We start from the raw sequence: 144,179 nt of genomic DNA, 5'->3' as shown, positions 1-144,179 counted from the left end.
CTAAAGTCCTTTTTTATCTTCCATATGTGTGAATACTCTTCAACAGAAGAAAGAAAAGGGGCGAAGACATGGAAATATATTCAGGCAGCGACAAAAATTTTAGGAGGCATAGAGATGGGTCCCCGGCATCTCAGACTCAGCATTTCCCATTATCAGGCCTTCCTTCTTTCAATTCTTAGAAATACTTCAGCGCACTTCAAGTGTTTATTTACTTTTCCAAGACAGACTACAGAATTTCTAAATAATAGAGAAATTTCTTTACTTTCTAAGAAATTTACTTTAGGGAGGCCACAACATATTATTTTTTGGCCTGCATGTGGATCCTTGCTATTCTGTCAGAAGTCATTTGGTTAAATATTTTTTTATTTTTGTGGTGTTCTGTCACAAGTGTTTAAATTTTCTAAAAGCCTTGTTTTCTCATATTTTTTTATTAACCATTGAGAGGCAACTTATAATTGGGGGGAAAATTAGAAAATTATTCTCTTTAATAATCTGATGGTTGGGGGAACAACTTGTAAATCTGGGTTCTCACTCATTTTAAAACTACTCTTTCCACATACATACATAATTTAGGAAATGCCTCACTACTCAGTCATTCTTCCCTCCTTTTATCACTAAAGTGCATATATTTTAAAAACCTTACTAATATGACCTGCATATGTGCTTATAACTCTGCTAGTTTTAAGTTTCAACAAGTGTGAATTTCTGTCTGTCGGATTCCAAAACAGGGGGCCTAACTTGGACCAAGAACCCCTGAAAATTGTTAAGACTCATTTCCACAAGGATATAATCTAACTGTAGAAATAGTCACAGCTCAAGCATGCCAGATAAAAAATTGGGGGGATAAAAATCTCTTTGGGTTTGTGAAGAGGGTTGAAATTTTAATCAACTCTTCCCTAGCTCAGAGAACTACCATCTGGGTTAGGTAATTTTGAACATGGGAAACGTCAATGGTGCATGCACATCTCTTTGCTTCTCCCCCTCAAGGAAAGGCACCGCCCCCCTCCCATCTCTGAGGAGCTGCTCTGGGGTGGAAGCTCTTCCCAAGAGCCTGTTGATATCTGTTGGCAAAGCGACACAAGCAAGTCATGCATGAGTAGTTTCCTTGCTAATGTTTTGGCATGTCATGATTAGGCACTGCTAAGTCTTTGTCAGGAGTAGACCTGTTGCCAGTGTTTGTTGTTCATGCCTGTTGTTATTAATTTTCTTTCTTCCCCTCTCCTCTAGCAATCATGCTCTATTGTAAATGAAAAGAACAAGCGAAGGGGTTGAAGATCACTCGCCTTCCCACCAACTCTCAAGAGAAAAGGGAGATGTGGCTTGGGAGATAAGAGAGGAGTGGATCAAACAAAATGGAAAAAAAAAGTCTATTGGCATGAATTCTTTTTTTTCTATTATTAGTGAATCACTGTGTGGTGCAATTACAAACTTACGAACTTTCGTGTTTGCATTTCAGTCATACAGTGATTGTGTACCCACCCCTCCACCAGTACCCATTCTCCAATTGGCATGAATTCTTATATCTAAAGCAGTTGTGTCTGCCTTAGTTACACTCTGGGATCTCCCAGAAAGATTTTAAGAGCCTAATGAGTGGACCCCCTCCCCATAATCGCATGTATCTGGGGATAGACCTAATCCTCTAGGGTTTTGTTGTTGTTGTTGTTGTTGTTGTTTGTTTGTTTTTTAAAGCAAAGTAGTTTTTATTGAATGAAACTTGCTTAGAAAGATACAAGGGGATATAAAGAAAATAAATTCATGTTCAAGATAGAACATGGACTTCTCCAGAGTAGATAAAGCCACAAAAATAAACAGAGACAAGCAAGTGAGCTCTGTATTCAAGAACATGGGCTTGAAGGACAAGCCAGAATCTAGGTTTATATGTTGCTGTTATTGTTGTCTTGTGGATGTGAAGTCAAGGTTAAGAACCACGTATTTTGTTTGTTTGTTTGTTCTATTAAGTCACCTGAGATACAGTTACAAAGCTTTCATATTTGAGTTTCAGTCATACAATGATTGAACACACATCCCCCACCAGTGTACATTTTCTACCACCAATGTTCCCAGTAATACCAGTAACACCCCCCCTCCCAAGTCTCCCCTTGCCTCTGTGGCAGACAGTTTCTCTCTTACTTTCTCACTACTTTTGGGCATTATGGTTTGCAATATAGATACTGAGAGGCTATCATGTTTGGTTCTTTATCTACATTTAGTACACATCTCCCAACCCTAGTGATCCCTCCATCCATTACTGACTTACTGATCCCTTCTCTATTCCAGCTGCCTTCTCCCTCAGCTCATGAGGCAGGCTTACAACCATGGAGCAGTTTTCCTAGCCCTTGAAAGAACCACTGTTCTAGGCTCTGAACCCTCACTGCAATCCACTCTTTAACCATTTCTTATCTTGTATTCAGACTCATCAAATTGTTCCATTAGAGACACCACTAGACCACATTACGTTAGAACCATCCAGGATCTGCAAGACAAGAGAATATAATCCTTCCTTTGTGGGGAGTTCTGATGTGGCAGAAAGAGTATTGGATCAAGGACCAGATTTTTATGCTTCAGAGTTACCAGAATTATAACAGACCATAAATAACTCAGGTTATCTTTTTGAGTTCTCCTTTTTTTAAAATACTGCACTTTGGGAAAATTCATTAACCATTATGTTTTGGGTTTTTTTTATTTTTAAGGGCAGGAAATTTAGGGCAACACTGATGATGCTCAGGAATTATTCCTACCTCTTTGCTCAGGGGTTACTCCCAGCAGTACTCAGGGGATCACATATAGTGCCAGGGAATGAACCAAGATTAGTTACATGTAAAGCAAGCAACTTAACCCCTATAATCTCTCCAGCCTTCAGTAGACATTATGAAAAACAAACATCTCAGTGTCAGGCACAGAGCAATGCATCATTGCTCACTGTAAATATGTTAGTCTCTGTTTTTGTTTTTATAGATGAGAACATGGCACCCAGGCTCTTTCTTATACATTTGAGTCTATCTGCTATTTTTTTTATTTGGATACAGGTTTTTATAATTGGACCAATTGAAAGTACTTCATATTAACTCTATCCACTGTTCACTCTTCATCCCTTTCCCTATCACCATATACATACACTAAGTAACAATTGTGATTCAAGAGGATCTATAATCCAGAAGCAAACAGCAGTGTCAATATTGCCTCAGGGTATCTAGGGCTTGGACAGCTCACCAACCCCAGTTCTAAAAACATTCCACTTTGGAGTCCCAGACAATCTATCTCCATCTCCGCAGCTATCTCCTCCATCAACAAAATGGAAACATTCCACCAGAGATTAATTCTTGACTGAATGGCACTTTAAAGATTAAAATTCACTATATAAAAAAGCAAGCATTAACCATAGGGGGAAATAGGAAAATCATCAAGGGAAGAGGGAATAACAAGCGAATCAACCAGAAGGTAAGCCTTTGCTAAAAAAGGATACATGATTGATTTAAACTTAAATTTCCTGCCTTCATCCCTGGAGGATCTGTAGTTTGCCTGATTGAGACTTAACTAAAATCAAATTTCCAGGCAAAGCTGCTGTATTCACATAAAGGGTAAGTCCATTTTTTAAATTTGAGAAGTTACATTTAACGGTTGGAACTCTCTCATGTTCAAATAAATCACATAGTGGTTTCTTTTTATAGGAATACATCTTGAAGTGTTACTACTGTTAATTATAAAACTATGAACAGCTTATATATATACATATATATATACAAATATATATTTTTCTTTTTGGATCACACCTGATGATGTTCAGGGGTTATTCCTGGCTCTGCACTCAGAAATTACTCCTGTCTGTGCTCAGGGAACCACATGCATGCCGGGGATCAACCCAGGTCAGCTGTGTGCAAGGCATATGCCCTACTCACTGTACTATTACTTCAGCACCCAGTTAGTGGTTTTTTTAATGCATGTGTGTTAGTGAGGCTAAAAGGTATTGTTTGTGAAAGAGAATATTTTTACTAATAGAAAATATTTTACTATTTCATCCAAACTTAGATCCAGTGCTCCCCAGATTTTTTAAATTTGTTTAAATACAGGCAAAATAGGTACATATTTTCTAAGAAATGGAAAAACAAGAAGGAGAATAATATTATTTAATACCAAAAAGTCTGTCTTTCCTGGAGCCTGCAAGACAGTATAGGAGGTGAGGCACTTGCTTTGCATGTGGCCGCTGTGGCGGTGACCCTGGTTTGAATCCCCAGTACCACACACCGTCCCTGAGCACCACTGCCAGTGGTCACTCCTGAGCACTAAGCCAGGAAGAGTCCCTGAGCACCACTGAGTGTGGCCCCCAAACATAAAACAAAAAGGTTTTCTTTGCTGAAAGGCCAGCTGTACCACTTGGATAACTTTATCTTGCTTTATGGCTCAATCTTAACTTCTTTTGAAGAAAATTTGCTGCTAAAACAGACTCCGAAACAACTCGTCTCCAAGTCTATAATGTGCAAAAGCAAGTTGCACAGGAAGAGAGAAATTTGAGGCTGGCAAAAGTAATGACCAACTGCTGTCACCTGTCCAATGCATGCCGGCTTAGCGAGGGAGACAGGCTGCTTGGGAGGGAAAGAGGAGCCTGTACAGTTAGCTGTAGCAGGAAGAAGTCCATCTCCAAGTCCCCAGGACCTCTGTATCAAGCTAATGAAATGGGGACCAGTTCTCCAGGAGTCTCCTAGAATCACTGCATCTCTTTTGTGTGTGTGTGTGTGTGTGTTTCTTTTTATTTTATTTTATTGAGTCACCGTGAGATAGTTACAAGCTTTCATGTTTGGGTTACAATCTCACAATGATCAAACACCCATCCCTCCAACCAGTGCACATTCCCCACCACCAATATCCCGGGCTTACCCCCCCCCTTTCCTACCCTCCCCCTGCCTCCATGACAGACAATATTCTCCATACTCTCTCTCTGTTTTTAAGCATTATGGCTTGCAACACAAACACTGAGAGGTCATCATGTTTGTTCCATTATCTACTTTCGGCACGCATATCCCATCCCAACTGTTTTTTCCAGCCATCATTTCCTTAGTGATCCCTTCTCTATTCCATCTGCCTTCTCCCCTCCACTCATGAAGCAGCCTTTCAGCTATGGGGCAATCCTCCTGACCCTTGTATCAACTGTCCTTGAGTGTCAGCCTCATGTGATGTTATTCTATACGCCACAAATGAGTGCAGTCCTTCTATGTCTGTCCCTCTCTTTCTGACTCATTTCACTTAGCATGATACTCTCCATGTCTAATGACTGCTTCTCTTAAGGCCTATCAACCACAGGGCCCTGAATCATTACACATATATTTAAGCTGGGGTGTGGGCCACTGCCACTAGGTGGCACCAAAGTGTGGCCAGAATCAGAACGGATTTTGATGGCACAGCCCCCTAGAATTACTAAGTGGGTGGCAAATTGGGCAACCTCACTCAGGTCATTTCATAACCCTTACAAAAAAATAAAGGGTTTGGTTACTGAAAGTTTTCTGAATTTCCCCAGTATTCATTCCATTAAATCAATAGATCTCAAGAAAATTTCCTGTTGATTGCAGGTCACCTATCCCTAATTAATAAAGCTTGAAATTTTACATGGAAATGCATAAAAAATAACCAATATCTGGGGAGAACTGTTAAATAAAAGATGTTACACAATTGTGCTTCTATTAAAATCATAATCATGAAAACAATGAATCAACATAGCAAATATTTATGTGAGCAAATCTGAATACACAACTGCATGAACACTCTAATTACCACCATATAAAACCTATTAATCCCTAAATATTAGAATAGTCTAAAATCATTAAAACATGAGATAATAGTGCTACACAAAAAATAATTATGCCATTTTTTAAACAAGGGCATTTTTTGAACCATGTTTCTCTCATCATGGAGAGTTTTTCTCTGCCTATTGGTAGTGCTTGGTATTTTTTTTGTTTTGTTTTTGGGTCACACCTGGCGATGCTCAGGGGTTACTCCTGGCTCTGCACTCAGGAATCACTCCTGGCGGTGCTCAGGGGACCATATGGGATGCTGGGATTTGAACCCGGGTCGGCCACGTGCAAGGCAAACGCCCTACTCGCTATGCTATCACTCCAGCCCCAGTGCTTGGTATTTTGTATAGAGTATATATTTCAACCCCCAGCCAAATTACAAGCTCACTGGTTAGAGAAATCATGCTTTCTATTACTCTTATATACCTTTAATGTCGAGTGTGGTATGGATAGCTATTCAACAACTGCCAATTTTCCTGCACTGTTGAAGCTGTCATACAATATTAATGACTTCAATGTAGGAATTTTAATTCCTGGATATAAACCTGCCTACTTAGTTATCCCAGCCCTAAGAACAGTCCCAAATACAGTAGAGGCTCTTGTCCTTGGCTCTATCATTGACCAGACTTTCAGGATATAAGCAGCTTGTTCCTGTATCAGAGAAGTAACCTAGGAATAAAACATCTTCATTTGAAGTATCTTTGAGATTCCATTACTCAATTATAAGACAGCTTTCAAATTTTTTATCTTTTGATTTTGTGCTGAGTTACTTAGCAAACCTCAGCTTTGCTTATCTACTTAAAGTGCTTGAGAAAAGCAGAACACACCCCCCCCCACATATACACATACACACACACACACACACACTGTCTTTCTCAGGAGGAGACACAAACATAAAAGTCTGGAATGTGCTTGGCTTTGCACCCAACCCAGCAAGGCATTAGAAATATTGGATTTAGTGTTGTGCGTCCACAGATATAAAATTAGACCGACAGAAGTCTGGATCTGGGCCTCGCTCCATACTGCTAACTTGTAGAGTGCTGGTAGCCAAAAGGGTTTGGAACGGTTGTCTCTCTACAGATGCTGCCATTCATTTCTGTGGGAACAGGACCACTTCCATCTAATTACAGTTTCTGCTTAAATTAACAGGACAGATATGACAGCAAAAACTTCTTCAGACTAACTGGTGGGGAGACCTTTAGCTGACACAGCTTATGAAGCAGTTGGCTTGCAGCAAAGTCATGTCAATTTTAAAAAGTAATTTAGAATTCATATGATTCCACCCAGCAATTTGTGGCAGCCAGAGAAAAATACAGCGGGAGGGGGGCAGGCAGCAGAGTGGGCAAGCAGGAGCAGATACCATTTTAGAAAGAAGAAGAGATTATCTTACAGCGTCAACAATTTTAGAGCGATTAGGTTATTTTACACAGAACCATCACACAACTAATAAGCGTTGGAGCTGATGTTTGAATCCTAAAGTAGACCTTCAGAGTCCTTTCTGCAACCTTGATTGCCTCCCAGGATATCCAATGCCCTAACTCAGGATAAAAATGCCACTGACATACAAAAAAGATTCTGTGTATCATATTCACAGATAACTGAGATTCAGGGTTAACTTTATGCTGTGGGATCCAAGCAAATTGACCCTTTAGAATCTGGTAGTTCATTCCTATATCAAATAAGTAAACAAACGGCAAGACAAATTTTTAGAATGTGTCACTCAGAGTTCCATGACTCTTCATTCTGGTCTTGCCTCTGGCTACCATCCCTTTTCCTTGACCAATCAACCAAGCAGGCAACCCTTTGTCAGGGGCATTCTTCAAGCTATAGATATTCCCCTGATGACCCTCCCTGAAAAGCTCTTACCTGAAACAGATCAAACCTGGATCCAGCAAAAATATCTGCTGGATCTGAGAGGTGTGGCTTCAGTCAGGGACTAGGGAAGAATAAGGAAGACAAGGAGCTACTTTGTGAAAGTGGCCATTAATAATAAAGTTTGAAAAAAGTAGAGATTTTCACAACATATTACATGTGAGTGTAGATATACAGAAGGATTGCTAGCACAGCGGGTAGGGCATTTGCCTTGCACACGGCCGACCCGGGTTCAATTCCTCCGTCCCTCTTGAAGAGCCCGGCAAGCTACGGAGACTATCCCGCCCACACAGCAGAGCCTGGCATGCTTACCTGTGGCAGATTCGATATGCCAAAAACAGTAACAACAAATTATATTGAAGGTAATCAAAGTAAAGAGAAAGTAAAGTGAAATTTATCAGCTACACAGGCAGGGTGGGGGCTGGGGGGGCTGGGGGGAGGTTTGCTGTGGTTCTTGGTGGTAGAATATGTGCACTGGTGAAGGGATGGGTGTTCGAGCATTGTATAACTGAGACTTAAGCCTGAAAGCTTTCTAACTTTCCTCGTGGTGATTCAATTAAAAAAAAAAAAACACAGTAACAACAAGTCTCATAATGGAGACGTTACTGGTGCCTGCTCAAGCAAATTAATGAACAACCAGACGACAGTGCTACAGTGCTATATGCATGTATATGAAGAGCATGTATATGAAGAGTATGTTTCCATGAAGGGTATATTTTGTCTTTTTTTCTAAATAAACCATTTCCAAAAATCATCTTTTAATGGCTTATCTTGAGTCTTCTCGTAAGGATAGGAGGACTTCCTCTTTTTAAGGTACAATTATGTAGACTGAATTACAAGAAGTCAGAATCATAAAACAATAAATATCTTACTGGGGCCAAAGAGAAAGTATAGGGGCTAAGATTGCATGCATGTATATGTACATAGTGGTGAAAGTTGCACAATGCATATAGTATAGTGGTCAAGTAAGGTTAAGTATGTGCAGCCAATCCCCAGCACCACATGTGGTCCCATGAGCACTGACAGGAATGATCCTTGAGCAAAGATGGAGAAATAAGCCCAAAGCATAGCTGAGGGTGGCCCAAATTGCTAACCCCACCCCCCAAAAAACTTGTCTGTAACTAGCTTTTTTAAAAAAAAACCTGATATGATTTTCACCAGAGAAACAAATGTCTTCCAAAAGCTTCTAGAGGAGAGGCCAGCAAACCAAAACCCATGAGCCAAATTCTAGCCCACTGCCAATTTTTATAAATAGAAATTGGTTGGAACATAGCCACACTCACTTCTCTGCATAGAATTGACAGCAACCTTCACACCATTAATGGTTGAGTTGGGTAGTTGTGACAAAGCCTTGAATCAAAAAGCACTTGGTCTCCCCCTTTGTTTTCTTGCTAATGAGAAACTGGTTTATTTTTCCCTAATAACCCTTCAGACAGCAAATGCACATATTTCCCCCTACACCTATATCAAAGTTCTCCAGCTCTCCAGACACCTCCTGAGTTCAGTTCGACTTCTGCACTTCCCATCTGGCATAAGCACAGACCCAGGGCAAGGCATGGGGCAGTCCCGTAAGACTGCCCCCACTATACATGCCAATCACAAGTTCCAGGTTGTCACCTGAATCTTTAACCAGCCAATAATAAACCAGGATTCCTACAAGCCTCCTTGATTATCCCAGGTTTGATAACTGGCTATAACGGTTTAGAACACTTAGGTTTGTCAATTTGTCATGAAAAGTGAAATAAAGAACACTTTATTTAAATGGATAGAGGGCAAGGTCTGTAAATGTACCAAGCACAGAAGCTACTGAAGGGATGCTCCATATTTCTTCCAAAATATAGATGTGTTCACCAATACTGAAGTTCTCCAAACTTGTTCTTAGGAGAACTGATGATTTACTCTCCTGCCCCAGATGAGGAGAGGTGGGGCTGAGAGTTTCAAACTTCTAATCATGGCTTGATCTTTTGTGGGGACCGGCGGCCTCCCATTAAGAAATTATCAGGGATCCTTAGTCATTAGTCATTTTTTTAGCATATAAAAGACACTCTTAGCACATCCAGAGATTTCAGAAGCTTTGTACAGGGGAACTCTAATCAAAGACCAAATAGTAAAACAAAAGAAGTTTCTAATATGCTGATGCTCTGAAAGGCATTAGGAAATCTGTGCCAGGAACCAGAGACTAAGTATATTTCTTTTTCCTTTTTCCTGTCTCAACTACATTTGCAAGACGTAAGATATTTATCCTTTACAGAAACCAACTCTCTATCCTAAATTAATAATGCAAGACAGTCATCAATGTCATGACCAAAAACAAGTCTTTTGATAGTTTCACTCTAAGACTCACAAAACTACCACACCTGAAGTCCAGAATTTAAAATAGTGTTCTAAATAGTAGATTTTTCTCATTCATGCACTTCACAGTCATTGAAAACTCAACCCTGAACTTTAATACAAAGTCATTTTGCCAGTGTCTTTCTATAGGGAGTACTCATTATAAAATAAATTATCATCTTTATTCACATAGGCTAGTAAGAGCACATAATTGCGTAGTTGCTTTAAATCATGAAGAATAACTTGGGGCAAAAATGTAACTCAAGTGTTAATATAAAATCTCCATTTCTCTGGTGGTAATGGAAATGGAGTTGGGGGAAGAAATAGTGATCAAAGTTTACTTCTTCTTAGAGGAAAAAAAGTTACTTCCAATGAATTTACTCATTTTTTAATTTTTTTTTTATTGAATCATGATGAAAAAAGTTACAAAGCTTTCAGGTTCAAGTCTCAGTCACTCAATGATCAGACCCACATCCCTTCACCAGTGCACATGTTCCACCACCAAGAACCCCAATATATCCCCACTCCCACTCCCCCACCTCTGTGGCTAATGATTTTCACTTTATTCTCTCTATACTTTGAATACATTCAATATTTCAACAGAAAACTATTATTATTTAGAATTTTACCCCAACAATCAAACCTGCTAAAAAGGTATCATTTGATAATTTGTATTCCATTGCTGAGAATGAAGAATACATGAGCTCACGCGGCCACTACAGCTACAGCGGCCGCGCGGTTTTGGATTTCTGATATTTTAGTTGAGTTCACAGTTTTGTGTGCAGCTGCTCCGGATCTCGTCTGGGTGGAGAGTGTGCTGGTAACACCCCCATCCCAAGATCTCCTGTGCACCACGTCACTGCAAGCTCGTACCTCTGGGTAGTGGGTTCTAGAAGATGGCAGTCACCACGTGGGTGCCGCTGCCGTTGCTGTCACCCCCGCCGAAAGAAATGGTCGAGAGAGAAAAACCTTTCCCCTCCCGGGGCGGCATGGGATTGTAGCTCAGTTCACAGTCTAGATGCATTTCTATAAGAAGCCGCTGGGTGCCAAAAGTGGTTAGTAGCCCCCCACGATCATAGTCTTTAAGGAGCCGAACTTACTGATTTAAATAGCATTTGACTTTTCAATAATAATATAGGTAGGTAATCTCTTGCTCTTTTAGATACAGAAAACAATTTTTTTTATTATTTTAAAAGTAAAATTTATGTTTTTATTTATTTATTTTTTTTTTATTTTTTATTGAGTCACCATGTGGAAAGTTACAAAGTTTTCAGGTTTAAATCTCAGTTATACAATGCTCGAATACCCATCCCTTCACCAGTGCTCATATTCCACCACCAAGAATCCCAGTATAGCTCCACCCCACCCCCTCACACCCCTAACCCCCCCACGCCCCTAGCCCCCCCACGCTTAGCCCCCCCCCGCCTGTGTAACTAATAAATTTCACTTTACTTTCACTTTGATTGCATACAATATTTCAACAAAACTCACTATTATTGTTTGGAGAGTCTCTCCCCTAAAGTCAGACCTGCTGAAAAGGAAGCATTAGATAATTTGTTTTCCATTGCTGAGGATGAAGAGGTATGAGGTCGAGTGACCACACTTAGCGGCCTCTCAGTTTTGGGTTTCTGTAATTTAGTATTTTAGTAACTAAGTCCAGAGAGATATCTGCCAGAAGTTGCATCGTTGCCAACTTGTACTTCTCAATTACATTATATTCCACATATGAGTGCAATCTTTCTATGTCTGTCTCTTTCTTTCTGACTCATTTCACTCAACATGATACTTTCCATGTTGATCCATTTATATGCAAATTTCATGACTTCATGTTTTCTGACAGCTACATAGTATTCCATTGTGTAGATGTACCAGAGTTTCTTTAACCAGTCATCTGTTTTGGGGCACTCTGTTTTTTTCCAGATTCTGGCTATTGTAAACAGTGCTGCAATGAACATATAAGTGCAGATGTCATTTCGACTATACTTTTTTGCTCCTCTGGGATATATTCCCAGGAGTGGTATTGCTGGGTCAAATGGAAGCTCAATTTCTAATCTTTTGAGAATCGTCCATATTGTTTTCCAAAAGGGCTGAACCAGTCGGCATTCCCACCAGCAGTGAGGAAGAGTCCCTTTCTCCCCGCATCCACGCCAACACCGGTTGCTTTTGTTTTTTGGGATGTGGGCCAGTCTCTGTGGTGTGAGATGATATCTCATGGTTGTTTTGATCTGCATTTCCCTGATGATTAGTGATGTGGAACATTTTCTCATGTGCCTCTGAGCCATTCGGATTTCTTCTTTAGGAAAGCTTCTGTTCATTTCATCACCCCATTTTTTGATCGGGTTGGCAGTTTTCTTCTTGTGGAGTTCAACCAGTACATTATATATCCTTGTAATCAACCCTTTATCGGATGGGTACTGCATAAATATCCTTTCCCATTCTGTACAGAATGGGAAAGGATATTTATGCAGTACCCATCAGAAAACAATTTTAAAACTCGCACAACATACAACATAAAACAATTTTAGGGCTAGAGTGATGTTATATGCAAGTGATTCTATGGCTCTTGCCTTGAGTGCAGCAAAGCCCTGTTTAATTTGTTTAATTTCTGATGTGGTCCCCCAAGAACTGCCAAAGGAGCAATACCCAAGCACAAAATAAGAAGCAGCCCCTTAGCACCACTGGGTGTCACCCCAAAACTAAAAAGCAAATAAACAAAAAACATACCATACTTTGACAATGAAATTAAAAGGAGAAAAGAAACTTCCATTGCTCACTCTGTATTGATATTAAGAAGCAGCTTGGGAAGTTAAAAAAATAAAAAGCATGTGCTGGACTCACGACTATGGATAAATTCCTCTCTGGAAACTTGAACACATTCAGTTGCCCCACCCCATCCCCCAGTTTTATTTAAGTCACCCACAGCTAAATATAGTTTTAAAATGATAAGAATGATAAGAGACACAGCACAGCCACTTTCACAAAGAACGTTAATTAAAATGTTTCTGTCAGACCACAAACCATAAGGTACATTGAAGACAAGGTCAGCAAAACTCTCCACGATATTGAAGCCAACAGTTTCTTCAAAGATGTCACACAACTGACCAACTAACAGGATACAGAGATAAACAAATGGGACTACATTAAACTAAGAAGCTTCTGCACTGCAAAAGATACAGTGACCAGAATACAAAGACAATCTACAGAATGGAAAAGGATATTCACCCAATACCCATCAGATAAGGGGTTGATATCAAGGGTCTATAAGGCACTTGTTGAACTCTACAAGAAGAAAACATCCAACCCCATCAGAAAATGGGGCGAAGAAATGAACAGAAACTTTCCCAAGGAAGAGATACGAATGGCCAAAAGGCACATGAAAAAGTGCTCTACATCACTAATCATCAGGGGACATAGATCAAAAAAACCATGAGATACCACCTCACACCACAGACACTGGCACACATCCAAAAGAACAAAAGCAACCACTTTTGGAGAGGATGTGGGGAGAAAGAAACCCTTCTACACTGCTGGTGGGAATGCCGACTGGTTCAGCCCTTCTGGAAAACAATATGGACGCTTCTCAAAAAAATTAGAAATTGAGCTCCCATTTGACCCAGCAATACCACTACTGGGAATATACCCCGGAGAAGCAAAAAATTATAGCCGAAATGACATCTGCACCTATATGTTCATTGAAGCACTGTTTACAATAGCCAGAATCTGGAAAGAAAAAAAACCGAGTGCCCGAGAACAGATGACTGGTTAAAGAAACTCTGGTACATCTATGCAATGGAATACTATGCAGCTGTTAGAAAAAATGAAGTCATGAACTTTGAATATAAGGGGATCAACATGGAAAGTATCATGTTGAGTGAAATGAGTCAGAAAGAGAGAGACAGACATAGAAAAGTTGCACTCATCTGTGGAATATAAAATGACAGAGTAGGAGAACAATATCCAAGAATAGTAGAGATAAGTACCAGGAAGTTGGCTTCAAGGCTTGGGAGCTGGTCTCGCATGCTAGGGTAAAAGGCAGCTCAGATAGAGAAGGGAACACCAAGTAAAATGTGGTTGGAGATCCTGCGAGGGAAGGGAGATACGTGCTGAAAGTAGTCTAGAGACTGAACATGATGGCCACTCAATGCCCCTATTGCAAACCACAACACCCAATTGGAGAGAGAGAGATCAAAAGGGAATACTGTGCCACAGAGGCAGTGTAGGGTGGGGGGGAGAGATGAAATTGGGGGGTGGGAGGGATTCTGGGTTTATTGGTGGTGGAGAATGGGCACTGGTGGAGGGATGGATTTGCAAACATTGTATGAGGGAAAAACAAGCTTGAAAATGTGTGAATCTGTATCTGTACCCTCATGGTGACTCACTAATTAAAGAATAAAATTAATTGAAAATAAATAAATAAATAAAATGTTTCTGTAATGTTCTATTTTTTGCTAGTCATGTTGTTTATCTCTCACAATGCCTAATTTACAAATTAAACTTTATCATAGCTACATATAGGAAAATATGTAGAATGTATAGTACTCCAGGTTATCTGCCATTAATGACCTTCACTGAAGGTCATAGAACATTATCTCTGACAGGTAAGATTAACTATTCTCTATCCTCTTCAAGTCTGGTTGTGCTGTGTTCATTTTAGTCTTTTAAAAACTGTTTCTGCTTTATCAAGACTATAGACAGTTGTTTAGTCTATAGAGATCACATCTAATAGAACTAGCTCACTCTACCCCTTTGTCCATCAAGAAAGGTTTGGAAAAGGGATTGACTGGAAACTCCAAGACAGTGGGTCTCATCTCCTTTGAGAAGTGGAAATGAGCCTATTGTAACTGGGTAAATGATCTTCCACCATTTATCTACTACTTTGAGTCTTGGGTTTCTCATCTGAAATATATAAAAGAGGGGCCTTAGGAAGTGGCTTGAGAACAGCACAGTTGAAGTTCTGGGTTTGATCCCCTTCACAGTACCACCAGGTGTTGGGGTGGGAGGAGAGAGAGAAAGAAAGAAAGAGAAAGAAAGAGAGAGAGAGAGGAGAGAGAGGGTGAATTAGAGAGAGACTAATACAGAGGGGCAAGAATAAATAGACTGAAAATAAGCAGTAATTCATAAAAAGTTAAAGGTGTCATTAAAACTTTTCTCCCGAGGATACATTACCTGTGTTTTCCATTTAATTTAATCTGAACATTTTCATACTTTAATTGTTCTATCTTAAAAGAGAAAATTCTGCTCAGTTTGCATATAGCAAACCCAGCAACTGATTCCAGTCCTCTCTCTGTCACTCCCTCAAACCTTAGCTGGTTAAATTCTCACCTGCCTCAAGGAGAGGAAGAACTTCAGGATAATACACTGAGAAGCAATGAAGTTGCCTCTTCCACTCCCATATCTCCTCCACTCACACCCACCCGTCCACTTTCCTTCCATCCAGCCCATGCAAGGAGGTATGATTATCTGGGAGGTTTTGAAATCACCATTTACTATCTTGTCAGCTACAAGCCTAGATTTATCCCAATCAATATGTATGCTAAAGTGAAAAATTGTCACAGGTGGTGCCAGCCTAGCAGATGGGAAAAGAATGAATTCCTTTCATTGTTTGTTGTTACCTCCAAAAACTAGGGAAACAGACTTTCCCAGGCTGTTCCCCTATAATCCTGTGACTTGTCTTTCCACCAATTAACTTTTTCAGCAGCCTCCCTCTACATCATGGTGGGGAATGATGACCAAACAAGGTTTAAACGGTATGGAAGTCCAAGATCTCTCTCTCTGCCGGCGCCCTGAAGTGTTTGGTGGTGAGGAAATGAAAGATTCTAGTCCACTGACTTTCCAGCAAAGTTTTAAAAAGGGGCTCAGTGCCACATAATAAAATCGAGACTTCATAACCAAATGAGAATCTTAGAACAGAGCAATCTTTTTGTCTTGTTTCTGGGTCACACCTTACAGAGCTTAAGGCTCAGTCCTGGATCTGCATTTAGGGATCACTTCTGGTGCAATTTTGAGGGACTATCTGGGATGCTAAGGATTAAACCCGAGTTGACTGTGTGAAAGGCAAATGCTCTGCCCATTGCACTATCTCTCCGGCCCCCCAAACAGAAGTCTTCAGAAGCCATCTTTGAACTTACAAAAACTGAGTATCTCTTGCCTCATTGACTAGAACCTGAGAAATAACCTTGTAGGGCTCAAAAATCAAGAATAAGTCAACTAGGGCTCTCACATCTCTCTGAGGTGGTGACTCTGATATTAATATCATAGTGGTGGTCACATGCAAACCAAGAATATGCACATGTCTGGCTTTTGGCAAAAAGTGCCATTTTACAGAGCTCTCCAGCACATTTCAAAAGCAGATACAGCTACAGAACGCTACTTAAAGAGTGAGTATGACCAATAGCTCGTCAGATAGCCACTTCGAGCGGTTAAAATAAGTGAGAGAAATGGAAATGTTAGCCGTCAGCAGCTGGTACTATCCTCCTTCAGGCCACCGATATGAGTTATGATCAAAGGAAAGGCAATTTAAATTTGTTGGGCAGAAATTTTCCCCTCAGCCTATGGGCAAGACTGTTTTATTTGTTTGACCCTCTCTAGTCCTAAAACTATTTATGGTCAGATATTACCAAACGTGTGAAGAGCCACAGAACAAAATTACATTTCTTTTAACCAAGGGTAGGGGAAGGAAGTTCATTTCATGCTATTTCTTGAGGTCAGATAACAAAATGCACTTACCGCAGGAAGAGGAATCACAGGCATTTCTTCACAAGACGGTGAGGCTTGAAAGTGAGAGTGCCTCGAGCCGCATGCGGTTGGCTGGGTGGTTTGGTGGCTCGAGTGGGCTGTCAGGAGATTCAGTCCTCAGTGGTGCTGGCCCAGCTGCTTCCAGCACAACCCTGCTGATGTGTCTCCTTCCTTGCGTGATTCTGAGAAGAGGCTCTGAAGGACACTCATGAAGAAAGTCTTTTTTTTTTTTTTTTTTTTGCTCTTTGGGTCACACCAGGATGATGCACAGGGGTTTCTCCTGGCTCATGCACTCAGGAATTACTCCTGGCTCTGCTCAGGGAACCATATAGGATGCTGGGAATCGAACCCAGGTCGGCCACGTGCAAGGCAAATGCCCTACTCGCTGTGCTATCGCTCCAGCCCTGAAGATGGTCATTTTTACTTCAAATGAACTCGGGACAGAAAGCAGATGGTCATCACCTCCCAGGTCACTGACCAGAGGCTCTGAAACTTGAGTGAACACCAGAATCAGTAGGAGAACCTGTTAACACAGGTTACTGGTCCCTACTTTCAGAGTCTCTAATCCAGAAGCTCTTGGGTACAGCTGTGACATTTGCATTTTGAACAAGTCCCACATGGGCAGCTGCTGGACTGAGGCTCCCACTTGGAAAAGCAGGGCCTTAGTCAAGAGTAGGAGGGTGTAGGGGAAAAGATGAATACACCCCTCTATTTCCTACTGAATTGTGATGGCATAGGTAGTACAGATCGGCACCAATGATTAGTCCTACCAATAGCTCCTGCTCAGAGATCATCGTGGAGCAATGTTTTGGGAGGATCAGATAGCCGCAGAAAATTATGGCTCAAGAAAGGAAATGCAGGAGGGCAGACACATTGGTGAACCTGTACCCAAGATGATGATTTTTAGAGAAAAGTTTGCACCTTTATTTCAAGAAAATACCGGGGTCATTCTGACGATCACAAACTGAAATCACTTAATTGCTGACCCTAAGGTCAGAGGCACAAAATCAACAGTCCATACAGATATCTCTGAAGTCCAATTCTGGGACAAAGCATCCAATAGGTGGTGTGACTTTTGAGTCATAGCCCCAGTCAGGCCATTTGTTCTGAATGATCCCTTGACCAAGGGCCAGTGCTTTGTGGAGATTCCCCCCAAATAATCAAGCCCTTGTTTGTGTGATGCTATAGAGCCTGAATAAGACTTACCCGTGGGCTGGGTGAAAAAAGGTGGAAAATACCTGCCTTAGCAATTTTTACATGCATTGCCAACTACCTTAATTCTGCCAATATAGGAGTCTCATTCCCATTTCACAGATAAGGACATGGACATTGGTGAGGTTTGCCCAAGAACTTAAATGTCCAGACCTAGTCACATACCTGATGCCGCACTGCCTCTCAGAGGCCATGGCACAGCTGTACAGTGACCTCACAAGATTGAGGACAATGACCCACAAATCCTTCCGGTCAAGCCAGGAGACACTGAAAGAAAAGGAATAGCTGTTGGGCCAGAAAATGGCAATGAAACAAATAAATCAGAATGCTATTGGATTTTTTTTAAAAGAGACCACAAGTGATTTCATAATAACACATTAGGACATTCCTCTGAGAGCATGCTTTTAAGGATCTTATATCAACTATCCCGAGGGACACTCATGGAAATATTTTCATCCTTAAATTTGTATTAAATTTTGGATTTTCCAGAAAGAATCAGTACCCAAGGAACTGAAACTGCTTTGTTAGAGATGGTCAATTTTCGAAAGCCAGTGATGTTGAGAGTGTTTATTGATACAGTTTTAAATATGTATTCATTAAGATGCACTTTCACATAAGCTCCTTCTCTTCCCAGCTTCTTATCTCTCTCATGTCCTGGGTCAGAGCTAGCCCCAAGCAACACTAACAAATAGAAGTTTATATTCAATATCACCACTGCATCCCTAATCTCCACTCTTCCCCTCTTCCTATAAAACCCCAGGAACTTCTTCCTGCCTCCTTTGCCCAAGGACGCACTTTTCTTTCCTTCCCAACAAAAATCTTCCCTTCAGAAAAAAAATAAGATCAAGTTTCACACTCTTAGTACCAATGGTTCTCATTTTGGCTACACATTAAAAACCTTTCCTCCCCCCCTATATATATACTAAGACCTGGACAATGGAGCTCATTTTCATATTTAAAAACAACCCCCTAAAACACCTTCAAAGTGGTCTATGTAGCCAGGGTTGAGAATCTCTGTCTATGCATTAATGGGAAGGATTATGATATCATCTTTTGTAGATATAGTCTTTTGTAGATAAATTATCTTTTGTAGACATATTTTATAACACATCAGTGTTGTTGTAGTGATGGAATTTTCAAGCAGGCTTTGATATTGAGCAAGAGTTGAAGGGAGAGAGAAAACAGCCTTATGATAACTCGGTCTCCCGTTCAGTGGGTATCCAGTGCTTGTAATCTTCACTAATAAGCTTCATGGGACTTGTAAGTGGGCCTTTAAACACATACTTTAAGCTCAGAGTTACTATGTCTACAGGTTTGCCTCTCATACATGCCTCTCATCCCTATACCCTTACTGGGATTTATGTTCCTGCACTTGAATCCTTTAGTTCTAATTTCTATGCTGCCACGGTACTTTCCTTTTTAGACCTGATTCAAATACCTGTTTGTGATTTCCAACATTCAATGAAGGGAGTACAGGGCACTGACTATTATCCTTCATATTGTAAACTCTGTAGCAGTAGTCCCCAAATCTTTCTGGAAAGAGATGGACTGAAGCTGGTTGTCCCTTTCAAGACAAACTTAAGGGTGACAACTTGCTGTTACCATGGAGAAAGTAGGGTCTTTGCTCTGTGGGCTCCACATCAGTGTTATCACAGCACCTGAGAGTGATCAGGCCTAGAGAAGTGACTCATACCTGAAAGGTTCCAGAAGTAGAGACCAAGGCTGAAAGGAAAAGAAAACCAAAGCAAGTTTATTGGGGGCACACTCAGGTGAGCTTCATGGGTCTCTAAAGAGGCCAGTGAAGTTGCTCCCAAAGTGAGGCTGCATGAACATCTTATAGGGCAGTTTTCCAGGGAAGAAGGGGGTAGAATGGAATGAGGAAGTAGAAGCTTCTATGCAAGTTCCAGATAGGACCTTCTGTGCAAGTTCCAGGAATTCCAATGGAATGAAAAAAATCTTCAGATGGTTTCATGGGCCCCAACTGCAGGTGCTCACCAGTGATTTGAAGGTCCCTTCTACCCTGAGCCCCCTGGGCCGACCCCAACAATACTAATCCATCAACAAGTTGCATCCAATATTTTCATGTTTCTTGAGAAAAAAGAAAGATGGCCAAATGGAATTCTTCTGTTGACTAGACTATCTCCTAGTTTAGGAAATTAAATCAAACTCAAAAGCATTCTTTGTGATAATAATGGCAGAGAAAAGGTGGCTAAAACAGAAGTGAACCTGTAAAATCCTCCCTGAAATTCCATCTGCACATCTAGAGACCCAGAGATGCCTGAATTTTAGCTATATTCAGTGCTTCTCCCGGCCTTTGAAGCAGAGTTGCTTTTCTAAGTTTAAAACCTATCAGTCTCGGATTGAGGTGATAATGCCAGAAAGAATCAATGATCTTATGTTTTTGTTAGTCTCTTCAACCAGACAAGTAGTTCTTAAAATTTTCCATACATTATACTCACCTGGAAGCTCTAAACTAGTATTTCTCAGTTGAGGTTCCAGAATATTCTAAGGACCCACTCATGCTAATGAGTGCTAAGGCTTAAGACTAGGAAGCCAACTCAGTAGGATGCAGGGCATGTGGAGGGGTCACCTACAGGAAGAAAAGAAGATCCAAAGAGAGCTATGACCAGAAAAACTTGAGAGACACTGATCTAAAGTTGACTCCTTATACCTAGGCCACATCACAATCTACACAAGGTGTAGATGTGGGAACCCTTCCAGGCTTCTATTAGGAGTCCAACAAATACCACAGAACTGTGTGGCAGTGTTTCTGTTTGAACTGTCCACAGTAATTCCAAAGAAAAGCCAAGTTTGTGAATCACTGCACTCTATCTGTGAAAGCAATTAGCATGCACATCATCAGATTTACCTTTTTCTGTCTGCTGTCCTGTATAGGAGGATTTTAGATAAAGGGAAGTTTACATATATATATGTATATATATATAATTATTTTATTTTTGTTAATTGAATCACAGTGAGATAGTTACAAAGTTGTTCATGATTGGTTTTCAGTCATATAATGTTCCAACATCCTTCCCTTCACCAGTGTACAACTTTCCCTCCCTCCTCCCAACCTGCCTCTATGGCAGGCACTTTTTCTTCTTCTGTCTCTCTCTCTCCCTCCCTCCTTTCTCTCTCTCTCTCTCTCTCTCTCTCTCTCTCTCTCTCTCTCTCTCTCTCTCTCTCTCTCTCTCTCTCTCTCTCTCTGCTTTTGGGCCTTATGGATTGCAATACAGATACTGAAAATTTGTCAGGTATATGCTTTTACTTACTTTCAACACACAGTTCCTGTTCAAAATGACCATTTCCAAGAAGTTTATATTTTTATAGACATGCTCAGCATTGAAGAAGCCTTTGCATTGTCACAAGGGTGCCAAGGTGAAGGCTCTAAGTTTGACCCGAAGCATTGCATGTTTCCTGAGCACTAAGTCACACCTGCACATCTAGAGACCCAGAGATGCCTGCATTTTAGCTATATCCAGTGCTTCTCCTGGCCTTTGAAGCAGAGTTGCTTTTCTGAGCTTAAAACCTATCAGTGTTGGATGGAGGTGACAATGCCAAGACCTCCAAAGACTGCAGAGAACTCATTCCAGAGACTTGTGCGCTCCCAGCAGCTAGGATATGACTTAAGACATGTATTTTAGCCTTCAATTTTTAATCTTGTGGGCTCAGAGAGATAGCATAGCAGGTAGGGTTCTTGTCTTGCATGAGTCTGACCCACCAGCTTGGATCCCCAGCACTTCCCTACCAGGAGTGATCCCTTGAGTTCAGAGCCAGGAGTAAGCTCTGAGCACTGCTGGGTGTGGCCACAAAACAAAAACCAAAAAAAAGAAAAATAAAAAAATTTGAATCTTGTAACACATAAGGGGAAAGTTGAACAAAATGAATATGATTGACTATTTCTGTAAGTTGTGGTTAAGAGTGTGGGGCTGGGGCTGGAGCAATAGCACAGCAGGTAGGGCATTTGCCTTATATGCGGCCGACCCGGGTTCGATTCCCAGCATCCCGTATGGTCCCTCGAGCACCGCCAGGAGTAATTCCTGAGTACAGAGCCAGGAATAACCCCTGTGCATCACTAGGTGTAACCCAAAAAGCAAAAAAAAAAAAAATTAATTAAAAAAAAAGAGTGTGGGGCTGGAGAGATACAGTGGTGCTCATGGCGGTATGTGATACTGGGGCCAGAGAGACAACAGAGCAGGCAGAGCATTTGCCTTGCATATAGCCAACCTGGGTTCAATCCCAGGAGTGATCCCTGAACACAGAGTTAAGAGTAAGTACTGAGCACCAATGGTTGTATTCCCTGCCCCCTATAAAGAGAAATATGCAGATTTATTTTATTCTTTTCTCTTATTTCCCAATTGTCCAATAATATATATATATATATATTTTTAAGTCTTAAAATATGCCCCAAAGTATAAAATTAAAAACATTAAGTGAAATCACAGGGCTTAAATTACCTGGACATCACATAAGCCTTTTGTTTTGTTTTGTTTTTTAAAAACTACAGAAACAGAGACATTAATATTAGCAGTTGCTTACGTGTTTTCAAAAAGCTCAACCTTCACTGTTACCATTGCAAGATTCATCTATTATTTCATCTATTATCTTTCATTCCTGTGCACTTTCTTTTTCTAGTTATATCTTGTTTTGAAGCTTATGATTTAATCAATTATATTTTAATCATGTGTGAATTTAAATCAATTTACTGTCACAGCTGAGAAAACAAAAGGAACACAATGGCTTGACATCGATCTATTCCATACAAAAGCTTCACTAAAAATCTTGTAAAGAAACAAGAGACATGGAGGTAATTGACTAAAATTTCTACCATAACCACAAGAAGTCAGTAAAGATGACATTTTTAGTTATTTTGGAAATACCAACAACTGTTATAGTTTGAGAATCAAGTCAGGATGAACATCATCATACAGACGGCTATTCATATCAAGAAATTAAATTATAGGGGAAAAGCCAACATCTCCTGCTAATACATAGTTTTATACAGCAAGAAACATTTAAATTGTAAATGTGCTTTGTCAAGCCTTTAAATTTCAAAAGAGGAGGAGGATGGATGGATCTCATGTACTTACTAATCTGTAAATAGAGTACCAGGCCAGGAATCAATTCTGAAATGCAGCATCAATTGCACAGGCTCCCACTTAGTTTTAGTTGAATAAAAGCCCTACTAGATACGCAAATAATATCAAACTTGCCAGATTAAAGAGAGGCCCCTCATACTCTAAATCATGATTGTCAATCATCACCCAGGATTAAGGGATATATTTTAAAAACCTAAAAGCAAGCGCTTCCTTTTAACTTCTGCCTACTGCACATTTTGGATTATCGCCCAGAAAAAGTATTACTTGAAACAAGACTGCCTCCCTCCTACCATCCATGAGAAGTGCATTGTTACCATCTGCTGTTGTCTGTTTGGAATAAAACTCAGTGAGGCCGGTAGCCTAATGTTCAGAGCCCTTCACCAGACTGCTTGTATTTAGAACACAGCTTCACATTTAAATGGAGCTGATTTTCGGTTTAGTTTTTTCTCAGCGTTGCTATCCTCCCCACCAGAAAAAAAAAGCAAATTAGTCTAAGAACTAAGACGATCACAACAAAGTCACATTGTAAAGTGGAAACTTCCTTTAAACACTGCAGTGAGCAGCAAAGCTTTACTTGTAAACTCTCCAGCTTTATTCAAGTGAATAATTTTCTCATTTGTATTTTCTCATTAGCATTATCCTCTCCAGGCATTCATATTACTTTCCCTATTAGAAAATATTCTTTTAAAAGGCAGGTGTACTTAGTGAATAATACCCCAAAATATAATTATTGAAGGGGAAATGTATGTGTGTAAATATATATATATATGTGTGTGTTTGTGTGTACAATGTATATTTCTAAAAGTTGCATTAGCTCTATCAAGCAACATACTTTTCATGAGAATTGTGCAAATAATATTGTTAATGTATATTCATGTAACTAATGTCAGGTGTCTTCAATTGGGCTGGGAAAGATACTTACCCATATGTTTTGTGGGTTTTTTATTTTAACATAAAAATGTGTTACTTTAATATTTTGTAACCTATAATGTCATTTTTTTAATTTATGAAAAAGACAGAAAATATATACTGGTTCTTTAAATTTAAAATAAAATCATATTCTAGAACTAATCTTATCAAGAAATAACCTTTTAATAAGATTATTAAAACAAAGTGTTGATTTATGAAAAGTTCAGCATTCTATTAAATTGCTAACAAAACACTGAATTACAACCCAACAGGTTGCTTCTTTGAATTCATTCATCCACTCCTGGCAAAGACATTCCAAATTTGAACTTAATTAATATTCCTTCTCCTGGTTTCCATAGTTTCTTTTTAAACATGAGTACCAGCAGAAACTGGCAGTAACTTTACCCATATTCTCAATAATAACCCCCTCTGGCTGTCAATATGTATGAAAAGAACATTTTTTCCATACCCAGAAGCGCTGCCGTTTTATGTCTTTTGTTTAAAAAAAATATATATGCTGGTAACATTTCTTTCTTTCTCTTTCTTATTTTGTGAATGCATTAACTCTTTCCCTGTCTGTGGTTCACACAATGCTGAGCTGAAAAGTGAATACTGGAAATTAGTATTGTTCTGTTCCAAACATCTCCCATTCTACTTTCTGACCTCCAAACCAGGACCTGGCACTTAAGTGTTCTCTCATGGTTAGAAATTTAGCCGGGTGCAGAAGATTCTCTTGTTTCTATTCTAACACCTGAATGAAGATCTCCTTAGCCACTTCTAAACAAAAGAATGAATGATAGGGAATTCTATCCACATGAGTGCCAATGAGTAAATGGCTTGTGGATCCACACAAGTGGGCACACTAATTCATTGTGTTACACATTTTTTCTAGAGCCAGCAATATTCTTGCAGTCAAAGGCAAATAAGCCATCTCAGACCACGTAATGCACCTACTCTCTCAGCCTTAACTTCTCTTGGGTGCTTGCTTGTCTTTGCTGGGCAGATTGTCTTCTAAGGCTCTACCAGCATTAGAATTGACTGCAATAGCCTGTATTACCAAATACCTCTGTGTCTACTTCACTCTAGTCTAGAATGTCTACATCTTCTTCCTATGACGCTGTTGCTATTTTCTATTTTGTTTTTACGCTACACCTGGCAGTGCTCAGGACTTACTCCCAGCCCTGCACTTAGAAACCACTCCTGGGAGGGCTTGGGGGATCATATGGGATGCTGGGGATTGAACCTGGGTCAGCCATGTGCAAAGTAAGCAATTTACCCGCTGTATTATTGCTTCAATCCTGTCATCCTTATTTTCTGATTTTTCTCTTAATTTTTATTCAGTCACTTGACTTTTGTGCATTGGCATATTCTAAGCTGCATGTAGAAAATACTTCTATGGACTAAATGTGCTATGGTTTGCAATATGATTTGCAGCCCTGTTGATTGGGGAAAGAGCCCCATTTTTCTCAGTTTGCATAAACTAAGTCTGGACCACACAATCTATCGGTCCCTGTGGTCTCTGCTTAGGTTGTTCTCTGCATTCAGTTCTCACTGATCATCGGTGTCAAAGGCACAAATGTCGACTCTACCCAGGAGGCCACAAGGTCAGTGACCTCTCTAGCTCTTTGTCTTTGGTCTTGTTGACAACACGGTTCTCCCCAATGCAGAGGAGTCTTTTCTCATGGGCAGCACAGGCAGAGTCTTGTCCTCTGCTACTCTTAATTTTGGGACTCCCTGATCCCTCTATTTAATCTTTAATGAAATTATGTATCCAATTGCAATGAATCTAAATGACAATAACTTGTAAGCAAAAGACTGCCAAACTATAAACATATCAGGAAAGAAAAGATTACTTTGTTTCTTCAAAATAGCCTTTTGTAAGGTGAAAAACAAATGCTCAGTTTTAATATACATACATGCCTTGGGCCAGAGAGATAGTACAGGAGTTAAGACACTTGCCTTGCTTGTGGTCAGCTCCCATTTGGCACTTCATGGTACCCTGAGCACTACTTGGAGCCACCCCCAAGCTCAGAGGCAGGAGTAAGTCCCAAAGGGGTGTGCTTAAGCCCCTACAGCCATCCCTTCCACCTCCCCAACAAACAAAGAAAAAACTAAGTGCCTTGCATTAAAGCTTGAAACTAGTGTTTCCCTAAAACGTCCTTGGAATAAATTTAAATATCTTTCAAATTTTCAGTTTTGTAAACCACAGTGTTTATATATAAAGTATAAGGGGAAAATTTACATATGTAGGCCTTATCTATTCCATATAAACTTCAAAATACACTAACACAGAATCTGCTTTAAAGACAGATGAGACATGATTATTACCATAATGAGATCCAAGCATAAAATTTAAAGTTTTTAAATTAATTTTTTAGATTGTACCACAGTGATACAGTTACAAAATTGTTCATGATTAGGTTTCAGCACCCGTCCCTTCAGCAGTGTGCATTTCCCACCAATACAAAATAAAATTTAGATTCTAGAGTTGAAAGTGTACATATATAAATGAGAATAGGCACTTTATTATATTTGTATTACATAGTTCTAATTTTCTTTTTACATAGGTCAAAGTCATATGATAATCACTAATGGGCTCCTACTGATTTGTTTTCTGCTCATTCTATTTGCCAGTTCTCAAATTTTTGTTGAAATAAGAACTATAAAATAAATTTGTTAAAAAAAATAAAATAAATTTGTTAAGTTCCGAAGGGGACAGGTTGAGATTGGGAAGGTAACTCGGGATATTGATGGAGGGAGGGTCACATTGGTGGTGTTGGAACACTAAATACTTGAAATAACTATATAATGAACTATTTTATAAATCATGGTGTTTTTAATATAAATTAATTTTTTAAATCTTCAAATTTAAATAAAAAGTAAATATGCCAAGCCTAAATTAAAAACACCTATTTAGCATCACTGAAAGACACAAAACAGACTCGAGAAGCATGAGTTCTTGGCTGGAAATAACAATATTATACAAAAGCCAATTCTTCCCAAAATAATTTGCCAGAGCAAAGTAGCATTGTTAGAATATCAATAGATTGGGCAAACTAGCAAGCATACCTTCTCTACTAAAACACACACTCCATCATCCCATCAAACTTCACTTAAAAAAAAAAACTCAAGTTTTAAAAAAATATTAAGTTCAGAGATAGGATTACTAAAAATTTCCAGATTAGAATGGAAAATAGTTCAAGTGGTAAATCACGCTGAGTTCCATCCCCCAAAGTGCCATTGGGTGTAGTTCTGACGGCCTCTCTGGACACCACTGCCCAGAACACTGAGCTATCAGGCCTCCTCTGCTATGGTGTTGAACATTTGTCAGGAGTTCCCCTGGATTCCCTAAACACAGCTGGATGTGGTCTATAAACACACACACACACACACACACACACACACACACACACACACACACACACACACCAGCAACAACAACAGAATTTCAAGATGAAATCAGCAGAGCATTAAATCAAGTACAGGCCTGTGTACAGGTTGTTTAAAAAGCAAGCTGACCCTGTTCCCATCATGTCCCCCAGACTTTAAGTGGAAATGCTCCCCTGTCCTTTCCGCTCTATACTCTGATCTGTCATTTCCCCCAAAGCACTGGCCACTTTCTAATGTTTTGTAAAATTTAATATTGATTTTCTTCTGAGGCTAAAATGTAGACTCAATAACATTTGGGTCTTTGTTCTTTGATGTAGTCCATGTACATTTCATGTACTCCTCGGATGATTCTGAGGCACAATGTTGGTGGTCAGTAAATATTTATTCAATTGAACAGGAAAAAAAAAGACCCACCAAATCTTTGAACACTGACAGGGTCTCTATCCTAAGCTAAATAAAGCACTGAGGGAGTTTTGTGGTGGTTCCTAACTAGAAAGGTTGACCTCTGAACTTTGGGCACCCTTCCATGAAAACTTCTAAAGAAGATATTGCAAGCCCCTCCACTCAGACACTTGTGTCCCTGCTTTTTTTTTTTTTGGCTTTCTAATTGGGTAGTGTAATTTTACAAGTAGGCCCAAGTTGTCTGCATTGACCACTCTTGATCCACTCTTGATATGAGACCATGCTTGTGATTGGTCCACATCAATATTTAGCTAACATCATTCTTCTCTGGACTATGAATTCTTCTCCACTTACTCTAAATAACAAAAGGAAAAATTCACCCCTAAACTTCTTAGCTTTGTCCATGTATTTATAATCACTGTTCTTGCTATGAAGGGCAACAGCAAGTCTCAATTTGCTGCAGAAGTAGGTGCAAAAAAAAAACATGGATTTTATAATAGTTTGAGAAACAGAGCCTCGTCAAAATTCATGGCGTGGTCCTTACCAAAACTGAACTCTGAAGGGCAGGATTATTGGGGCTTTTTTCACTTTTTTAATGTCATAGTTTGCTTTGTGACATAATCTACCTTTGGAGGTTGTAAGATGGTTTGGTTTCCTGGTGATACATCCATTTTATTCTGAGATGTAATTTCGGGAAAAATCAACCTTAATAGGCTCCTTTGCTGTTTAAAGGATTGCTCAATTGCTACTGAAGAAACAGGAGAACCAAAAATTCAAATCAGCTGTTATAATCAAAGCAAGTGATTTTTCAATAAATACAGCATGGTGGTTAACTATGTATTACTGCCCACGTTCAATCATGGCTCTATCTTTTTCTACCTGACGGATTTACATTAGATTTCTCCATACCTTGACATTTCCATGGATAAGACATTGGTGATAATATCTGGAGCGATAGCGCAGCGGGTAGGGCATTCGCCTTGCACATGGCCGACCCAGGTTTGATTCCTCTGCCCCTCTCGGAGAGCCTGGAAAGCTACTGAGAGTATCCTGCCCGCATGGCAGAGCCTGGCAAGCTACCCATGGCGTATTAGCATATACCAAAAAAAAATAAACAGTAACAACAAGTCTCACAATGGAGACGCTACTGGTGCCCGCTCGAACAAATTAATGAGCAATGTGATGACAGTGATGACAGTGATCCTTCAAGGATAATATCCAGGATTATAAATCTCTTCATGGAGTTCTTTGGTAGACTGAAAAAAATCATTAAAATAATATTTAGCACAAAATACTGCTGTATCAACTATCATCATTAGAGTGATAGCTGTACTAAGCTGTTGAAACCTTGGAGAAATGCTTTCCTCTACACAGATTTAGATAGGAATCTTATGTTTATGTGTAATGTTATTAAAATAAACCACATTGGGCTTTGAGAAATATGCTGTACTGTGACTGACCTTCTAGTCCCTTTCCCACTCATTTTTAACTGTGGAATAAGGGTGTGAGAGATGGGGAAAAAAAGTGTTTGGATATGAAGCATGAATGTTCTTGGTAAGGTTTGTTGGTGGGCATTATATTGGCCTCAATATTTGGGAGTCTCATAGAAACTTCACAAGTTTTTTAAAAATTGTAGACTAAGTCAGGCTAGCAGGAGGATATTGTATATTTCTAGTAATACTACACTGTATATTTCTGAAATCTTCAGAGCATTTATAGTCTGCATACTATAAATTACTTTATAAAAAGAAAAACATACATACAAATGTCTTTATTAAAATAATTTTACTGAATCACTATGAGATAGTTATAAGCTTTCATGTTTGGGTTACAATCACACAATAATCAAACACCCATCCCTCCACCAGTGCACATTCCCTGCCACCAATATCTCCGGTATACTCCCCTTTCCCATGGCAGACAATACTACCCATACTTTCTCTTTACTTTTGGGCATTATGGTTTGCAATACTGAGAGGTTATCATGTTTGGTCCATTATCTACTTTCAGCACACATCTCCCATCCTGACCAATTCCTCCAGTTATCATTTTCTTAGTGATCCCTTCTCTATCTCAGCTGCCTTCTCCTCTCTGCTCATAAGGAAGTCTTCCAGCTATGGAGCAGTCTTTCTGGGCCTTGTATCTACTGTCCTTGGGTGTCAGCCACATGTTATGTTATTTTATACTCCACAAATGAGTGCAGTCCTTCTATGTCTGTCCCTCTCTTTCTGACTCATTTCACTTAGCATGATACGCTCCATGTCTATCCATTTATAAGCAAATTTCATGACTTCATCTCTCCTAACAGCTGCATAGTATTCCATTATGTAGATGTACCAAAGTTTCTTTAATCAGTCATCTGTTCTATGGCAATTGGGTTGTTTCCAGATTTTGGCTATTGTGAACAGCGCTGCAATGAACATACAGGTACAGATATAATTTCTACTGTGCTTTTTTGCATCCTCAGGATATATTCCCAGAATCATGTGGAAGCTTAATTTCTAGTTTTTGAAAGACTGTCCATATTGTTTTCCAGAAAGGACTGTTTATATTGTTTTCCATTTTGGACAAGTTGGCATTTCCACCAACAGTGAAAGAGCGTCCCTTTTTCCCCACACCCACACCAGGACTGGTTGCTTTTGTTCTTTTGAATATGTTTCAGTCTCTGTGATGTGAGATGATATCTCATTGTTATTTTGATTTGCACCTCCCTGATGGCTAGCGATATGGAGCATTTTTTCATGTGCCTTTTGGCCATTTGTATTTCTTTTTTGAGGAAACTTCTGTTCATTTCTTCTCCCCATTTTTTGATGGGGTTGGAGGCTTTTTTCTTGTGTAATTCTAGTAGTGTCTTGTATATCCTGAATATTAACCCCTTATCAGATGGGTATTGGGTAAATATTCTTTCCTCTCTGTGGGCTCTTTCAACATTTTGGTCACTGTTTTTATTGAAGTGCAGAAGCTTCTTAATTTGATGTAGTCACATAAGCTTCTTAATTTGATGTAGTCACATATGTTTGCTTCCACTTGCATGGTCAGTGCTGTTTCATCCTTTAAGATGCTTTTAGCTTCAATGTCATGGAGAGCTCTTCCTACATTTTCCTCTATGTACCTTATGGATTCATGTCTGATATTGAGGTCTTTAACCCACTTTGATCTGACTTTTGTGCCTGGCATTAGACAGAGTTCAGAGTTCATTATTTTGCAGTTTTCCCAGCACCACTTTTGAAGAGGCTTTCCTTGTTCCACTTCACATTTCTTGCTCCTTTGTCAAAGATTAAGTGGTCATATATTTGGGGGATCTGTGACAGAATATTCAACTCTGTTCCATTGGTCTGTGGGTCTGTTTCTAGCTCAATACCATGCTGTTTTAATTACTACTGCTTTGTAGTACAGTTTGAAGTTGGGGAAGGTGCTCCCACTCATCTTCTCTTTCCCAAGGATTGCTTTAGCTATTTGTGGGGGTTAATTGTTCCATATGAATTTCAGGAGTGTTTTGTCTATTTCTTTGAAAAATATCATGGGTATCCTGATAGGGACCACATTAAACTTATATAGTGCTTTGGGCAGTATCACCATTTTGATGTTAATCCTCCCTATCCATGAGCAGGGTATGTGTCTCCATTTCCCACTGTCCTCTTTTATTTCTTGAAACACTGTTTTGTAGTTTTCCTTGTATAGGTTCTTCACCTCTTTGGTTAAGCTGATTCCAAGGTACTTGATTTTCTGAGGCACTATTGTGATTGGGATTTTTTTTAAATGTCTCTTTCTTCTCTTTTGTTATTTGTATATATAAGTCATGGACTTTTGGGTGTTGATTTTGTAGGCTGCCACTTTACTATACAAACCTACTGTTTCTAGGAGCTTTTCTATAGAGTCTTTAGAGTTTTCTAAGTATAGTATCATATTGTCTGCAAATAGTGATAGCTTGACCTCTTCCTTTCCTATCTGTATGCCCTTGATTTTTCTTTTTTTGCTTTTTGGGTCACACCCAGCGATGCTCAGGGGTTACTCGTGGCTCTGCACCCAGGAGTTACCCCTGACGGTGCTCAGGGGACCATATGGGATGCTGGGAACCGAACTCGGGTCAGCCGCGTGCACGGCAAATGCCCTAACTGCTGTGCTATCGCTCCAGCCCCTGCCCTTGATATCTTTTTCTTGCCTAACTGCTATTGCCAGGACTTCCAGTATTTTTATATTAAATAGGAATGGCGAAAGTGAAAGTGGGCAACCTTGTCTTGTGCCCAATCTTAAAGGGAAGGCTTTTAGTTTTTCCCCATTGAGAATGATACTTGCCGTGAGCTTGTGGTAGATGGCTTTGACTATATTGAGGAAAGTTCTTTTGATGCCCATTTTGCTGAGAGCTTTCATCATAAACAGGTGCTGGATCTTGTCAAATACTTTCTCTGCATCTATTGATATGTTCATATGGCTTTTATTATTTATTTTATTGATATGATGAATTATATTGTTTGACTTGTGAATGTTAAACCATCCTTGCATCCCTGGGATGAATCCTATTTCGTCATGGTGCATGATCTTTTTGATGAGTCGTTGGATTCTATCTGCTAATATTTTATTGAAGATCTTTGCATCTGTGTTCATCAAAGATATCGGCCTGTAATTCTTTTTCTTTATGGTATCTCTGTCTGCTTTTGGTACATACAATTGTCTCAATCCATTTATACAAGAATAGCTCGTGCAGGTATAGTCTGAGGTGAGATGTTACTCAATAAACAAGCCTGGATTACACACCAAGAAATTTCTAGAAAATATGCCTCTGAATTCTGTATTTTTTAAAATGTACCATTAATGACTATAAACCAAACTTTAATTTTATAACATTTAATTACTTTTAAAATGATTTTTTATTAGAATATAACTTAAATTTATAAAAGTGCACATTATAGGCTGGCAATAGTACAGTGGGTAGAGTACTTGCGTTGCCTTACATGCAATGGACCCGACACCTCAGATAATTCCCCCAAACCTGCCAGGAGAATTTCCTGAGTACAGAGTCAAGAATAACTTCTGATTGAGCACCCCTGTGTGTGGCCTCCAAATAAACCAAAACTGTGTATATTATAAAAGTACTTTTCTATATTTCATAGAAAAATAACTTTCTAAAAATTATTGTGATACCACACCAATAAAACACCTCAGAAATTACCCTTTTATCATATAGCTCTCTTCAGAGATGATCTTTGTTACTCTTCAAAAGAAAATTCAAAATTGCTGGATATGCAAACACAGCGAAAACTAGCAAATAGTCATCCAAATAACTCTAAATATTCTTTTTCATGGATTTTTAAAATTGAAATATAGGACAGAGATTTTTTGTGATACCAACTTGAATACAAATGCCTATGATCATCCAGAGGCTTTATCTTTCACATTAGGGTGTCTAATTCATGATTTTCATGTGTGGAATTAAGTAGGAGAGTCAAAATACAATTATTTCTTTGATATTGTATGTATATATATTTATATATTATTCCTTAGCACCAATATTATCTTAAAGAATTGGCAGTCCATTTCAAACCATCTATTCTGCTTCACTGGTATATTTTCTATCCTTTTTTTCCATCATCACTCTTAATAACTATAACTAAAGTAAATGTTATCTAGGGCAAGAGAGCTCAATGGTCTGGGCACGTTTTGCAGTCAGAAGACTCAGGCTTGATCCCTGCGACTGCATGATACCTTAAGCCCTTCAGGGACCGACCCTCTACACCAAGCAAAAAGCAGCATTTGAGTACCATCAGATATAGCCCAAAAGCCATAAATAAATATTGGTTATCAAGTAGTGAAGATTCATCAAACTCTTCACTAAGAATATCTTGGGAGCCAAAAAAGATAGTACTGGAGCTAAGGTGCTTCCCTTGCTTCAGTTCCAGGCACCATCGAGCACTCCCAGGTGTTCCCTGTGCCCCATACCAACAAAAATAATATCTTGACAATTACTGGATGTTTGCCATTCCCTCATGAATATCATAATGTTTTTCCAAATTCTCAACAAACTAGTAGGGACTTCTAAAATAATTTCTTAACTGGTAAACATACAATTTGCATTCAGTTAAAGTATTTATCTCAGGTATTTTCAGTTGGGTTCAGACTTGACCTTGACTTTCTGAGCTAATCTATTTCTGAAATCATTTAACATTCTTAACATCTCTGGAGTCTGGCATTTAGAATTGTAGGACCTTAGTCCTAATAGTGATTTTAGACATCAAAACAAGGAATGAGTTCAGTAATTCGCTTGCATATAGCCTCCTATTCAAAGTTATCATGTATTAAATTCAGTCCAGATAACTCCATTCACACAGGACATTGATCTTACTTACATTTAATATTTTTGGCCTACAAAAACAGCAATTTATGATCATTTTTCTTTTGAACTCCATTAGTAAAGATACCCAATTATATTGTCCATAATGTCAGATTTCTATTCACACAATGTTTCTCTGATGTACTCATTAGCAACTACTCAACGTAATAAGATCTATTAATGGAAAAATACATGGTATGAATTTCAAACTTAATTCCTTAAAAATGTAGCTCTGAGTTTTGAGCAAAATGCTTCTTTTTTTATAATGTAGGAGCACTGCTATTTATTCAGCCATTGATTAAGCTGATTGAATTGGACATGAACTCCACATTACTTTTTAAATTTTTTTTTAATTTTATAAGTTAGTTCACAATGTTTGATTATTCAATATTAAAACATCAATCCTACAACCATTACACATTCTGGGATATAATTCCACCAAATTCGGGATGTTCCCATCCTAAACCCCAATCCCTGTCCCAAAACACAACTGAAACAATATTTCGTATTGTCTGTTATGAAGAACTGCTGAACATGCTTACAGAAAAGTGTTCATATAGGAAACAGTGTGAAGATTGTTCTATTTTGGCAGAAGTCATTAAGACATTCTATAGGATATAACTAACATGTTAAAGTTTGGGTGATGTGAGCTTTAGTATATATAGCTGAAAATATGTATATATGCACATATATGTGTATATATTTCCCTCTATGATTTGTTGCCTACTATCTGAACCCCATCAAATGTGACGTGGCAACTATGGAGAATGGATAGGGAGTGTTTTATGATTTTGTGACCATACAGTCCAGGAATATGTTTATTCACATGAGGCTTGGCCCAGCATGTGGGGAGCAGCCTTGAGCGGGCAGTGGTTGAGTTGTGGGGGTTTTTGGCTGCTGGAGCTGGGTCCCTTGGGGCGGGGAGGGCTCTCGCCCGCCCCTCTCTGGGGAACCCCATATGAAACAGCCTGGCGTGGAGTCTGGTGGCATGGTTATGGGGGCCTCATGTTATGCTCCCTTTCAGGAGAAGCAGCTGTATGATCTGGACGGTGGCCTATGGTGAGATTATCTGGTGCCAGCAGGAGGTGGCTTATGGGCGTGACCCCTGGGTCCACAGAGACTGGGGGAAGTGGGCAGAGGATCTCCACTTCTGGTCCCTTTGAGCCCAGAGTCCAAGATCACAAAGTTACGCATTACCTGGGTTCCGTAGGACTTCACTCATGCGTGAGGCTCAGCCTGAACACGTGGGGAGTGGCCTTGAGTGTGGCAGCAGTTGGGTTGTGGAGGTTTTTGGCTGCCGGAGCTGGATCCCTTGGGGAGAGGAGAGCTCTCACTTGCCCCCCTGTGGGGTGCCCCAGGGAAGACAACCTGGAGCAGGGGCAGGACATTCTGTGGTGCTCTTTTGGGAGTTTTATAGTCCCTGGGTCTCGGCCGTTGATGAAATTACATGGCGCCGGGGACAGTTTGTGGGTGTGATTGCCAAGCTACTAGAAAACTGAGGACCTGGAGGGAGGAGGCCCAGTCCCAATCCAAATGGGTCTGGAGCTCTCAGTCACAGGTTCCCACCTACCTCTGCCCTACAGGGCCTAATTGTGTCTTTTGATCTCTTTTGAGATTTATGGGTCTCTGAAATAAGGCCAATAAATGAGCTTATCTCGCCAAACTGGAAGTGGTTTGTGGATATGTCTTCCACATACCTATCTTTTGGCTGTTTAGTTCTTGGTAAACTTGGCCCCAAATTGTTGGGGTCTGGCCAAAGGCACAGCAGCAATCTTGGGGTATCTGGAAGTCTAAAGGCACCATCAGGCTGCTGATGCACTCGCCCCAGGTACAAGGTTGACCTGCTGGCGGCACCCTACTCCCAATGCTTGACTCTTAATTTTAAAATTTAGACTCTTAGTTTTAGTTCTAAATTTGCTCACTATAGTAAAAAACAAACAAAAAACCCACGCATCAAAATATAGTTGTTCCTGAATGAAACTATAATTTTTATTTAAAATTTTTAAATCTTTACATGTTACATATATATAATGACCATTTTCATTCCCACAATTTTATCCTTAAGTATTTGGTGACTAAAGAACTCCTTCTGAATCAGGGAGAAGCATCCAATAGAGTGTAAGAGCTCAAGTGGGATTAAAAAGGGTGTCACACAGGAAAACAGTATTTGTGTGTCAATTTAGATCTAGCTTAATGTGTTGTGCTCATTCTTTTAAGTGGGAGATCCAGGCTTGATTTCCAGCATGACATGGTCCCCTGAGAAATACCAGGGTAGTTCCTGAGCACTGTTAGGCGGGAACACCAAAGTAATAAATAAATACACCCTCCCACCCCATTCACTGGCAAGGATGAGAACAGTAACATCCAAACATTGTAAATACATCTGATGCACAACTCATGATTTCTGAAATAAGAGTATGCTTAAACAATGGGTATATGTCAAAAGAATACAGAAGTCAATCTGAAGAGACTCCCACTGGCCAAATTTGAGATAGTATGATTCAAAATAACATAATCCTTTAACTAGAAAATTGTAATCCATAGTAAACTGGCTAAAAAAATTATAGTTTCCAAAACTGTTTAGTTTAGCTTTACTATACTGATAGCAAAAATTAAAATTTTGAAGATCAAAATGCAAAACTTCAAATTAGTTTCCCATAAAATTCTTATAAAGGGAAAACACACAATACCTCTAACTTCACAGTGATAGTACCTTGAATTTATGTAGTCAGAAGTGGGGCAAAATGAAACTGTGCATTACCTGACAAAATAGTAACTTCTGAGTATTCCTGCCAAAAAAACAAAACTAGGGGTTGTAGAGGTAGTACAGTAAGAAGGGTTCTTGCTTTGCAGGCAGCTGACCTGGGTTCATTCCCTGGCATCACCAAGCCCTACTAGAAGTGATCTCTGAGTGCAGAGCCAGGCAGTAAGCCCTAGGCATAGCCGGATATGGGTCAAAACCCAAAACAAACTAACCAAACAAGGACAATCAAAGTCTAAACTTGAGGGAACAATACACCCAATTTAGGAATGCATTACAGAATAATTAGTCTATAATCTACAAAGTGCCAACTAAAGTCAAGGAAAGAGTGCATCAAAGAAACACGGTAGGGAAACAGCTCAAAGCATTGTAGTTCAGTCTGATACTTACAAATCCTCTGGCTTGGTCTCCAACACTCCAGCACCACCAGGCCAAGTCTTGCAGTGTATGGTGCTGGGCTCTCCAGCACTCCTGAGGATGACCCATCTTCCCCAATTTTCCCCCCAAAACACAGGATATTTAAGGCTATACTCAGCTATGCTCAGGCCTTAAATGGGAATAGTGTATCAGTTTTAATTTCCTGACTGATTATATTTTGAGAATGTAATTTTTTTTTAGAAATGCAAAAGTAGTTGAGGAGGCATCATGATGGTAACTTTCTCTGAGTAAAATTATTTGTACAGCGTTCTAAAAACTTTAAAATGCATGAAAGGCTAGAGCCATATAGTACAGCATGTAGGGAGTTTGCCTTGCATGCACCTGAGCCCTCTAGGAGTGATCACTGAGTGCAGAGCCAGGAATTAAGCCATGAGCAACACCATATGGATGCAAAAAAGTAAATGATGCAAAAAATAAAATGCAGAATGACTGCACTAATTTGCAGGACATAAATACAATAGGAGAAAAATGCCCCCAAACAATAGACAAAAGGCAGGAGAACTGTCTTAGTAGAGAACTTGCCACAATTGAGGTTTAGGACAGGCAAGGGAATGCTATCACAATGATAGAGGAAGTGGTCACTCTGGACAAGAACTGGGTGCTAAAAGGAGGTAATGATATAAAGAAAGTGATATGCCTGGTATGAACCTTTCAGGAACAGTAATTTGCATTATTTATATAATTTACATGTATATAATATTTAAGAAGCAGGCTGAAAGGTGGGAGGGAAACTGGAGACAGTGGTAGAGAGAAGGGAATACTGGTCAAGGGGCTGGCACTCAATGTATTCCTGAAACTCTATAATAAATAACTTTGTAACTTATGGTGATTCAAAAGTCAATAAAATAATAAAATATAAAATGTAGAAAATGAGTTGGTTCTTATTAAGGGCTTGATAAAGTTCAGTGAGATATGTCTCTAAAATATTTAATTATGGTCCAATTCTTGTGTTGATACATGTTCTTTAAAACTGGTTTAATTTTATTAATTTCCCCTAGGAATATACTCACTTTCAGATTTTAAGTACACATATGCACACATCCCTCCTAATTAGAACAGTGACATGCTCATTGGTGTTCTTTCTTAGAGAGAGTTCTGCTTTTAAAACAAAATTAAAATGTAGATATTCCTATGAAAATAACTTCTCCCTCTTGTGGCAAAAATTAAAAATACATTCTAGTGGAGAGGCACGTATTTCCTATATTTTCACATAATTTCATGTGTATCTCCCATATTATTCTCTAAATAGTACAAAGTATTTGCAGACAATATACTAAGAGGAAGTTTCACATTTCGTTTTAGTTTGGGGGCCACATCTAGCTATGCTCAAGGTGTATTCCTCGCTCTAGCTCTCAGGAATCACTCCTGATGGGCTTAGGGTGCTAAATCGGGTTCTAGGGATTGAACCCAGGTTAGCTGCAAGCAAGGCAATTGTCCCAACCTCTGTACTCTCCCTGGCACCAGTTTCAGTTTTAAAGGTAGCACTATGCAGCCTCTACATGGATAACATTCTCTATAGCAAATATTGCAGACTTAACAGAATTACCACATAAAATACCAGAGTTCAAATCAACTTTACCCACAGAATAAATTTATATCTAATCAACAAATAAATAAACAGCCTCATTCAAGGTATCTGACTACTTAGTATAGGAACTTCAGCAGGGTTTCCTACCTCTCAAAGGCTAATCTAAAAGAACTAAAAGCACACCATTGATTAATTCCTAAAAGCTGGTTCTGTTCAACCAAAGATTTACTCAATATTTATGAAAAGACACAGGAAGGAATAAAACATTTTTCTTCATTTGAGATTGCCAGTGGCAAAAACAAAAAATCATACTCATTTGAGGATAAACATTAACTTACTCATTTCTGATTCTTAAACCCTCCATATTTTGTCCTATTAAACCACCAGTCAGATAATTCTGTATTTCACTAACCTTCCATTGACTACACAGTAATTTAGGAGTTTTGAAAGTAAACTTAATTCCTGTTTGAGACTTCTAAATTAAAAGTGGCCCAGTTGGATACTGTCTCTTAAACACAGTAATATAAATATTAGTATCTTGGTTAAAATAAATTATTGACAATTTAAATACATGTTGCACAGTACATATTAATATAGAAAAATACATGTTATCAGCAGCATAATGTTGACAATGTTCTAATCCATTCCACCTGCTCAAATATTGGTGCAAATAATTATATATTTGTAATGCACCACTGCTGTCTAATACAAATCTATGTCATGTGCATAAATGACTTTTCTCTGAGGCTGTTTGCTATTTGGAGTATAATGTGATATAGTCATATTAAATTGGCTTTGTATGGTGAGGCAGACTGCAACCTTCTAAAGTACTTAGAAAATGAGCAAGTATGGGTAATTACTTGTCTTTTCCCCCAGAAGTAGATATTAATCACAAGAACTAAATTTTACAAGTCCTTCCTAAATAACAGTAATAAGTGTACAGAGCTTAAATATAAAATATAAGTATTGTTAAGCCCAGGGTTATCTGTCTACCTGTTCTAGATGACAAACTAAAAATCTTTTTCTCTGATGTGCCAGCTTTCTCCTCCAAAAAAAAAAAAAAATACAAGGGGCTGTTTCACCCCTAAATTTGAAAAGAGGAAGGGATTTTCAGTGGTAGGAATAAAAATAAAGAGTTAAAGCATTTTTGAAAGGCTAAACACACAGTGTCTAATTACGTTAAAATAACCTCTGAATCACTTGGGTAAATTTTTTTCTCTGTACATTTTCACTCTAGCAATAGCCACTTAAAACAGTTTAAAGCACTAATTAATAGAACTGGCAAGGTATGGCACTTAATATCAGTTTTTGAAGATAGGAATACTGGCTTCTTCATTTCTGCCAAGCTAAGGCTTTACTACCTTAATTTCCATCTTTTGAAATATGGTGCAAAGTAGCCGGTCTCTTGCTACTATTAAGAATTAAAACTCAATGGGGCTGGAGCGATAGTACAGTGGGTAGGGTATTTGCCTTGCATGTGGCTGACCTGGGTTCGATTCCCAGCATCCCATATGGTCACCTGAGCACCGCCAGGACCTGAGTGCAAAGCCAGGAGTGACCCCTGTGCATCATCACCGGGTGTGACCCAAAAAGCAAAAAAAAAAAAAAAAAGAATTAAAATTCAGAGTATTATATAAAATAGTACTAAAGATAATGTTCCTGATAGTAAGATTTCTACTAGGTACAAATTTAGTATTTAGTTAAAACATCACGGCCACCTGAAAACCAAATACGAAACGTCTGATCACACACTGGAGACACACACACACACACACACACACACACACACATACACACATTAAATTAGATACTCTGTATATCAACTTTGTAATCTTTACAAAGAGAACCAAACATCGAGAACTAAACAATAGATAAAATAAGATTAAATGAGCCTTTCCAACTAAAGACCTATTTAATATTACATAAAGAGAATAGTGTATAGTATATAAAAGCGAGCAAGAAAGTTATGTGTTTCAATCTAAGCCTTTAAACTGGCTGGGAATCTTGTGCAAGTCTACTCAACCTTTTTGTATCTTAGGTTTTCATGTGTCAAATGACGATATTGCACAACAATTAGGATTGCTTTGGAATCAAACAATATATGCAAAAAACAGTACAGTGCAGGGAAACAAGTCAACATAATGTGGCATTTCCTTTATTTTACATTTAAAAAATGATTCTTTTTAACTTCATGTGGAATTAGTCTAAAAGTATAAACTAATCTGGTTTTAATCCCCAGCACCATTCATGATTCCCTGAGCACCACCAGAACTGATTCTAATGCTAAGCCCTGAGCACTGCTGGGTGTGGCCCCCATATAAACAAACACTAAGAAAAAGCATAAACTGGTCTTTTCCTCCACAGTACACAATATATTTCAGGACCAACATTTTTAGGTAGGTAAGTGGTACAAAAACAAGAGAACATAAACTACATGGAAGAGATCAAAGCTTTGTATGTCAAATTCCCCACTAGAAATTAGGAGCATTCACCATGCTTACAGAGATATCTCAGACTCTGAAGTCAATGGCAATATATGAGTAACATGCAGAATATTCTTACATTAATAATAAAAAAGTTAAATTTCCAGATGTAAGTTTTTTGAGGTGATTCACAAATAAACTGAACCTCATTTAGACTCAGATTTTAAAATAAACTCTAAGCACTTAAATATGACTTCCCCTTAAGGGGTTGTGGCATTTCAGAAACCAAATGTTTAATTGAATACTTAAAATATTCCCCATTACAGATAAGAAAAATAAGCACTTTAAGTCAGCAGTAAATTCTTTCAAACAATTATTCAAACAATCAGCTGGTTATTTCACTGAGTAAGAAGGCTGATGTTAATAAAACAAAAGGAAAAAAATGATCTAAAATACATAATAAATTAACCTACTTCAGGCATTTCATTGTAAAACAAGAAAAATTCTAGGGACTTGCAACTCAGAATGAGGCTATTATCCTAGAAAAGCAAATAATCAGCTAATGATCCACCTACTTCTTAATAATTCTTCCTAATATCACAGCGGATAGTGTTTGCCTTGCACGTGGCCCACCCGGGTTCGATTCCTCCGCCCCTCTTGGAGAGCCCGGCAAGTTACTGAGAGTATCTCGCCCCCACCGCAGAGCCTGGCAAGCTATCCGTGGCTATTCAATATGCCAAAACCAGAAACAAGTCTTACAATGGAGACGTTACTGGTGCCCGCTTGAGCAAATTGATGAGCATCGGGATGACAGTGACAGTAACAAGGTCTACTCATCTACATTGGTCTGCTGTCACTTTCACCATCTTTAACTTACAGACGCTAGACTTCCTTCTTAAATGTATTGCATTTTACTTTCTGTAACATTTTATGTAGACATGCCCAAATTTTATAAAGGCAATTAGCAATGCTTTGGAAGATATTTTTAATATTTTCTAAATATAATGGTAGCTCACATGGAATAGTAGAGAATTTTGAGACTCCAATCACTATAATTTTTTTATACATCTGACCATGGGTATGAAAAAAAATTTTTCCCCCATCCGCCCTGTATATGAATATTTTACTGATAATATCTCTGACATGAATTTTGGGCAAAATTCTGCAGTGGCCAGAAATGTAAAAAATACTTTAAAAATCATAATAAAGAATGCATGTTATTTTATAAATTAAATTTTATATTCATTATTGTTGTGTCGCCACTCTAGCAGTGCTTGGTCTGGTAATGCTGAGACCACAAGGATCTTATGCTTAGGGTACCAGTAGTTCTATATCATCTGAATTTGTATCACTTGAGCCACACTTCCCCAGTCTTTAGAACAAAATTTTATTTCTTAGAGAAAGACAATCTATTTAAGTCAAATTTCTAATCTTGGATTTGTAGTCAAGTACTTTTCTGCAAAAAAATGGAACCTAGAATACTTATCTACAACTATGCAAAATTAGGAACATCTTAAAATTTTAATAAGTGTATAAAATTCAACATGGATATCCTTAGAATGTAAAAGTAGAGTGAAATAAAAAACAATTACGGGGAATTTGTTTATTGAGCAATATGGTAACACTTCTAAATTAAGTATTTACTCATGAATTTTGTCACTGCTCTGTCAATGGACATAATAGAAAATATTGCACAGACTCAAGCAAGGAAAAAGTAATTAACAAAATATCTAAGCAACAATAATTTTTCAATGTAAAGAATTAATCCAAACAAAATAATTTGAACCGCTTCTCTGATTTTTTGAGGTCGTAAAGTGTTCTCTCATATTTTATTTGAGATTTTTTTCCTTTTTTTTTTTTTTTTACAAACTGACACGTGTACAAAGAATTCAAATGGCCAGTAAAACTACCGCCTAAAAATTGTTGGCTTTAAGTAACCGAGGTAAAATTTGAATTCACATCAGAGCTTTCTAAAATAACAAAAGTACAAGCATACGACTTTTTCTTAGTATCCAAAACTTGTTCTGGCTCTCCCTTAGCTAAGGAATAGAAAACTAGACAGCCTTTAGAGCTGCCACTATTTCCACAAACGCTTTGATAAAAGTTGGCATACTTCATTTCTCTTGCTTAACTTGATAACACTGGGTTAAACAAAAAATGAAGAATATTCAGTCAGCAGTAAGTTAAATAATAACTAGCTCTGGAGTTCAAACTTTTGGTAAAGTTGATGACCATTCAGTAATATACACTTAAAAGAAAAGTAGGCTGAAAAGCAAACTTTAAAGAAAAAAAATTTACATGTTTATCTGTTGCTAGAAGACTGTAAACATCAACATGGAATTTGCAATATACATATTAAGAATGCATTCTTGCAGAGCAAGTTTATACATTAATGTCCTTTCTGAATTTCCACAAGTTTTAAGTTTTATGTAATTTATTATATCATGATATTAAGTCAATTTACATTCATTGGAATAACTTCAGAAATGTTTTAGAAAACAATGACAGAAATAATAGTTTTGAAAAGTAGTCTTAGCAAAGATCACCCTTATTTAGAACATATAATGTTATCTGTCAATTCCCAGTCCCTCTTAAAATAGAAGCTACCTGCATGTTAGCCATCCCATCATATTTAAGTTTAGCATTAACAATAAAATCTTAAAAGAATTGCATTGTTGCTAAACATTGTCAATATTCTCATATGCACCATTTAGACTATACTTCAAATTTCCACTTCCCTTATAATATTAAAATAATGAATAAATATGGTCCTTTAGTTACATTTCTCCACCTTCTCTTAAATGAAATATAAAATAAGGTAGTTTCATTAATTTCTTGCTAGCATTGGTTTAAAATCTGTTTACTAAATAATAATAAACTTTCTCACTTTTTTTCTCCAGAAAGCAGATCTATTCTGACCTACTCCTAATTAACTACATAAAATATTTAAACAATTTTAGTTCATAACATTTTTTTTTCCTGGAACAGTGTTATTTTATTTCAGAAATATCCAATCAACCAACTACAGAAATGATGTTGAATTGTTAAATAACCTTCTGGAAAAAAGGCAAATGTTCTCTAGGAAACCTAAAATAATTGGTTAGCAATGCCAAGTGCTGGAAAGATTATTAAAAACTGATAAATAATAAATACATTTTTGCTGTATTTTATCATTAATGGGAAAAACAGGATGGTGAAATATTCCAATGGAACATGTTAGAATAGAACTTGGAACACTGAAAATGACCCCATTTTCCTTCTGACACCAATATTTTCTAGGTGAATCAGTAATATGTATTTTCACAGATTTCAAAATTTATAAGTTCAGAATGGAATTAAAATTCAACATAAGGGTAAAAAAGCAAAATATGGCTAGTAGTGTCCAGATTTCAAATAAATACTCAATTTTAAGTATGGCTGCTGTTTTTTCTAAACAGTCATTTATTTTCCCCCCTTAAAATGTTGGCTGTGTTGTAAGAAATCTCCTGTGCTTTCTATCAACCAAGGCCTGTTAATACAGCTCATTTTCCTGGTAAATTCAACCTCAGCTGAAATGTCGAGCAAGGCGAGCAGATCTATAGTCAGCACGAAGTTGTACGAAGGAGTGAAGAATGTTCTTGTCCAGATTAGCAAGTTGCTCTCCTGAACAGACTTGCTTTAAATTATCTGGGGCAACTACCAGAAGATTGCAAAGTGCATGCAGAGTATCAAAAAGCTGTAATACCAGTGGAATCTGAATTGAGAGAAGAGAAAGAAAAAAAATATATAACATTGCAACAAAGTAATTTCTAGTTTTACAATTAGTCCATTTAAATTATTTTGCTAGCTACTACCAAACAGCCAGAACTTACAAATTTAGAAGCGTTCAATATATTTGAATTTTTTAAAGTTCCTGAAGTGTTAACATTCAAATACTTCACATGTTACATAAGCTTGCCACAATCTTTCTGAAAAGATTCATGATTGTGTAAATATTCTTCAAAAGTAACAATTATTTTTACTTTTAAGTCTAAAGCTATTTATCATTACTTTAGCACTTAATTTAGCAAAGTAATTTAGTATTTAATAAGCAATTTAAACTTTAAAGAAAACTTATTACAGAGAGTGTACATTAAGAAAACATGCTTATATGGTCTACAGAACTGAAATATAACCTTATTTGAAATGAAGTATAAAGCAATATGTTACCAGTAAAAATAAAATTTAAAAGTTTTTGAAGAAGGAAATGTTATGTCCATCTCACCAGAATATCAACAAAGTTACAAACTTTCTAATAATGATTTTGTACAAGTTTTTTTTTAATTTCTAAACATTATTATTATTTTGGTTTTGAGGCCACAGCCCACAATGCTCAGGGGTTACTCCAGAGTCTGCACTTAAGAATCACTCCTACTGGTGTTTAGGGGATCATATAGGTTTCCGGGGATTGAACCCAGGTTGTCCTGTGCGAAACAAATGCCCTATCCACTGTACTATCTCTAGGGCCTGCAGGTACAACAAGATTTTAATGGTCTAACATATTCTTTAGATTATTTACAATACAATTATCTGTGTATACATACCTTGAAGTCTTTGGCACACTTCCTATATTCAGCGACATCACAAATTGCTAACATGCCACCCATACAGCTGTAGGAATATTGTTGAAGATGTTCAAAAATAAGTCGATGAAAACGTACTCCAAGTTCCATCAGAACTGTATCCACATTCTTCCCATCCATGGAATTTTTAATCTTCTCTACTTGTTTCCTTACATAAGCACAGACTTTAACACAGGCCTGTAAAATTATTTCTGCATTTATTATATAGAAATGTGTATACAACTTAAATTTCAGTTTCTCATTAATCTCTAAGAAAGAGAAAAAGAAAGCATACAGCAAGATGCACCAATGAAAATGTTAACAGAAGTAGTAACAAGGCAGGTATTCTTACTAGTATATTGAATCATTTTACTTACATTAGTATATTGAATCAGAACATTGTTTTCATCTTCTGGCTTAAAGTCTGTTTTCTTTTGTTCTGCAGCTAAAATATGCTTCATCTGTCCAATCATACAATTTAATGTCCTAGAGAATGGAAAATACAATCTACTTGATCCATTTAGTCTGTTTACTTTTGTACATTTGTACCAAATTAATAAACTATCTTGCTATTGTGTATCTTAGATTTTAGGAAAAAAGTTAACTCTAGGCCCTGTTGTCAGAGAGCTCTTGGTTTTATTATGTTTCCCTTCCAATAAAAGGCAAAAATTAATTTGTCTAAAATCTGATTGAAGAAAATCTTATTTATGGGACCTTCTTTTTTCCTTTACTAAGAAAGGAAAAAAAAATACATGGAGAGTATACTTAAAAAGGGTGGCAGGCCTATAAAAAAATACCAGGGTTTGGAGAACTGGAGATATAGTATAGCAAATAAGGTGTATGCGTTGCACATGGCAGACCCAGGTTCAATTCCCGGCATCCCATATGGTCCCCCAGGCACCAATAGGAGTAATTCTTGAACCCACAGCCAGGAGTGACCCCTGAACATCGCTGAGTGCGGCCCCCAAACAAACAAGCAAACAATTTTCAAATGCCAAGGTTTGGAAGAGCAAGTGAATTTTCCAAATTTAACCTTTCACTGTCTCAGCACAAGCAGGAGGTTGGGACAAGTAGTACTGAAAACCCTGCTGAGATATAAGAGCAAGAGATTATAATAGCATCACTATGTTTAAGTAATCTAATAGCAATTGGTCACCCAGTTAAGGGAATAAGAGACTATAATGAGGCCTGACATACACAGGGTCTGGGTTCAAATCTCAGCACCATGTGGTCTCAATTACACAGCTTTGGTATCCTTAGCAGTCCCCAGCATTTCTGCGGAGCCCTACGCTGATCCCACACACAAAATTGAGAAACTACAATGAACCAGAGATTAGAAATTGCAATAAAATAGATTTTAGGACAATTACGAGGGGTAATTCAAGACATGGAATTAACAATCTAAGCACAAAGATGAAATGGGAAAAGCAGAAAGGGTAATACTGACAAATGATGAAGATATGAAGGTCTAGAATTCCTGCTGAGATCAGAAAATGGCATATGGAGCGGAAACAAGGTTATGAGCACCAAGTGGGATCTTTATGTTCAAAGATTTTTGTTTTCAATATAAAAAGGACCAGTCAGATACAGGAATAAGTGGTTAGAGGTGATCAAGAAAACAAACTGGTCACACACATATACAGCCAAAAAAACAAAATAAATCCTCCATGAATGAATGGTCTGATATAAAGGATTGAGCAATAAGAGCAATAACAGAAGATGATGAAAGTGAGCTTTTAGAGGCCATATAGTTTTGGCCTAACAGTAGATGGTTACTAGTTTGAATACAGAAGCAGGGAAACAGGTAAATGCTTAGTTCACCTTTTACCCCAACAAACAGGAGTAGAAGACAATTACAAGTTCAAGAAACCACTATAGGCAACTGTCATTTTCAGTTAATCAAGAAATATAAAGGCTTGGAAATAGATTTAAAATAAAAGACAAATTAATATATATTTAGATAGTAAAAAAAATGTATACTTAATGTAGTTCTAAAGGTCTAATGTATCCAATCTCATCTCCCTCCCCCGCCAAAAAGATTTTCAAATGTTCTAAGCAAAACGATCTTAGATTTTGTTTGTTTATTTTTGGGCCAAACTTGTTGTGCTCAGGGTTTACTCCTAGCTCTGTGCTCTGGGATCCCTCCTGACTGGGCTCAGGGAACCATATATAGTGCCAGAGATAGGATGTGGACTGGCCACACACAAGGCAAGTGCCGTACACACTATACTATCTCTTCAGCCCCAAAGCTATCTTAAATTTATGCCAGAAATTTAGATTAGGAATATATACTTTTTAAAAAAATTTTTAATTAGAGAATCACTGTGAGGGTACAGTTACAGATTTATACATTTTTGTGCTCATGTTTCCCCCATACAAAGTTCGAGAACCCATCCCTTCACCAGTGCCCATTCTCCACCACCAGTAAACCCAGCGTCCCTCCCACCCTCCCCAGTCCCGTCTCCCCCCACCCCACACTGCCACTATGGCAGGGTATTCCCTTTCGTTCTCTCTCTCTGATTAGCTGTTGTGGTTTGCAATAAAGGTGTTGAGCGGCCATTGTGTTCAGTCTCTAGTCTACATTTGGCACGCATCACCCCTCCCCCGCATGACCTCCGACCACATTTTACTTGGTGTTCCCTTTTCTGAGTTGCCCAGAATGAGAGACCAGCCTCCAAGCCATGGAGTCAACCTCCTAGTACTTATTTCTACTATTCTTGGGTGTCAGACTCCTAGTCTATTATTCTATATTCCACAGATGAGTGCAATCTTTCTATGTCTGTCTCTCTCTTTCTGACTCATTTCACTTAGCATGATACTTTCCATGCTGATCCACTTATATGCAAACTTCATGACCTCATTTTTCTAACAGCTGCATAGTATTCCATTGTATAGATGTACCAGAGTTTCTTCAACCAGTCATCTGTTCTAGGGTACTCGGGTTTTTTCCAGATTCTGGCTATTGTAAACAGTGCTGCAATGAACATATAAGTGCAGATGTCATTTCGACTATACTTTTTTGCTCCTCTGGGATATATTCCCAGCAGTGGTATTGCTGGGTCAAATCGGAGCTCAACTTCTAGTTTTTTGAGAATCGTCCATATTGTTTTCCAAAAGGGCTGAACCAGTCAGCATTCCCACCAGCAGTGTAGAAGGGTCCCTTTCTCCCCACATCCTCTCCAACAGTGGTTGCTTTTGTTCTTTTGGATGTGTGCTAGTCTCTGTGGTGTGAGGTGGTATCTCATGGTTGTTTTGACCTGTATCTCTCTGATGATTAGTGATGCAGAGCACTTTTTCATGTGCCTTTTGGCCGGAATATATACTTTTGAAAGTGATCATTATAATGTGATTATATTACACAAGATAACATAATGAAGTTTAATATATGCAAAATCTTATGTGACCCCAACTAAAAGCAAAGAGAGAATGCACTTTAAGTTTCTTAAAAAGAAGCAAATTATTCAGTAAACTAATATGAGTAATATTATAAATATCTCTATTTTTTCCAGCTTTATTCTTCAATTTTATTTTTCTTTATCATATAATCTGGTTCTTCTTGATCTTAGTGAGAAAACAATTGGGAGGTGAATTTCAAGTAATTTATTGTTATTAACTCAGTGAAAGTTCTTTTCATAAATTATATTGAATTTCAGATATTCTTACAACAGGATATATACAATATGCATTCTAATATGTTTTCCTGAATAGAATTAATTACAGTAAAGACAAACCCAAACCAAGTACTTTGGGCTTTAGAATGAGGACTACTACCTTTAAATGTGTGATGATGAACAAATTATATCATTAAGTCTCTGTTCTTCATCTGTAAAAATGGAAATACTTCCTACCTAAAATGTGAAATAATAAAGCTAAAGTATTTGACACATAAGCTATGCTTTATAAATGGCAGCTACTATAATCATCAGCAAAATATATTCCTACCACTGTCTCAAAAGCAAGCAGCAACCCTTCTTTCTAGAATTATAAGCAATTAACTAATAGGCAATTAAAAATTGATAGTAGAATTTACAAATTCACTTACTAGAAATCATTTTTAAAACTTGGTGTATTTATTTAAAACGTTTCTAATACAAGTCTGGAAACTATAAAAACACATTATATATATAATAAATACATTATATATAAATATATAAATAAAAACATCGTGTTTCTCTGACTCATTTTGGGTGACATACTGGCCAAACTCAGGCTCACTTCTGGAAGTGCTCCTAATTGCTATGGGGTAGCAGGGATAAAATCCAGGTCAGCCATGTGTAAGGCAAGTGCCCTGCTCACTGTACTATCCCTCTGGCCCCTATACCATTTGTTAGAGTTTGTTTGCATGTGCACATGTACAAAGGAGGAGGGAACCAACTAAAATGGTTTTAAATTCAATCTCGGTATTAAAGTAAAAACAATATAATAACTTCGAGAAATAACTAAGCAATCCAATAAAAACAGCATTCCAATATAAATTAAGATAATAAACCATTTTATGCTCCTTTAATAGCATTTCTACAATGTTAAAAAAATGTAAAACTAGTAACTTGCCTATCAATGCCAGTATCCAGTTTCATCTCCATTTGTTCAATTATTTCCTTTTTCTTCTGAAGGCATTCAGATAATTTTGGAGAAGAGCTATCAAATATTTAAAAAAGAAAAATTGCATTAATAACCATACAATTCTTTTTTTCCGTGCACTGGCATATTGTTACATGTATTTATAAATATTCACGTACAAAAACATATTATATTAATTTGCTCACAAACCCAAGAAGGATATGAATGACAAAGTAGTTAATTAGCATTCACTATGTCCAATACATGACAATTATCACTAAGAAAAATTAATGAGTTAAAAGAAAAGATTTAGATTTGTTTTTATGCCCAAAGAGGCATCTGCAAGAATTAAGCATGATTTTTAAAGTTTTGAATGATTTGGGAATTTGAAATTATTTTAAACATGTGATATAAAGAAAAGCCACAAGGCAAAACCAGAGTATTAAGAATACAGTTAATCTTTAAATGCTTATTAAATTTCAAGACTAACAGTCAATGCAATTATATTTAGTTTTCCTACATTAAAATAACAAATTGTCGATCATATTTGCCTTTTAAATGTTGCTTTCTGAAACACTCAAAATATTAAGGAATGTACAATCCAAATAAATGCAAGCTCTTTGTTATATTCATTACAACTCTTAAAATTTCCAAGGCCAAGGGAACTCAGTTGCTAAAAACACAGAGGCAAGCAAGTATGCAGCTATGAGTTCCATTTCCAGTGCTGCCCTCTCCTCCTGCCCACATCTCCCTGCCCCTGTGCCACACCCAACTTCCCCGATGGTCTTGGCATGGTCCTAGTAGCCCTGTTGTCTGGGATCTCTGGCACATAACAGGGTGTGAGACCTCCAGCACACAAATGTTTGAGAAGAAATAAAAATTTAAAAATTATGATTCCAGGGACCCTCTGCGCCTAAAGACTTTGATTCCAAAGATGTAACACATTCGGGCATCCAGCGCAGCATCCGAGAGCCATGCACTGGGACACCAAACTGGGCTACAACTCGGTGCTGCCGGGGGTGGATTTTTTTTTTCCTCCCCACCCTGTCTTCCTGCACGGAAAGCGGCAGGCTGGCGGCACCCATCTGGCAGGCGCCATCTTCTGTGACTCCAGACCCACAGGTATTCGGATTTTACTTTGGGGGCTCCCAGGAACTCATGGGAAGGGGGCGTAACCGGCACGCCCTCGGCCCAGATAAACCCGGAGCCGCTGAGCACGAATTGGACCCTCTGCGCCTAAAGACTTTGAATTCAGAGACTTCTTACAGCAATGCACTGGGACTGTGAGCTGGGCTATGTAATTTATGGCAGAATTTTCCCTGGACTTTATACAGAAATCCAAAACCACGTGGACGCGGCATTAACATTTATAATTGTCAGCAATGTGAATCGGTTCCATTTGAACAGGTCTGACTTGGGGAGGAAACTCCAAATAATAACAGTAAGTTTTTGTTGAAAATATTGAAGGTTTTTAATGTAGTAGCCACCTCTGGACTGTGAACTAAGCAAAAGCCCCACGCTGGCCGACGCGGCGTGGCATACACCATACTATGAGGCGCAGGAAGGGGGATGAGGGGGAAAAAGAAAAAAAAAAAAAGGGAAAAGGAAAAAGAAAAAAAGAGAGAGAGAGAGAGAGAGAGAGAGTTATGTCAACTATAGTGAGTTTTGTGTTGAATTATGGAATGTAATCAAGGTAAAAGAAAAATGAAGTGAAATTCATTAGTTATACAGTAGGGGGCAGGGGGTGGGGGCGGGGGCGGAGGGTATACCGGGGTTTCTGGTGGTGGAATATGGGCACTGGTGAAGAGATGGGTGTTTGAATATTGTATAACTGACATATAAACCTGAGAACTTTGTAACTTTCCACATGGTGTTTTAATAAAAATTAAAAAAAAAAAATTATGATTCCAGCAAGCTCAACAGCTGAAGACATGCAAGCACTATAGCCAGAAATGCAACTTTTGGTAAGCACATGTGTGATTACTAGAAATCTCCAGAGTATTACAACCATAATGTGTATAAGCAGCACAACCAGAAGAATGCTACCTTTGCAGAACCTGCAGCAAAGTTGTGTAAGCATCGCAACCAGATATGTAAACTCTGGTGAGCATAGTAACCAATTATGTACAACCAGCATTATTGCAAGAAGAAAATAAGTATGTGTGGTGGAAAGGTAGGGCTGAGAAGAGATACAAAGTTTCTTCTCATTCAAAGATCACAAGTTACGTTTAAGAATGTTTCTAGATTAATATTTTTTTGGATTTTGGGTTCATACCCAGAAGTGGGCTCAAGGTTTACTCCTGGCTCTGCACTCAACAGATCACTCCAGGTGGGGCTTGGGAGACCATATGCGGTACTGAAGATTGAGCCTGGTTCAATCACATGCAGGGCAAGAGTTTTATACACTGTAGTAGCTCTCCAGTCCCTGTACTAATTTCTTAATACATTGTGTTACATGTAACTTTCATAAAGTATGCTCATGACACACTACTTTAATCCTTACATGCTTTAAAAGTTCCTGTAAATTGACATTAGGATATCAGACAAATTTTAATACCTCATCAAAACCTGTTCCACATAACTTTCATTGTCTTTACATTGTAAAACATGGGTAAAAGTAGATAGTGCCTATTAGATATTCTAAAAGAGATCAAACTTCGTGACTGTCACAGAGTTCCTCTTTGGCATATTTAGGTTTACAACAGATTCAGTCTTTACAAATCATAATACCACAGTACAAAGATAAACAGAAAGGTGAAGGCAAAATTACTTTTACTTTTTAATTTCATACAGGACAGATAAACTGTCCTGTATACCTTTTTGTAACCATGCGTTACTTTTAAAATTTAACAAGATAAGCATATTATAATACCATGAAAGTACCAATGAAAATCAGAAGTGACTAACCTTATTAGTGGCATAAGGTGATCATTAAACTGCTTGTCAAAAAGATGAAAAATTGTATTGGCCTGTTGCACAACATCCAAAAAATACAGATTTGCATTCCTAGAATCTGAAGAAGGAATTCCTAAAATATGAAAGTATACATAAGAATTACACTTTAAATAATCAATTATTTTTATAAACAGAAGAGCAAGTTTAAGCTTCATAGACTAATGAAATATATCCAAAATTATTTTGGAGTATGGGGAGACAGAAAAACAGGTATTGCTTCTGTATACATGCAGTTGACCCCAGGCTTGATCCCCAGCATCGCATACTGTCACCTGAGTGCAGAGTCAGGAGTAAAATCCTGAGCACAGCCAGGTGTGATTTAAGCCCTAAGTACTACTTGGTGTGGCCCAAAAAACAATAATAATTCTTGTTATGTCCAATTTTCACTGTCTTCATTATTTGAGATAAATTGAAAAATAAACCAATAAATGAATCAAACTAGACTGTATCTTCTCCATCTCTTTCTAACTCAAGCCTAATGATTTGCATGTGCTACGAAGAAATTTTCCCACTTTTCTTACAACTAGGCCTGCTTATCTGATAAAACAATTTTCTTAATGGTTTCTTGATAACAAATTTTCATCTTGTCATACATTGCTGCCATAATAATACATGTAAACTTACACATTTCACTCACTATGCTCTTTTTATTATTTCCTTGAAGTTATGCAAAGGGTCAGGGAGATAGTAGGGCCAGTAAAGTGCCTGTTTTGCACACAGCTAACTCTCCCCAGCACCATATATTGTCACCCAAGTGCCACCAGGAGTGATCTCTGAGCGCAGAGTTACGAGTTAGTTTGGACACAACGCGAGGCCCCCCCCAAACCCAAATATTTTTAAAAATATTAAATTCTCTGGGGGGCTGGGCACCAGTACAGCGGGTTAGGGGTTTGCCTTGCACAAGACTGACCCAGGTTCAATTCTCAGTCCCCCAGGCCCCACCCCATCGCCCCCTGAGCCTACCAGGAATGATCTCTGAGAGCAGAGACTGGAGTTAAGACCTGAACACTGCTGGATGAGGCCATAAATGAATAAATAAATTCTCCTCTAAAGAATACTAATTATCAGCATAGTGTTCAAGCTACTCCACATTTTGCCTCCAAAAGAGAAAGCTGATCTCAGAGAACTTGTCCCATCATTTTCCTGCTTTTATTAAAAGGCATGAACAGTAAAAATTATTCATGGGAACAAAATAAATGTTTAATACTTATATTTCTTTATAGATAAGGATTTTTTATTGTTTTAAAAAAGACAAAATCAACAATGAGTATGAAAATTAAAGGCACCAAGAGAAATGACAAAAATGTTAGTACATATTCAAAAATATTGTTATTTATTAGAAATGAAAGTATCAAAACAAAACTTATGTATTTTATTTTATTTATTTATTTTTTGATTTTTGGGTCACACCCGGCGATGCACAGGGGTTACTCCTGGCTCTGCACTCAGGAATTACCCCTGGCAGTGCTCAGGGGACCATATGGGATGCTGGGAATCGAACCCGGGTTGGCTGCATGCAAGGCAAACGCCCTACCCGCTGTACTATCACTCCAGCCCCAAAACTTATATATTTTAAATAGAAGGCTTCTGAGCAGTGCTTGGGAATCTGCTGAGAGCCCCTTCTGTGAATACTAGGCCCAGCTGTGCATATCTAATGGTTCCCTGCTCAGTCTGGGCAGTGAGGTACTGAGGGCCATTAGGACTAGCTGGCTGGGCTCTGGGCAACATGAGATGCCAGGCATCAAATTCAGTGCCTTGCATGCACTCTATTCCTTTCTGTTATTTCTCCAGCATCTACTAATGTATGTTTTTAAACCATAAAGTTTAAAAAGAATATCCTATAATATACCAAAAATCTGTCACAGACATACCTTAGAAAACATTTTAAACAACTTTAGAAAACATTTTTCTATATACATTGTTATTATTTTGTGCTTGTTTGGGGCCATATTCTGCAGTGCTCAGGACTTATTCCTGACTTTGCACTCAAAGATCACTCCTGGCAGTGTTCAGGGAACTGCATGTGGTACTGGGAACTGAACCCAAAAGAGCCACATGCAAGGCAAGCACCTTACCCACTGTCCTATCTCTTCAGCCCCAATATGTACACATTTATAAGAAAAAAAAATTTAATAAAACTTTGATCTGGTAATTTTACCAGAAATTTTATCTAAAAAAATAATTTCTGGTGCCCCATAGACCGCAAGGAGTGATCCTCAAGTGCAGAGCCAAATGTAAGCCCTGAGCACTGTCAGGTATGGCCCCCCAAACTAGTAATAATAATTCAGAATAATAAAATCTCACTAAACATTTTAGAATTATTTACATTATTAAATTCCTATAAAGAAACAAGATAGCTTATAATAAGTGATGGGTAAGCTTGTATATGCCTAATAGAATTATAAGCAATCTTTGGAAATTACAGCAGTGGTAAGTTAATAGCCACAAGTTTTCATCCTACAAGGAAGTTTCCTAAGCCTTTCCAAATTGATAGTACTGCTATTAAACAATGGAAATGCAAGGTCTCATACTAAATCAGTAAAAATTACTTTACACTATGTTTTTTAATTCATTATTTTTCATTTATTTACTTTTTTGTTTTATGGCCACACATGGTTGTGCTCAGGGCTTACTCCTGGCTCTGTGCTCAGGGATCACTCCTGGCAAGTTTGGGGGAATCATATGGGCTATTAGGGTTTAAACCAGGCAGGCCAATTGCAACCCACTATACTATCTCTCCAGCCCTCAAATTAGCTTTTAAATCATCATCTTCTTTACTTTTCATATCTTTGGAAGTATTATTCTAAAACAAATGACAAATCTGAAAAAGCAAGTGTTAAATACTGAGGTTAGAAGTACACTGTAAGTTGAAAAAAAAAGCAGGGTATAATGCTTATCTAGATTATGAAAAACTGTAAAGAATAGGTAAGATCAACTACTAAGTTACTACATTATGGACAATACATTTTATGGTTAAAAACTTACTGTCTGATTCTCTAAAAAAAAAAAAAAAAACCCTTATGGAATGATGGTATCCCATAGTCACTTAGGAATTTTTAAGTATCTGTCCTTTCTAGGTGGTAGACTCTAAGAAAATAAAACAAGTAAGCACCTTAGTCGTAAAAACTTAAACTACTTATTGTTTTTACTTCAAAGACACTTTCTCTCTATATTCAGTTTACTCTTTCACTTCAAACAGCTCAGTTTTGTATATCTCCTTAGAGACCTTCTTCTGTAACCATCTTTTCTCAAAGTCTTCTGTCCCTAATATGCCCACACCTCTTCATCACGACTCTCTTCACTGTGCTTCTTTACCATTTGTCTATCTTTTCCTTAGGAATATAAGCAATAGGAACACAGAAATAAACACTTAGTGTGTGCTGAACAAATTTATTTAGATGAAGAGGCAGATATCAACAGATGAAAAATTCACTCTGAAAAGTGATATGAAAAAAGTTAATCCCGTGATGAAATATTAAATGGCTATGCTGGGAAAGGTCTATTTCAGCTAGAATGAAAGGCCTCTCTGAAAAGGTTGGTATCTTAGTTGAGATGTGAAGACTGACAAAAAGCATATGAGAACAGCTGAAAGGAAAAAAGGATTTTTAAGATAGAGAAAAGCCAAGGGTAAAAAGCCTGAGCAAGTCATAGTCAGGGATGGGCAACCTCTCCCCATCCTCCTACTCTTCTGAGACCCTGGCAGTCATTCCCATGAACTGCCTCTGGTACATATAAACTTATTAACCAGCCATGATTCAGACATTCACAAATAAATCTTGAAAGAGAGCAACAAGCTGCAGAGATGCTTCCAGACCCCAAAGTCACCATCCAGTTAAAAATTTAAATTCAGGGCTGGAGTGATAGTACAGCAGATATAGTGTTTGCCTTGCATGTGGCAGACCTGGGTTCGATTCCCAGCATTCCATATGGTCCCTCAAAGGCCGCCAGGAGTAATTCCTGAGTGCAAATTCCTGTGCAAAGCCAGGAGTAACCCCTGTGCATCACCAAGTGTGACCCAAAAAGCGCCAAAAAAAAAAAAAAGCAAAAAAAAATTAACTTTAACTGTATCACCCGATTCAAAATTTTAGAATTTCTGGAGCACGCAGCCATGTGACATCTCATACTCTATACCACTGATATAACCAGGAGTAGTAGCACATGACATTGGATGGGATGTAAAGTAGAAGGCAACCAATCTCAATCAAGAAAATATTAACACACAGGTTTAACCTGTAACATACATGTCAGTAACTTCTTATACAATGGCTTAGTTGTTCCAGGGTTAGATACACACACTTTATTGTAAGGAAACCTTTTTTAACAATTTTTAGTGAATTGCTCATGACAAGTAATACAAAATAAATTATTTAGGGCATGCTATTGGTGCACGCTTAGGTGGTAGTTTCAAAAATTGGAAATAATGGTGTTGGAATACTGAATGTAATAAATCACTGTGAACAACTTTATTAAATAATTTTTTTTTTTAAAAAAAGCCTGAGCAAGTAAAAGAATGAATGCAGGCCAGAATGGCTGGGGCAGTGAGAAATACACAAAATGGTGAGTGAGGACAGTATAAGATGAATATGACTACATCAGGAATGATCCAGAGCTCTAAGTTGGGAGTGACCCCCAACATATGTAGGTGCGCTTCCCAAATCCAAACCAAACCAAAGTCAGGCTTCTATAGAACATTTGTTTTCTCTTAAGAAGAAAAGGAAATCACCAAAGGGTCTTCACGAAAACGTTAATCAATCTATTATGTGGAGAAAGATATATAGAGGAAGAAATATACACGGGAAATCAGATATGAATGTTCAAACAGATGGTGTTTAATTAGGGAGGCATCAGTACAGACAAAAAAGAGAAAGATGTATTTGAGTTTTATCGAAAATATACTGAAAGTATTTGCTGAAAGACTATACGGTTCATAGAAAGGGAGAACTAGGGTAATTCCTGAGTTTGGGACTTGAACAATAAACAGTAATTCCTTTGAAAGATATGGTAAGGAATGGATGAAACTAGGCTTACGTGAAAGATAAGTTTCATTTTGGATGTCAAACTTAAAATTTATACTGACAGGCAGGTTGGTTATGAGGACAATTAGATTACTGAGAGGAGAATTTAAGGAATAAAACATTATTATCCTATTCCAGTATAAAAGACCAAAGGAAAAAACATTTAAAACAATTTTAAATTTATTCCTTATAAACTTAATTTGCAATATTTCCCCCTCTAGGGGCTGGAGCGATAGCACAGTGGGTAGGGCTTTTTCCTTGCATGCGGCCGACCCGGGTTCGAATCCCAGCATCCCATATGGTCCCCTGAGCACCGCCAGGAGTAATTCCTGAGTGTAGAACCAGGAGTAACCCCTGTGCATTGCCAGGTGTGACCCAAAAAGAAAAAAAAAATTCCCCCTCTATATTTATATTACTCAAGTCCTTTAATTATTAACTACTATCACTTTGTTTCCTTAATATTTTATAACTTATAGCACTGTACTATACTCTGCTATTACAACTGAAGGAATTAAGTAGTTTACCCCTGTCCTGCTCAATATAAGTAATATGAAGAGATCATTTTACAGCTTTTAGTACTTGAAAAATCCTGGCATTATCAAACTTCAAAAAGAACAGCTTATTATTGCTAAACTTACAGTATATGAGATGAAATATGCTTTAAAAATTGTACATATAATCAAATGGGATCAAAGGAGTTTAACACAAAGATACTTACCAGCAAGACCTGTCTCCAAAGCATAATCAATATGCTCAATACATAAAAATTCCACAAGAATGGTAAAAATTCTAAAGGCATTCCTTGGTAAATCAGAAGGATCAGAGAGCTTTCAAAAACAAACAAAAAATATTACTCAAGTCTACCTTTTAAAAACCAACTTTTAAAAAGCAATCAACTTTGTATAAGCAAAACTGTACCAAATACCAATCAAAATGGTAATTTATATCTCTTCCTCCCCACTCCAATAGCTCTTCTCACATACACACACATTTAGTTATAATGTTCTTTTATCAGTCTACAGCTCTTCAGCCTCTGCTACACCAAATGCTTTTCAAATTTGTAACTGTACCCATTAGCGGAATACTAGAAAGAGAAGAAAATCTGTAGAAAATAAAGCATATAAATATATGTGTATATATATACAGCAAAAACAAGTTTAGTTCCATAAAATGCAATCCACCTAAACAAACATAACAGACACACACGTGTGCACATGCACACACACACACAAGCAAACACACACACATGTAGACGCTGTCATGTAAAATACAGTTCTCATTTCAAAGATTCTTAAGAGTCATTGAGCTATTCAATAAACAAGAGCTATTCTAGCAACTCTGACCAAGAGTTTGGGAATATGAACTGAGTGGCAGAGATCATGACTTCTTTATGTGAAGTCCTGGGTACCATTCCTAGTACCTTGCAAAAATGGAAAAAGAGAAAGAAAAAGAAAACCCTACAGCTTACTCTTCAAGCTCATGTTCTCCCTTGAATACATATCTCACTTGATTGTCTATGTTTCTTTGATTACCTATATCCACTATGGAAAAGTCTGTGTTCTTTCTTGAACACATAGTTCTCCCTTTCTTTCCCCTCACATCTTTCTAAATAAGGTTCAATAAAAACTTTCTTGCTTCACAAAGAAAAAAGAAAGGAATAGGTAGAGGGAAAAGAAAAAGAAAAAGGAAAAAGGAGAAGGAAGGAAGGGAGAGGGAGGGAGGGAGGGAGGAAGAAAACTCCATAAAATCTGGATGAAAAGGTTCTTTTATGGAAACGTTAAAATAGTAAAATTAGTAATAGATGCACTATAAAAATACAGCAAGCTCAGTTCCCAGATTCATTATTTATTGTCTGGGTGAACCCTCGACATGCTATTTTACTCTACCAAATCTCAACTTCACAAGGCAGAAATATATCATCAGCTATCTATAACATCCTAACATTCTTAGTACAGTTTACAATATAGTAAACTTACAATAAGAAATATTATTTTCATGTTGATGCTGCTGAGGACTAGTTATGCTGAAAAAAAAGTGAGAAACCAGAAACCAGAGCTGGAATGATAGTACGGGGGCACATAGTACGGGGGCACATATTGTCTTGCACATAGCCAACCCGGGTTTGACCACTAGCATCCCAAGCACTGCCAGAAATGATTCTGAGTGGAGAGTCAGAAGTAACCCCTGAGCACTGCAGTGTGACCCCAAAACAAAACTAAATGAAAAAAAATCAGAAATTACCTCTCAATTATTTATAATTGCTACCTAAGTATCAATTGATTTCTATTTACTGTCTCTGTTCACAAACCTTCTCATAAGAATTCTTGATTATTCATATAGAGTTAGGAGCTGATGTTATTTTATATACCCTCTAAACCTTGATTATAATGATTTGATATTAACCATTTCCCTTCTTGGTCTTAATGATTATGCCAGTATTTGTTCCCCATCAGTCTACTGTAACATTCACATTACTTTTATTTGCTCACTTATATTCAACAAAGGCCATTAAAATTGTGCCAACAATACAAATTTCACCCTCCTCCTGTTCACAAATATCCATGAATAGCTAGTAAGAGGACAAAGAATTTCTAAGTATACAGAAGCCTTAAACAATACTTCTAATTCACTAAACTTAATATAATTTCACTAATGAATTCTATTAAACATGTAAGGAATAAAATGAATTTTACAAACAGAAAACTAAAGATTAAAGAATATTTTCCAACTCATTCTATGAGGCCAAAAATTCTATTAAATACCCTAAAACTAAATTCAAATATAATTTTTAAAAATAATTATGTATATCCTTCATGAACACAAACAAAAATTTTTAAAAGTTTTTTGGCAATGCCCAATGGTGCTCAGGTCTTACTTCTTGCTCTGCACGTAGTTATCACTTCTGGGGCCAGGGGACCATATGAGGTGGTGGGAATCAAACAGGTTGGCTGCTTGCAAAGAAACCACCTGATCTGCTGTACTGTCTCTCTAGCCCACAAATACAAAATTTTAATAAAAGTGTAGCAAACCTAACCACATATAAAACAGAATACAAAATGACCAAGTGGAAATTGTGCAGTGTGAGCAAGGTTAACATTGGAAATCAATGTAATTCACCACATAAATAATATAAAGTATTTGACAAATCCAACATCAAAACCTCATGTAAACAACTTAAAAACAAAGTATAAAAGAATTTTCTAAATCTAAATTTTCTAAATTCTAAATCTCATAAAGAGCATCTTTCAAAAAACCCACAGTTAATGCCTAATTAATGAAGAAAAACTGAATATTTTACTCAAGATCAAAAATGATGCAAGTTATTTTTCTTACCACTTTTAATTCGACTGATTTATGTACAGAAGTACTGAAAAATCTGGTAAGGCCAAGAGAACAAAATAAGGCATCTACACTGAAAAGAAGTAAAACCAACTTTATTGGCAGGCAATATGGCAGTTTATACATAAAATCTGGAATTTAGAAAAATTAAAAATTAAAAATTTTTAAAAAAGCTCACTCACAAAACTTAGTGAGCTTAGTTAATGTAGGTAACACCCAACATATAAAAAACAATTTTATTTCCATAAACATATGGTACATTATTGACTAAGATGTTACTTGGCTCTTAATTGACCAAGATGCTTTATACAATGAAATACTACCCAGCAATAAAAAAGAACAAATACAAACTCATAACTTTCATTAACATGGAAGAAACTATAAAATTTAAAAGAAACATACAATTGCACTATATGATACCATTCCAACAAATTTTTAGATAATTTATCAGCTTCTTGAAGACACCTACTCAGTGCTAAAAACTCAGGGCTCACCGTGTAAGCTCCTCTACTGGCCTTGCTTCAGACACCCATAAATAAATTTCAAAAGAGCTCAAAAGCTGCAGTTAGTCTTGGGCCAATGCAAGGCTGGGCAGACCAGGGTAAACTGGAGGAGAGTGGGTCAGCCTGGTGCCCGCCCAAGCAAAGCCCCCGGCAGCCTCTTGCTTGTTTCTACAATCTCAAATTGCCAGCTTGGCAGTGAAGTCCACAACCCCAAAGGTGCCATCTAGTTAAAAAAGCTACTCCAATCTTATCTTCCCGATAAAAGTATTGACCACTGTGAACAAACATAATGACCTCTTAATACCTGTACTGCAAACCATGATGCACAAAAGGAGAGAAAATAGAAAAGTGCCTGCCAGAGAGGCAGGCTTGGAAGGAGAGGATGGTTGGGGGCTATTGGAAGGAAAACGGGATATTGGTGGTGGGAAATATATACTGGTGGAGGACCATTCCTCCACCCATGTGTTGGATCACTGTATGACTGAAACCCAATCATAAACAGCTTTGTAATGCTCTATCTCATGGATATTCAATACAAAAAGCTTTAAAAAAGCCAACACACTGCAGAGATGTCTCTGGACCCTAAGCCAAGCTGTCTCTTCTGGGGCAACCCAGAGAGGGGTGGGTGAGTTCCCCTTTTTGCCCTGACACGTGAAAACCTCCAGAATTCAATTGCCGCCAAGCTCACGGCTGAGCTCCACAGGCTCAGATGAGCCTCATCCATGAGTGAATCTGCTAAAAAACCCAGGTATGCGGGACTTGTGACGGAAATCCCCAGGCTCGCAAGGAGTTGGGAACAAGTTACCTCTCCATCTACCTGTGCTTTTGATAGCTTGGCAGTCATGCCCACGAACTGCCTCTGGCACCATTAACAGCAATAATACTGAGACTCACAAATAAATCTCTCAGAAGACAGCATCACAGAGCAACACACTGCAGAGATGTCTATGGACCCCAAAGTCACCATCCAGTGGGAAAAAAAAAATGTTTTTAATTATCCTTAGCTGATAACCGTATTTAAAATTTTACAATTCCTGGAGAATCTGGCCATGAAAGCCGTTGTGTAACATCTCATAATCTATACCACTGATGTACCAAGGCTAGCACACTACACTTGATGGGGTGTAAAGTAGAAAGCATCTAATAGTGGAGAGAAAAAAAAGTATATATATAAACACACACACACACACACACACACACACACGCACACAAGCACACAAGACTCAACCTTTAATAACATGTTAGTAACCTCTTATACAAGGGCTTAATGGTTCCAGGATAAAATACGACAATCTTCACACACTTTTCTCTACGGAAACTTTTTTGGATCAGTTTTAGCAGATTATTCATAACAAGCAATACAAAATAAAATATTTAGGTCCTGCTTTGGGGCAGAGTTTGGGGGTCTGGGTGAAAACACTCAAAATATGGTGGTAGAAGGTGTTTTGGTGTTGAGATTGGAATATTAAATGTAATAAAGTTGTGAACAACTTTATAAAAATTAAATTTAAAAAATTAAAAGATAAAATAAAAACCAAGGGCTCATCTGTCCCCTTATTTTTGAACATTACCTAAAATGGCAAAAAGCAGTTCACTGGTCGCTTGAAGACAGATGTGGAGGGAGGGTAAAAGAGACTTTTGGAATGTATATTATCTATTCACTGTCTTGACATCAGTTATAGCTTCACAAATGTGTAGACAATTTCATAAATATCAAACTGTAGTCTTTTGGCATAGTTTACTAAAAGTCAGTTAAGTGTTATCTTTGAAAAAGGGGGAAAACTACCCACCACTTCACTGTCTTCTTTAACATCTTTTAATACTTGCATTATCATCTTTGACCTCTTCTCATTACTTTTCAAACTCCTCTCTTATTATTCTTCCCATGAACTAAGGCACTTTATGCTGAATGACTGATCTTTGTATATGCCTATATGCCTTTGTTCACTTACTATTCTTTATGCCTAAAATCAGAGAGAATAGTAAGCCTACCTTACCTAAACCTACCAGAATAATCATCTTATAAATACCCAAATCTTCTAAGATTCAGGCCCCAATGCCATTATTTTTAAAATCTTTCCTCATAAATATTATGCTCCAATTCCTCAACCACACAATTAGTTGCTTTTTCATGGCTCCAGCAGCGTATACTTACCTTGAACTAATTATTTATAGGTGTTCCTCCTTGAAAAGGTACATGTCTTATATTTACATCCTCAGTGCTTAATATGAAACATGGTATGAAATAAACACATAGTAATACTTGTTGGAATAGACTGCAGTGAATCTAACCGAATTTCAATCTTGTAATTTTCTAGACAGGTCCTTTCCAGATAGGACAATGTAAGTAACCAAATAGCTAGTTACTATGACTCCTGGAAGACAGCAGCTCACCAGAGATCTCTCCAGACTGCACCAAGCCAATTCCACTGGGGCACCTCAGGTGGAGCGGGTGTTCCCTATCCACCCACTCCAGATGAACTTCCGGTAGCCACATGCTTCCAGAAGAAAAACCCAAGTACTTAACACCAAGGACTAAGACTCCAAGCCACAAAGGGGCAGTGGAGCGGGGATGTCCTTTCCTGTCTCCCCACCTGCTTGGGGTCCTGGCTGTCACACCCACAAACTGCTCCAGGCGCCATCTCAGCACATTATCAACCTTGATCCAGTGACTCACAAATGAATCTCAAAAATGGATTCGCTCCCTACAGAGATGTCTCTGCACCCCAATCATTTACAATTTTAGAATCCAGAAGCAACCTCTCATTATATTCATAATAAGCAATAGAAAATAAACTATCTAATATCTGCCCCTGGCAGGCAGGCTTGAATGCTGGTGGAACAATTCAAAATAACAGTGGTGGAAAGTTGTAATGGTGCGTGGTACTGGTGTTGAAATATTGAATGTAATCAATGTAAGCAACCTTATGAAAATAAAACTTGTAAAAAAAGGAAAAGAAAAAGACGTGCCACAATGGACTCATATCCCTATCTCAACATCTGATCTAAATCTAAGTAACATGAAATAGCTATTCTTAGCCACAAAGCAGATTTATATCGCAGTATAAACATGACAACACATAAAACAAATTTTATAATAATTCTTACCCTATGACATCTTTCAAAGGCTTGTTTGGTTTCCTGTAAAAGATTAACCACCACTTCTTGGGATAGGAAAGTTTCCCCATGAGTATCAATACTTGGCCCCAGTGGTAAATTGGTACGCTGTCTAATTCTCTCTTTCAAATCTTGAATACTAGTACATCATATTCAGAAAGGAGAGAAAAAAAGGTTACAGAGATCTCAATCAAATACTCTTAAATTTAGTACATTACAGATCAATAAAAAATCAATATTTTCTTAAATTAGTTTATTTAAGAAAACCCATGAGACTTTAACTTTCTAATTCCAACATATTAGTTCTGTGAAGTAAAGCAAACATTTCTAAAAGAAGATTCTTCTGAAAAAAATAAATGTATCTGCAATTATCTCTAAGTTCTACAATTCTGAATCAGTAGACAAAAATGAACTACTTGGTTACCTGAAAAAGTGAGCCACCCTAGTAAAGCTAATATTCATAATAATGAAATGATTCTGCTTAAAATAATACTAACAAATTTTAATGTCTATATTTATACTGAATCACTTAAAACATTTACATATTTCTCCATTATTATTAAACAAGACATATTAACCATGGGGCTAAAAAGTGAATACAGCAAGTAAGGCACTTGCCTTGCATGTAGCTAACCCAGGTCCTCAGTACCCCATCTGGTCTCCCAAGCCCTGCCAGAAGTGATCCCTGACACAAAGCCAGGAGTAAGTCCTGAGAACTGTGAAGTATGGCCCAAAATACCAAACTAAGGGGAAACAAAAGGGGGAGGGCGGGAGGGTGAGATATTAAACATAACTTAGCTTTTCTTAATGACTAACAGTTAAATGGTCACTGAATATTTGATGGAGGTATTCTATGAAAGTCAGCTTTTTTTTTTGCTTCTAGAATATATAGATTTAAATCACTGTTAACCAATTTTTTAACTATTCCTCAGTTTTTCTTTTCTTTCACAAGTTATTTATAATTCTTAATTATGTCCTCCCCCCATCACTAATAAGACAAATTGAGGACACAGAGAGAGAAGTCTATTGCCTAGTAAGTAACTGAATTTGATCTCTGGTACCACATACAACAGGCACTATCAATAGTGATTCACTGAGCACAGAGCCAGGAAAAAGCCCTGAGTACTGCTGGGTGTTAACTCAAGAACAACCAAAAAAAACAAAATCACTGTATCACTGTCATCCCATTGTTCATCGATTTGCTCCAGCTGGCACCAGTAATGTCTTCATTCATCCCTGCTGTGTACTAGTGTAGCCTGATGGCATATTGGAGTATTGGGGGTTCTTTCAGGATCAGGGGATGAGGACCATCATTGTTACTGTTTTTGGCATATCAAGTACGTCACGGGTAGCTTGCCAGGCTCTGCCGTGCGGGAAAATACAAAATACAAAACCTATACACACTATATACACAAATTGAGCAATAGGTTTAAGTGTGCATACGTATTTGTGGACCCTGCAGTCTGAATGTATAGCACACATTAGGATGAAGTCATTTTGCTTCATCCTAGACTCAAGTGGGTTCCAGATAGTTGAGAGTTTGAAAACTAGAATGTTAATAACTTTTATAGAAAGCAACTGTTCCAGTATGTAAATAATTACAGGCTTTAAAGTATTGGTCAAAAAAAATTTATAACCAGAGAGATACACAGTGGAATAGTTAATGCCATGAGTGCAGCTGAACTGAGTTTGCATCCTGGCATCACATAAGGTCCCTGGAGACCTGCCAGGAGTAATCCCTGAATACAGAGCCAAGAGTAAGACCTGAGCTCAGCCAGGTGTGGCTCCCATCAAAAAGAGAAAAAAAAAGGTTTAATGCCCAGAAATCAATGCATACTTAATTGTCAACCATATGCTCAGTTTTTTACACATACAAACAACAATAAAAAAACTATGTACTTTCCTACTTCCTAGTTCATAATGTGAAAAAATTTACTCAGTTTAAAACTACAGAACTCTACATAGTACTGTCTACTTTATATTTTAATCCTATCAGGTCATTTCATTTTAACATGTTTAGTTCAAGAAAATAGAATTTGACCAATAGTATAAACAAATTCTTAACATTTTAATGACTACCATATTTGACAAATCAGTTTATCCAGTATATTAAAGATTTTATCTAACATTACATAAAAATACTCACCCTCCTGTGCCAATCGATCTCTTCTGATGGTTTTTTGATTCATAATAGCGTTGCAGAATCAAAGCACTTCTGCTTTTCAAATATCCAGTCTCCACTTCAATATAGTTCTCCAAATAGGAAATGAAAATGGATTTGATAAGCTTAGACAAGAAAGTCTGTTTATCAGTACCTAAGTTAAACTCCATCAATTTGCTGGAAAGATTGGTGGTTCTTTTTATGAAAAAGAGGAAAAAAGATTAATACACATTTTAGATAAGTAAAGAACACTAAAGATCACATGTGTGTGTAGTGTGTGTATATGAATATTTTACATATACACATATGTATATATATATACATATATATATATATGCAGTGTAACTTTAACTGTATTCAACCTTGGGAAGAACTTTTTAGGATAGGCAAAGCAGTCATATACGTTTATCTAAAGGAGAATGGCTAATACTAACAATATAGAATACTGCTATAAACTCCCAGGGATAACTGAGGAAGAGAGTGACACAATAAACCAGTATAAATATAGCAACCGTGGCAGCATGACTTCAATATGCTCAGTGCCATTCAAGACTTGGTACTGAGGTCAAAGAACTGACAGGCTTATTCTCTGATCATGGTTTTTTGTCTCCATCCATTTGAACATTTTTGTAACTTCTTGCATCACACTGCTGAAGAAAAATCACTACCAATGCTGCTGAGATGGACTTCCTAACAATGACTAATTTTCAAAGCCCTCCTCCCAAAATGATGACATTATCACCCAACCCCCAGGCAAATTTATTTTTTAGATTAAATCGCCATGAGATATACAGTCACCAAGTAGTTCATGATGGCAGAGAACAGGAAAAAAGGTTGGAGAAGCACTCTAATATGAAGCTTCTGATAAAGTATTTGTAAATGTAACACTGCCATTTACAAAAAGCATTAAGACAAATTCTTACATCAAAATTCAAGATGGAACCCATTTGTTAGAATTTCTGTCATTTCCTTTTTCAATATCTAAAGTGATAACTGCAAATAAATGCAATTATACTAGCTTTTAGGAAACAAAGAATAGAGAACTACTTCAGAATTAAAATCAGACAAAATTCCTCAAGATTTTCTTTCCGTATATACATAATATAAAGCATAATTCCAAACCCTTAAGGTAGGCATGCTACTCATATATATGTATTTAATGCTTAAAGGTATAATGCTAAAAAATTATTATTTAAAAGTAACTAATCACATTTCCATTTCCAATTTAAAAATAAGAAAATATACCTTGTATAAAGATCATAAAGATTTTTGAGATACTGTTCTGCATCAGACTTCTTACATTCTTCTAACTGGTCTTTCACAAAACTCTAAAAAAAGAAAAGAGTCATCTGTCAATAAAGTCAGTATTAATTTATATAGTCCAAAAGGTATGATATATACACTTTGAAGTTGCTGGTGGGGAGTACTTATTGCTATTTCTTCAGAAACTATTAAACATAGATACACAGGGTATAATTTTGGAGTACAGATATGTATCCCCACAATACAGGAGTAAAACAGTCATATTTGACATGACTTGGTAGATTATTTTCTGAGTCTAAAATTGCTTAAAAATTTTTCCATATAAATTAATATTAGCATTCCTGGGACAAAAGGACAACCTGCTTAGTGATAACAAATGGGAATATTTTATTTTTGCGCACTGAAGTAAATCTGTATCTTCTCTTACAAGAAATGAATCCTTAAATTCAGTGAAACATGTACAAGAATGTTCACACAGAATTATTTTTGCAATAGCCATAAATTAGAAACTACTAAAAAGCTATCATTAGTAGTAAAGTAGATCAAAACATTGTGATATATAGAGGAATTCAAAACAGAATTAAAATCTGTAATCTACAGCAAAAACATTTATGAATTTCACAGAAATAATAATTAGAGAAAAGGGTCAATATGCTCTTTAAAAGGAGTATATATGTGATTTATTCTATATGCAATATGAAAAGTGAAACTATTCAATATCACTAGAGTTAAAGATAGTGGCTAACCCTTGGAATAAGAGAGAATAGACTGGAGCAGAGAAAAGGTGAACTTCTAAGATGCTGAACACATTCTGTTTCTGACTAGGTTCTAGTTGTACAGCTGGTTTTGTGGTGTAAAAATTTTATTCATCTCTGCTCATGAAAAATATTTTAACGTAATAATGAAATGCTCAGAAAATCTCCCATATAATAATAGCATTCATGGGCCAAAAGGATAATCCACTTAGTGATAATAAATGGGAATATTTCATTTTTGAGGGCTGGAGCGATAGCACAGCGGGTAGAGCGTTTGCCTTGCACGCAGCCGACCCAGGTTCGATTCATTTGCCCATCTCAGAGAGCCTGGCAAGCTACCGAGAGTATTTCGCCCACACGGCAGAGCCCGGCAAGCTACCTGTGCCGTTTTCGATATGCTAAAAACAGTAACAACATATAAATTATAAAAAAAAAAAAACAGTTAACAACAGGTCTCACAATGGAGATGTTACTGGTGCCCACTTGAGCAAATTGATGAGCAACAGGATGACAGTGATATTTCATTTTTGAATAGTGAAGGAAACTTGTATATCCTCACAAGAATACATATATAACCTTATGTGCATAGATGAATACACTGACAACTTAAGATGTTATGATGAAAAAATTAGTCAAGGTTTTTTCTCTAAAATGATTTTCGATCTGTAGAATCTTAAACTCCAATGAAAAGGGCAATATACAGAAAATAGACCCTTGGGGCTGAGTGATAGCACAGCGGGTAGGGCGTTTGCCTTGCACGCAGCCGACCCGGGTTAGAATCCCAGCATCCCATATGGTCCCCCGAGCACCACCAGGAGTAATTCCTGAGTGCATGAGCCAGGAGTGACCCCTGTGCATTGCCGGGTGTGGCCCAAAAAAAGCAAAAAAAAAAAAAAGAAAATAGACCCTTAATAAAAATAGAAACATTTCTAAGTTTTACTGCTTCTAATATTTACCTACAGAAATACTTCAGTCTTGACATTAAAGAATTTCAAAATATCTCTTCTTCTGAAACTGTCTTATCCTGTCTTGCAAAGTATATTTAAAAAGGAAAAAAAAAAAGAACCAAAAAGGCCAAGGCAATCTCAAGATTGCTAGAGCAAATGCTCTGCACGACTGGGTTTGATCCCTGGCATTATCTCTGAATATCACCAGCAGTGACTGCTGAATAATGCACTGGAGTAGCTTGGGAGCACTGCTGGGTGTGGCCTAAAAGCCAAAACAAAACAAATCAAATAGTGGGAAAGAACCAAAAGAGCCAGTTTAACATCATTCCCCAATCATCAGTGTCCCTTAAGACAGTTACAGGCAATACTATAAAGCTGGGAAATTGTATTCTGCTTTAGAATCACAACATATACCTGTACCTTTGAAGGCTATAAGAAGCCCTGCATTGTGTTCTAAAAATAAATATTGAATGTTGCTTAATTTAGTGACAAACACAGTTTGGAAAATGGAAATGTAGTCTTAAAAAAAAAAGCATCTTATTTTGGTGGTGGTATAGTAACTTTGTATGCCAAAATGCACAAAGACTGGAGCTTGGATATGACTCAGTAGTGTAGAACCTGCCCTGCATGTGTAAGGCCCTAAAGTTTGGTTTCTAGAACCAAAAAAGCAAAAAAGGCACAAACATTAACACTACTGAAAATACATACATAAAATTAAGAGACCAGGAATATGATGCAAGTGATTGAACACATGTCTTAACACATATGTGCGGTCCTGAGTTTGATGCCTGACAACACATGGCACCCCAAGCACCACTGAGTGTCCCTATAACAAGAACTAACCACTTAGTACTCACCAATGCAGTGGAAGAGAAGATAAACTGGAGTTGTGAAATGTGTTTATTTACTCTTAATACTTTTGTCTTGGGTTCACTGGCTCATTTCTTTTCTTTTTGCAGGGAGGGGTCACACCTGGTGGTACTCAGGGCTTACTCATGGTTCTATTCTCAAGGATCACTCCAGGCAGTGACTAAGCATCTGTACTGTTTCTCTGGCCCCTCACTATCTCATACTTGAACGATTTTTAAAACCTTTTGCCTTAATACTGACAGCCTAGTAGAAGCACACCAAATTGGATGAGAAAGTAGTGTAGAAGCCAACTAAACTCAATAAACAAAAACAATAACATAGAAAAAATTACTCAACTAGTAATAAACAGCTCAGTAAACCCTCACATTAAGACTTAATAACCCCATAATGCACTGTAGCACTGTCCTCCTACTGTTCATCTATTTGCTCAAGTGGGCACCAGTAATGTCTCCATTGTGAGACTTATTACTGTTTGACGTATCGAATACACCATGGGTAGCTTGCCAGGCTCTGCCTTGCACGATGGATACTCTCAACAGCTTGCTAGGTTCTCCGAGAGACGGAGAGACGGCCAAACCCGGGTCGGCCGTGTGCAAGGCAAACGCCCTACCGCTGTGTTATCACTCCAATCCAACCCCATAATATTACAATTTTCACAAATTTACTTTTACTGAAGTATTTCTCAGTAATTTTATTAAATCATGGAATTGTTTTGCTCTAATAAGCAATATGTAGTATTTTTGTCTACAAGGGGGACAGGCATAGGGGGTGGGTAGGAGGCTGAGAACAATAGTGGTAGCAAGGTCACACTGATGGTAGGATTGGTGTTTGAATATTGAATGCCTGAAAACAACTGTATTATGAACAACTCTGTAAACCATGGTGTTTAAATAAAGTTAAATAAATTTTTTTAAAAAGCCTTATACCTAGAAAGTTTATTTTGCTTAATTAAATGAGCATGTGCATATTTACATTCATATAAAATATTTGCTGTGTAAGTTTTTTATTTTCCAAATGAACACTATACCACCACCCAAATACGGTGTCTTTATACTTATTATTTTTAGGGTTGTTACCTGGCAGTATTTAGAGGCCATTCTTGGGAGTGCTCTGAGGGACCACCATTTGGTGGTGTTGAATCAAAACTGGGCTCCTGCATGCCCAGGGGTATGGGGTGCTGGGGAATTGTACCAGTGTTGTAGCCAAATTCAGCTGCCTATTAGGCAAGCACCTTACCTCCTGTACTCTCCCTCTAGCCCTCCTTTAATGTTATTCTTGACTTTCAGGATTTATTTTATAGGGGCCACATCCAACAGCATTTGGGGTCCATGTGGTACCAGGGAGCAGACTTGGGGCCGTACTTATCCAAGGCATATATAATACCATTTGAATCACTTCCTTAGCTCCAAGTTTATTTTTAGTGCCCAATTAACAAACATTTGTAATACTGTTTTTATACACACATCGGTTTTGTTTTACTACCAGGTAGTGCCACAAGAGTAGATTTTAGAGACTCAAAATACTAGCTTAGTTTCTTTTATTAGGGATTGTTTATTAAATGAAAATACATTTTGAGGTTAAAATTGAATAAACTTTTGTCAAACAATTTTTCTCTAGCATATTTCATTAATTGCACTTCTTTTTTGTACTTTGCGAATACTGAGTTTTTTTTAACAGATTGGAAGAAACTTGTCACAAAAAATTTGAGTTGCTGAAGCCTCAAAAGATGATTAACATTTAAAAAAAATAGCATTTTGTGTCATTTAGTTTCTTACCAGGTTGGGGGTGGAGGCAATATCTTGTGTTAAACTAATACTTTCTGCTCCGATCTGGTTTTCTCACTGTGCTCCAAGGACCATGTGGTATTTCTTAGCAATGAAAACTTTTGTCTGTTTTTATATTATACCCAGGTGGTGCTAGAAAGGGTACTGTGGAGGGTGGGCACTACTCCTATTTCTGTGCTCTGGGTATCAAGTAGTTCCAGGAATCAAACTTTGGCCTCCTACATGCAAAGTATGCACTCCGTGTGTAGGATCTCTATAGCCCCAATAGTCATTTTTAAAATATGGTATGTGCAGTGTTATTTAGACACACAATCTTTCTGCACATTCTCTACAGTCTTGTATATGTATAAATTCTGTATGCACTTGGAAACCAAAAACATTTCCCACAAAATTCCAATATAATGGTTTGGAATGGAACATAGAGTATTTGCAAGACATGCCTATAATCAAAAAGTAGGTTTCATGCATTTCTGAGGCTTGGGTTTGATTCTTGGCACTGCAAGAATTATAAGGTAGTTCTCCAATGTCTTAGGAAAGAAGCTAAAAATTCATAATAAAGTAATAAATCCTTTGAATTCCTCCTAAAAAGAATACAGTCTTTTCTTGTTGCAGCCATTCATTTTGGGAGCCATTCAAAGGATTTAGATGTATCAAGTAGAACTTTTAATGGTTTAGCACCAAATACATTTAGAATTAAGTAGCTGTAATACATATAAAAAAAAATCTCTACCACGGCAGAGCCAGGCAAGCTACCCATGGCATACTCGATATGCCAAAAACAGTAACACGATGGTTCTCATTCCTCTGACCCTGAGAGAGCCCCCAATACACCATAAGACTATACTAGCACACAACAGGGATGAATGGAGATGTTACTGGCGCCCACTTGAGCAAACCAATGAACAACAGGATGACCGTGATACAGTGACAGTCTCAAAAAAATAGCAGCACAAAGGGTTGGAGAATAGCATGGTAGGTTACACAGCTGACCCAGGTTTGCACCCCTTAGAGTCCATTAGGTATGGCAGGAGTGATTCCTTAACTCAGAGCCAGCAGCAAGCCCTGAGAACCAATGGGTGTGGGCCCCAGACAAACAAAAAAATAGTGCCACAGCTGGGCTGAAGAGAGAGAACAGTGGGTAAGGTGCTTCCCTTGGGTGCAGCCTACCCAGATTCAATACCCAGTACAGCTCCCTGAGCACCAGGAGGTACACCTAGAACACAGAACCAGAGGTAAGCCCCGAGCACCGTCAGGTGGTGTGCCATCCTCCTCCCTCCAATCCCATCTTCACACCCCTAAACAAACAACAAAAAACCAAAAAAACCCACAGAAGTCAAGATTCTAAGATGTGTGGTATTTTTCTTTTTCTTCTGGTGCTGGGTATTGAAGCCAGTGCAACACCTCATATATGCAAAAATGTGCTCTACCTGTGTTTTTCTTTTCATGTTAGTATCAATTTACTGAACTTTCAACAGAAAGCATTTGTAATTCCTAGTTAATTTCATAAATATCACTCTGGACAAGGCAAAGACCTAATTAAAAAAAAAAAATCTGAGGTTACCCTATTAAAATCTATTACTACCACTACTGCTACCGAAACAAAACAAAATCCAACTTCAAACAAATGACCTGATAACAGGTCCTGGACCTTTTCTGGAAAAAGCAATTTTAAAGCATGATATTATCATTCCTCTTTTATTACTATTCCCAAAAATGTTATCTGAATAAAGTATATTTTACTCAGATACAAAACTTGAACTTGAAGCCAACAGATAGAATAAAAGTCAGATCTCTAGATGGAAAACTGAAGAAACGTATGCATTTATTATTCTTAGTACTTTAGGCCCATTTCATCTCCAAAAAAATTTATATAAAAAAAGAAATGCTCAGAACCAGAGACAGTTTGGGGGTGAAAGTTACTGTCTTGCATATTAACTGACCCCTGTTCAATCCTGGGCACTGGGAAGTGACCCCAAGTAGACTTGGAGTAAACACCTAAGGAACTGCCAGATGTGACCCAAATATCACCCCTGCCCCTGCCCTTCAAAAATAATCTCATTGTCATAAGAACTAGGCAAATTATTTACAATTTTAATCACCAGTTATTTAAAATTACCTGTAGTTTGATTTCAAATACATTTTGGATAAGTTTGGCCAGCACTGTTTCTGGATTACTAAAGATATCTCCAACTTGTTTGTTCACCCGTTGACAGAGTATTGCAGCATCTTCAAATATATCATTTCTCAAGTAAGCACCCTAAAAAAGACATATTTTACGTAGTAAGTCCATAACTATGTATAATTTTAAAATAGCTTTAAAATACAAATTAGAAAAAAAAATCCAATAAAGTGATGTCATGTTACCTCCTGGCACTGCTTTATATAAACATCTACACAATGGGAATAACCCTGTGAAGAAAAAAATAAATACATAATTACTCCTCTTATTCAACAAAAATAATCATCAAAAAAAGTATTTTATGTAGAAATGAAACAGATTTGCCAGTAAATGGTCAATAGAATTAATAACTGTCAAATTTAAAACTGTGATACAAAACTTCATACACATATCTTTGGCATATTTCATCCTTAATAGACATATTTGACTTCATATCATGTTGATCTAGGCTAGTCAATCTTACATTTTTTCTATACCATTTACCTTAAAATGAAGTAAAACTGCTGCCACTTCTCTCATTCTGGAGATTTCACCTCTTCTTTGAGCACTTGTAAATTCCTGAATCAACTGACATTCTAAATCATGGTATTTACCTGAAAACAATAAAGTCATTCAGAGAGCCAAATCTAAATTATTATCAGTATATGAGTGATAAATGACTAGGGATCTGCCAACTTTTGAAAGTATAAACATATTATGGGGTCACAGTGGATTTAGTCTCTATTAAGGTACTGTGGTATATAAATTTCTATTTTCAAGACACAAAAATCTTCCAAACTGGTGAAATGGATGGGATTCCCAAAGGTGGCCATTTGTCATTGTTACTTTAAAAAGCTCCTGCTGGGGAAAAAAAAAAATCTTCTGGATGTTATTTCTGAAAGTAACAGATGGAAAAAATATTAAACCTGAAGTTATAGAAAATAGGAGGAGAACTATAAAACTCTTAACTAGAATAAAAGTCTATGACACCAAATTTCATCTTAAAATTTTATGTGAAGGGCCAGGAATGTGCTCTGTGCTCAGTGTTACAGTACATGCCTTGCGTGAATGAGATACGGGTCCCAGCCCTGGCACAAAATAAACAAAAAATAAAATAAAATAAAAGACAAGATAATGTGATATTTAATTCACTATATTCTTGAAATTAATTGTGATTCTGAATTGGAATTCTGAATTACGCTATAGTGATCAACATACATATTTTCCTTTTTCAAATACTTGAGACAAGTAGATAGTCCTTTCTACTTATTTGTTTTTTTTTTTTTTTTTGCTTTTTGGGTCACACCCAGCGATGCTCAGGGGTTACTCCTGGCTTTGCACTCAGGAACTACTCCTGGCGGTGCTTGGGGGACCATATGGGATGCCGGGGATCGAACCCGGGTCGGCCGCGTGCAAGACAAACGCCCTACCCGCTGTGCTATCGCTCCGGCCCCCATTATTTGTTATCTTTATTACAATCGCCTCCCAAACAGTAGCCCAAGCTACCATGAAGTCTGAAAATAGCTTTTTCAAGAAACCTAGATTGATCTGCCTAAGATATACTTCAAAGATTGGCAAACATCAATCATAAAAACAAATTAGGAATAAAACATTTATCTGACTTTAGCTTTAAAAAACCTGAAAGTCTGTATGAGAAAAATATTTATAGATACAAAACATTCCATAACACTTACTATTAGTTGAAAAAATACAAAGTATAAAAGCTATTTGTATAGTGTGCTACCAATTATTTTTAAATAAGAGTGATAATAGAAATTACATTATATACACATATGCATATATACATAACACATAACTGTGATAACAGACATTCCATTACATATACACATATGCATTATATACACATAAATATTATACTATATACTGACATGCATATGTATATAATGATTTATACAATTTACATATGAATTATATCCTATACTTGTACATGCATGGAATACTAAAAGAAACTGGTAATGACTATGTAAAGGAAGAAGAATCGGGGCTGGAGCAATAGCACAGCAGGTAGGGTGTTTGCCTTGCACGCGGCCGACCCGGGTTCTAATCCCAGCATCCCATATGGTCCCCTGAGCACCGCCAGGGGTAATTCCTGAGTGAAGAGCCAGGAGTAACCCCTGAGCATCGCCGGGTGTGACCCAAAAACCAAAAAAAAAATAAAAAAATAAAAAAATAAAAAAAATAAAGGAAGAAGAATCAAGTCAGGGATAGAATAAGAGGATTTTATTCACACTATTGCTTCTCTGAATTTTGGTTTGCTTTTTTTCTTTGAAACTAGTAGTTTTACTAGTACCTACACAAAACAGTTAAATAAATAGAACTCCACTTACTTGCAATTTTGGATTTTACTTCTGAAAATCTGAAAATTAAAAACCAATAATGAGGTTTATTAGATATTTCAAAACTACCACAGAAACCTAAGATGTTAATAAAAAGGAAAACAGGTTTGGGGACATATGGGACTACTTTATAAAGGGAAGGGGTGGAGGGGAGGAGCGGTATGGAAATTCACTATCACTCCTTTTTTGAAAAACAATGTCCAGGTTTGAATATACACTTATAGTCTACCTTTATAGATCTTCTAGGTATTAAAAAAAAAAGAAAAAAAAACTTTTTCTAGGATAAGGTGACAACTAGAGCTATGACATTAAGATTTTATTAAAAATGAGATTCTGTGGGCTAAAGGAAATCCTTAAAAAATTCTTGGGTGGGCTGGAGATAGCCCAGTGGAATGGAGTGCAGGCTTTCCATGAAGGAAACCTGGGTTTGATCTTGGTACCACCTGGATCCCTGAATACCCCTGGGTCTGGCCTTCCAAACAATAGAAATAAGAATCAGCGGGCAGAGAGATTTGCCTCCTGATCAAACTTGGCTGACTGGAAGAGGTTGTTGGAAGCCTGAACAGGATGAAGGGAGAAAAGCCAACCAACTCCCTAGACGGTGGGAATGTGGCCTAGCTTCATGGATCAATTGTAGATGAGTTTTTCCAAGTGGAATTCCATACCCAATAATTAACCAGATCATAATCTGGTTTTCCATTTAACTGACTCTGGAAAGAAAATGGACTGTTCATGCTGACGTAGGTGCTTTAGTCTTCGTAGTAAAAGTTAAATGGTTTAACAAAATAATAAAATGGCTGGCTTAAAAAAAAAAAATCCTCTTGAGGGAAAAGAAATAGCTCAAAGAGCTAGAGCATGTGCTTTGCATTCAGGAGCCTCAGTTCAGTCTCTGTCATGGCATGATCCCTAGCACCACAGGGAATTACCCCCAAGCAACACCTGGTATGGCCAAAAATAAAAAATAAAGTTTTTCCCAGTAAAGGTTCCTTAAAAAAAAATTATTTATTGAAGTGGGGGGTGAGGGTTAGGGTGACAAATACACTTGGCAGTGCACAGGGGCTATTACTGACTGCTCAGGAGTGACCACTGGAGGTGTTCAGGGGAACCACTATGTGGTGCCAGGGATTCGAACCAGGGCTGTAACCAATGTGGCTATATGAAGGAAAGTGCCTTATCTCCTAGATTTTTTTCTCCAGTGCTCTTTCTACCCCCAAAGCTACTATTAAAAAAAAAAACAAAACCATTAATATATCTTACTTAGTAATGGCCTCAGGGTTTTTCATCAAAGGAAGGTTTTTTACAATACCTGAAGTCTCTATAAAGATTGTATACAGCAATGTATAGGTCTGAGTGCTTAACTAGTATAGCTTTTTCAGCTGTCCCAGATTCTAAAATTTTATAAACTTTAATCTAGATAAGAAAAATTAATTAAATGATCCATCCCATGTTTAAACTCTCCCCATCCCCTCCTATTTAGGTTTTATCAACAAAGTTGGAAAAAGAAATTTAAAAATCTTACTTTAATCAATTTTCCCTCTCGGAGAGCCCAGCAAGCTACCAAGAGTATCCCGCCCGCATAGCAGAGCCTGGCAAGCTACCTGTGGCGTATTCAATAAGCCAAAAACAGTAACAACAAGTCTCACAATGGAGAGACTTACTGGTGCCCACTCGAACAAATCGACGAACAACGGGACTACAGTGCTACAGTGCTACTTTAATCAATTTAAAAATTCATCTTTTTTTCCGAAACAAAAAACCCTGAAATTATTTCAATGTATATCATTAAATTTAGATCATTAGGAGACCATTTTTTCAATTAATTATTGTATACTGTATCCTGTACAAAGGAGATAATTTATATTCTTAATAAATTCATAAGCAAAATTATACAAAGAAAAATAAAATTTTATTTGACAAGTGCCATATGCAAATAATGAGAAATAAACTTGCCTATCAAATGGTAACTCCTGGGCAATTAGGTGCAATTTCTGAATAATGTCTGCAGCTTCCTTTATCTATTAAAAAATAAATAAAAGCAATTAACTCTTATCAAATATATAACAAATCTTATTTTGATAATGCTAATAATCCCCTATCTATGCCCACAGATCTTCACCCAAACATGTCTCTAGAACCATAAGAAACAAAATCTTGTGAACTATAGGAATACATCTGAGGTATCACCAATATTGAGTCATGAAACATTTATACTGAAATCTTGATCTATGCAAGGAGTAAAAAAAATCAAATCACTAAGATGCAGATATCTGGTGTTCTTATACTAATATTTAGAAAGTGATTTAATGTTTTTAATGTTATATTTATTAATGTCATAATCTGGTTTTCCATTTAACTGACTCTGGAAAGAAAATGTACTGTTCATGCTGATGTAGGTGCTTTAGTCTTTGTAGTAAAAGTTAAATGGTTTAACAAAATAATAAAATGGCTGGCTTAAAAAAAAATCCTCGAGGGAAAAGAAATAATCTTTTCTTTATAATTTTATAAATTTAAAGATATAATCTATCTTTAAATTTCAAATTACTACTGAGCTTTATCTTGGTATACTTACAATAATTGGTTTTATGATCATTCACTTTTTATTTGTTTAGGGGCCACACTTGGTGATGCTCAGGGGTTACGCCTGGCTCTGCACTGAGGAATCACTCCTGGCGATGCTGGGGGACCATATGGGATACCGAGCATTGAACCTGGTTTAGCTGCAAGCAAGGCAAGCACCTCACCCACCACACTATCTCTCCAGCCCCCTATAATCATTAACATTGACAAGAACACTGTTACAAAAAAGAAGAGCTAAGATTATTAGTGAAATTCATCTTTCTGTGTCTTGCCTAGTCAGTATGTTACCATCACTCCCAATAACCAGAAATTCACTCTGTGCTGTTGCATGTCAACACACGTATCAACTCCAGTATCATTTTCCTTTTTTAGTTTTTTTTTTGGCCATACTCAGTGCTGTCCTTACTCTTTGCAGAGCTCAGGGACCATATGGGGTGCTGGGAATCAAACTCAGGTCAGCCATCTGCAAAGCAAGCACCTTACCACTATACTATCTCTCTGATCTCTTCAGTATCATTTTTCACCATGTCACCTAGTTGGATAGCAATGTCTCTCTTGTTCTCAGAAAAGAACTACGTAGTTCAAAGCCAGCTCCATGCTATCAACTTTTGTTCTTATTCATTTAGGAAATGTAAATTCCAAATGTATACTGTTTGCAAACTGGTTAAGGTAGCAAAGACTGCAGCAATAAGCTGCTATTAGAATTCCCACAGGTATCTTTTTGTATAATTGTTTAAAGCACTAGCTTTGAGAGCCAACAATTAAAATATACAATTGGGGTTGGGAGATAGTACAGTGGTTAGAGCACAAGTCCAACATGTGTCTGACCCTGTTGGTCCCCCAGCACTGCTAGGTGCACTCCTGGAGGACGGGGCTGGAAGTTGCATTGGTGTTCAAGCCCTTGCATTGAACCATTGGTCTGATAGCCTAGAATCACCAGTGGGTGTCTCCATCAAAAAAGAAAAAAATATATACAAAATAGTAAATACAGAAGCTGCCAAAATTAGTAATTTATGTATATTTGTCATTGACACTAGGGTGAGATGAGTAACCTAAATACTAAAAATGCTAAAGATCACTAGAGTTAGGTCTGTGTAAGAAATGCAACAAGGGATGTGACCCCTGGTGAGCACTGTAATTCAAAGGAAGCATGAGCACTACAGGAAGTATGGCCTCTGGTGGTACCTGTATGATCACCACAATCATAACTTCTGCACCTCAATGAAGACTGTTGTCCATGCAAGCATGAGCACAAGCACCACAACTAAAGGAGTGCAAACTTAATAAGGACCATGATGAAGTATGTGAATAACACAACCTGATTCACAACTCCCAACAAGCACCCCAGCTAGGAATATGTAAACACTGCACTCAGGAATGCATATATCACTCATCTGTACCAATGATAACAGTAACAACAGTAAAGACAAAGAGGAAGAGAGAAGGAGATTTTTTAATCTAATTTTTTTATTTTTAATTCATTTTGCGTGAAGGGAAGTGAGATTCTTTTGTATTTGAAGAGGAGTCAATGCCATGTATCCTTAGACCAGTATTGGGACTGGAGCACTGGTATAGCAGGTGGGCACTTGTCTTGCACATGGCTGACCAGGGTTCAGTCCCTAGCATCCCATATGGTCCCCCAAGCATTGCCAGGAGTAATTCCTGAGTGCAGAGCCAGGAGTAACCATCACGCATCACCAGATATGGCCCATAGACCAGTACTAAATAACCTATGCTCTGAAGGGGATTAGCAATTAACTCCAAGTAGGAGAAAGATCTTAATTGCCTGACACACACAGGAGGCCCAGGACTCAATCTCTAGTACCACATGACACCCTGAGCACAACTGGAAGTGATGTCCAAGCACAGAGCCAGGTGTTGTTTTGAGTGTCAAGTTGCCACAAAAATCCAATCAAATAAAAAGATCAATTAGTAAAGATTTTCCAATTTTCCTTGGTCAAAACTATGCTTACCTTTTTATAAAAACTTCAAGTAATAAATACTAGAAGCTCTCAATTCCTTATACACATGACTATTTCCTTAACAAAAAAGCTTATAAAACAAGTTGAAGCACCTCCTCACTCAACAGAATACAACTACTCAAAAAAAACAGAAATTATGTTACTATTACAAGTCAATACAGGGGCCAACAGATACTTGCCTTTCATGCAGCCGACCCGGGTTGGATCCCCAGCAACCTATATGGCCCCCAGAGCATGGCCAGGAGTGATCCCTGAGCACAGAGCCAGGAGAAATCCCTAAGCACCACTGGGTGTGGCCCAAAAAACCAAATAAATAAATGAATAAAGTCAGTTATAAAAAAGAATCAATTATGAATAGAAGTATCTCAGTATTTCTAAGCCACTGAAATCTGATATTTCATGAACAAATATGTCAGGCAATCCAGCGGGATAGGGGAAAAGGGGGTGCAAAGGAATCTGGGGTTAGGAGAAAGCTCAAGGGGTAGAATGCATGCCTTGCATGTGCTGTGTCCCAAATTCTATTGCCAACACTGCATGACCCCACAAACATTTCAGGAGGCAGTAACTAAGTGGTCCCTTGAGAACCGAGAGCGTGACCCTGGGAACCTCAAATAAGTCAGGGTAACCCTTGTGGCTCATAGCATCTCTGAGCCTGAGCATCGTTATCATCAATTCCAAGCACTTAACCAACAAACCTAAACAGCTGGGCTGAGTATGACCAGGAATAGTCCCTAGCCACTCCAAAGAAAAAATTGCAATCTTGCAATCTGTGGATAAGTATTCTAATCTGAAAACAATGTACTTCAGAATAACAAAAAATTTTAAGGGCAGTATTTCAGTGGTTTGAAATTAGTCTGTGGAAAAGTCATAGTAACAGTTCATAATTAGGGTGCTATTAATGTTATTTTTTTTAACCCTTCTGACAAGTGCTTACCTTTTCAGAATTTGTAAAAACATCAGATTTCAATTCTCCATCTAAAAACTCATTGAAGTATTTCATCAATTTCTGAGCCTCCACTGCCCGTTGTCTGGGTGTGTTTACCCCTTCCAACTGGTCTCCAAGGTGACAGACTTTGGTTGCTACATAACTGATGTGTTCATCCAATTCTTGGAAATGTTGAAAGGCAACCTAAGAAAAATGTACATAAGCATAAAATACAACCTGTAAACTCAGTTTAAAGGTTGGTATGCATGAAAACTATACCTACTTCTGTTCTGTAACTTAAGTGTCTAAAAATAACTGGGGCCTGGAGAGAGAGCACAAAGATCAAGGTGTTTGCCTTGCACAAAGCTGAGGTTCCATCCTTGGCACCAAATGCTCCCTCTGCACTGCCAGGGGTGATCCCTGAGGACAGAGGCAGGAGTAAGACCCGAACACCATCAGGTGTGGCACCAAAACAAAATAAAACAAGCAAACAAAACAACAAAACCAACAGAACATAACAAAAAACATTCTATTTTATGGATAAAACCTGAGATGCAGACAGATTAGACTGCTTGATAATGGACAGCTAAAAAGTAGCAGAATGGAAGACACTAGCTTGTTAGATGAATTGTCAATTTCATTTTGAGTATTTTAAATAATCATCTTTTAAAAAGCTATCTCATGCAAATTAGACTGTTATTAAATATTTCCTGTCATATGCTTAAGTAAAGGATCATTTAAAAAAAAGGCAGAAATCTACTTATTAACATATAACGTTCATGAACAAACATTCTGGGGAAGTAGCAGAACTAAACAATGTTCCTTAAGCATATTTATAAAGAACAATCAAGTTCCAGATTACACCCAGACTGAAAGAGGTTCAAAAATTTTACATTAATTTTAGGGCCTAAAAAAGGGCTTAACCCTGGCTTAGTTAGCCCTAGGATCTGTTTTGTTTTTTTTTTGTTTGTTTTTTATTCCAAAATAAACTGAGAAAATATTCTGCATCTACTTTTCCAAATTATACTCTGCTTCTCACTGAAGCATATAGACTCATGACTAGTGAAATTTCCCAGACTAGGTTTCCACTAAAAAGATGATGGAGTCAAACAGTTGGTATGATATTTGTTTTATGATTAAACAAAAATGAAAATGACTGTTATTATCAACATTAATAATGATGATGATGATGATAATGATAAAGAGCACCTAAAAATCAGTCTGCTGAGCTATCATTTTCATAGTTTACACTGTTAGAAAGGAAGCAAGGACCACATTGTACTGGATACAATCCAATCCTAATAAAGTATTGTTATGATTTCAAACTAACACTCATTAGCAAGCCAGTGCCAAGAGTACTTATGAAGAATTCATTAATATTTTATCCCATGGGATAGGAGTGGTAGAGAGAAACCTAACAATTATTTTCATTTAAGACTTTTTTTAAGAACTTAAACTGGAAGGAAATAAAAATCATCTATGTAAACTATTCACTGCTTAACTAAAGGTTTACCTGATTGCTTTTCTGGAGCTCTTGAACCTTCTTGGCAAATTCCTTGGATTCTTTCTGACACTGTTGCTCTAGTTTCTCTACTTTCCTTTGAATCCTTTCATCCATTATCTGAAGTTCTTGAATATGATTTACAAATTCTTCTAATAATCTAATAAGAAATTAGAATATATATAAACCCATCTATGATTCATCACAAGAAATTGGCCAGTTCACTTACAATTGCAAAAATTTTGGAAGTGGGGAGTTTGGGCCACACCTAGAGGTGTTTATAAGCTAATCCTGGCTCTATGCTCAAGGGATATTCCTAGTGATGCTCAGGGAATCATATGTGGTGCCAGGATCAGGCACATGCAAGGCAAGTGCCTTAACCCATGTATTATCTCTCTGATCCCTGTAATAACATCTTGATATGCATTGTTTGAGTTAGTGATAATAATTCTTTCTAATGTCTTAAGAATTTCTTCAGTCTGAGCCACAGTTGTAGCACAAATGGTGGAGCACATGTCTAGCACGTATGAGGCTCTGAGTTTGATTCCTGGCACAGCAAGGTCTTCCTTGCACCACCAGACGTGGTTCTGGTGGACTCCAAGTACCACTTAGCAGGCCCTCCCCAGTGCCCAGAAAAGAATCTCTACAGTCAGTAACACCAAGTTTCTGTGATTTCAGTAACACCAAGTTTCTGTGATTTCATGACTTCTGCATAGCTTTGTAGAGACTACAGCACTTTACATTAAAAACACTACTTATTTTTAAGTAGAGTTAATTTTTTTATTTAATCACCGTGAGATAGTCACAAAGCTTTAATGATCAAATTTCAGTCATACAAAGTTCCAACAACCATCTCTCCACCGGTATACACTTTCTACCATCAATAACCCCTGTATCCCTCCTGCCAATCTCCCCACCCCACCCACAACCTGCCTCTATGGAAAGCTTGCGCTCGCACTTGCACCCACCCTCCCCCTCCTCCATCTTCTCCTCTCCCTCTCGTTCTCCTTTTGGGCATTATGGTTTGCAATACAGACATTGAGAGGCCATCATGTTTAGTTGTCTGCCCACTTTCAACACACATGTCCAATCCAGAGCTATTCCCTCCAACCATTATAGTCATAATGTTCCTGTCTCTACCCCAACTACCTTCTCCCCCAGCCCTTGAGGCAGGCTTCCAACTGTGGACCATTTGTCCTGACCCTTCTTCAAACTGGAAATTTGGCAAGGGGAGATTGTTAAATCATTTAATCACTTTACAGTCACTTTTTCATTTTCCTATATTTGCCACTTGTCAATACAAAATCTGCATGGAAATTCTTAAAGGTTTTAAAATTTTAAATTTTAAAGGTTTTAAAATTCTTAAAATACTCCTAAAATCCCAACAAGAATTTTCCTGTGTCTCCTCTTCTCTTTGTCCCCATAGTGGACCTTGAGTCTATGCAGCTGGGAGATCTAACAATAAATTGCAGCTCTTAAGTTGATGTTTAATTGCTATACACTTTTTTTTTTTTTTTTTTTTTTGCTTTTTGGGTCACACCCGGCAATGCACAGGGGTTACTCCTGGCTCTGCACTCAAGAATTACCCTTGGCAGTGCTCAGGGGACCATATGGAATGCTGGGATTCGAACCCAGGTTGGCCGCGTGCAAGGCAAACGCCCTACCCGCTGTGCTATAGCTCCAGCCCCACACTTTTTTTACTTGTTTCAGAAGTATAATACAATGATCTGCTATTTGCTGTCCATAGCTACTTTAATATAATTTCATTTTGTTCCTACATGTCACTATGAGAAAAGTTAAAAATATTAGAAAAATATTTAAGAGTCTTAAATGATTTTCCTAACACTGGCAAACTTTGAGCAGTAACCACAAAGATTAGTACAAATTTCTGAGCAGTCGCAAACCACATAAATGTTTCTATATGGTATTGTGCTTCTACTCCGTTTCACTGGGGAATGACCTTATTTTTAACATTAATATTCTCATTCTGTCTGTTAAATAAGTGGCTTGCTTTGGGAGAAAAGTGTCCAGACGTTTTCTTCTAGATATTGAAATATTATTCTGCCAGGGAGTTTTAAAGATTCAAGTATGATACTTGAAAGGAATGACTCTCTTGGAATAGAATGGTATAGGAAATGTCAAATATGAACCTGGTACCTTGTAGCAGTAAGGGATTACATACATATGAATAATAGAGATATAACCCCCACCTCGACCTGAAAAATAAGCAAACAAACAAAACACCACAATAAATTTAGAAAAAAAAATTTTGGTTCTGTTTTGGAGCCATATCCAGTGGTACTTAGTGTTTAGCTGGCTCTGTGCTCAGGTATCACTCCTAGCAGGGATACAGGACTACATGGGGAGTTAAACCGAAGTCAGCTGATGCTGAATAAGGCAAGAGACATATTCATTGTACTGTCAGTCTGGCCCCTGAAATCATTTTTATGCAAAATCAGACCGGAGATAGGCAGTGTAGGCCTTCTAACTACAGACTTTTAAATGGCTTCTCTGATGTGAATATAAACCTCACCTAGAATCTCCATTAACCCCAGAATAAAAATCAATTATAGTTAAAAAAATTATGAAAAAAAGTATTGTGTTTCCCAGAGTACAGTGCTTTTGCTTCCCAATTTATAACTATAGTTAAAACTACCTACTTAACATGTTCCTATTTTCTTAGTCCCTTCTTTTTCTAATGTATCGCTAATTAGAGAAAAAGTTAACTTCTTGGTTCTGAGAGTTAGTTCAAAGGGCTAATGTATGTGCTTTAAATGCCAAAGGTTTATGTATGATTCCAATCAGCACATAGTCATATGCACTGAGCTAGTAGTTCCTGTACATTGTTTTATGTAGCCAAAAACCCAAACAAAAAATTTAACTGACAGTTAAATAAAATCCCTCATTCAAACCGGTTAAATAATCTTCAAAATAAAATCATAACATGAAAAAAAAAATCACAACTCCTAATGCTTACATCCTTCATTGGCCATGAGCTAACTAAAAAAAATTTTTAGCTATATATTAAAAGCACACTTCTACTCCATACACAGATTTGCACTACAGATTGAGTCTATGGAAAAAATTATTATTTTTACTTCACCTTTTTGGATCAAATGCTTCAGGGCCCCCTCTGGAGCCTCCTCCTGGGGTTCTCCATACAAGACGTTCGATATACTCATCGGCCACAAAAGGTTCCTGGTTTATAAAATAAATATTACTTTAAAGGTTCGCAGAAGATAAAAAGTAAAAAAGCTTCTAATATGTGAGAACTTAAAATTGAATTAAATAATTATTTAGTTATATGTATTATCAAAATTGCAAAAACTTTTTTCAATTAAAATTCTTAATGAAAATTAAGAGCAAATTTTTAGAATGGCACTATGATCAATTGCAACATCCAATGAAAAAATAAGCAAAGGACATGGGGGTGTGGTGCCAGAAGCAGATCAACCTGTACCTGCAGAGCGGGTGCATCAGCAGCCTGATGGTGCCTTCAGGCTTCCTGATACCCCAAACTTGTGGCTGGTGCCTTTGGCCAGACCCCAACAACTCAGGACCAAGTTTCCTGAGAAATTATATAGCCAAACAATTAGGTATGTGAAGTCATGCCCACAAAACACCTCCAGCTCAGCTATACAAGCTCTTTTATCAGCCTTGCTTCATCATCATCATCATCATCATCATCATCATCATCATCATCATCATCCCATTGAGAGTCGATTTTCTTGAGTGGTCTCAATAACGTCTCCATTCATCCTAGCCTTGAGATTTTAGAAGCCTCTCTTTACTCGTCCTTCCCAATGATGCCGCATTGGAGGCTCTTTCAGGGTCAGGGGAATGAGACCCATTATTGTTACTGGTTTTGGCATATAAATACGCCACGGGGAGCTTGCCAGACTCTCCCATGCAGGCAGGAAAATCTCAGTAGCTTGCCAGGTTCTCCAAGAGGGAGAACTGAGCCTTGCTTCAGGGACCCATAAATAAATCTTTAAAGAGATCAACAATCGCAGTTAATCTCAAACCTGCTCAAGAATGAACAGAACACGCCGGTGCGCTCTCCGCCGAGATGCGACCCGGGTGGCCACACGTTTGTGCGGCCGCTCTGCTGCTGATAGACCACAATCCGGAGGCCAGCTAGACTACTTTTGGTACCATCAGCTTGCAGCAATGTCTCTAGACTGTCAAGTAAGCCTTAGCCCCACACTGGCCGAGGAGGGGAAAGGTCTTCCTTTCTCGTTTTTTTTCCCCTTTACGGGGTAAAAACAGTGTAGTGTCCGCCATTTTATAAGGACCATTAAGGAGATACAAAGTTGGTGGCGCAGGAAAGGAAAAAAAATAGAGAGAGAGATGAACTTATAACAGTGGGACGAGAGGGCGATCTCGTGGCGAGATGGGACCCAGGTGGCCACACGTTTGTGCAGCCGCTCAGCTGGTGATCAACCACGATCTGGAGACCAGCTAGATTACTTTTGCTACCAGCAGCTGCTTGCAGCAATGTCTCTAAATTGTGAACTAAGCCATAGCCCCATGCTGCCCCAGGAAGGGAAATGATGCAATTTCTAACATAAATCTCCCTTGACTTAGTTACTAAAATACTAAAATCCAGAACTCCCAATCCGCACAGCTGCTATTGCGGCCCCGCAACTTCATATCTCTTCAATTCTCAGCAATGGAAAACTAATTATCAAATGCTTCCTTGTCAGTAGGGCTGTTTTTTTGGGGGGGGGAAACTCCAACAACAATAGTGAGTTTTGTGTTGAAATATGGAATATAATCAAGGTAAAGTGAAGTGAAATTTATCAGCTACGCAGGGGGCAGGGGGGGTTGGGAGGTACATTGGGGTTTTTGGTGGTGGAATATGTGCACTGGTGAAGGGACGGGTATTCGAGCATTGTATAACTGAGACATAAGCCTGAAAGCTTTGTAACTGTCCACATGGTGATTCAATAAATTAAAAAAAAAAAAGAATGAACAGAACAGGGTAAACTGGGGGGGGGGGGGGAGTCAACCTGGTGCCACACAAGCAGAGTCCTGGCAGCCACTTGCTCCCAATCCAAAATCGCCACCATGCCCCCCCCAGCCAGACTCCACCATCTTAGGCCAGACCTCACAGAGATATAATCTGCTAAAATATCAAACACGCAGATTTTGTAACTGAAATCTCCAGACTTTTTCTGGGTTGGGAGGGGCGACCTCTCCCGACTTCCCTGTACTTTCCAGAAGCCTCAGCAGACACATCAATACCCTAAAGCTGCCACCCAATTAAAAAAGTTACTCTAGCCTTACCTTCCCAATAAAAATACTGAACATCCTGAACAAAGATGGCCTCTTAGTAAAATCATAACATGAAAAAACGTAATACACAAAAGGAGAGAAAGAAAGAAGAAAAGTGCCTGCCATACAGGTAGGCGCAGGGGTTGAGGGAGAGTAGCTGGGAGGGATGGTGGGAAGGAAACAGGGAGCACTGGTAGTGGGAAATGTACAACGGTGGAAGGGTGAGTGCTAGATCATTGTATGACTGAAACCAAATCATGAATAGCTTTGTAATGGTCTATCTCATGGACAGTCAATAGAAAACTTAAAAAAAAAAAAAAAAGAAAGGGCATGATTTATCCAATACAAATGACCAAGAATGAGTAAATTTAAAGATGTCGTCTCACTAGTGAGCACATGAGATCAAGCTATCACCTTTTTTAACCTTACAATGTAAAAAATTACAATATACCATATTGAAGAGGGTAAACTGAAATTCTCACTCATTATTTTTAGAAATATTCACTGTATCACTGTCATCCCATAGCTCATCAATTTGCTCGAGCAGGCACCAGTAATGTCTTCATTGTGAGACTTGTTGTTACTGTTTTTGACATATCGAATACACCACAGGTAGCTTGCCAGGCTCTGCCGTGAGGGCGGGATACTCTTGGTAGTTTGCTGGGCTCTCCAAGAGGGACGGAGGAATCGAACCCAGGTCAGCCATATGCAAATGTCCTACTTGCTGTGCTATCACTCCAACCAGAAATATCAACAGAATATTAACAGAAATATTATTCAGAAATATTAACATGCATAATATTGGAAGCCAATGAGTAAGAATTTAGTTACATCAATACTGTTACAAGTATTCATAATCTAAGCCCTATAATTCTTTCACAATTCTAAGGATAATGCATATATCAATACAAATATTTTGAAGATTGCAATATATATGATTCTATGAAAATCATATCATGGGAAAAATGAGTAAGGAGAGACTGCTAAAATTTCAGGGCTGGGACAAATGGAGACATTACTGGTGCCTGCTCGAGTAAATCAATGAACAATGGGATGACAGTGATAGTGATATATGATTCTAAAAAATACATAAAGTATATAGAGCATATGTACTCAAATTATTTAACATATTCAATAAAATTACTACTGAAAATTTATGCTAGTAAGTCTAAATTCATATTAAAAACTATTCATATTAAAATTATGTAGTAAAAAATTAGTAAAATGAGGAAACTCCTCACATACAATAAATACCTGATTAAAAAATGAAGGGTACAAATGTTATAAATTTTCTCTAGGAAAATTTGATTTAAAAAAAAAAAGGAGATGAACTCTTCGGTTCGACAGATAGGACAGTAAGCAGGCAAACTGGGTTCAGTAACCAGCACCCTTTAGGGTCCCAAGTCTGCCAGGAGTGATCCCTGAGCACAGAGCCATAGTACACCCTGAGCACTGCCAGGTGTGACCCAAAAACAGAAAACAAGAAAGACAGAGAGAGAGAGAGAGAGAGAGAGAGAGAGAGAGAAGTGAACTCTACCTTTTTCTGCACTCTGGATAGTTACAGTGAGGTTATATTAAGTGAAATAAGTCAAAGGGAGAAAAAGAAATCAAGATCATCTCACTCATATATAATATATTAAGAAACAATGCAGTAAAGGATATCAAAGTGTGTCTTTGGACTTTGAATTCAAAATTGAGGTTACCCTTGTTGGTAGGGCATGAAAAGCAAGTGGACTAGCAGTGACACAAAAACAGTGGTGGAAGGTCTTGGGCACATTGGTGGTGACAGAGGGACATTACTTTGCATATGGTAAGTATAAAAGCAAACATTGGGGCTGGAGTGATAGCACAGTGGGTAGGGCGTTTGCATTGCATGCAGCTGACCCGGGTTCGATTCCCAGCATCCCATATGGTCCCCCTAGCACCGCCAGGAGTAATTCCTGTGTGCATGAAGCAGGAGTAACCCCTGTGCAATGCTGGGTGTAACCCAAAAAGAAAAAAAAAAAGCAAACATTATTGTAACAATGGTACTCTGGCTACAGTAAAAAAAAAAAAAATTTAATTTAAAACAGTATTTAAATTAAAAAGCCTAATCAAGAAAAAAACCATAATGTGACAGAGGGATAATATATCATGGATACAGTGTCTGCCCTGCATAGGGGCAACCAAGGTTTGATCCCAACATTATGTACAGTCCCCTGAGCATCACCAGAAGTGATTCCTGAGCAAAGCCAGGAGTAAGTTCTGAACACCACCAAGGGTGACATAAAAACCAAAATAAATAAATAAATAAATAAAATAAATAAAATTTTTAAAATTATTTGCAAAGGAAATAAACAATGAGGACTGGGAAAATACTTCAGCAAGAACCAAGATGTGATTCCCAGCATTACAAGTCCTACTCCCAGCAGCACCAGGTGCAGCCCTGGAAACCCTCAAGTAACACCAAATTCACCCAAGCATCCCTAGGCTCAATCACTGCCATACTACTATTAGCACTGAACTATCCAGTTTGATCCGCTAAGACAACACCAATGTAGCCTCCAGATTTCTAGAATACTCTTAGAACACCCAGAAAATGAAAAAATGAGAAAATAAGAAACACTGGGCCCAGATTAACTCAATAGCAGAGCACTTGCCCTGAAGGAATAAGGCAGTATTTATGCATTCTAGGAAGTTCTGCTTTGGGATCCCTGACACTACAATGAAAAAATGAGTTGTGGTGTCAAGCACCAGAACTAAGTGCTGAATCCCAGTCATAATAACAGAAGGAAAAATGAATGAAAGTAAAAGGGAAATAAAATTATATAAATACATATATCATCGATTAAAATGACAAGAACAATTAACTAGCTTTTTTAATCATCATTATACCACACTGAAACTTGAGTGAATGATTTACAAGTCTAAAGTAAAGAGGAACAGGAGGAATAATCAAAATAAGAACAATCATGCTGGAGCATAAGTATAGCAGCTAGGGTGTTTGCTTTCCACATGGCCAATCCAGGTGCAATTCCAGCACCATATGGCCCCCTGAGCCCAGCCAGCAGCGATCCCTAAGTACCAAGCCAGGAGTAAGCTCTGAGCAATGCGAGTGTGGCCCCCAAACACACAAAAAGCAAAAAACTTAAGAATAATCATAAAAACAGGAATAAGCAACAAAAAAAGCTCACATAAACACCTTGTATGTATTATCTCCTTTACTACGTGCTCTCAAAAAGATCAACAAAGATCCTGTTTTATCCTTATATGATGAGCACACTGAGACCTGGTTAATTATTTGCTAAAGATAATCGAAAGCAGAGCTGAGATTTAAATCACTCTGCTCCATTATTGCTATGTAAAATTAAATGGCAAGTTTGGAAAACTGCAAGCAGCTCACTGTGTCTAAATTTTACTGAGATAAGAGATGAGAGTTGGGGAGATATTTTAGGAGTTAGTCTGCAGAACTTGCACATATAGGACCCTCATTTATTCCCTGCACCTCCTGACCCCTAGAGGTCCACAAGTACTTCTGGATGTAGTCCTGGGGAGGCCTCGAAGTACCTCATTCTTCTGGCCTCACTACTGGCCTAGTTGGCTGTAAAGTCACTGTAAAGTGCTTCCCACATAGCCATGAGCTCCAGTTGGGAGCCCTCCTCCTACACCCCAAACAAAAAGACAACAGGTAAAGCCAAAAAAGATGAAAACTGTCACTGAAGGGACATTATTCTTTATCTTTTAAATTTTCCACTTATATCCTTAAACATTCCATTCTATATTAATGAAAATAATGGAAATCAGTAATTTTATCAAATAACTGATACTGTCACCTTTCTGTACATAAAATTCATAATCAATTTACAAAGTAGAACACAAGATAATACAAACTGATGGCTGAAAATGTTACATTGATTTCTTGTTTGTTTGCGCCACACCCTGCAGAGTCTCTTGCCCCTGAGCCTGGCTGTCTTCACCGGGGCCCTGGGTGGGGGGGGGGCGGGTTGAGTTTTCTTCCCCCCCCGGCAGTCAAAGACCTCCGGAAGCCTCTCGGAGAACCTGGCAAGGTACCGAGAGCATCCTGCCCGTACGGCAGAGTCTGGCAAGCTCTCCGTGGTGTATTTGATATGCCAAATACAGTAACAATGATGGGTCTCATTCCCCTTATCCTGAAAGAGCCTCCAATGCAGCACTGCTGGAAATAATGAGTAAAGAGAGGCTGCTAAAATCTCAGGGCTAGGACAAATGGAGACTTTACCGCCCCAGCTCGAGCAAATGATGATCAATGGGATGACAGTTTATTTATTTATTACTTGAGCCACACCCAGTTGTGCTCGGGGCTTACTTCTGGCTTTGTGTTCAGGGATCATTTTCGGCAGACTCGGGAAATTATGGAGTGCCAAAGACTGAATCCAGGTCAGCTGTGTGCAAGGCAAGTACCTTACTATTGCTGACTCAGCAAAATTTTTAGAAACTTGATATATTGCAGTATAAAATGTGCTTTCATATTTGTCAAATAATTCAAAAGAAACAGTTAACAATAAAACAGTTCTCCTGGTAAGATTTCCTTTTGGGAAGACATCTATCCAAGTAAAGATTGCTAGTGCTTAAAGAGAAAAAATCTCGTTTATTTATGAGTGTATTTCAGAACAAAGTCCTAAATTAAATAAACTGTAAAAGCGTTTTTTTTTTAATGTATAGCTTTTTGAAACCTGAACAGTACAGCGGGTAGTGCATTTGTCCTGCATGCTAATGACTGCATTTGATTCTGATATCCCATAAGGTCTTCAGAGCCCACCAGGAGTGATTCCTGAATGCAGAGTCAGGAGAAAGCCCTGAGCACCAAAAATTAAAAAAAAATTAAAAAGCAAAAGTGTAGCCTTTTAAAATACAACCTATTAGCAAATATCATTGAGATAGTATGTCTACCTCATTCTTACAAAATAAAAGAACTGATACATGTCCAGTAATTTATTTTCTACCTGACAAATATTTCTGAAGAATTATTTCAAGGAGAAAATCCCAAGTAAATTACCTTTTGTAAGATCAGTTTTTCATTTAGGAAATTCTTATTTTTTTTAAAAATTTTATTGAATCACGGTGAGATAGTTACAAGCTTTCACGTTTGGGTTACAATCTCACAATGATCAAACACCCATTCCTCCACCAGTGCACATTCCTCACCACCAATATCCCTGGTATACCCCCCCTCTCCCAACCTCCCCCTGCCTCTATGGCAGACAATATTCCCCATACTCTCTACTTTTGGGCATTATAGCTTGCAGCACAGACATGTCCAGTAATTTTTCATTAACAAACACAGGGAACATTAAGTCAAGATAAAGAAGTTTGTGTTTAGAGCTACTTCAAACTTTAGAAACTGAGCTACTTGAAAACCTGAAGAAAACTTGACACACACGAAATTCTAAATAATAATAAGATAGTGGTGATCACTTTTTTAAACGGCTTACTCTAAGTCAAGCCTATACTTCAAGTACAAACTTGATTTCACGTAATACTCACAAGTCTATTAGTATTGACTCATTCTTTACCTGTGAAACTGTGATTAAAAAAAAAGATTTAATCCACATTCACACAGATTTATCTGATTTCAAAAACCCAAATCTTCAAACACACACAAAAAAAAGGTAAAAAAAAAACTTTTAAAAGAAACTAAACTAATTTTGGCAATAGCTCTTCCAAAAGTTGACAATACTTTCTTTAAATAACTTTGTACTGTAATTGTGCTATTTTAATTGTCATTCTTTGGAGGGAGCATATATATGCTTGATAAAGAATAGTTATCTTAGTTCTAACTGTAGTATTAATTTTACTAATTCAGTAGAGGCACTTTTAAACAAATCATAATGCTCAAAATTCTAATGTGCCAGTTTTATTAAATATATATTCTCAAAAACAAAAATCAAAATGTCATTCATGCAACTTTTTATAAAAGCAAGTGTTTTTCATATGATTTTCTATTCTCAAAAATTACAGTATTTTTTTCATTCAACAAACATTGAGAGCCTAGCAAACACTAGAAACTATTCTAAATACCCAGGAAAGGGGCTGGGGATATGACTCAGTGATGGAGTACTTGCCTTCCACATGTGGGTTTGATCTCCAGCAATGCATCATCCTCCAAGTACTAATGGGAGGAACCCCAAACACTACTGAGTGTGATCCACAAGGAGTGACCTTATTTATAGTAACTTCCAATTCATACTTGTTATTCCTGCAACTTTACATCTATAGGATTAGAGGTCTTGACACCCAAAGTGGGGACTCTTGCCTAACAGTCACTAAGTTGTAACGACAGGTGATGATTGAGAATTTAATTACTTGTATCCAGGGAATAATAAGCAAGAAAAGGAATTAAGTCAACCTAATTTGCATCCTCCGCCCCCCCCCCCAATATACCCCACTGTCTAGCCTTAGTAACTAAACTATAATAAAAACACTTTGGGAAGGAAAGAAAAGAGGGGCCACCTTTGGCAGAGACCACTGTCCCTTATCATTAGAAGGCAGGCATACTAGTACACAGTGAGATGGAGGGGTAAGGAGAACAGAGTAGGGGCATAGAATATAACATGCAAATCTTTTCAGGATCACCTGACCAATTATGTAAATGCATTAACAAGTGTAACAATCCTCGTCTAAGAAAGGTATAGTAATACTCAAGTCAGCAAGAATACCAGAGGTTCTAGCTGAAAGTGGTAAGGAGTCAGTATGAGCTGGAATATACTGAAGAGAAGGGAACAGTAAATTCAAATGCAATCCAAAACCAGCAGGAGCAGAAGTCCTCATAATTCATACTAAAGTATCTTCTAATTTTTCTCAAGGATAAGAACCTTAATCAAAATGCTAGAAGGGCTGTTTTTCAGATGTTTATAAAGAAGTAGAGTCACAAGGTGGTCTGTCATGGACATAAGATCTCACTTTGAGGATCTGGAAATAGTACTGTGAACAAAATGTTTGCCTTGCACATGTGGCGAACCAGGGTTTGATCCTCAGGGTGCTTTAGAGCCTCTGCACCCTAAGAAGTAGTGATTCCTGAGCACTGCCAAGTGTGCCCCTTCTGCCCACCAAAAGATCTCACTAGAATTGCCCTCATTGCTAGCAGTACTCTCAACAGAGAACTATCACCTGGCAGCATTTTAGTTTAATTTAAGTCCCACACCTGGTAGTGCTCTGAAGCTACTCCTGGCTCAAAGGTAACTCCTGGCAGTGCTCAGAGGACTATGAGATGCGAGGGATCAAATGCAGGCCTCCTTCAAAGCATGTAGCTCCAGCCCACTGAGCTCAAGCTTCCTCTCCAGACTCTGGTGATACTTTAAGGATCCCTTCAGCTATACAGAACCTTACTCAATAACATTCTTTTTTTTTTTTTTTACTTCTTTTTTCTTAATTACATTTTTTATTGAATCACCATGAGATATAGTTACAAAGCTTTCATGACTGAGTTTCAGTCATACAATGATCGAACACCCAACCTTCCACCAGTGTACATTTCCTACCACCAATGTCCCCAGTATCCCTCCCACCGCCCCCACCCGACAACAAGACTATTTCAAGCAAGGCCTGAGAGCTAGGTCCTAGCAATGCAAGCACCTTGCCCACTGTACTATTCTAGTCCCAATTTCCATGTTTTTATCAAGCAACTAGACCCTAATACAACAGTTGAATACAAACGATTTTCAGGAATGTTTGCTAAATGGGTGACCTGAGGCAGATGGATGTCTCAAGGTGACTGCAGTTTGATTGGAGTCTCGATATGAAACTCTTTCGTGTCTTGCCTGCAGACCAAATCAGCTTCAGGAGCTTGACTCAATAACATTCTTTTGTTAGCATCTATAACCAAAGATTAAGACTTACTATATATTGGCCCAAAAGACAATTCCGATAGATCATTTAGTTACAGGGGAAGTGAAGGAAGCAGGTACCTCAATATATACTACCTGAATGGTACATGTAAGAGTAACTCTGATTGGACTTTACCTAGGAGAACTGGTTGGTCGTTTTTGTGTAACAAATCAGAAGGATCAGCTTTCTCACAATGGAGACGTTACTGATGCCCGCTCGAGCAAATCAATGAGCAACGGGATGACAATGACAGTGACAGTGTTAGTATTTGGCATAATCAGATTAAAGGAATGAGGGATACTTAAACACAGGTTAAGTTGCTGGAAATTGCACAATACTAAAACAGAAAGAAGCTACTGCAGGACCCTGCCACTGAAAGGGAGTCACCGGGGCCCCTTTCCTAAACAGAAGCAGTTGTTAACGTCTCCTGAGCTGATTTTTGAACCAGGCCTGGCTGAGAGTTTATTATTGGTGGTCGTTTAGGGGGCCATATATTGTACTGGGGATTAAATCTGGGTAGACCACACACAAGCCAAGCACCTTACCCACAGTATTAATTCTCCAGCCCCTGTCCCCATTATTTTGTAGACAAGTAACTGAATCTTGGAAAAGTTAGGTGAGGGTCACAAATGCACAGTGACTAAATCACATTTTAAAATTGGTATTAGCAAAAGGAGGGAGAGAGGGAATAATGAAGAGAGCCAGAGAGAGGGAGTGGTGAGAGGAGAAAAGTACCTGGGCAGGCTGGGATGAAAGGGTGGGGGCAGGAGGGAAACTGCGGACATTGGTGGTAGGAAATGTACAATGCTGAAGGGACAGTGTTGAAACACTGGATGGCTGAAATCCAATCATGAACAATTTTGTAGCTGTATATCCATCCCACAGTGATTCAATTAAAACAGATAAAATATTTTAGATCAGTATAAAAAATAAATATAAAAAATGAAAAATAAATAAATTCGGTGCTAGGGGTCAGAGCAATAGTACAATGGTTGGGGTATTTGACTAGCACGTGGTTGACCTGGGTCCAATCCTGGGCACCATCTAAAGGTTTCTCTTATTTATCGCTGTAAAATTACAACAATTCTATCATTTAGTATCACCATTAACTCATACAAAATTTAATTTTTTTGCTTGCCTTCTAATTAATATGCAAATCATAAAGCACTGCTTCCTTTTAGTCAAAAACTTTAATATGCAATTCTAAAGTTGCAGCTTTATGTTGTCTACCCTTTTTATTCTCCTTCCTCTTTTTCGGAAGGAGGTTGGGGACACTTTCAGAAGTTGAACCCTGGTGATTAAAGCAGGGTCAGTTGCATGCAAATGGCTTAACTCCTGGACTACCTCTCCAAGCCTAGTACTTCAAATTTTTTTTTTATGCTACCAGTCCAACTTTCTCTGCCACTCAAAATGAACAGCAAAACTATCATCTTATCCCAGCCTTTTCTGCAACTCTATTTTAAATCCTCTTTTCCTTGTCGCCAGGTAATTCATTCCCTAAGGATACTCTCTGTCTTCTTAACAAATGAAACGCCTCTATACCATTACAAAAAATCCAGCTCGATTCCCATTTCTTCCTTGATGGATTCCTTCAATAAAGCATGGCTAGTAATTTTCTTCACTTAAAAAGCCTTAATAAGGCTTAACAATAAAAATTCAAACACAAAACTATTATCAATTGTCAGTGTTTCACTTATCATTTCCTAACGACTTTTTACAAGTTTTACCCTTCTTTACACAAAAAGTGAAAAAGAAGAGTATGATTTGTCATGATTTCATTCTTCACAGTTGTCAACAGAACAGTAAGGCGAAACACCTATTTGGAAAAAAGCCAAGTCTTAATCCATATTCAAAACTGAAATGGATGAACTACTATACCACAAGTCAGAGAAAGGCACCAGTATCCTGAAAGGGATATACCTAAGAGAGGAAGAAGAGGAAGAAGAGGCAGAGAAGAGGAAGAGGCAGCATCTTATGATGCTATAAAAATCCAAGATTCTAACAAAAACTAAATATGGCACTGAAATCAGATGAATTTTACTTTATCTAGTGTTCCCTTTTTAATCCCATTGACTTGGTTTACATGAGACTTTGTTTCACGTGGATTAATTTATTGAGCACCAATTACTTTTTTCCCCTTGGTTTCATACTTTTTCCCACCTAAAAAAATGGTCCCCTCTTTTTTTTGGTTTTATGTTTTTCTCCAACTAACAAAATGGAATTTATTCTACTGATGAAAAGGTAAAGCAATTCAAAACCCTTACATATAATAAAGGCAAACTTTGAAATAACATGCTTGAAAACTACACATAACATGAAGAAATGAATAATTTTACTGTTTAAGATGAAACTCAACTATGGGGACCTGTGAAAGATATCTCCCTCTGAGCACGCCTTTGCATGCTTTGCATGGAGGCCCAGGTTTGATCTGTCACATGACTACGAGTAGGACTAGCACTGCCAGGTTTGATCCCAGCATCCCATATGATCCCTAGGCACTGCCAGGAGTAATTCTTGAGTGCAGAGTCAGTAATAACTGAGCATCACTGGTTTGACACCAAAACCAAAAACAACAACAAAGACAGTGATCAGCTCCTATTTCAGTTATCTATTGAAGTGGTTGTTATATCACCTCAATAGACCAGTGACTTACAATACTGATAAACATTATTTTGCACATAAATCTACAACTTAGATAAAATTTAGAAGGTAAATCTAGTCTCTGCCCCATATGACATCAGGTAAGGCAATTCAACTTGGGGCAGAACATCCATTTGCTTCTTCAAGATATCATGCTGATGTTAGCTGTAGAATGGGAGTTCAGCCAGTGTTGAAAGCCATGGTTTTCTCAAAGAGCTCACTGGCACAGCTGCTAGGGCCCAAGAAAGTAGAGGTATCACAGATAATCTTTTCTGACCTAAACTGACAAATCAAATAGCATCAATTACATTGTAGTTAGAGGCCTGCCCAGGTTCAAGAAGGGAGCACAGACCCTTTCTGTCCCTGGGAGGAGTGTCTGCATCACATTGTAGGATGGCAAATCTCATGGTCATCCTGGAAAACAAAACCTGTCACAGCTACTTTTTAAATATCTCCTACTATAACCTCTTAACCTTTGTTTTTGGATCACACCTAGCAATGTTCAGGGATTACTACTGACTCTGCAACCCAGGAATTTACCTAGTTGTGCTTGGGGAACCATATGTGGTGCTGAGGAATAGAAGCTGGGTCCGCCATGTATATATAAGGCAAGTACCCCTGTACAATTAATCCAGGCCCATATAACCTCTTCCCCCTTAAAATGATTTTCTTTCAATTTCTGCTTTCTCCCTAATAGAGCCTCAATCTAGTCCTTTTCTCACTCCACTATTGTGTCACTATATCATTGTCGTCCTGTTGCTCATCGATTTGCTCGAGCGGGCACCAATAATGTCTCATTCGGCCCTGTCGCATTCAGGGTCAGGGGAATGAGGCCCATTATTGTTACTGTTTTTGGCATATCACACACGACATGAATAGCTTGCCAGGCTCTGCCGAGAAAGATTCTGCATCACTCTCTTCTGGGAGCTTTGTTTTATAGTCTCTGGATCTTGACTGTTGATGAGATTGCATGGCGCAGGGGGGCAGTTTGTGGGTGTGACTGTCAAGCTACTGGAAAATGGGGGATCTGGGTGGAGGAGGCCCAGTCCCGATCCAAACAGGCTTGGAGATCTCAGCCACGGGTCCCAAAACAAACAAAACCAATAAAAATAATCTTTTAAATTTTCTCTTTTCTTTCTTCACCAAATTAGACTTAGTCAGGGTATCACAGGCCTAGGATAATCGATCAACAGACCATTCCAGAACACCAATTATCTCCAGTTTGTCTACGACCCATTTTCCAAATAAACTCTCATTGAAGTTATCACACTGTTTATCTTTCCTCACCCACAAAAAGCTAGAACCCCAAAAGCCAGGCGTTAGTATAAAGCTTTCTCAAAGTTTCCCCCAGTCTCTGTGGTCTCAAGAGCCTATTATGAGCTACCACTAACCATGCCTAAACAGCATAGATACTTTTATTTCCTCAACACACTTCACCTTATTAGAATCATTTGTCTCTACCTTAAGTGCCCACCTATAGCTAGAAAAGTTTCCATTCATCTATCACATTCAATTTATGTCAATTTATGTCACACTACATAAAATCTCCAATTATTTTAGAATAAGATACCTCTGCACTGAACTTTTTATAACATCTGTGATACTATAAAAAGAAACATGTTTGGTCTTTGTACTCAGTTCCTGGTCTTATCTCCTAAAGCCACTGTTGTTTCCAGTGATAAAAGTATTAACACACACTTTTCTTTTAATATTGGTCTTTGATCCTGGATTCTGATACAGAACTCCTAAATTCCTTGGACTTCTCCAGGATATAGGAGCAACTTTTGTTCTACTGAAGTGCCTACTAGTAGGCTCCTAGATGGGGCTGATCATCAGAAAGATGAAGCACTGATTAAGAGACTAGAACTTTCACCTCATATCCTACTCTGGGAAACAGACCAGGGCTAAAGATTGGGTTAATAACTGATTGTCCTTATGTGATTCAAGCCTCTACACACACACACACACAAAAAAAAAAAGCCCTAAAGTATGGGGTTCTGGGAGTTTCCTGATTCTAAACACACTAAGGTGCCAAGACTATGGCATACATAAAAAAGGAACTATACTCCTTCACTGCTTCTTTGAACTACATATCTCTTCCATCTGGCTACTCCTAAATTTTATTTTAAAAATAAGCCCATAATCTAATTAGTAAACTGTTTCCTCTGCATCTTCTAAACTGGTCTAGCAATTACGAACCTGAAAGAAAAAGGTTATAAGAACCTCTCGTCCATAGCTGGTTAGTGAAAAGAACAGGTGGCAACCCGAACTTGCAATTGGTATTCTGAAAGGGGATTCTAGTCAGTCTGAATCTTCTAAATCTTTAACCTATGTGATCTGATACTCGGTCCAAACATATGACAGAATTCAATATACAGAGTCTGCTGAAAAATGGAACTGAATTGTGGGGGAAATCCCCATACATTTGTTGTCAGAGTACTGAGAGTAGTAGTATAGTAAGAAAGAGTTCTTTTCCTTTAATTACATCTAGATTTTTAACTCAAAACTATCTTTCAGCATCAATACCTTGAATGAGTTCTAAAGGTAAGATATTCAATAAATGTTTGTTAAATAAATAAATATTCTTATTAAAAATAATATTATGATGGCCAGATTTGAAAAACATTTAAATTATAGTAAATAAATTATAGTAAATATGGCTAAAACAGAAAGCATTTCCACTTCTGGAAGGTAATGGGGTCATACTCATTTCATTAACATATACTTAGCTAGTTAACCAAATAAGAGAGACTGTTTCAACAAGTTTTAATGCTTCTACAACTTAAGTTTGAAAATCTAAAAGACATAATTGTGAAAAGGTGTGTTTGTGGCTTTTCAAATTATAGTGTGAAAGTCAAGTGGTTAATATCACCAAATTATCGAGGTATTACATTTACCAAAAAAAAAATCAAATTCTGAATTTTGGTATTTAAGAACTCCATAATTAATTTCCAACTTACTTTACATGCCACTCCTCTTCATGAATACTCTGCTCCAGTCAAAATGAACCCTTACATTGACTCCAGCCTCTATAAACATTCTATTTTCAATTTTATTGGAAAGTCCTACACCTAGTTAAGTGAATTAAAACCTATCTTTTTTTTTTAATTGAATCACCATGAAATACACAATTACAAAGCTGTTCATGACTGGGTTTCAGCCATTAAAATGTTCCAAGATCTGTCCCTTCACCATTGTACATTTCCCACCACCCGAATCCCTAGCCTGCCTCTCCAACAGGCACTTTTCTTCTCTCTCTCACTGTCTTTCCTTTTGGTCATTATGATTTGCAATACAGGTACTGAAAGGTTATCGTGTATATACCTTTACCTACTTTCAGCACGTTTCTTGTTCAGAGTGATCATGATCCTTTCCATCTATCATTGTCATGGTGGTCCCTTCTTTGTCCTAAATGCCCTTCCCACCCCCACTTGTGGCAAGCTTCCAACCACAGACCATCCTTCCGGCCCTCGTTCCTACTGTCTTTGGGTATTAGTCTCATACTATGTTTTTTTTAATGTCCCACAAATGAGTGCAATCAGTCTGTCAATCAATCTGTCCCCTCCTCTCTCCCGTCCCCTCATCTTCACTAAGCATGATACGCTCCTAGCCCGTCCATTTATAATTTAATTTCATGATTTTACTTTTCCTGACAGCTGTGTAGTAGATGTATACCATAGTTCCTTTAGCCAGTCCTCTGTTCTCAGGCACTTGGGTTGCTTCCTGATTCTGGTTATTGTGAATAGTGCTGCAATAAGCATGAGTGCAGACAGATTTTCTGCACTGCTTTTGGGCTCCTTTGGTATATTCCCAGAAGTGGTATTGCTTCTACTTGCTTGGTCAATGATGTTTCATCTTTGAAGATGCTTTGACTTCAAAGTCGAGGGGGGGGTTCTATGTTTTCTTCCATGTACCTTATGGACCTCTTTTACTAATTTCAGGTGTTGAGGTCTTTAATTCATTTTGATCTGACTTTTGTGCATGGTGAAAATCTAATCTATCTTTCACAGAATATTCAAATACTATCTCAATCTTTTTCTTCTGGTTATCTTCCTATCCTTTCTACTTCTAAAGATGTTTATCTAGACCTCTCTTTACTGTGTCACTGTCATCACTGTATCACTGTCATCCCGTTGCTCATCGATTTGCTCGAGTGGACACCAGTAACGTCTCCACTCTGAGACTTGTTGTTACTGTTTTTGGCATATCAAATACGCCAAGGGTAGCTTGCCAGGCTCTGCCATGCGGGCGAGATACTCTAGGTAGCTTGCCGGGCTCCCCGAGAGGGGCGGAGGAATTGAACCTGGGTCAGCCATATATAAGGCGAACGGCCTACTGCTGTGCTATCGCTCCAGCCTTAGACCTGTTTTACTATATTTATTTCAAAATTATGTAGTTTTGAATCGTTTAGGTCACCTTCTCCCCTCAAATTTAATAACACGGAAAAGTTCTATATATAATTCAAGATTTTCAAAGTATGTTCTTTAGAATTGACAAATTGAATAAGTGGAAAATATAACAGTCTCATGGGTCAAAAACATTTGGGAAATGAACTTCTCAGATTCTTTTATGTACTAAGGTTTGTATATCTCAAACGAAACAAGGTATGCCCATTTCTAAAACTTAATCGAAATCACTTTTTTAATTGTAGTATCCTTCAATAGGATTAATATTTCTGTGGCATGCAGCATCTGCATTAATCATAGAATCTTATTTTGAATAACAAATTACAAATAATATTGAATGCATAGAAATTTAACTTCCTTAATAGTATAGTAAAAAAAGAATTGCCACAACAGAAAAATAATTTATTACTTCGTCACTTTTTTATATGTAGAGGCATTATGTGGAATCAAAGGTACAAAGAAATTCCTGCTCAGAATATCCATCCTGAGGTGATGACAGAAATACTACCGAAAGATCCTTTTAAAATATCTGTCAACAACAGTTTGAAACTAAGAAGGTATTCTGGTCTACTTCCATGATACACACAATTAAAATAAGTGAATTATTTATTATTGAGGAAATTTATCATAGTTTGCTATGGTTGATTAAAAGCGTTTATATTTGACAGGGGAAGTCTCAAAACCAATACATTTTTCTGGTATACAGTTTATACTAACAAGATTTCATAGGATCAATGCTTATTAACTTTGCATTACTTTAACTTCTTTCTTCTGAGTAGACAATGAAAGGTAAACTGAACCGTGCCTTAAAACCAAGATACATAAAAATGAAATATCCACAACTGTTTCTTGATATTTCCCAGTTCTTCAGTTGTAACCAAGAAAGGAAGTAAGAGGAAAAGAAACTTCCTGACTTGTCATATGACCTAGATCTTATGGAAGCAGAAACAGGAAATGGGAGCAACAGAATGAAGATTGGTTTGTTTTCTACTGGACTCTAAATATATCAACTCTTCACTTGAAAACTTATTCAAGAAATAAGGTAGGGATGAAAAGATGAACATGTTTCTGAAACATTACTCTTACATTTAATTATAACTATTAGCTCAATATACATTCAATTCTTATGAAGTAGAACCAGAGAGATAGTAGTAAGCAGGTAAGGCATTTTTGCCCTGCACCAGACTGACTCCTGGTTCAATACTCAGCAACACACATGGTCACCCAAGCACAAGGAGTGATCCCTGAGCACAGAGTCAGGAGTAAGCCTAGTAAAGTCAGGATAAGCCCTGAGCACAGCCAGGGCTTTTTAAGTATGGCTTAAAAACAATAAATAAAATTCTGACGAAATGGCAAACTCATCAGAAAGATATGTAAAGACAAAGTTCTAAGATCAGTAATGCATACGCTTGAGGTTGCCTTATGAGTTCCTATGCCACAGGGATTTTCTCTGGTAAGTGAAAAATTACCTGCTACTTGCTAACTAGAATCATTAAGTTAGTTACATTTAAGCCCTAATTCTGTCTACCTACTTTATTAACTGATAAGACCACTGAAAGTAAAACATATTTTCTCTTCTTCCCTCCCCTACAGATGGAGGTAGTAGGTCAGGCCAAAGTCAAATCTATTTTTAAACTACTTTTGTAGACTAATGTGATCAAACATTTAAAGAAAAACAGACACACTGAGCTTCAATACACAACTGAGGATATCCAGCCGTAATTAATTGTATGGCAAACAATAATTTCCTATTAATAAATGGCGAGTCATCGAATTCATTCAGGTTCAAAAACCTGTTTGAAAGGCCAAAAGAAACTTTTGATCTTTAAGAGATGTTAAAAATAAAGAACTACATACAGAACTAGTCTCTTGCCCAGAGCCAGAAGAATGGCTGGCAACAAAATATCTCCAGAGTTACTTATGAATAGAAGACACAATTTTTTTAAATTTATTTATTTTTATTAATGAGCCACCGTGAGGGTACAGTTACAGAGTTTTGTGCCTGTGTTACAGCTATACAATACTCCAATACTCATCCCTTCACCAGTGCCCATTCTCCTCCACCTATGGCCCCAGGGTCCCTCCCTCCCCCAGCTGCCCCCCCCCCGGAATTCCTTATTGTTCTCTCTCTCCTTTGGGGTGTTATGGTTTGCAATGGGGATACTGGGTGATGTTAATGTAACATATCGCCCAGAATGCAGATATGTGAAAACTCAATCAACCGTGTCTTGTCATTAACAACCCTTAATTCACAACTTTTATATTAGATGCTCCCCCCCCCAAAAAAAAAGCAACACTCAACAAGCGGCCAGAATCTCTAGATACAGCAACAGTACCATAAACCACAAAAGCAGCTGCAATTGGAACAGAAGAGGGATCCAATTTCTACTTGTGGAGAAATCACGGTTAACTCCAGCTCACTTGCAATGAGTTTCCTCATCCCACCCCAAGTCGCGTGTTTTCATTTCACAGGAGATTTCTCCCCAAACGTTCCCGCGGTTGGGTGCTCTAATTAAACAATTCCTTCCCCCTCCCAGTCCCTCTCCCCGCCCCCCCCACGCCCCGCCCCCATTCTCTGCATCAGCCTCTCGCACCGGCGCGCATTGAACTCAGCGTTAACTTTCAGAGCCGGAAAACGTTCCAAGACACCCGGGAAACGCCCGGGACATTTCAGTGGGAGTTCGGGCCGGCACTCGCCGCCCTCCAAGACCCAAGAGCGGGTGTTCTCCGCCAGAAGGCAGTCAGGGCGCCGCCTCCCGCGCCCCTTCCCCCAGCCCCTTTCCCTGTCGGATGGACCCGGTAGGCCTTGATGGTCCTAAGACATCCACACAGGCGGCGGCTACTCGTAACGGCGGTGTTCCCCTCCGCCCTCCCCCAGCTCGCGGCCCGATAGAATATTCCCCGGGTGTTGCAAGTGGGAGGCAACCCCCAGGCCGGACTGGCCCGACGCGGGGTTCCGCGCTCGCGACTCGGCGCCCCGAGTCGGCGCTGCCCGGTCTCGCAGCCGCCGAGCGCCCCAACCTCCGAGTCTCCCCGCCCAGCCCCGCGGACAGGCCCCACCCCACCCCACCTTCTCCTCTCAGACTCGGGGCCCCCGCCCCTGACGGCCTCGGCTCCCGCGACCCTCCCCCTCCTCCCCCGGCCCCGCCCGCAGCTGGACACCGGAGCCGCCCCCCACCCGGCGGCCGGGCGCAGCCCGCAGCTCGGCCCGCCAACCTCGCGGCCGGCCCCGGTGCACCCCGCGCCGGGCCTGCCACTCCCCAGGCGAGCCGCCGGCACCCCTACCTCGAACAGCTCGGCCGTCGTAGCCATCCCGGCCGGCTGAGAGGCTCGCCGCGCGCTGCCTGCCGTCTCCTCTTTACATGCTGCGCCTCAGCGGCGCCGCTCCCAGGTCCCCCGCTCGCCACGCCAGCTCGGGCTCCGGGCCGCCGCGGGCTCTCTCCCACTGCCACCAGGGCCCAGGCGGGGCGGCAGAGCGGCCATGAAGCGGAGTCGCAGACGCCTGTCAGCTGCCTCCCGGCGCCGCCCGCGCCGCTCCCATTGTCACCGCCTCGCACGCCGGAAGTGAAGCTGCGCGCGCCCGGGAGGCTGTCGGGAGGGGCGGGCGAGGGAAGCGCGCCGCTGGCGAACCGCCGCCGAGTTCGCCGCCCGGCTGAGCGAGGAAGCGTGAGCCTCGCGGGCCACCATCCCGGAAGTGAACTGCAGAGGAAGAAAGTCTTCGGGTTGCTGGGATGCTAGGTGCGGCTTCCCCGAATCCGACGGGGGGGCTGGGTGCGGTGGGGCGGGGTGGGGGCAAGTGTTGGCTTGGAGAAACAAACACTTTAGTCACTCCTCCTGACTGCGCTGTACGTGTGCCGAAGCCGATGTGTTGGTGAGGAGCCGAAGGTAGCTCAGATTAAGTGCGCCGGGGGACATGAAGAAGAGTCCATCTGAGCAAGCAGGACCAGCGGCGCTCTTCCTCCCAGGCTACCTTAGGGATGAACTGATGCTTTAGTGGTTTATCATGGCTCAGCGGGCAGTGTGGCTTATAAGCCACGATCCGGGAACTCCACTCGGTGGCACCGTCCGATTCTCCAGGTAATTATCCTCATCCAGTGAATACCGGAAGGGAAGATGGATGGTTTGTGTGGCAGTGCGTCCCCGGTCCACCACAGTGGGCAAACTACTGAACTTGTGTTTCATTCCTTTTATCTCATCAGAATAAAGGAGGATTTTTCTATAATTCTACCTCATGGTCTTGTGAGGATTGAGAGCGCCCTGCATATTTTATTTCCTTATATTGAGTTTCCTTAAACTTGATTTCACCTGCTTCATTTGGAGCTGATGAAAAGAAAGGGAAAAAATTCTGGAGGGTACGTGCAAGGGTACTTTGGAACAATGTTTGCTGGGCAGTCTTGGTTGTTATTTTCTCATCTTACTGTGTTTCTCTGCTAGAAATTTTAGGTTTACCCCCACCAACACACACACACACACACACACCATCTCGAATTTTTTTAAATTTCTCATTGTAGAGGGAAATTGAAAGCTTTTTGGGGAAGTATTAACTTTTTTCTTATATAGTATGCATTGATCTGGTTCCACTTTTAAAATTTGCTACATTTTGTCCAAATAGTTTAATGAAGAGTTTAGCAAATAGTTTAGCAAAATAACGCATCATACATTGGGGATGTGATTTAGGGATAGAGCACTTGAAAGATTATGTGTGCTATCCTGAATTCAATTCTTGTGATAGCTTAAAAAACGTGGCAATTGAGTAATCTAATTTCTCTATTTTTTTTTTACTGGCTGTTCAATGTATCACTGTCATCCTGTTGCTCATCGATTTGCTCAAGCGGGCACTAGTTGGCTATTTAATGAGAATTATTTTTTTACCACAATTTTTTCCCCAGGGTAAAACTCTATAATGAAGTAGCAAGTAACTCTTTAAGTTGTGATTGAGATAAAAATGAGTGTAATTCTAAATTAAAGTGGCTGGCAGTGGAAAAATTCCCTGTGCAAACAGATTGTGTTAGCGAAAGCATCAGAACTGGATTTACATTTTCTTGGGGTTACATTTCACATTTGTTATTGGTGTATCCCAAGTAAGAACAAAAGTAGCATCAACCTCATTGGCCCATACCAGCTACTCAATTTTATGTTTTGGGGGAATCTGTTTTTACTCTTCCAGTCTGTCTCTCAGGGTAACTCTTATGTATTTGATGCTATCTTTTTATTTGTATATAAAAAACTTTTGAAATTACAGAATCAAGAGTGAAGTGGACTTCATTCTCATTTATTCAATTAGTTAGCTTTTACAGTACATTTTAAATAAGCATATATTTTACTTTGTTTCTCTAGAACAGCACTTTCCATTGGAATTTTCTGCAATGGTGGAAATGGGCAATGTTCTAAATCTATGCTAATATTGTAACCACTAGCCACATGTGTAAAGAAATTTTTGGCATGTGGCTATTGTAACTATAGAATTGTTTCTTAAATTTTAAGTTTAAATAACTACATCTCTATAATGGCTATTGGAGCATATTTAGACCATTACTTCTTGATTGCCATGGTTTTTGTCATAGCATTTTACCCTACTCCTTCCCTACGTGATGGTCTCCCAGGTAGCCTCCTATTCAGCCATCAAGACAGTCCTCAAACAGCTCCAGAGGACAAATAATTAGCTTCTCAGAATGTTTTCACCAGTGTACACACTCACCTTCAGTGAAGGGAGCATTCCTAAGTCTCCATTCTTTACTAACACTTGTTCCAGTTTTTGTCAGAATTTATGTAAAGGCTATTTTTATTTTATTAGCATTTCTCAATAGAGCAGTGATTGTAAACCTTTTGATATTACTTCTCAGATCCTCTACATGGTCCTTCCTTTGTTAATTTATTCTTTGGCAGTTGTTTTCTCCCCCCCACCCCCACCCCCCTTCATGTTAATTTGCAGAATTTATTGTATATTCTTACAGTATCTCTTTCAGAGTTAATTGTATATTCTATGTCACTTTAGCTGTTAAGAGTTTCTAATAATTATTGCTTTATGCTTCCCTTGCTTGAATAAAAATTACTAATTTTATTGCAGAGTGCTATCATTTGGGAACATTTGTTTAAGTCTTCTGTTTCCCAATGATAGCTTCCCATATTATCTTCTCTTAATCATTTTATTTATTGTATTTAGATATTTAATTCATCTTTACATCTTTGCATGTAATATTAAATAAATCATGGACCACTTTAAGTGTGGTATTAAAAATCAAAGGCCAGTTTTCAAACATTATCATATAAGTAGAATATATATATATATATATTTTTTTTTTTTTTTTTTGCTTTTTGGGTCACACCTGGCAATGCACAGGGGTTACTCTTGGCTCTGCACTCAGGAATTACTCCTGGCGGTGCTCAGGGACCATATGGGATGCTGGGAATCGATCCCGGGTCGGCCACGTGCAAGGCAAATGCCCTCCCCGCTGTGCTATTGCTCCAGCCCCTAGAATATATTTTCTTCATTGATGATTTGTGAGACTATTGATGTTTACTTTGTCTTGTATATAATCATTGGTACTGTTACTTTATTCTAGTACCAATACCATACTACCATATGTCTGTGACCTTGTTGATTAAAGAGGCTTAGGTAAATTAGTTTATTTACACAAAAGTTAATAGCTAGGGGCCAGAGAGATAGTGCATTAGGTAGGACACTTAGCTTGCACGTGACAGACCCAGGTTCCATCCCCAGTACTTCATGTGGTCCATTGAGTCCCTGCCAGGAGTGATCCCTGAGCACCATTAGGTATGGTCCAAAAACAAAAAATAATTTGAGGTACTGTGATTTACAGTACTAGTAAGGATAGAGTTTCAACACCATACCCTCCTCTATAGTGTCATTTCCTCTCCCGACCCCCCCTCCAAAAAAAACTATACCCATTTTGTCCTTCCACCAAGGTAAGTTCAAATCTGATAACCAGTTCTCAGGTTCTGTTGCCTTTGGTTGTTGTTCCCTTACTAAGAACATATCTTTCTTTTTAATTAAGAAGTGACCTAACACTTGAAATTATCTTCTATTGTACTTCCCTAAAAACGAACTAGTTGGTAGCTTACCATTCAGCCTAGAGTATGCAAACCTAAAGTAATCTCTGACACATTTTTTTGTAAGGGATTCAGGATAGCTTACTATTTCTTAAGTAAAATACATCATATCTTTTAAATTTGTATAAAGTCAACTAAGGAATCCAAAATTGTGGATTAAACGAAACCATTTTTTTTATCCTCCTCTACTAAGATGTAATCAGAGAAAAAAATATCCTTATTGAAACCTAAAATATTTCCTGGTATATATTTCTTGCATACCAAGACTCGGATTAGGATTTTGGATTAGAAGTGTATACTCTCCCTATTTTAAAAAATTAATAAAATTGAATTAGGAGACATTACTGATGCCTGCTTGAGCAAATCGTTGAAGAATGAGATTACAATGCAACTTTCAGAAACAACCATAAGAGTTGATATACCAAGTATAGAATAGTGACTATGTTAGGTCTTAAAATGTAAAATACTTTTGTATGTCTTTTGTGAATCTCTATATTTGTCTTGTGTTTATTATTGTTTTGCATAGGCTCTTGCTTTTTGGTTTTCTATTCTCCATTTTTGTTTTACTTAAAGAAACACTGGTGACTGTTTTTTGTTTTTTTTTTTCATAATACAGACGGTATCCAACTGTTGAAAAACGAGCCAGAGTCTTCAATGGAGCAAGTTATGTGCCTATTCCCGAAGATGGTCCCTTTCTTAAGGCATTATTCTTCGAACTTCGATTACTGAATGGTGATAAGGACTTTGTGGAAAGTCGAGATAGTTGTTCTCGCATCAATAAAACATCAGTCTATGGACTACCAGTAGGAGGTAAAGAACTCTGGCCAGTGGTTGGATTTGTGAAGAATGGCATGGTATATGCTTGTGTTCCACTAGTTGAACAGACGTTATCCCCTCGCCCACCATTAATTAGCATTAGTGGAATTTCTCAAGGCTTTGAATTGCTTTTTGGGATACAGGATTTTCTGTATTTGGGTCAGAAAAATGACATGGAACTCAATACAAAATTGAGCCAATTGGCTGACTTGGTTCTACAAGCTTGCCCATTTGGCACTTTGTTAGATGCCAACTTACAGAATTCATTAGCTAGTATTAGTTTTGCTTCTGTGACTCAACAACAAAAACAACCAGCCTGGAAACCTGGAACATACAAAGGAAAACCACAAGTTTCAATTTCTATCACTGAAAAGGTAACATCTATGCAGTATGATAAACAGGATATAGCAGATACATGGCAAGTTGTTGGAGCTGTCACTTGCAAGGTAAATTTTTCTCTGATATTTTGTCATAATATTTAACCTCTAAGGAGAAAAGTAAAATTTGCTGTTTTACATTATTAAATGATGTTCAGATACCATTAGATTTGAGACTAGTGAAACTTTGCTACATTTTGTAATTCTTTACTAAATGTTATATATTGCTGTGTAATGAATTTCTCTATTATCTAATAGTAGACATTTGTTATCTTAACTGTTTCTGAGTCAGAACTTCAACAACAGTTTAATTGGTACTTCTAGTATGGAGTTTCTCATGAGGTAGCTGTTAGAATTTCAGCTGGACTACAGTCATCAGGAAATTTTTTTGATGACCTGAAGCTAGATGATCTATTTGCAAGGTAACTCACTCATATGACCAGCAAGTTGGTGACATTTGATGGTGGAAGCCTCAGTTTCTTTTTTCTTTTTTTTTCTTTTTTTTAATTTGAATCACCATGAGCTAGAGCATTACAAGCTGTTTATGATTGGGTTTTAGTCATACAGTGTTCCAACACCCATCCCTCTGCCAGTGGTTTCCCAGCACCAGTGTCCCCAGTTTCCCTTCCCAAATCCCCCCACTCCGGCCTGCCTTTATGGCAGGCACCTCTGTTTTCTCTATCTTTTTCCCTCTCATTTAAGGCATTATGGTTTGCAATATAGATGCTAAAAGGTTATCATGTACATCGCTTCACCTACTTTCAACCTAAGTTCTTGGCCAAAGTGATCATTTCCAACTATTGTTGTCGTACTGGACCCTCTATCTTAACTACCCTCCATCTAAACACTTGTGGTTGTTTTTAAACATTGACCATTACTCCTGGCCCCTATTTTCCGTGAAATTGGATAATAGTCTCATACTATTTTTATGTCCACAAATGAATGCAGTCATTTTATATCTTTCCCTCTCCTTCTAACTCATTTCACTCAGCATGTCCAGTCATTTATTTGAAAATTTCGTGACTTCATTTTAACTAATTGCTGTGTAGTATTCCATTGTGTAGATGTACCATAGTTTCCCTATACAGTCTTCTGTTCTCGGGCACTCAGGTTGTTTCCAGATTCTGGCTGTTATGAATAGTGCTGCAATGAACATAGAAGTGCAAGTGGTGTTTCTGCTGTGTGTTTTTGGACCCCCATGGTATATTCCCAGATGTGGTATTGCTGGGTCAAATGGGAGGTTAATTTTTAGTTTTTTGAGGACTGCCCATACTATTTTCCAAAATTGCTGGACTAGACAGCATTCCCTTGAGCAATGAATGAGAGACTCTTTCTCCCTGCATCTGAGCCTGCAGTGGTTGCTCTTGTTTTTTTGGATATACCAGTCTCTGTGGCATTAGATGATACCTCATTGTTATATTGATTTTAATCTCACTGATGATTAGTGATGTAGAACATTTTTTCATGTGCCTTTGGCCATTTGAATTTCTTCTTTGAGGAAGTTTCTGTTCATTTCTTCTCCCCATTTTTTGATGGGGTTGGATTTTTTCTCTTGTAAAATTCTACCAGTGTCTTCTATATCCTTGATATTAACCCCATATCAGTGGATATTGGGTAAATAGGTTTTCCCATTTCATGGGCTATCTTTTATCTTGGTCACTGTTTTCTCTTGAGGTGCAGAAGCTTCGTTGTTTAATATAGTTCCATTTGTTAATCTTTGCTTCTACTTGCTTGGTTAATGGTGTTTCGTCTTTGTATGTAAAAAATCACAAAGGCGTGCGCACAAGAGAGGGGGAAATGTGTGTGGTGTTCATGGGCTCTCGGGGCTGCGCTCTCTCGCTCTCTCTCTCTCTCTTTCTCTCTCTCTCTCTCTCTCTCTCTCTCTCTCTCTCTCTCTCTCTCTCTCTCTCTCTCTCTCTCTCTCTCTCTCTCTCTCTTCCCACCACATCCCCCCTTCAATGTTCGGTGTTCTCGAGCCGCTGTGTATAGATTGGATTGGGATGGCTCCTCCTTGTGCTCCACTTCTGTGTATGCTGCTGTGCTCTCTTCTCTGTCTCTGTGGTCTCTCCTCTGGTCTCTTCCGACCTCTCTCTGTCTCTGCTTCTGTGTCTTCTCTCTTGCTTCTGTGTCTTCTCTCTTGCATCTGTGTCTTCTTTCCGCTTCTGTCTCTTCTCCTTGCTTTCTTCTTCTCCTCCACTTTGTCTTCTCCTCCACTTCTGTGTCTCTCCCCTCTGTGTCGTCTTTGCTGCTTCTGTCTTGCCTCTACTACAGTCTTAGTTTATATAGCAATCACATAGGGCGGTAACACAAAGGTGGGTTGAACATTAACAAATCAACAAAGAGGAGTGAGACCATTTCTCCAGGAGATTACCAAAATCTCATCTAAAGAGATTATTTCAGATTACTAGGAGATCTGCTCAAGCGTGGGATCCAAACAAGGGTGTGTCACTTTCTTAGCTAGTAAATCCACTTAAATAGTTGTAGTAAATCTACTTCAAATATTTCTAGCAATGTCATTCTGTATGAGTACAGTAAGAGATATTAACTTAAAGTTTGGTTCTTTCTGAGGACATCTCACTATATTTTTCTAGACCACAGTCCTCGGGCCAGGTTAGACTTCCTAACCTCAGCAGTGTCGTAGTCTCGTCCTTACTTTTGGATCATGACAGCATTTTTCTATGAACATGCTCTCAACTTATAGTTGAGTATTGTGGCGCTTTGGCCTGGCCCATTTCAATGCCAGGGTAGCTCACAGCTTGCCCTGGGTCCTTTTCATCCCTCGTCAGGACCCTGCTTTTGGGGTGCTAGGAACTAAGGGCAACTGAGTCAAGAAAGCAGATGCCCAGGAGTAAATATTATTGGAGTCAATCAGCTCCCAAGTTACAAAGTATAATATTAACTGTCTTCCTGTGTCCATACAGAAAGGGCATTGCTTTGAGGTAAACTAAGTTCCCTGCGGCAAGGCTAAAAGGACAAACCCAATGTTATCCTACATTTGTAGATACTTTTTTAAAAAAATTTTTTATTAATTCACAGTGAGGTACAGTAACAAAAATCTCATGTTTGAACTTTGATCATATGGACATCTAACACCCCTCTGTTCCACCACCAAAATCCCCAGATTCCCCCTACCCTTCATTCTACACCTCCCCCTGTCTGTATGGCAGACAATTTGCAAAGTATTCTTTCTCTACTTTAGTTATCTTCGATATTTCAAGACCAGTCATACCTGCTGAAAATGCAATGTTAAACAATGTGTTTTGTATTGCTTGTTATGGATAAAATATAATATTGCACAGCCGCAAGAATGGCCACATACTCAAGAAATTCTAAGATTTTAATAATTAGGGTCTGCAGAAATCGCTGCAGCAAGTTGCTCGTTTGGAGATTTATCTGTGTGTCTCTGGATCATGGCCAAGTGGGAGCTTAAGTAGAAGGTGGGCTGATGTGACATCATTTTGTGTCCCATGGAGGTTGGGGAAGGCCATCCCACTCCTCCCCTATCCCGTGGGACTTGGGATTTACCATCTTGCCACCACCTCGAACTCATACCTGGTGCTTCTCACTGACTTCTAGAAAGTGGCGACCACTGGGGCTATTAGAGGGCAGGCAGAGGGATAGCTCCCACCATCCCCGCCACCCCCATCTGGAGCAGCCCAGCGGAGAAGGCCTTTTGCAAAGTCCAGGGGCGTCTCTGCCACAAGTTGCTCAGGTCCGAGATTCATCTGTGTGTCCTCATCTTTGTAGATACTTTTAGTTTAAATGTTATGGAGGGTTTTGACTACATTTTCTTCTATATATCTTATGGCTTCAGATCTAATGTTGAGTCCTTAATCCGTTTTGATCTGATTTCCCAAGGATTGCTTTAGCTGTTTGTGGGGGGGTTATTGTGAATGAATTTCAGGAGTGTTTGATCTATTTCATTTGAAAAATGTACGGGTAACCTTATAGGTGCCGCATTGAATCTAAATAATGCTTTGGGGAGTTATTTTTCCCAGTCTGTGAGCACGGAATGTGTTTCCATTTCCTCATGTCCTCTTTTATTTCTTTTTGTTGTTGTTGTTTCTTTTTTGTTGTTGTTGTTGTTTTCTGTTTATTTTTTCTTTTTGCTTTCTCTCTTTTATTTCTTGAAGTAGCATTTTGTAGTTTTCTTTGTACAAGTCTTTCACCTCCTTAGTTAAGCTGATTCCGAGTTGTTGTTTTGGGTTTGTTTTGTTTTGCCTTGGTTTCTTTTTACAAGAATATCCTTGTGGGGCTAGAGTGATAGAATAGCGGGTAGGGCGTTTGCATTCTGAGCTGAGATGTGTGTGCCCTAATCCTGGTATTTTATTTGGGGGGAGGGGGGCAGAGGTGGAGTGGAGGTAGCAGGGAGTCACACCCTGTAATGCTCAGTGGTTATTACTGGCTATGCATTTTGGAATAACTCCTGGCAATACTCAGGGGATCGAATGATAGGGATTGAGTCTGGGTCTGCCACGTGTAGGACAAGCACTCTACCTGCTGTACTGTCTTTCTAGCCCTTGATATGGTTTAAACAGATCTTTTAAGTGAATAATTATTGGTGGTTTCCATAATGTTGTGATTTTTTTCTGATTGTCTTGAGAATATTATACTGTGAGAAGTTAATGAGCATAAACTAAACATTTTTAAAATTTAATAGTTTTTGCTCATTTTATCATCAATAAATATCTGTCAAAATAAAAGAGCTTTTTAAGAACTTATTTTATTTATTGAAGTTCTGTGATTTACTATATCATTAATGATGGCCTCCCGTGTACAAAATTTCAACACCACATCCATCACCAGTGTACCCACCTTGATACCCCCAAGCGCCCCAGTGCTCCTCTTTTTCAACCTCCCTCTCCCAATTTCAGCTGTGTGGATCAGTTCTCCCATTGTGTTGCCTTTGGCCCTTTGTTCTTGCTGTGTATCCATCCTAATGCCTCACATATGAAAAATATTATTCTTTATCTTCCTTCTTACTGACTTCACATACCATGATATCCTCTAGTTTCATCCATGTCACAGCAAATTGCATGATTTTTTTCTTTCTTAGAGCTGCATAGTATGTGTATGTATATTGAGCACTCCTTTTATTTTTATTTTTTATTAGAGAATCACTGTGATGTACAGTTACAAACTTATGAATTTTGTGTTTGCATTTTACTCATACAGTGATCGTTTACCCATCCCTCCACCAGTGCTCATTCTCCTCCACCAATGATCCCAGTATCCCTCTCACCACCCCCACTGCATTCCCCTTTGTTCTCTCTCCTTTTGGGTGTTGTAGGTTGCAATTGAGTGACCATTATGTTCGGTCTACAGTCTACTTTCAGCTCGCATCTTCCAACCCGAATGGGTCCTCCCAACATCCTCTACTTGGTGTTCCCTTCTCTATCTGAGCTGCCTTTTCCCCTAGCGTGTGAGGCCAGTTTCCAAGCTGTGGGGCAGACCTCCTAATCCTTATCTCTACAACTCTTGGGTGTTAGTCTCCCACTATGTTACTTTATATTCCACAGATGAGTGCAATCTTTCTATGTCTGTCCCTCTCTTTCTGACTCATTTCACTTAATATGATACTTTCTATATAGAACCACTTATATACAAATTCCATGACTTCATCTTTTCTAACAGCTGCATAGTATTCCATTGTGTAGATGTACAAGAGTTTCTTTAACCAGTCATCTGTTTTGGGGAACTCTGGTCTTTTCCAGATTTGGGCTATTGTAAACATGAGCACTACTTCTTGATCCATTCATTCATAGTTGGGCATTTAGGTTGTTTCTATAACTTTTGTACCAAGAGTTAATGTTTTGTGTTTGGAAACAGATGCTAAGCAGGGTATCAGTTGTATAAGAGTTACATGCTGAGTTGTATGAGAGTTCTCTTCCTGTTTTTTGGATAGATTTCTGTGCTTTCCATAGAGGCTGAACCAGATGACACCACCCCCAACAGTAAATGAGGATTCCTTTCTAACTACAACCCACCAATGCTTCCAGTTTCCAGTCTTTGATATATACCATCACTGTATCACTGTCATCACTGTCATCCCGTTGTTCGTCAATTTTCTCGAGTGAGCGACAGTACGTCTCCATTTGTCCCTGTTGCGTGCTAGTGTAGCCTGATGGTGTATTGGGGGTTCTTTCAGGGTCAGGGGAATCAGGACCATCATTGTTACTGTTTCTGACATATTGAGTATGCCACAGGTAGCTTGCCAGGCTCTGCTGTGCAATATATGCCATATTCACTGGAATGACTTGGTACCCCAGTGTTGTTTTTATCTACACTTCCCTAATCATGATGACAATGAGCACTTTTTCATGTCTATTGGCCATCTATGTCTTTGAGAACATGTTGTTCAGCTCCCTGCCCCATTTGTAGATGGAGTTGTTGAATTTTTTTGCTTCTGAGTTTTGTGAGTGCTTGATAGATCTTGGATATTAGCCCTTTACCTGATGTATTATGTGCAAAAATTTCCTCCCATTTATTAGGGTGTCCTTTAATTATAGCTTGAGGTTCATTTGTTGTGCAGAAGGTTTTTTGATATTGTTTTTGTTTTTGTTGTTTTTGCCTCTGTGGTCATCTTATATACCTATATATTTATACCTATATATTTATACCTATAAATATACACAAATATACCTAGGTGTTTAATATACATCTGCAGGAAAAACCCAACTTTTTAAAATTCTTGTAATTTGAAACTGAATACATACAGCCTACAGTAGTAGGTAGTACAGTAGTTCTAAAATAAAAACATAAAATATTTTTAAAATTTATGACAAGTATAAAACTTACTTGGCAGCTTTGTTTTCATGTTAAATAGGCATTTGCAACTGTCATTAAAAGACCTTCATTTGCCTGCAGATACATTCATATGTTAGTCAAGCAATAGATAAAATATTTCACATTAGGATTGAAAATATAAGTAGGGCACATAATATGAAAGATACCATTAAAGAAACATTCTTAAGTGTCTTCTGACATAGCACACTATTGGACACTAGAGATATGAAGAAAATAAAATCCTGCTTTCAAAGATCTTAAAGCCTCAAGATGGAAATAAGCAGGAACACAGACAAACCTTTAATAGGCTGGCAATGGTTGTATAAAGCAGACTGTATACGACAATGAAACTAGCTGTTAGCTTTTGAAACTCAGCATGAAACTTTCATTCCTACTACTCTTAAAATATTTTGCAGCTCTAATCAAACCAATATTTTTTTGTCTTTTTTTCTGGCCACACTTGGCAGTGTAGAGGATAGAGTTGGGAAACGTGGAGAGGGAATATGGTATTAGGGATCCAAACCTAGGACTTTTAGACATGGAAGGCATATGTTCTTACTCTTCAGGCACATCTCCAACCCAAACAATAAGTCTTATATGATTCAGTTAACTAGTCTTTTGTCTTGGATTTTTGTTTTTTGGGGTTTGGGGTTTTGTTTTTGTTTTTTTTTTTTTTTTTTGGTTATTTTGTGGAGTGAGGGAGGAGTGCTGGGCATCTAGCCCAGGGTATATCTGTCACTCATGCAAAGCAAGAGCACCACTGCTGAGTAATTCCCAGCTCTAAACTGGCTATTAATTTGATATTCATTTAATTGGGTATCCTAACAGAGGTAAATGTCAAACTGAGCTTAGGTACAAAGGAAGAACCTCACTTACCCCTCCTACCTCCTCTCACCCACACACAGCTAAGAGATTTATCATTCTGTTTCATTAAAAGAGCTACAAGATTTATGGGAATAAAGGTGTTTAATATAGGAATTAGGGTTTACTATCTACAAGAAGAGCTGAAAGTCTAAAAATCTCTGATTCTCTGACTGCAGCCTTCCAGAAGAAGGTACTGATAACTTTATTGTGGGGCTTAGAAATAGTCTCTGAGAAGCCAGCGTGTCTTTCACAATCTGAAAACACAAATCATAGAAAGTGCTGCATCTGGCCCCCTCAGTCTTTGAATGGGAGTTCAGAGCAAAGTCTGTGAAACTGTCATACCTGGCTTCTGTAACTTTCCAAAAATTCTGGCTTCCCTTTTCCTTTTACCTTTCAAATCTCCTGAGTACTTGCCATTGGCAAAGTAACCCAGACTCAATGGAATTTTCTGCATGACAGGAAGGCTGGAGAAGGTACAATAAAACTTCAAAAGAAAATATTAAAAGATCTATGTTTATAAGGGGAAAAGACTGGGTGAAATATCACATAGAAAAAGCATAAAGGTATAATTAAAATTATGATTTATTTAGAAATGGGAAATTAAGATTAATTATATCTACAACATAAATTGCAGGTTAGAAAATGATTAAAGAGCAAGTTGGAAGCCGATGAAAGGCTTTAAAAAGGTAATACAAAATACAGGTGAAACTATTGAAAAATTTTGAGCATAGATATGATCAAATTAGAATTAGAGGAAAACAAATCTAGATACGTGTAGACAGCTATGACAGATTTGAAATTCCTCTGCCAATGTGTTGTGACCAGGGTGGAGATAAGTCAGTGAATTAAAATAACCTTTTTAAGGATTTTAAACCTAAGCGGAAGGCTGTAGGAAGGCTGTCCCAATCTGTGTCATGGTAGAAATATTAACGGGAACACAGAAAGTAAGAAAACGGTACCTTGAGAAGATAGTAGGCTAAGTTCTGGAAGATGAGTCATATGTTCAGAAAAGCTTCACCCATAAGATGTATGCTTTTAAGATACTAGTAATACCTTTTTCTGTTTGTATTACAGTGTGATTTAGAAGGAATCATGCCAAATGTTACCATCAGCTTGAGTCTTCCCACCAATGGATCTCCACTTCAAGACATTCTAGTTCATCCTTGTGTGACTTCTCTTGATTCTGCCTTTCTTACTTCCAGTAGCATTGATGCAATGGATGATTCTGCATTTAGTGGACCTTACAAATTTCCCTTCACTCCACCTTTAGAGTCATTCAACTTATGCTTCTACACGTCCCAGGTAAATGGCTCAGAGAATTGGGGATTCTGCTAGTCTTTGTGTCTGAATTATCTTATATGCAATTCATTCATATATTTGGTTCAATCGGAGCGTTGGTGGTTCAGTGGTAGAATTCTCATATATTTGGTTCAAATGAGAACTTGTCACTTATTACTATAAATTATTAATCAACAAATGTGAAGATTCAGTTCTTTGAACTTAGGATTCATTTCTAGTGTATATGGTAATAATGAATGGTTTGCAGATATTGGTGTTCCAGAGAGATTGTATAGGAGTTAAGGCACTTTCCTTGCACACAGCTAATCCTATTAATATCACCTGTACCACATATGATCTCCTGAGCACTACAAGGGGTCACTTCTAAACAGAGCTAGGGGTACACTCTGAACAACATCAATTGTGGCCCCAAAACAAATCAAAGTCATGGTGATTTTTAATATTCCCCAGTGAGGAATCCATGGTCATGGGTTAGATCATGGTATGATTAAGGCATGACTTGATTCCTGGACATAAAATATCTCTAAATCCCAGATAGCTAAAGTTATGAACTTATTGTGTTATTAATAGCTATTTACTGTGTATTGCATAACTACTGTGTCAGATAGCTATATTCACTATAAATTTATTTTATTTATTATTTTTTAAATCCTTAATATTAAGAGATATAATTAGCCCCATTTTTTAACAGATAATTGGATCTCAGAAGATCATATACACAAGATCATATAACTTATAACAAGGCCTGGACTAGAATCCAAATCTTCTAAACTCCAAAAATCAACCTCTTTTCTACTCTACTGTTTTTCTCTTGTCCTGATTGTGAATCAATAGTTTAGAAAAATCAGTAGCACTGTCGCACTGTCATCCCTTTGTTCATTGATTTGCTAAAGCGGGCACCAGTAAAGTTCACTGTGAGACTTGTTACTGTTCTTGGCATATCAAATATGCCACGGGTAGCTTGCCAGGCTGCTATGCCGTGCGGGTGGAATACTCTCCGTAGCTTGATGGGCTCTCCCAAGAGGGATGGAGGAATCGAACCCGGGTCAGCCAGGTGCAAGGCAAACGCCCTGCCCGCTGTGCTATAGCTCTAGTAGTTTAGAAAAATGTATTAGTTTAGAAAAATCAGTCTAGCTTAAGTAAAGGGAATTTATTTTGAGAACATAAGTGGCAATTTTATTGTTGCATATTGATAAGGACATGTAGCCATACTGAGATGAGTCAAAAATAAAAATCAGAATCAAGTTTATTCAAATTTACACTGTCCATCTCAATTCTTCTATCTCATTTTCTTTTAACTGGCATTCTTTGCACGTGACCTTATAGCTCTAGGGCTTGAGTTGTATAAATTGAGTCTGCCTCTTCAAATAGACCAGACTACTGATTAGCCCATCCTGGCCTACTGGTTGTTTTCCCTTGTCACTTATTCAAGATGAATTGAGTAAGCTACACCTGAGCTAGGGGGTTGGGGGGCTAAAGAAGACAGCAAAAATTTGTCACATCATCACTGATTAATATGTCTAACACAAGTCCTGCAATGCATATTATAGAGAATCTAGAGGACAGAAACTTAATAAACAGAGTTGGAAAAATAATGCACTATCGATCTTAGTAACCTTTCTTCTCTCTAGAAAGAGAGAGAAAAATATTTTCCCTTTAAATTCAGTCATCTGTTGCATGAATGTACAATATTATATATTTACATAAAATATAACTGCACCATCTATTATCAAAACAACATGGAACAATACACAGATGTTGATTATGATAATGTTACAAGTCAATGTTACTTCAATTAAATTGTAAAAATACGGAGTTTTTACAACTATAACCCATTAGTCATTAAAAGCATATATTTCAAAAAAAAAGCATATATTTCTATCATTGTGTTTTCACATTCACCATTTTAGACATTTTAAACCTATTAACCTTGAGAAGGATATAAAAAATATGTTTGTTTGTTTCTAGGTCCCTGTCCCACCAATTTTGGGTTTTTATCAAATGAAAGAGGAAGAAGCACAACTAAAAATAACAGTTAATTTAAAACTTCATGAAAGTGTGAAAAATAATTTTGAATTCTGTGAAGTTCATATACCTTTTTATAATAGGTATGAATAAAATAATATGAAGCCATGATTTCTGCCTTATTTAGTAGATTCTTACTGTCCTATATTCTTGCTTTATAACTTTTTTCAAGATGTAAATTTTGTAAAAACAAAAAGGGGGGGGCTGGAGTGATAGCACAGCGGGTAGGCATTTGCCTTGCACGCAGCCGACCCGGGTTCAAATCCCAGCATCCCATATCGTCCCTTGAGCACCGCCAGGGATAATTCCTGAAGTAAAATAGGAATAATTTATTTTATGTCATTTTTCTATGTTAAAGTTGTCAGAAAACTAAGCATCAAAATAACTTCATGATTATTTCATTCATAACTATTTCCTGTTTTTAATCACATTTTTACTTTTTTGATTTTGTTTTGGGGCCAACTTGGCTGTCTCTGAGTTTATAGCTCTGTACTCAGGGATTCTTCCTGACAGTGCTCAGGGCACCATATGCTTTACCAAGGATCAAACTTGGTTCAGCTTTCTACAAGTTAATTCTCTCCCTGTAAGTCCAGTTAACTACTTAGTGAATTAAATTAGTTTGTGTTATAAGTTTACTTCCTCGTCTTTTTTTAAAAGTTCATACTACGGCATAGTTCTTTTTAGATGATACCTCAGTATATGATAAAGTCATATTTTAAATGTTATATCAATCCATGTATCTTCAAAATACTTTACATGATATATGAAATATATATATATGTATTCTATATGATAAAGTGCATTTATCAGCAAAAATGTTTCTGGGTAATTTTTTGTTTATTTATTTATAAATATTCAACTCCTGTGAATTTTATGCCATATTTATATTAACCATAACAAATTTGATTTACATCTCCAAATGTTGTTAAGTTTGTGATCCTTTTCCTTTTTTTCTATCATGTCCTTTTCTTTATTGAAGAGGTCCAATTACACATGTGGAGTATGATGTTAGTTTTGGCCAGATAGAAGTATTTCGAGAAAAAAGCTTACTGATCTGGATTATTGGTGAGCTAACTTTTATTTATATATATATATATGTTTTTTATCATTTGTGGTGAAATCTATTTAATTTAGAATTGTTGATTTGTGTGTGTGTGCTTTTAGGACAGAAGTTTCCAAAGTCACTGAAAATTAGTCTTTCTGGAACAGTAACATTTGGAGCCAAGAGTCATGAGAAACAGCCATTTGACCAAGTTTGCATCGGAGGTACAGCATATGTAAAGGTAAATCAATGTAGAAATATATCTCACTACATCAGAAATCCTTTCTTTGTTTCTAAATCACATGTATGTTAGTTGATTTTTAATGTTTCTGGCTATTTTGTGAGAGAATTCTGTTCATGTTGTCAGATACTATATTTTTCAGATTTTTGTGAGATTCATTTGCATATTAATCACATTTTATTTAATACTTAAAATATTTTAATGTAAAACACCAAAGTATAATCAAAGTATCCAAAAATAACCTATTCTACCCAGCTTTTCATCACACTCATACACTAAGCCAGACAGATAGTGATGGGATTAAGGCACTTGCTTTGCATGCAGCTGACCCAGCACCGTATATGAATCCCTGAGCATCACCGGAGGTCACTCCTGAGCAGTGCTGGGTGTGGATCCAGCCACCACCCCATTGGAATACATTTAAATTTAAAAATTTTATATAGGAATATGAAATGTAAACCATGCCTTCTCAGAATATTTTAGTGATACATACCAATCAATATTTGATCAGTGCTGACTGCTTTTGATATTGTAAAGAAGAGTGATCACTTTTGACCAAAGTGATCAAAGAAAACTCTGTAAAATTGGAGTTTTAGCAAAATGCTAAGGATTAGAGAAGCGTGAATATGAAAACTTAAGAGTGACTAACATTTATATATATAGTATCACACTGTATCACTGTCATTCCGTTGCTCATCGATTTGTTAGAGCGGGCACCAGGAACGTCTCTCATTGAGAGACTTATTGTTACTGTTTTTGGCATATCCAATACGCATGGGTAGCTTGCCAGGCTCTGCCGTGCGGGCGACATACTCTCAGTAGCTTGCCAGGCTCTCCGAGAGGGGTGGAGGAATCGAACTCGGGTCAGCTGCGTGAAAGGCAAATACCCAATTGCCGTGCTGTCTCTCCAGCCCAAGAATAAATGGTACACTTAGGAATCAGTGTTAGAAACAATAATACACATAAGACTGAATAAGTAAATTAGAAATAGATTTTGTAGAATTTGAATATTACTTGGAGCCAGTAGTACTCCCTAAGTATAGTCAGGTGTAAATCGCAAGTCTTTCATGTATAAGACCCTGGGTTCAATTCCCAACACTAAAATAAATAAATAAAGATAAAAAGAAACTTGTTTAGCTTGATCTTTATTTAAATATAGAAATAAAATTATTTTTGTAAGCAAAAGGAGACCTTCTTAGCAATGCTTTGGAGGCCCATGCCTAGAATAGCAGTATGTTTTACCACTTGAGCTATCTATCCCAAAAAAAGCAAAAAACCAAAAATAGGTTTTTAGTCAAACATGATATTTTTCTGTTTTCTTAGATATAACTTCAGATTTAAAGTTCTTGGTCAGCACGTAAATTTTATTTATTCATGTTTTTATCACACATAATGTTATGAGTATACCTAGAAGCAAGTACTGATAGAGAAAGTTGGAAAGAAATGAGCTTTGTAAAGTCATGTGTGTTACTGGTAATAGCCATGCAGGTAACTAGATAGTTAAAAATCTAAAGCTTTTATTCTTAAAACAAGAACTAAAATTTATGTATTTAGAGAGTTTCCTCATTGGGATGAGTTAGTTAAGGCAGTTAACAGTGAAATTGAGTAAGAGCGGGAAAGAATACCTTTTTTTGTTTGTTTGTTTGTTTGAGTACAGTGTATAAGTACAAGAACAATGCAAGGCAAATACAATGGTGAGACGTTGGCTATGTTCAGCTGTTTGGAAGATGATTATTGATACTGCTCATAGGATCAATAGAACTAAGAATTTTTTTTTTTTTTTTTTACTTTTTGGGTCACACCCGGCGATGCTCAGGGGTTACTCCTGGCTCTGCACTCTGTAATCTACTCCTGGTTGTACTCGGGAAACCATACAGGATGCCGGGGATTGAACCCGGGTAGTTCAATGCAAGGCAATGCCCTACCTGCTATATAATCGCTCTGGCCCCAAGAATTTTTTTTTAATGTGAGATTTCTGCCATACATTTTTCCTTTCAAATATAGGGATTATGACTTTTCTATCACCTAGCCAGTTATAATGTCATTGAAAGCATGTAATATAGATTTGGATTCACGGAATAGACTGAATTTTTATATTATCTAGTTATTTGAAAGTCTATCTTGTCATAATTTCCAGCATCTAAAATTATACCAAGCAGGCAAGCAAAATCTCTTTCCTATTAGAAATAATTTGAGTTACAGCAAGAAAAATAATTGCTGGCATCTGAAAATTCTCGGTAACCGAGAGTATTTCGCCCGCACGGCAGAGCCTCGCAAGCTGCCCATGGTCTATTCCATATGCTAAAAACAGTAACAAGTCTCACAATGGAGACATTACTGGTGCCCGCTTGAGCAAATCAATGAGCAATGGGATGACAGTGACAGTGATCTGAAAATTATATTCAATATATAGAGTCAGTCTAGCAATAAAAAGGAGAAAGAAAATGGGAGAAATCTGGAGAGAATGGAAATGGAAGAAGTACAGAAAAATAAAGAGCAAGCAGAGAAACCAAGGCAAAAGGAGACTGGAGCTCCAAAAGGTTTAATTCATAATGTTGTTTTAGTTCATATGAATAATCTTGTGACTCAGACTTACCCCTGTACTTGCATTCAGAGAAATTACTAATGGCTTCTCTACTATAGCACAATGTAAAATTTACACTTATACTGATGTACCACATTATCAGTTAAATCCATAATGATGAATTATATTTTAGAAAGGTTTTATGGGTAAGAAAACAAGGTGATTTGTTTGTTTGGAGGGCCACATCCTGCAGTGCTCAGGGCTTACTCCTGGCTCTGCACTGAGGGATCACTCCTGGCCAGCTGGGTGATGCCAGGGATCCAATCTGGGTCTGCAAGGTAAGCTCCCTACGTGCCATACTCTCCAAAGAGAGAAATTTTTAAGCTAACATTGGTAAAAATTTAAATGTCTGTTTTCTGAAAAATGAAGTAGAGTATCTCATCCCCTCAAACACCAGGTTAACTGGTTTCCTTATCAGTGATTGATTTGTAAAACTATTATAACAATAGAAGCTTCAGAAGAGAAATCACAGAAAACCAAACACCACAAGTAAAAGAACACCAACTTTCATGGTCATGCAGGTTGTACTTAAACAACCTCTACTTGCACACAGTATTTACAAACACATCCTAGTTGCTTTTTATCTCCAGAACTTCACTTTCCTTGTTGTTTACAAAATATGTAGTCAGGCACTGCTTCCCTGAGAGTCTAGAGCTGTCCTTCCTGAATCCCTGCCCCCCACCTCACCCCAATCAATCCTGCTTTTTATCCAAAGAAAAAATAGGGAAGGGGGCATCAGCTGATCTATACTCAAAAAAAAGTAAAGTAAAATGAAATAAGGATCCCTGTATGAATTCAGGCTCAGACTCATATTGGTGATACTTGGTATTAGTTCAGCTGTCCGTTGAGCACTTTGTTATAGCATCTTTATAAACAAACAAACTTAATGCAAAAATATGTCCATATATTATATATATACAATATTCAATTTAATATCCATGATATTTGTTTTGTGAATTCTGTAGGTAAATTCCTAAAACTGTATTAAAGGGGAAAGTGTAACTATTCTTTTTATCAAATAATTCAACTCAACTTACAATTTCCTTTTCTAGCTTCATTTTAGGATCTTAGATTACACTCTCACTGGATGTTACGCGGATCAGCATTCAGTTCAAGTTTTTGCATCAGGGAAACCGAAAATAAGTACACGTAAGTTTTATGGACTCAAGCTACCTTGATGACATTTAAATGCTAATTTATTACCTAAGGTCAAGTTCAGTATAACACAAAGAGATCTGAATATTCCAGTCTGTGACATTTTTTTTTTCTTTTTGGGTCACACCTGGGTATGCACAGGGGTTACTCCTGGCTTTGCACTCAGAAATTACTCCTGGCAGTTCTCGGGGGACCATGTGGGGTGCTGGGAATCGAACCAGGGTCAGCTGTGTGGAAGGCAGACGCCCTACCTGCTGTGTTATCACTCCAGCCCCAGTTTGTGAAAATTCTTACCTAATCTCATCCTTTACTACAAAAAGACATTATTTATGTCTTCTGTTCATAATGACTTAGATGAGCAAGGATTGGGAGAGAGGTCAACTTTAGAGTTGTGTTGTTTTGTTTTGATTATTTAGAGATTGTTCTCAGAGACTGGGTGCTAGACAAACAAGGGTTTTGATTATGACTTTATTAGCCATGTAACTTTGGGTAAATGTATTCTCAACATTTTGGTTTCCTCATCTATAAGCTTTTTTATTGGGTTCAAATAAAATTCTGTTCACATTGTGGACAGACAAATAGCTCAATCACCTGAGCATATGTTTTGTATACAGGAGACCCAGGTTCAGTACCAGACAAGGAATAGTCTTCCAAGCACCATCGGATGTGACCCAGAAACAAACTACTTAGCATACTACACAGTATGAATGGATTCAGTATATGTTAGATAGGATTATTTCTGTTTTTTAATTTTTAGCAAATGTTACCACCAGTCAGCACCCTCTCCTTTTTACCAATAGAAAGGCAATAGGACGGTTTTCTACTTTCACTTGTGAAAATATATATTTGCTATTTATGAAAATATAGGAATATAACTCATTAAATAATACAAAATTATTTAATTTTAATTGTTACAATACACAGTTTAGAATAGAAAAGTAGATAGAAATGAATTGGAGTTAGCTAATTATAAACAGAAACCTTTTATATAGTAAGGGAAATAAACTTTCTATATTTAAATAAATACTTCTTACACTGAGTTAGTGAATGTAAAGAGGCAAACCTTTAAAATCTTTTATTTAAGGGATAGATCTCTGTAATGTCTAAAATATTTAAATATCTTATTAATATTGCACATACTATAATAATTTTCAGAGAGCATACTACAAGATGGAACATTTCAATTATATAGCACTTCCCCCCCTCTTGGATTTATGACCACACACCCAGCTGTGCTCAGTGTTACTCCTGATTCTGTTCTGGGATCACCCGGACAGTACTAGGGGGACCATACACTGTGCTAGGGATCTAACTCGGTCATGTGCAGGCAAGGCAAGTCCTTACCCCGCTCTGTTATAAATTAGCCTTCTTGACCTTTATTTCTAAGGTGGCAAAAGTTATAATAATGCCTTAATAAAATAGAACTAAAGTGAATATTTCCAGGTCAGGAATATAGCTCAGCAGTATATAGCATTTCCTTGTACGTGGAGGTCCTGGGTTTCTTTTGTTACTACAAAAAGAAAAGAGATAAGATTTTGTTTTTTAATTTTTTTATTTTATAAAGTAGTCCACAATATTTGATTACATTTAATATTCAAACACCAATTCCACCACCATTACACTTTCCTACCACCATACTTTTTATGTTTCCATTCCAAACCTCAACCCCTGCCCCAAAGCAGAACCAAAATAATATATTTTGTAGTGTTTGTTATGAAAAACCGCTGAAAATGCTACAAAAAAGTTTCCTTAGAGGAAAGAGTGTAAAGATTGTTTGTATTTCACCCAGGGGCCATTAAGCTCTTCTATCACTAACATGTTAAAGATTGAGCCTTGTGTACACATATGTATGTAAAAAAAATATTTCCCTCTAAGATTGGTTACCTCTTACTTTGAACCCCATCAGGTGTGGTGTGGAAAGCAGCCTTGATCATGGTGATGGTTGAGTTCTGAAGGCTTTTGGCTGTTGGGGTGGGGAGGGGGGTCTTACCTGCCCCCCTCTGGGGCGCCCCAGATGAAACAACCTGGCCCAGGAATCTGGTCGCGGCATGGTTATGGCAAGTGTCATGTTATGCTCCCTTCTGGGAGAGAAGGACATGCGACTCTGGATGGTGGTGGCCAATGACAAGATTTGAAAAGAATATATTGAAGTGTTGCTTTTGTTGAAATGATCGTGTTTTATCCACAGTTTTAAATAATCTTGACTTTGGGGACAAAGGCATATAAGTAGGTCAGTAATAGAGGCATATTTTACTTACATGTGAGGCCCGAGTTTCAATCCCTAGCATCACACACACAAACACACACACACACACACACACACACACACACACACACACATTATGACTTTATTTTCCTTCACTGAATCTTTGTTAAAGAAAATGTTTGTTTTCTTTCTTTTTAGATCGGAAACTAATTTCCTCTGACTATTACATTTGGAATTCTAAAGCCCCAGCGCCTGTAACATATGGATCATTATTATTGTAATTGTCTTGTGTGTAAGTGGGATTTATACAATAGTAACATAAAGGAAATCAGTCTTTAAGTATGTGTACATATAAAATTTAGTTCATAAAATGAATTAAAAGTCAAATGAATGAATTATTTTTTAAAATTCTTTTTAATATGTTAGTGTGATTTGAAAGAACATTTTAAATACTAATGTCTTCAATTTTTTTTTTTTACCCTTTGATTTTATTCAAATTAGATTTAGAACATGAAATAATAATGACGCATTTAAGGCTTAGTAGGCCTTGATCACTGCTACCTGTCCTTGTTGCAGACAAAACTAATCAATCACAGTACTCTTTCTCCCTAGGGCCTTCTTACGTATAACGACTCGTGCTGCCTTTCAGCACAGAGCTGTAGTGAGTGTCTGACATACCACATCAAAAACGAAATGAAATCTATTTGCTCTCCCAACCTAAATACTTAAGCTCCTTGTACGCTGTGTTTTGTATACCTGACACCACATTAAAAGCAACTTTGTCAGGGCTTTGGAACTGAGTGGTAGAAGGGTTGCTTATCTTACGAGAACCTTGATTCAATCCCTGGCTCATAAAGAAGAAAAAAAGGGAGATTGGAAATAACTCAGAGGGCTGGAGCGCATGTTTTGCATGCAGAAGCCGGGGTTGGATTCTTGTATAGCATACTTTCCTGTGCACCACACTGGGAGTAGCACCCTAGAAACCTAAAAATCAAAAACAAAACATAAAACAGTCTGAAAAATGACTAGTGTAGAAAACTTGTTAAATAGAAACCTACTTTTAATCAGAAACTATCCTAATGGCTAATAAAGAGTGCATGGTTCTAGTTAAAAGTGATTTATCTCTGTTCTAGAGGTACTTTTCAAGCTTATCAATCTGCTGTTTTGCTTAGGTTGTCAGTAAGCATATTAAAATGCTAGGCATAGTGTTTTGTGATCACTGAATTGTCTGCTGCAAAATTCTTAAGATAAATGTAATATTTTCTTCATATATTTATCAAGAAAATAGACGTCTTTTACTTTTTCTTTATTGCTGTATAAAAATTCACTAATGAATAAATTCAGGTTAAAGTCAAAAACCATTCTATGAGTGGAGAATGTCATTTAAATTTTATTTCAGTCTCATGTAGCCTATTTTAAATTTGTTTGTTTTTGTTGTTGTTGTTGTTGTTGTTTTGTTTTTTTGTTTTTGCTTTTTGGGTCACACCTGGCAATGCACAAGAGTTACCTCCTGGCTTTGCACTCAGGAGTTACTCCTGGCAGTGCTCAGGGGACCATATGGGATGCTGGGAATCGAACCCGGGTCGGCCGCGTGCAAGGCAAACGCCCTACCCGCTGTGCTATTGCTCCAGCCCCTATTTTAAATTTGTTTTTGTTGCTTTCCTATGAACCTTCTCTTGACTTCTTTGGGAAACATCATATTCTTTATTCACTGCTTGCTGTTACAATTGCTTGTCACATTCTGTTTCGAAGTAGTTCATTGTCCAGTTGAACTTAGGTGACTATTTAGGAAAGAATGAAATCTTGATTGTTAAACCTTGGTCCATGTTGGGTTTTTTTAACAGAACAGAATTAAAAATATTTCTCAATATGCATTACATACTAGTATGCAATTATATCTTAATCTGTATTTTTTTAAAAAGTGTAGGAAGAACTTAGAAAAAGCTTACTCTTGAAAGAATCATAGTAGCTTGTAGGTACATTGCATAGAAATTAAAGTCTGAAATAATGATTTAAAAAAAAACAACAGGGGCTGGAGCGATAGCACAGGTTCAATTCCGGCCGACCCGGGTTCAATTCCCAGCCTCCAATATGGTCCCCTGAGCACTGCCAGGGCTAATTTGTGAGTGCAGAGCCAGGAGTGACCACTGTGCATTGCCAGGTGTGACCCAAAAAAAAAAAAATCCAACTTTGGGGCCATACCTGGCAGTACTCAGGGTTTACTCTTGGCTCTGCATTCAGAAATCATTGCTGGCAGTGCTCAGGAACATTTTCGGATGCCAGGAATTGAACCTGGGTCAGCTGTGTGCAAGATAGGCAGCCTATCTGCTATAATATCTTTCTGGCCCCTGAAATAATGTTTCTTAAACTTAGGTCGACTTGACTCGTAATAAATTCTTATTTTCTGCAAAGCGTTATCATAGCACCCAGATTATGCCATGTAGCAGAGAAAATAGAATGACTGCCTGAACAGAACTTTAATTTGTTATTCTAGTTCATTCAGCAGTTTAAACTTTCCTTTTAGAAGCAAAAAAAAAGTTATTTGACCTTTCTTATGAACTCAAGGAAAGCTTAACATTTAATTTCTGTTAGTATTAATGGAACCGTTTAGCTATCTTGATTGTATGGATGTTCAGCAGAATACAGTAAGTAGGCCAGAAGCATTTGTCTAGTGAGTAGGCAGAGATTCAGAATAATCCTCTAGGCAAAACTTACTTTGTAAGCAATCAGGGAACTAGTGATTCTTCGATTCGACATTTCTAGAAACCTGAGGAAAACCCAGGGACTACTGGAAAAGAGTAGGGGCGGTGAAGAACTTGATACCATCTGTTGCCATCTCATCTAATGTAACGCTATAGAGCTAAAACCAACTCTTGTGTTCATCCCATTGAGATCAGCTGGGCACACTGTGATGCTTTTGATTTTGTCTAGAAACCTGTCACTTCAGGATAATTTCTGAAGACAAAGTCTGTTTTCCGTTTGGTAGGTGACCTGTTTAATGTTTTCCCTGTGTCTGGGAACTCCTTAGTGTAATTAGCGACCTTTGAACTCCACAACTAATCCTGAGCTATTTTGTATTCCTTACTCATCTTTAAGGCTGGACCTTTCTTTTCTTCAGAGTCTGCTGCCACAATTAAAGAAGAAACAGCTGCATTTCAAAGGGATTCCGATTCCAGAAGCTTAATCGTGATTGACATGTTCTTATTCTAAGCTATAAGACACTCTAAGAGTCCTTTCTTGGGTTAAAACTTCAATCATTTTCTAAAAAATTATCTCACTATGGATTTTATTCATTTTCTTTGATAACTATTCTTTGCATTTTTCAACTTGAAAGATGCTTTGCATTTGCAGTGAATATGAGCACCTACTTCCCATTAAAGATTTGGATAGCATCAGACCTACTCTAGATGGAGAATTGCTATATTGCCTTTCCGTGCCAAAATATGATTATGAAATCTTTGTCTGTCTGGTGGGTAATTATTCATTGATAGACCCAGAAGATACAAGCAGTGTTAAATATCTGCAAATGTATTCCAGAAAAAATGGTTTGTGATTTTGATAAAACTCTTTATTTCATTTTTCGATAATTAGCTTTTTAAACTTTTTTAAGCCAGCAAATACCCATACCATGAAAGGCAGTAAAACTATCCTGGTGGATATTTTTCACTTTTTAAGTAATTGATTCAAACATCAGGTTTGGAATAAATAGTCTAACCAGAAATTCTTAAGACAATTGGTTTTCAAAAGTTTTTACTGATTAAATATTAACTTGTCTCAAACTTAATGTTTTTACAGTGCATTCTTTCTGAGATAAAATTATTGTGACTTTATTATGTATTCAGTCCTTCCAAAGTGCAATTTTGTATATATTATCTTCTACTAATGGTTTTCTTGTAGTTTTTATTATAGTTTTATGCTGTACAGATACTCATCGACTTTGACACCACCCCTGGAGGTAGGTGTGTCAAGTTATCATCCAGAGTCTCTGAAGAGCCTGCAGCCACAGCAGAACAGTTGTTTCTAAGACAAAGGTCAGAAAAGGGATGTTAATAAACAGTCCTCAGGTTTAAGGGACTTTTTTAGGATTACATCTTAAATTCCAACAAATCAGATTTAGAGTTACTGAAAGTGAAATTGATCCATCCCTCATCCAAACTTTGCAATACTTTCCTGTTCTGACATCATTTAGATAGTTAGCTGTATTATCAGATTAAAAACCATTGTACCAGGCTGCTGAAAGGAAAAGGAGGCAAGAAGCTAAACATGGGATGAATTCTGAACCTTTTAACCTGGCTGAAGTACGTTGGTCCCTGTTATGCAAATACTTTCAATCCTCTGCTAAGTTCAGTGGAAATAATTTTCTTGAATGACAGGTTTATTCAGCAAGGATTCAGTTGGTGATTAATCCCCCTTTGATCTAGGGTATTTCACTTAACTACCAGTTACCTCGTTCTGACAAAGTGCAACTGAGATCAGGGAGATCACTAGAACACTACCAGGGTGTGCGTTTATTCTCTGTAACCTTTTAAAGCAAGGGCCAAGAATGCAATTTATTTTCAGTATTTGAAGATGTAAAGTCCTGTCTGCTAAGTTAGAAAGTCAATTGAATACCAAATGAAGTTTATTTCTTACGTAATAGAGCAAACATTTCTTTTTGCTTTGCCTAACAGTGATTTGAAGAAAGGCTTTGAAGAAAGAAGAAACAAAGACTACATTCTAAACACATCTTCTAGTTTTGTTTCATATACTAGACTGGCCCTGAGGTAACCCCCAAATCAAAAAGCATTGGCTCCAACGTAGGCTGAGAAAATATGTGTACCTTAAAAAAACTTCTAGTTTCTTCCTGTCTTCCCTTGATAAAGATACTGTTGAAGAATAATACAATTGGAGAGAACATATTGTATGTAATACACAATTACTCATCTTAAAACTTCTGATTTCAAAGTTTTTGTTATAACTTGGTCCTTTCTTGCGGGAAGGAGTATATAAGGTCCCATCATAAGAATAATAGCATTTATTTTCAGAATGCAGGTTTTTTTTTTTCAAAAAGGCAAATGAAATTATGCTATTACAGAATTGCTACACAAAGTAATTGCTTTTAATTATCAAAATAACCATATGTGGAATATTATCTTTTATTTTTTTTATTCCCTATTCTCATAACTGTATTTCTACTTCTGTAATTTTCAAACTTAGAAATTCTCTATGGAATTGTACATAATTTTTTAGAAGTAAGATTTTAAGGTATGGGGCTGGAGCAATAGCACAGTGGGGAGGGTGTTTGCCTTGCACGCAGCCAACCCGGGTTCGATTCCCAGCATCCCATATGGTCCCCTGAACACTGCCAGGGGTAGTTCTTGAGTGCAGAGCCAGGAGTAACCCCTGAGCATCGCTGGGTGTGACCCCCCCAAAAAAAAAGATTTTAAGGTATGTTCTATGCTGTTTCTTAAATAATTTACTTTTTTTGTTTGTTTGTTTGGGGACCATAGCTGGCTATGCTCAAAGCTTACTCCTGGCTTTTGACTCAGGGATCACTCCTAGCAGTTCTCAGGGGATCACATGGGATGCCTGAGATTGAACCTGGATCAGCCACTGTATAATTATGGCAAATGCCGTATCCTCTGTACTATTGCTCCAGTCTCAAGAATTTACTTTTTAAAGTTTCTGTAAATTCACAGTGCATCAGTAAAAATGGGGGAAAAGCATCAGTCACATTATTTTGTATGATACCAGGTGATTTAATCTGCAAATATATTTCACAACTCTTAAAAAAGAAATAATACTTTGCAACATTGGTCTTTAAAAATGTTTACAGTATTATTAATGGCTAATACTATTAAAGCATTTTTAATGCTTTTCAGTGATTTTTTTTGGTTTGAGTTGCAATAGCTTATAATACAATGTTTCAGTTACTTTATATATATGCTTTCAGATATATATATATATAATTATTTTGTAGTGCTAGGAATAGCCCAAGACCTCACAAATGGCAAGGCAAGTTGGCCACATCCTCTGACTCATACATTAGCCTAGACATTTTGTGAGCCATTTTTAGATATAAGTTTATACATACACTCGTATATATATATACACATATGTGTACATATATATACATATACACATACACACATATGTACCCAAGTTATGTTAGTGCCAGGCCAACTTCTTAAAGTATCAGAGGAATAATATTTAAAGTCGTATTCCAATACGTTCCCTCTAAACACATTGCAATGTTAGTAATAAATAAAGAGATTTGTTATAATGAAAATGGTCAAAGAACTCATGAGATTATGCTTACAAAATGATTGGAATTTTTATGAGCAGGGCAGGAAAGATAGCTAAATGTGCAGAGTGTTTGCTTTGCATGCAGGAGAAAGGAGGATTCTGTTCCCAGACCTGACAAGTCTCCCAGAACCTCCAGATTGCTCTCCCCGACTCTGCCCCCCTCAATACACACACACATACACACCTTTTTTGTAAGCTGAATTTCCAATCAACTTTAACAACTTTTATTGTCTTATAGAACCAATGCATATATCTTTGTAGTTTATTACCTTAAAAGCAAGTTACTCTGTGATTTGGCTTGATTTCTTTAAGGCCTTGGCATATCTGTGCAACTAATGGCAGTATTGTTAATATATGATGTACATTATTTAGATATTGACAGATGCCCCTGGCATGGAGCCTACCTTATGAGTTGTTTTTCCAGGGGGACATATGGAAATGTATATATCTCTAGTCTATTAAACATTTAAAATAAAACTTTATGTTCCTTAAATAACAGTTTCACTTTAAAAATTAGTGAATACATTGCTAATGATAAAAGTGAAAACATTCCAAATTATTCTTGAAATTTTTGCATTTTCTTTTAAGGGACTTGAGTGCCCTCTGCAGGTTATAAAGAGCTCACTAATGGCTACATTTTTAAACCCCAGGGTTTTTTTCCCCAATTTGAAGCATATATATAACTTGCGTATGTGTTTTGCATTTTATTTGTACTCTGTTAATTTGCAATTTGTTTTCACTACCAGGTTTACAGTTGTATTGAGTCTGAAGATTGTAGACCATTGGATTTTCAAATCACTTAGCTGGTTTCTTTAAATGTTAGAACTGTGGTGACACATTCCCTCACATAGAGGAGGCTGAGAAGTAACTTCTTCAAAATTTATGAAAACTTGTGGTGGAAAACTTATTTCCCATTACAATTTTAAATGTTTACCTTTGAAATAAATTTTGCTCTTTAGTGTACATCATATAAAAAATTTAAACAGGAAAAGATATTTCTTGATCTTAGTGATTGTTAAGTTAAGCTTAAAAAGCACGGCTTCTTAAAAGCTATTTAAGTTAAATTTGAACAAATAGAGCTTTGATATTGATGTGTAGGTCTACTAGATTTCTAGGAAGAGTACTTCTACTTGAAGAACAAAAGACACAGGTTTCATATCTGAATCACTCATTTCTATGTGCCCGTACATTCTCGCCAGGTTGAAACATTTGTTTCCATAGGATAATAGAAGTTTGTTTCATATGTGAAACTGTAGAACTGGAGCACCAGTGGCACTTGTTGATTCACTCAAAACTGCCAGAGAAGCTTAAGTATGATGAGAACAAGAGGAATGACGGAATCAGATTAATAAAAGTAGATCTTTTTGTTGCAACCAACATAATGATCTTTATCATCAACCTTGAAAAGTAAATTAGAACAAGCAAATTGCTGTTGAAAAATTCTTTCAGCACTCTGCTGTTGCTACTCATCTAGTCATGGCTCAGCCAGGAGCAAGGAAAAAAATGCACTTGTTTTGCATTAACAAAGGGAAGGTTATTAAAGTGAGTGTTTACATTGTGTTTATTGAAGTGGTCAAAGAATATTTGTTGCATCTCAAACAACCTGCTTTCTCCAATTGTCACAGTACGTGAGTGATAACAAAAATTATTCACGTATATTTCAGACAGGACGTTTAAGTGTTTTGGTGCTGTAATATTGGATTATTCTTTCCAGTTACGTCCAAATGTCTTATATTAACTTTCCTCCCAGAAACTATAATGCATATAAGCAGAAAATCATAAAAATGAAAACAATTGTAAAATTAATGAAGTGGGTATTTACATAAATACAGTAACATACATAAGTAGTATGTATGTTAGAGAAATAGCTTGATTTCTTAAAAACAACTGAGTTATGAGCTACACTGGTACTGATTTCATAAAAATTGAATGTAGAATAGACAAGACGGCAATTGAAAATAAGCATGCCAATCAGACATGTAAAATTTAGTAGCAGCATAAATAGGGAGAAAAGTAATTAGAAATTCAGAAATAATTGTAGCTTTCTCCCCTCTGAAATGAGCGATTTAAATCTGATACTTTAGAAGTGGAGATGTGATATATTAACATGGATTAAAGTATATGGACTTTTGAGCATTGCCGAGTGTAACCCCCCAACCCCAGAAAAAAAAAAGTATATGGATGGGGCTGGGGTGGTAGTACAGCGAATAGGGCATTTGCCTTTCACAAAGCTGCCCCAGGTTCAATACCCAGCATTCCATAAGTTTCCCGGAGCACCGCCAGGAGCAATTTCTGAGTCCTGAGCTAGGAGCACCCCTGAGCATCGCTGAGTATAACCCAAAAAGACCAAAAATAAATATAAAAGTTTAAAAAGTAAAGTATGTGGACATATAGCAGATATCATTGAATATAATATGGTATTCTATAATATCCTGGGTTGACTAATTTCTTGTGTGTGTGAAGCAAAATAGTTTGTTGTTGTTTTTTAAGAAATTTACTTGAGAGATATGTGAGGGGAGAGAGAGGAATACTTTTTTTTTTTTTTAAATTTATTTATTTTTAATTAGAGAATCACCGTGAGGGTACAGTTACAGATTTATACACTTTTGTGCTTATACTTCCCTCATACAAAGTTTGGAACCCATCCCTTCACCAGTGCCCATTCTCCACCACCCGTAAACCCAGTGTCCCTCCCACCCTCCCCAATCCCATCTCCCCCCCACCCCACCCTGCCACTGTGGCAAGGCATTCCCTTCTGTTTTCGAGAGAGGAATACTTATTCAGGAAAGAACACAAGCTTCTCCAGAGTGAAAAGAGCCTGAATTGACTATTTTTTCATGAGGGATCTTTTTAGATTCACCAAAAGGAAATTTACACATTTAAACTAAAACTCTCACCAGTTACAAGATTATTAGCCAATTAAAAACCTCTTAGCCAGACCCTTTATGTTAGCATTTTTATAGTACTTAACATGTATTTATATAGTATATTTAGCACTTTAAAAGTCCTGAAAGAATTGATAAAAATTATTTTTTAATTTATGAATTAATTGCGGTGGGGAGGGAGGGGGTTGCATCAGGAATCTCAAAAACAGTTGCCAGACTTGAATCATAGAGCTACCAGGGTCACACTTAAGGGACCCTTAGGATTTGAATTCATGATCTGTCTGTACATTTGCAAAGTTACAAGACAGGCATTTGGAGCCACCATATTATGCCTCTGGCCCCACGTTTATTTTAAGTGAATATTTTAACATTTTTCCCTCACAACTTCTATATTCATAAACTTAAAAAAATTGAACATAAACTAAAGCAAATGCCAAGTCTCTAACACTTTAGCTAAAGTCTTCGCTAAAGTCACTTTAGCTAAGGGTATAACCAGAAGTAGTTTATAATAGTTAGCTTGTTAACTAAGAGAGTACTTTGTAATTAAAGTGAATACTCTTAACTTCATGCCTATAATACACATTTCCCTCATGCGTTTAAAATAGCACTTGTCATTTTGTATATATGTTAATACACCTAAATACAGTTGAATATAAGGTATAACCTGAAATTTAAATTTAAAATGGCTAAGGAGCTCAAATAATAGAGATCACTTTTTAAAAAAAACAAAGTGTTTTTTAAATTGGCATATTTTTAAAATTCAGTTTTTTTTAATTGGTCCACTTTTAAAAAGGTTATAATTCTCTCTCTATTTTCACACACCCACTTTTCTCTTTTTCTCCCCTCCTCCTGCCATTCTAATATTATACACTTAAAAGAAGGGAACCTCATGAGGCCAGGGAGATGGTTCAAAATGGTGCAGGACACACTTTGCATGTCAGATACCTGGGTTTAATCCTTGATCATGGCACCACATGGTCCCCTAAGCTCCACCTGGTGTGTCTTCAAAACCAGAAAAGGAAAAAAAAAAATCCTCATGACTAATGTTAACCTTTTACTATTGTGCTCCTACACCAAGGTGAAAAAAGCTAATTCTAATTTTTTTCCAGTGGTGCATAAAAACTCTTGCAATATATTATCATTGGAATACAAAGGACTTGTTTGTACAAAAAATTGCACAAAGAGAAGTCGAGAGAGAGAGAGAACAGCGGGTAAGGCACTTGTCTTATACACAGCCAACCTGGGATCAATCCCTGAATTTCCATATGATTCCCTTAGCACTGCCAGAAGTAACCCCTGTACATAGCTGGTGTAGCCTCCAAAAATAAAAGCTTAAAAAAAAATAATTACACAGGGTTGATGGTTACAGTTCAGCAGGCAAAGGAAAGAGGGGCCTCCCAGAGATCTTTCTAGGTCTATTCTGGCAGACAATCCCAGAAACCTGAATTAAGTGATCTAGATAGGGAATAATTTCTGTCTTCAATTTATAAGGAAAGTGTTGTTCAACTTATGATAGTAACTTTGGTCTTCACTTTCTACCTCCCTTTCTTGCTGATTTTGAATGCTTGTTCACATGTTCTGGTATGAATTTTGCCTCTGTTTTACTAGTGAAGAAGATATCACTATCACTGTCATCCTGTTGTTCATAGATATAATGATGTTTAAATTGGATGATAGGAATAAACAATAGACAAAAGTGAAGAAATACTAATATATTTAGTCAATTGATATACCTAAATTTTTATTTACAATGTATTACAGACAGAATTTCAGTCTTGGAGCAAAGCCTTGTTACTTTACCTATACATACGTACAGTAGAGGTGTGTGTGTGTGTGTGTGTGTGTGTGTGTGTGTGTGTGTGTGTGTGTGTGTGTATGTGTACAAGTAAATTAAGAAAAATACAAGATCTAGAGCATGGGTCTCACTTGCAAGTTTTTTCTTCCCACACCTCCCACACCAATATTTTGAAATTCTTGATGACAGTGACATTCATCTTCACATTGCCATTTTTCTAGTGCCACCAGCAACATCTGGATTTAGTGAATAAGCAAGATATTAAATATGAAATAAAGCAGATTGTTCTTCCAGCTCCAGCAGCAGTGATGTTTGATTAGGTTTTTACTTGTATGTGTTAAAAAAAAAAGTTGGTGAGCAAACTGGTTCAGTCTACACTCTGCCCTGTAACTGCCATCTCTAACACTACTTAAAAAATTTATTGTCATTCATGACTGCTCTTCAGCCACGTGGTACAGGGTTTGGCTCAGCCTGTTAGACTAGCAAGTGCTGAGGCCTGCATTGCTGCCATCATAGGACATTCCTTGCACTTATACTCCAGTGAACTTTAAAGCATTTGGCACTCCTTCGGGGCTGGAGAGATAGCACAGCGGGTAGGGCGTTTGCCTTGCACGCGACCGACCCAGGTTCAAATCCCAGCATCCCACATGGTCCCCTGAGCACGGCCAGGGGTAATTCCTGAGTGCAGAGCCAGGACTAACCCCTGTGCATCGCCAGGTGTGACCCAAAAAGCAAAAAAAAAAAAAAAAAAAAAAAAGCATTTGGCACTCCTGTCTTAGAAATTCTCTCCTGGAACTACAACTGCTTTCTGAGCTCCCTGCTACTCACCAGAGGCAGTCTAGATTTTGTTAAATATTATATGACCTGAGATACAAAGAATTCCTTTGCTCCATAGAGCCACAGATTCCGGTGATTCCCAAACACCCAAAGAGTTGCCAATATCCAAGAATTCCAAATCATTATTTTGAACATTTCCATTATTCATAAAGGCAGAGAAAATAAGTTTGCAGACTTCCAGACCTGATTTAAAAAATAGCTCTGCCATTTACAAACTGGGTGGTCCTGGATAAATTAACTTCTATGTCCTTCACTTTATGCACAACTTCATCAGGTTGTTATGAGTATTATACCAAATTCTAGGTGCATAGGTATTCCATGTTCATCTATACCAAAATTAAAACAACCTTTTCATGCAGTTGTCTACCTAAATTCAATCATTGTGCCACCAAAATTATATGAATTATAAAAATTATATGAATTGTTCATTTGACCTTGATGTTGACTTTTCAGCTGCAGAGCACATTGCTGGAATGCTACTCTTGATTAATTGGTTCTTTGGAGTTAAGAAAAGGGCTGAGGGCTGGAGCGATAGGAACCTATCATAATACAGTGGGTAGGTCATTTGCCTTGCACACAACTGACCCAGGTTCAATACTTGGCATCCCATGTGGTCCCCCAAGCACTTTGAGAAGTAATTCCTGAGTGAAGACCAGGAATAACACCTGAGCATCATTGGGTGTGACCCAAAAAGCAAAATGAAAAGGGCCGAACAGAGACTTTTCAAAAAGTTAAAAATAAGTGTTCGCTTCTAGCAGCACATCCTAAAAATTGTAACAATGCAGGGAAGATTAGCATGGCTCCTTTGCAAGAATAGCACACAAATTCATGAGGCTTTCCATATTTTTTAGAATTAAAAATAGTACTAACGTACAATCCCAGTTCCTCTCAGGTATCTGTCCCAAGAACACAAAACACTAATTAGAAAAGATAAGTATATGTTCATTGCAAAGTTACATTAGCTAAAATGTGGAAACAACCCAAGTGCCCAGCACAGATGAATAAATATGTGGTATAAGGGCAGGGGAGGGCACTCAAAGGATTGAAGCCAGGTTTTACTGGGAACCCCAGGTTCAGTTCCTGACACCTGGAACAACCCCTAGTACCGAGCCTGGAGTAAACTTAGGGTAGCACTGAGTATAACCCAAAAGCCAAAACTTTAAAGATGATGTGTTTATATGTACAC

The 144,179-nt window shown here is 37.9% G+C and overlaps 2 protein-coding genes and 1 non-coding gene across 4 annotated transcripts; 2 read left to right on the top strand and 1 right to left on the bottom strand.

Annotated features, from left to right (window-relative positions):
• Window positions 1-41,139: 41,139 nt before the first annotated feature.
• On the bottom strand, window positions 41,140-108,314 carry EXOC5 (exocyst complex component 5). Its single transcript, XM_004601773.2, has 18 exons — window positions 108,011-108,314; window positions 87,664-87,758; window positions 84,573-84,720; window positions 83,069-83,263; window positions 79,526-79,590; window positions 77,567-77,595; window positions 75,723-75,832; window positions 75,425-75,469; window positions 75,177-75,317; window positions 68,687-68,769; window positions 67,427-67,636; window positions 65,272-65,419; window positions 59,040-59,148; window positions 53,259-53,379; window positions 50,343-50,429; window positions 46,169-46,277; window positions 45,774-45,989; window positions 41,140-44,944 (listed from the first exon to the last, which is right to left on the bottom strand). Exons 1-18 carry the CDS (start codon window positions 108,035-108,037, stop codon window positions 44,756-44,758), a joined length of 2,127 nt encoding a protein of 708 aa, XP_004601830.2. The 5' UTR covers window positions 108,038-108,314; the 3' UTR covers window positions 41,140-44,755.
• A 123-nt stretch (window positions 108,315-108,437) lies between these two features.
• AP5M1 (adaptor related protein complex 5 subunit mu 1) lies at window positions 108,438-132,587 on the top strand. Of its 2 annotated transcripts, none has more exons than XM_004601775.2 (8): window positions 108,438-108,802; window positions 112,413-113,058; window positions 121,714-121,941; window positions 123,907-124,046; window positions 124,943-125,028; window positions 125,128-125,246; window positions 128,883-128,979; window positions 131,390-132,587. In XM_004601775.2, exons 1-8 carry the CDS (start codon window positions 108,729-108,731, stop codon window positions 131,470-131,472), a joined length of 1,473 nt encoding a protein of 490 aa, XP_004601832.2. In that variant the 5' UTR covers window positions 108,438-108,728; the 3' UTR covers window positions 131,473-132,587. The 2 variants fall into 2 exon arrangements, with proteins under 2 accessions (XP_004601832.2, XP_054986336.1); XM_055130361.1 differs by lacking the exon at window positions 108,438-108,802 and adding an exon at window positions 108,917-109,077.
• An 11,147-nt stretch (window positions 132,588-143,734) lies between these two features.
• On the top strand, window positions 143,735-143,841 carry LOC129403869 (U6 spliceosomal RNA). The gene has a single exon (XR_008629527.1). It is a non-coding gene; the product is annotated as a U6 spliceosomal RNA (small nuclear RNA).
• Window positions 143,842-144,179: the final 338 nt, after the last annotated feature.

The sequence above is a fragment of the Sorex araneus genome, chromosome 3 (assembly GCF_027595985.1).
Source record: "Sorex araneus isolate mSorAra2 chromosome 3, mSorAra2.pri, whole genome shotgun sequence".
NCBI lineage: Eukaryota > Metazoa > Chordata > Mammalia > Eulipotyphla > Soricidae > Sorex > Sorex araneus.
Note: the sequence above shows the minus strand (reverse complement) of the source record. Positions and strands in the feature narration are given on the sequence as shown.

Excerpts from the sequence above, each read along its gene's own strand:
- EXOC5 (XM_004601773.2), bottom strand. The coding sequence starts at position 108,037 with ATGGCTACGACGGCCGAGCTGTTCGAG. Across the intron at positions 84,721-87,663 it reads GAAGCATTTGATCCAAAAAG|ATTATTAGAAGAATTTGTAA; the intron begins GTGAAGTAAAAA and ends ATTTCTTATTAG. Across the intron at positions 46,278-50,342 it reads CTGGATACTGGCATTGATAG|GACATTAAATTGTATGATTG; the intron begins GCAAGTTACTAG and ends TCCATTCTCTAG.
- AP5M1 (XM_004601775.2), top strand. The coding sequence starts at position 108,729 with ATGGCTCAGCGGGCAGTGTGGCTTATAAGCCACGATCCGGGAACTCCA. Across the intron at positions 125,029-125,127 it reads CTTACTGATCTGGATTATTG|GACAGAAGTTTCCAAAGTCA; the intron begins GTGAGCTAACTT and ends GTGTGCTTTTAG. Across the intron at positions 125,247-128,882 it reads GAGGTACAGCATATGTAAAG|CTTCATTTTAGGATCTTAGA; the intron begins GTAAATCAATGT and ends TTCCTTTTCTAG.